Below are 125,295 nucleotides of genomic sequence, written 5' to 3'. Positions count from 1 at the left end.
AATGCAAGAGATCCAGTGCGTGGCCAAAGAATACATCAATGACGAAGAAGTCAGCCGGGTCGTGGCTGCCAATAAGCGGCAGCCCGCCTACAACCAAGCCCGGCACTATGAAGGCAGAGAAAGACCAAAGGAACACGCCAGGGACGGCGGTCCGGGTAAAACACCCAAACCGTTCCCCCGAGTTGGGAAGTTCACCAATTATACCCCCCTCACAGCACCAATCACCGAAGTTTACCAACAGATAGCGGAAAAGGGGATACTGTCAAAGCCCCGACCTCTGAAGGACAGGACGGGAGGAAACAAGAACCTCTACTGCGAGTACCACAAGGGTTACGGACACAAGACCCAAGACTGCTTCGACCTAAAAGACGCCCTGGAGCAAGCTATCAGGGATGGGAAACTTGCCGACTTCTCCCACCTTATACGGGAACCAAGGAGATGTAACCGGGACCACGATAGCGAAGATAGATCCCGGCCAACAAGGCGACGATAGGAACCAGAGGGTGACGACCACGGCCTTACGGTGGTAAACATGGTGACGGCCAGGAATACCGCCCCAAGGTCAAAGTCAGCACAGAAAAAAGACGCTAAGGTCCTAGCGGTCTCCACCTCGACAGGTAGAAGTTTCCGAGGTATCCCACCCATCTCCTTCGGCCCAGAGGACCAATGGTTTGACGAGGCACCGAAAAGTCCGCCCATGGTCATCACGGCCAGGGTTGGAACGGGCCTCGTCAAACGAATCCTTGTAGATACGGGGGCAGACTCAAACATCATGTTTCGAAACGTTTTCGATGCCCTGGGACTAAGGGACGCCAACCTGACGACCCACCAGCACGGTGTGGTAGGGTTGGGGGACCACTTCATCAAGCCGGATGGAATCATCTCACTCCCGACCTCTGTGGGACAGGGGCAAAAGCGACGAACAGTCATGGCGGACTTCGTAATATTACGAGACTCCACGGCTTATAACATCATCCTGGGGAGAAAAACCATTAACGACCTGGGGGCCGCCATTAGCACAAAGCTGCTGGTGATGAAGTTTGTCACTGATGACGGATCCGTAGGATCCATCAAAGGCGACTTGGAAACGGCAGTCGCTTGCGACCACGCCAGCCTCTCTCTCAGGAAAAAATCCAAAGAAGCGTCTAGGGTCTTCCTGGCTGACCTAGACGCCAGAATAGACGACAAACCTAGACCAGAGCCAGAAGGGGACTTGGAAAAGTTCAGGGTCGGCGAGGAGGACGATAAATTCACATTCATAAACAGGAACCTCCCCCACGAAATGAAGGAGCCATTGATGGAAATGATCAGGGCTAATGCCGACCTCTTTGCCTGGACGCCTGCCGATATGCCCGGGATAGATCCCCAGCTCATATCGCATCATCTGGCCGTCAAGGCGGGAACCAAGCCAGTGGCCCAGAGGAGGAGAAAAATGTCGCAAGAAAGAGCAGAAGAGGTAGCCAGGCAAACGGCCAGCCTCCTAGAAGCAGGATTCATCCGAGAACTGGACTACTCGACTTGGTTGTCAAACGTGGTCCTGGTCAAAAAGCATAATGGGAGGTGGAGAATGTGCATAGACTACTCTGACCTCAACAAGGCGTGTCCCAAGGATTGCTACCCTCTACCTAACATTGACGCACTCGTTGACGCAGCGGCGGGGTACCGGTATCTGAGCTTCATGGATGCCTACTCAGGATACAATCAGATACCGATGCACCGACCTGACGAAGAAAAAACGGCGTTCATAACACCAGGAGGAATCTATTGTTACAGGGTGATGCCTTTCGGTTTGAAAAATGCTGGGGCCACGTACCAAAGGCTGATGAATAAGATATTCAGTGAACTCATAGGCAAAACAGTAGAAGTCTACGTGGATGACATACTCGCGAAGACTACACGACCCAACGACCTCCTTAGCGACCTTGATGGTGTTTTTTCGTCCCTCCGGCAACATGGCATGAGGCTTAATCCGCTCAAGTGCGCGTTTGCCATGGAGGCCGGTAAGTTCTTGGGATTCATGATTACTCAAAGAAGGGTGGAAGCCAACCCTGAGAAGTGTCAGGCAGTTCTCCAGATGAAGAGCCCGGGCTGTATCAAAGACGTCCAACGACTTGCCGGGAGGTTAACGGCTTTGTCCCGATTCCTCGGCGCGTCAACAGCAAGAGCCCTACCTTTCTTCAATCTAATGAAAAAAGGAATGACGTTCGAATGGACCCCAGCATGCGATGAGGCATTCAACCACTTCAAGCAGATTTTAGCGGCACCACCAGTTCTCGGAAAACCCAGGGCCGGAGAACCGCTCTATCTCTACCTATCGGTAACCGAGGAAGCAATGGCCACGGTGCTCGTCAGAGAAGGGGAAAAGACCCAACAACCCGTTTATTTCGTTAGCAGGGTCCTCCAAGGACCAGAACTGAAATACAGCAAGCTGGAAAAACTGGCGCTGGCGCTCCTAGTCTCCTCCCGAAGGTTAAGACAATACTTCCAGAGCCATCGTATAGTCGTAAGGACGGACCAGGCGATTCGCCAAGTACTGCAAAAGCCTGACTTGGCCGGTAGGATGATGACCTGGGTCATCGAGCTCTCCCAATACGACCTACAGTATGAACCCCGACACGCGATCAAAGCTCAGGCAATGGCAGACTTTCTGGTTGAAGTGACGGGGGACCCTCCCGAGGAAACGGGCACACGGTGGAGGCTCCACGTTGACGGGGCCTCCAACCAAACGTCCGGGGGAGCAGGGGTCATCCTAGAAAGCCCAGCAGGGGTCATCTATGAACAATCGACTAAGTTCGAGTTTCCAGTGTCGAACAACCAAGCAGAATATGAAGCTCTCTTGGGCGGACTAACATTAGCTCGGGAAGTCGGAGCGAAAAAGGTCGAAGTATGCAGCGACTCACAAGTTGTCACCTCGCAGGTAAACGGAAGCTACCAAGCCCGGGACCCCCTCCTGCAAAAATACTTGGAAAAGGTTAGAGAAATAACGAGTCAGTTCCAGGAGGTCATCGTCCAACACGTCCCAAGAGAAAGGAACACACGGGCGGACCTCCTGTCTAAGCTGGCGAGCACAAAGCCAGGATCGGATAACCGGTCCCTCATCCAAGGCATGGTGAAGGAACCAACGGTCGCCCTCCATTTGACGAAGTCAAGCCCCTCATGGCTAGACCCCATCACCAACTTCCTGGAACTCGGCAAGTTGCCCGAAGATGAGAAAGCAGCCAAAGCCTTAAGAAGCGAGGCGGCCAGATACGCAATTATACAGGGACAACTATTCAAAAAGGGACTCAGTCAGCCCCTGTTGAAGTGTTTGCACCCCGACCAGACGGACTACGTGCTTAGAGAAGTCCATGAGGGGTGTTGTGGACACCACATCGGGGGCAAAGCCCTAGCAAGGAAGCTCATCCGAGCAGGATACTATTGGCCAACAATGATGAAAGACTCAAAGAAATTTGTCAAAAAATGCATAAAGTGTCAACAAAACGCCAACTTCCACAAGGCACCGGCCTCCGAGCTAAATTCTCTGACGACTACTCGACCTTTCGCACAATGGGGAGTCGACCTCCTGGGGCCTTTCCCGGTCGGCCCAGGACAAGTCAAATACCTCATTGTCGCCATCGACTACTACACCAAATGGGTGGAGGCTGAACCGCTGGCTACGATATCGTCCTCCAACTGTCGGAAGTTCATGTGGAAGCAGGTGATAACCCGTTTCGGTATCCCGGAAGTCGTTATCTCAGACAATGGGACCCAGTTCACAGACAAGAAGTTCATGGAGTTCCTCTCCGGCCTAGGGATAAAGCAAAAGTTCTCCTCGGTAGAACATCCCCAAACAAACGGGCAGGTAGAGGCCGCAAACAAAGTCGTCCTTCTTGGTCTAAAGAAGCGCCTAGACAATAAGAAAGGAAGCTGGGCTGACGAACTCTCTTCCGTCCTATGGTCTTACCGGACAACTGAGCAAAGCGCCACGGGGGAAACTCCCTTTCGCCTAACATACGGGGTCGATGCGGTAATACCAGTCGAAATCGGCGAACCGAGCCCCCAACTACTACTCGCGGGCATGAGCGAAGTGGTCGAAAATGACCTGATTGAGGAAACAAGGGAGATGGCTCACCTAACAGAAACGGCGCTGAAACAAAGAATAGCTCTGCGTTACAACGCAAAAGTCCTCAAACGAGATTTCGAGGAAAGGGACCTCGTCCTGCGACGCAACGACATCGGCGTCCCGACCCCAGGGGAAGGCAAGCTAGCGGTAAATTGGGAAGGTCCCTACCGGGTAAGGGAGGTACTCGGCAAAGGTGCTTACAAGCTCGAAAGACTCGACGGCAAGGAAGTGCCCAGAACATGGAATGCGGGTAGCTTAAGAAGGTTCTACCCATGACCAGACGACTCGCCGACCTGAGAACCTAAAGAAATAGTAAATACCTGCTTTGTTTGCATGACAATCTACCTTTTTATCTTGTCAAATATTCGCCATATTTATTAATTTGCTTAGCTAACGATTAACTCATACTTGTCAAAAAAATTTTCGTACTTGTCTACCTCTTCTCTACGTGCGCCGCACACGAGCGCGCCTTAAAACGGCAGACCGGGACTGATCACCCCGGGGGCCATCTTCGTTACGGCCAAAGCCAACTGCGACGACAACACGACCACGGCGATCCAAGCTATAACAATCATAAAACGGGAAAACGGGCGCGAGCCCCCCAAGAGAAATAACGACAACAAATATAGTAAACGGCAACCCGGCCAAATGACCAAGTAAGTATAACTTATAAAGAGTCAAAACAAAAAACGAGCAATAAGTTGTTCAGCAAACGCGTTACAAAATATCCTAAGTTACACGACCTCACTTCCTCGGCATGTCAACAATCTTTCCATCCTGGATAGTCTTGAAAACACCAATTGACGACGTGTCGAAATCAGGAGCTGCGATCCTCAGCTGAGCCTTCAGGGCATCTTCGGTCATCGAGATGGCATTCTTCCCTTGCTCCTTGGTCACCTTAAGCTTCTTCTTAAGCTCAGCGACTTCAGCTTTAGCGGTTTTCGCCTCCGAGACGGCCTGCTCCCGCTCTTTTTCCAAGGCGACAACCCGACCCTGAGCGGCGTTCAGCTGACCCTCCAAAGTCATCTCACGCTCAAGAAGCCGGGCCACGGTCTCATCGGACGCCTTCAACCTCTCCGCAACAAACGACGATTTCTCCTCAGCAGCGCTAAGCTTTCCCCCCATCTCGGACAGCTGACCCTGGAGGAGTTCAACTTGAGCCTTGAAGTCATTGTTCTCCTTAACAGAGGACTCAAGCTTCCTTCGGAGCGCCTCCATCCCCGATAATTTGAATTCAGCCTTCCGAGCTATCACGGCCCCACGAAGCAAGGTGCGATACATCCACCTCGCCTGCCCGGACAGTTCGGTCTCGTAAAAATGCTCCTCTGTCCCGGGTAACAACTGGGAATCAATAAATTTGGTAGCATTAAAGTTCCTTTCCATTATGGTAAGGGCCCCTTCCGGGCTGGAAGACATCTTTCGCTTCTTAGGAGTATGGATGAGCTCCACGTCACTATCCGGCTGGGGGGTGAGAGACGTGTGTCCTTCAGCGGGCCCTTCCTCACGGGTAGGGGAAGCCTGGCCCCCTGCAACCTGTTTCCCCGACACGTCGGCACCCTGGGGAGAAGGCACAGCCTGATTCTCCTTCTCCCCAGAAGGACCCTCCGACTTACCGACATCCTTCTCTTTGGCATTCTCGTCGTCACTGGCTTCAAAAAAGGTCTTCATCAGATTCTCAAGACCGGTCACGGTGGCAGACATTTCCACTGCAACGAACAACAGGCACGTTAGTCGTTAGATCGGGAAAAGAAAAACAACAATAAAGAAACATAGGCAAACAAAGAAGACAACTCACGAATATAGCTCCTGGCGGCCTCCCGTTCACCCATAAGAAGATGAGGGTTCACGGGGTTCTTTTCAAAAATGGCAAAAAGTACGTCAGCTATTTGCTTATCTACAGCCGACAACCTCTTGTACGTCACCTTGATGAAAGGATTCGACCCCGCACCAAAACTCCAATAAGTTTGGATAAGGCGCTCCCCCTCTAACGACAACCAAAAGGGGTGACGACCTTTGACGGGACGAACCTTGAAGTACTTATCTTTAAAACCATGGTAGGAGTCCTCAAAAAGGCCAAAAATTCTCCTACCCTGGGCGGAACGGAAAGAAAGAAACCCTTTTCTCGCCTTCCCCTGTTTGGAAGGGTTGGTAAGGTTGAAGTAGAAGAGGAAAACGTCCACCGACACCGGCAGCTCCAGGTGCTCGCAAACCATTTTGAAACAGCGGATCGAAGCCCAACTGTTCGGATGAAGCTGAGAAGGGGGGACGGATATCCGGTTCAGCAGCGCCATTTGAAAGTCGGAGAACGGTATCCGAACGCCAACTTGTGTGAACATGGACTTGTAAAATCAGATCCAATCGGGGACACGAGGGGAGTGGAAGTTGAGCTCATAAATACGCTCATTGGGGCAAGGATAATGGCCTCGTAGTTGGCCTCCTCGTCAGTCCCCCCACACAAGTAGCCGGCTTGCCGGAACTCGGTCAACTCCTCCAAGTCCATTTGGTTGGGTGAGCTCCTTATATCGTCGGTCACCCAGGCGTACGGGTCGTAGGCCGCGCCAGTTCCAGAAGACCGGGAAACGATGCAAGGCATACCTACATCGGGGTACCACTCCGTTAGACTATGAGGTCGGGAGTCCATAGAAACCCAGAAACTACGCCTTTTCAAACTTAGATCATGGCCAAGAACAGGTAAAAACTACGCCTATCACGCAAATCACCTAAAACCTACCCAGGAATGGTACCCCTCCCCTAGTTCGTCTACCCCACCAGTGGAAGGCCATTCAGCAAAAGTAAACCAAAACATACAAACAATAACTACCGCAACAGTGAGGCATAATATAAACATAGGGGGAGAAGGATCAAGAAATTACCTGAAATGGAGTATGAAACTGGAGTGTAAAAGAGAGGCACAAGTTGGCTCGAATAGAGAATTTTTGGATGTCAGGGAGAAAAGAAGATGAAAATAGCAAAGTGGGAGGAAGAGAAAAGAAATCTGTTTAAAAACCATCATGATAAGCGCGAAAGAAGGCAAGGGCAAAATGGTCTTTGCGCACGGGGTTTTTTCAAATCATTACGAGCATTTAATGCTCAGTGCGAAGAACGAAGCGACGAACGAACGCCTCAGCAGACCAAGAGACACGCGCACCAGAGACGCGTCTCTCCCACAGTCAGCCGACTCGACGACAACACACGAACAAGGATATCACGCACCATCGATCGCCTCACGACCATCACTGGCGCGTCGGGGGCACTGTTACGGCCTTGGGCTCCCACGGGTCAACCCGACCCGAGCTTCACCCGGCCCGACTACACGCCTCATAACCGACCCGGACACGCGTCCCGTACGGCTCTCTCACAGCTATGGGACAGCGTCCTTGGGAATATGGGCCTGCCCTCTAGAGGGGCCCAATACTGACATGTATATAAGGGGAAGACTGGCTCTTCCCCCGAGGTACGTCACATCCCTACACCACCCTCATTTCGCCTGCACATATTCTGACAAGAGCGTCGGAGTGTCTTTGCAGGTGGCACCCTCCCTCTTCTCTCACACGACGTGCTCGGGACCTCACCAGCCCCGGACTGGAAGACCGTGACTAGACGAGCCCTTTCCTTCACCCTGGGTCCTGACCCGAACCGTCCGGTAACCGACCTACCGAACAAAAAGTAAGTATAAAAAATGAATTTTTAATTAATTTATTTTTTAATTGTAAAACTTTTTTAAGAATTTAAACTTTAGAATTAGAATTTAAAAGTTTAAAATTTATTAAAATTTAAAATAAAATTATAATTTTAAAAATGTTAACTGATAATGCTTAACAAAATTGACATTTTAATTAAACTAACAAAAAGTATTGAATGTTAATAAAATTTGTTTTTTATGTGGAATTTTTTCCTTTATTATTATATTCTTCTCTCTCACCAATACTTTTTTGAATAAACTACTATTTTTATCTACGAAAGTTGAAAATGCTAATACATCTATCCATAAAAGAAGGAAATTATTATTTATATTTATGAAATATGGGTTCCGCACAACAAAATTACCTAAACACTAAAAAATCACTTAAAAATTTCAAATTATCCTTATCATCATCTGCATCATCGCATTGCTCTCTCTCTCTCTTTGAAATATACGTGTTGTCACAACAGAAGCACCAACAATAGTAGCAGAATACATCAAATGGAGAAGAACCAGAAACCAATTGAGCCAACGTAACCACATCATCACAGAAGAAACATATTCAAGGCCACAAATTCAATCCGCAAGGTGCAAGTCCACCATTTTATCTCTGTTCCTTTCCACATTCCCCAACAATAATAACAACACCAGCAATAATGACAGAAAATGAGAGAAGAGATGAAGGGTCTAAAAGGTACCATTGCAGAACTAAGTGTTGAAGTCACGGCGACAACAACCACCAGTGGATGAAATTTTTCTCCAATCTTCTTGCGAAGCCACAACGTCCAGTCCTCATCGGAGACCGCGTCCTCACACTCTGTAACGTCGGTTCGTGGTGGTTGATTGAGGTCGCGCGACAGTGCTAATGGTTGGTGAATTGAAGTCATTGTGGCTGATGGAGGTCGCGCAACAGTGCTTTAGGGAGCCCATCAACTTCAAGGTTTTTGGAGGCAAAGATAGAATTTACTTTTCGGCAAAATAGATCGGAAGTGGAAGGGCGTCGAAGGCCTTGGAAAATGGAGGAAAAGATGCAGTGGTGGTGATTGTGAGTCTCTTGGCTGCTGCGATAGCGTTAGAGGAAGCTAGCGGCAAAAGTTCATTGTGAAGTAGAAGGGTGAAAATGAAAAAAATAGGAAATAGAAAATATATAAAAAAGGAATGCGAAGAGAGAAAAGGAGGATGATGGTGGTAATGGTAATGATATGAGTAATTTGGAGTTTTTAAATAACTTTTTAGTGTTTGGATAATTTTAATTTATTGTGCAAAACCTATATTTCATAAATACAAATAATAATTTTCTTCTTCTATAAATATATGTGTCAATATTTTCAACTTTCATAAATAAAAATGATAATTTACTCTATTTTTTTTTATTCCTCAAATTCATACACATTTCCATAACTTCATAATGCCTAATTCACCACCATAATTTTATCAAATCCATCACGATCAACTCTATACTCACAATTACTACTATAGAATCTCTAATTTATATATTTTCAATTTCAACCTTGTTACAATGTCATAATTCTGCTTCTGTATTATTCTCAATATATATAAAATTAATTTTACGTATAGTTAATAATTAAAATTATTAAATAAAATCTTAATTAAATAAATTAAATTATTTAAAACCTCTCAACTATACACTTCATATAATATCCTCCCCTTAATTAGAGATGTGAGAAATGTTGAAGCAGAAGATTTAAGACAGCTGAATATATGCGGCGCACGTTACGTGTAGCTAGAAAAATCTAGTTTAATAATTTAATTAATGAGTTTTATAATTTTATTATGAAATTCTTGTAGCTAGTGATGTATTTTTTTTGGTGACTAGCTAGTGATGTATGTTATTATATGATGTATGTTATTATAGGATCACTAGTTTACTTTACGATTAGGTATTTTTTTAATTGTAATTTTTTATTTAATTTTTTATTATAATAATTTTAAAAAAATTAAAATAAATACATTTAAATAGATTTAATATCTTTTAATTTTAAAATTAAATACACATTTAAAATATAAACTAAATAAATTTAAAATTTAAAATTTTTGTTTCAATTTTAATATTTTTAATTATTAACAGGATATGATTTAAATACATATCCAAATATTAAATTTAGTAAAATTAAAGATTTTAATTTAAAATTCAAAAAGTAAATTTTAAAGGTTTTAATTATTAACCCACACATCTAAAATTCCTACAAGAGATCATATTTTGAACTAATATGTTAGATATATTTTTATTGAATAAGATCTAAAAAATTTAGCTTAATTATTTATTTTAATAATTTTAAAAATGTTAATAAAAAAATAAAAAATATTAGATACATTTTTATTGAATAAGATATAAAAAATTAATTTTATTTTTAACATTTAAATTTAAATTTTAGATTTATGATTTTGGATGTGTTTTAAACATATTTTGTAGATAAGTCAAAATAATTTTAGATGTGTAATAATTGAAAAAAATAACCAATTTTTACAAACATACATTTTAATAATTTTAAAAGCGTTAATGTTCAAATAAGTAACGATAAAATCCAACTAATAATAAAAAAATAAGAAATATTAGATGAGTTTTTATCGAATAAGATATAAAAAAATTAATTTTATATTTAACCTTTAAATTTAAATTTCTGATTTATGATTTTGGATGTGTTTCATAAATATTTTGTGTATCACTTAATAATTTTAGATGTGTTACAATTGAAAGCAAAAACGAAATTTTATTTAGGTATATTTTAATAATTTTTAAAGCATTAATATTCAAATAAGTAACAAAAAATTCTAACTATTAAAAAAAAGAAATATTAGATGAACTTTAATCGAATAAGATATAAAAAATTAATTTTATTTTTAATGTTTAAATTTAAATTTTAGATTTATGATTTTGGATATGTTTTAAAAATATTTTTTAGATAACTTAATAATTTTAGATGTGTAATTATTCTTTTATTTATCTTTAATTCGGTCTAATAATTTTATGTTGGTGGTCTTCTCTAATCATTTTAGAGATAAATATTAAAAAAACAAAAGAAACAAAGAAAAAGAAAAGGGAAAAAGAAGAAAAGAATATTAATGCAAAGACTGATAATTCATTTATTCTTTAATTCAAATGTTAATATAATTTTGTTAAAATTTCATTCGATAATGACGATGAATGAATTTTGAGTTAGCATGCATAGTCACTCGAGTCAAATAGAAACAAAATAGCACGACTCATCTAATAATAATAATAATAATAATAATAATAATAATAATAATAATAATAATAATAATAAAATATTAAGTATAAACTAGTAGAGGAGTAACATTCCTCTACAAAATTTTTTGTGAAGAATGTGAGAGAGAAAAAGAAAAGAACGTATGAGAGAGAAGAACGTTCAGAGAGAATAAAAAAATATTAAAGTAACTATTTTACAAAATGAGTAAAAATTAGATAAATTTTAGTATTTAAAATTTAAATTTATTTTAATTACTAACATATTTAATTACAAATTAAAAATATATTTTAATTAAAATTTAATTAAATAATATTATTTAAATTAAAAAAACTAATTAAAAATTAAATTTTAAAAGACACAGCATTTTTCTTTACTGATATTATTGTGCGTGTCTCCCTTTCACACTATCCAAGTCAAAGTTCAAAAATTAATAGTAAATATAAATAAATCTCAATTTTTTCGCATAATTGTCTCCAACTTTCTTACAGAAGTGTGATTATTTACTGCCACACATTTAAGGAACAATTAATCGTGCTTAGCTATTATGTATCATCCCATATTCTTTTGACGGTATGATCACTTTTAACCCTAATTAATTTTCCAGGGGAAAGAAAAACTAAGAAGCTCATAATTAAATGAGAGTGGGCATTCAAAATGAACATGTTTCCAAGTTTTGTCTCATTTTCTATTTCATTAATCATGCTTTGTTACTTAAAGCAAGGTTCTGAAAACTAGTTTAGACTGATCGGTCAGATTAATCAAACGGTAAACTGTTGAAAAAAGCGGTTCAGACAATAGGTAAAATTGTAGCCGCCATCAAATCGGTGAATCAGTCGAGAACTGATCGGTTGAACTGAATCGTGACCTGACCGGTTTTTAGAGAAGGCAACTAAACGTCGCCGTTTCAATCACCAGCAATTTCTAACTCTTACTCCATCGCGCAAGCCAAGCCCTAATCGAGCTCCTCTCAGTCTCGCACACACACTCAGTCAGGGGGAGGGCTCCTCAATCCTCTCAATCTCATCGAGCTCACCTCCGTCCAGCCACCGTCTCGTGCTGCCGCCGTCGTCGTTCCTTCAAACAGCCACCGCCTCGTGCTTGTTCACTTCCCCTCCATCGCGCAGCAGCCATCGCAACCTTCAAAGCCACCATCTGCTCCACCACTCTTGCATGCTTTGTCTCCCTTGGTGTCTCTCAGTGTCTCTGTCTCCTTTGGTCGCTCGGTGTCTCTGTCCTCCTCTGCAACCACAGTCTCTTGCATGTTCTCTAGGTAATTTTTTTTATTAACTATGAATTTATGATTGAACTCTGATATAATGAAGCTCTGTGAACTCTGATATAGTAAAGTTCTGTAAACTCTTATTCAAGTTATTCAACTGTGAACTGATATGGTGTGATATAGTGAATTAGTGATTGAATAATTGTTTTTTTTGTGACTGTGAAGTGTGAACTGATATAATTGATTGAATAATTTATAATTGTTTGCCTGTTTCAACTTTCAAGTTTCAACTGAACTAAGTTATTGACTCGGAACTGTGAACTTTGTATTGTTATTGGATTGGATTGTATTGTTATTGGAATGGATTGTTATTGTCTGTTTGTCTGTTTTAATTGAATAATTGGATTTGATTGTATTGTTATTGGATTGCTGGTAATGTTTAGGTATGTATGAGAGTATCAACCAAGAACTACCTAGGAATAATAATGCTGAGAATAACTCGGCTTCCAATGAACCTTATCTTCCTCCCGGATCTAAGGAAAGTCAATCACATACTTCTAATGTTCGCGGAAAAACTGATCCTTCTAATGAGATCATAACATTCTGGTCTATGTAGTACTTTTAATTTGGATGATACTTTAAGATTTATATAATTATATTAGACTATAATTATATTTTAATGTGTTTATTTATATTTCATTTATTATTTTATTATAAAACGGTTTTTTCAGTTCAACCACGGTCGAATCGATTGAATCTATGAATCAATAAATCAGTAGTTAGAACAGTTCGATGATCGGTTCGGTTTTTAGAACCTTGCTTAAAAGACACTTTCATAGTTTCATGTGTATAATGGCTAATTGTTTGAAGTTTAATTTTAACGGAAAAAAATATTATCAAACGGACAAAACATAGTGATCCTTTAGTTAAAAGACATGTTATTATTCTTGAGAAAATACTCAGAGTGGTCCCTGAACTTGCACTCGATACTCAAAGTGGTCCTTAACCTTGCACTGGCCTCAATATTATCCCCGAATTTGACACAAGTGTTTCACGGCCGTCCCTGGAGCATTTTCCAGTGACGGAAAGATGACTTGGACTTACGGATGCCACGCTGGAAGCCATGCTGGACTTCCAAAACGACGTCGTTTTGTAATTTGGCGCCCAAATTGCATTGAAACATCGTCGGTTAGTGTTTGGAGAAGGGATGTAACATGCAGGGCATACTTCTCTCTCAAGCCAACACAGTCTCTTCATCTTCTCCTTATTTTCTTCAATGGCGCCAGTTTGAGAGGGATTTTCGCTGGCCTTGTCTCTTAACAAAATCAAGCATATTGTGATTATCCCGTCTCTGTTGCACACGTAGCGGTCTGACGGGAAGCACTTTGATTGTTAGAGGTAAGCAAAATAGAAAGGATAAACATAATAGCTACCATCTACTGCTCTGTTTTTGTTGATCATGACTTTTTGTACATTATTAAGTTGTTATACATTCATTCGCTCTGCCTTTTGTTATATGGTTTTTCTGAAAATTTTTGTTAGGGTTTTCTGCGTACGTTGATTTTGCGTTTTTTTGTTATTGTTTTTTTGCTTCATTGATGGTATCTATGGTTGTAATGTGCTGAAAATAGAAGAATGCAGGTTGTTTATGTATGCTGTTTATTTGTGTTCATGGAGGGTTAGGGACTTGTGTTATTGTGCTTTCCTGGGTGATGGCTATCTTGATGATCAGTTGTTATTTTTTTTTTCAGATGGGTCTCATAACTATTGTGTGTCACCATGGGGGATCCTTTGTGAGGAGTGAAGAGGGTGTTGTGTCATACACCAGGGACCATATTTCAGAGATTCCGAAGGTTGATCCTGATAGGCTAGATGTCTTTTTCATCAAGAATTACTACAAAGAACTTGGGTATGATAAGGCAGAACATTGTTGGTGGCTGGTTCCAAAGAGACCCTTAGAGACTGGCCTAAGGGAACTTAATTCTGATGCTGAGCTGCTAGAGATGTGCTTTCTTGCTGAAAACAACAATGGAGAGGTGCATGTGTACTACGAACATGGGGTATCTATTCCAATGTATTTGGAAGAACCACCATTCAGAAAGGACAAGGAGGAGGTGGTGGTTGAACTCCCTACCCAACCAGTTTTGCTGAGAACAGGAGCAATCTCCAAGGCCATTCCTCCATACCCAGTTCCAACCCCATGTATCAACCGTCCGAGTACTAGCAAACCCACCCAGGAGGCAACCTCTACGAAAACTACCCCTGCCCCACCCATGGACCATACTGAAGTACCACCTGCAACCACCAAATCAACTCCAACCCTCAAATCCACCATTCCGAGCCCAATTTCTATGGCTGCTACCCCCCCTGCACCACCCAACCAAAATATGGGTCATACTCAAGAACAAGCTGCAACCACGAAATCAACACCAATTCCCAAAAGTACTCCAACAGTGGTGCCTAAGCCAAAACAGGGTAAGATTTTCCAACCGAAAGTGCCCTCAAAGAATGGGACAGAGAAGAAACAAGCTGCTTTGAAAGAAACTGGAAAGAAAGGCAAAGAAAGAACAACACTGAATAGGAGATATATAACCAGGGGTCTAGCCAAAGGTCATGTGGGGAGGCAAACAACTAAGGGTAAGGGAAAGCTGGCTGATACGGTTGTGTTATCAGAATCAGATTGTTCGGACAGTTATGAAAGTGCGGAGGATAGTGCTTACAAGCCCGGAGCTGAAGAAAGTTCGAGTGATGAAGAGGTCACCAATATAATACTGCAAGGTAAAAGGAAAGAGGTAAACAGGAAGCACCCTAAAAAAGTTAAGGAGAGTAATTTGTGGAAGGAGATACTAGAACCTGATGATGGATTAGTACCTGAGGATGATTCCGGTGAAGATGATGAGTTCTTTTTTGGACAACCGGGAGGCCAGAGTCCTAATATTGGGGCTTATGATGCTCATGATGAATATCATGATGAGTCAGACGGGGCAGATTCTTGGCATTCCGAAGAAATGAGGACACCCCCAACTCAGAGGATGAATTTGATGAAGTTCAGAATGACGACGCATTTCCTGTTTTCAGAGAAGGAACAAGGTTTGGGGAAATCCGATTAGAGGTTGGGATGAAATTCAACACGAAGATTGATTTTAAGGAGGCTGTGAGGGAGTATTGCATCCAGGAAGGTAGGAGAGTTAGATTCAAGAAAAATGATAAAGTACGATGTAGGGCTTCATGTAAGGTTGAGGACTGTCCATGGGTTATCTATGCCTCTATGGATAGTGAGAGTGTTTGCTGGCAAGTTAAAACCTTCAATGATGATCATACTTGCCCAAGGGAGATAAAAAATAGATTAGCTAACAGAGGGTGGTTAGCTAGCAAGTTGGTCAAGAAGCTTAGGAAATTTCCGAATCTGAAGCACTCTGAAGCTTTAACTTACTTTAAAAGTAAATATGACTTGGAGTTGAACAAATCTTCCCTGACAAGAGCACTCGGAGATGCAAGGCACATTGTGTATGGTGATGCTGCTGCACAGTATGGGATGGTGAGAGATTATGGTGAGACTCTCCTTAAGTGCAACCCTGGTTCTACTGTGCGCATCGCCACAATTCCTCATCCAAACCACTCAGAAGAGCCCACTTTTGACAAGATGTACATTTGTCTCGATGGATGCATGAAGGGGTTTAAGGCAGGATGCAGACCTCTAATTGGGCTTGACGGAGCATTCCTGAAAACCAGATTCGGTGGACAAATATTGGCAGCCATTGGACAAGACGCCAATAATCATATTTACGTAATTGCATATGCCATTGTACCAGTGGAGAACACAGATAACTGGAGGTGGTTCCTTGAACTGCTGCATGATGATCTAGGGAGCTACACCCAAAATGGATGCTGTTTCATTTCGGATATGCAAAAGGTAACGACGAATTTGATATTTACTAGTTATTGCTTTCATGATTCTGATTCCAATAACACTGGTTTCTTTCAGACATTGTTGCTGTCATGTTTTGCTTTCATGATTCTGTTTCAATATGCTTGTATTAATATAATGAGATAGTAGTATAACTTACTATATAGCCGGGACTAGTTTACTGTCACTTATGTATGTGTAGGGACTAAGTTTATGTCACTTATATAAGTTGAGGGACCAAATTGGGTCTCGATATTATAAGTTAATAATTTCTGTGGTGGTTTCCTGCAGGGACTAATCATAGCTGTCCAGGAGGTCTTCCCTGGTGTCCACCACAGATTTTGTGTTTGGCACCTGTGGAGAAACTTCAATAAGCAGTGGAAAGACAACGAACTCAGAGGATTACTGTGGGAGTGTGCAAGATCTACCACTCAAGAGGGATTCGTTGAGGGAATGATGAAAATTCAGAGAGCTAAGAAGGAAGCCTGGGAGTACCTTGCCAAATGGCGAAGAGATGCATGGAGTCGGGCCTTCTTCCCTACCCAACCAAAATGCGACAACATATGTAACAATGCTTGCGAAGTATTCAATGCAAGAATCAAGGAAGCAAGGGCTAAACCAATTATCACACTACTCGAGGAAGTTAGAATGTATATCATGAGGACAATAGCCCGAAACAAAATGAAATTCAAGAACCATGTTGGGTTACTACCCCCTGTTCAACGTAGCCGCTTGGAAAAGATCAGGAATGCTTTAAAGAATTGGCTGCCAATGTGGTCCGGAGATGCGGACTATGAACAATTCGAGGTACACGGGTGGCCGACAAACATGGTAGTGGACTTGGGAAAGGCAATATGCACGTGTGGACTTTGGCAACTGAGTGGTATTACTTTAATTGTCATTACCCTTCCAATAATTATTCTGATATTGTAATTGTTTTTCTTAATTTATTGTGGATTGTATACTGGAATTGGAGTTGATTACTTAGTAACTTGGATGCATATAATTGATTTGAAACAGGGATGCCTTGTGTCCATGCTTGTGCTGCAATGGCTAGGGCAGGCAGGCAGCCCGAAGACTTCTGTCATAGATGGTTGACAATGGATGCATACAATGACACCTATGCATTCCATATCAATCCTATTCCTGGCCAGAAACTATGGGAGAAGTCTCTTCAGAATAGACCACAACCACCAAAATTTAGGAAGATGCCAGGAGCACCTAAGAAGAAAAGAAGAAAGGGAGTTGATGAAGGCCCGGTTGGAGACAAGAAGCAGAAGATCACCAAGATGAAGAGGGTATATAAAGAGGGTTCATGCCGTCATTGTGGTGGCAAGGGTCACGACAAGAGAAATTGTGCTAAGAAGAAGGCTGACGACGAAGTTGCAGCTGTGGCAGCTGCTGCAGCTGCTACAGCTGCTGCTGCTACTACTGAAGCTAACACAGGAAATAATCAACCTCTCCCTGCTGCACCTGAAGTCCCAGATGAGGGCAATGTTACTGAGATTGAGGTTGGCATGAGTCAACCAATGGTGTCAGAAAATGAAAATGAAAATGAAGAAGCCCACAAGGTAAATCAGCCCCAGGCAAGGCCACCAAAGCTCCCTCAAAAAAGAAGACAACCCCCACCACCTGCAACAGCTTCGATTCCTCCAGCAGCAACCCGTGCTCCTCCTCCAACTGTTTCAAATGCTCCTCCACCAGCCACTGTTCCAATTTCAAATACTCCACCTCCGACAAGTGCTTCTATCGATCCAATGGTTGGTGCATCAGCAGCTACAGCTTCAAGGTTGCGTAACGCCATGCGTTTTGTTCCAACTCCGGGGTTCAAACCACCAAGAAAATTCAACAAATGAACACTTTGCTAATTTTTTGTTAAGATATTTTGCTTTTAAACATTGAACTTTATGGTTTCTGATTTCCATGGTAGCTAAATACTCTATGTTGTCTTTTGATCGTGTATGTCCTTTGGATTATGGTAGTTAAATACTCTATGTTGTCTTTTGCTTGTGTCTAGTTTGACACAGACAACTTTGGAAAACAATTAACCATGTGGGAATGTTATTGTTAAATGTTTCAAATTCTATTACACTTGCTTAGCTACTTAAAATAGAATTACACAAATCAATTCATTTCTTCATCATAAGGTACAGCAATTACAACTTTTGTTTTACATAATATTCAACTGAACTTCACTGCTTCCATACTACACAAAACAACAATTACAATTACTGTAACAACAACCAACAACAAACAAAATGCTACTTTTAGAGTCTTAACTTCACACTCCAACTTTCCAAGTTTCCAAGCAAATTTCATTCTCCACTCCTCCATTTCAAAGCCATAACTACCTCTGTCACTTTCTTCTTCTTCATCAGCCAATTTGTCAGCCCACATAAAGAGACCACACCACCTCTTACCAACACTCTGCAACCACATTTCATGCCCATGGAGAAGAAATGTTACAAATTTAATAAGCAACGACGCTAGGTATATTCATTAACAAAAATCACTTACATTGTAGTTAGGACAACCATAAAATGCTCTCCCTGGATTCGCCTCTGTTCCTGACCACTTCAGGACGGGTCGGCTACCACACCCACACCTATCTGGAACTCGTTCCTGACTGCGTCTGGTGGTTCTCCTCCCATAGCTTCTCTCTGAACGTCGGTTACTGGAGCTACTTACATAGTTGCTGCCTCCACCCATCATGACCCACTCCACTCAACTCAAGCTCAACGGTGCCGGGGAAGACGAAGCAGAGCAGAGAAGAGGAAACAGTCTGGTTTCTCGTGATAAATTGGGGATTAGGGTTATAAATGATTTCAGGGACTAAATTGAGTTAAAAAAAGATAACTGCCACATCAGATAACCGTTACCTATCCAACGTGGCCCCTCTCATACACGTCAGCGCGCCGTTAAGGAATATTCCCCGGAAAATGCTCCAGGGACGGCCGTGAAACACTTGTGTCAAATTCGGGGATAATATTGAGGCCAGTGCAAGGTTAAGGACCACTTTGAGTATCGAGTGCAAGTTCAAGGACCACTCTGAGTATTTTCTCTATTATTCTTTTAATGTAATTAATTCTCTATTATCTTTCTCAGTTTTCAATTTCAATTTTCTTCACATATTTGTACGACATGTAAACATCACATATGCACTAGCAAATATTTTTTACATTCCAGTAATAAGTGCATAACTTAATTAGACTTTGAATTAAAAAAACGAAGCAGATAATAGCATAACTAGACAGCAGAGGGAAAGATAATATATTACTGGCTTTGTAGGCTGTGTAAAGTCCAACATATATATAGAGGTAGAGTAATAAATAATTAAATATAGAGCACTTACTCACTTAATTACCAAACATACAAACTTTAATGAAGTCATTCAATGTCAAAGAGGAGTCTTTTGTGTATCGGGTTTCTCTGTTGACTCAGAACTCGTTGCAAAACAAAACCAGAGAAAAAAATAGCCAAATTACTAAACAATGAACCAAAACTAAATTATTCTTTTTTAAAAATAGCAAAATAACATTAAAATTAGAATATATATAAGTCTTTAGTAATATCTCTCTTGTTCATTAGACAAACAGATAAATTCAGTACCCTCATTCCATTCAAATAAAGGATAGACTTAAAGTTCTTCGAGTGTGAGCTATGAACCAATGGAACCATAACAACTAAACAAATTATATGATGTTAAAACTTCTATGTAACAAGAATCCAAAGCAATGTGCCTTGAAGGAGACCATATTCAATTAAAATAACAATTTCGGAATTATTTTTACAAAATTGTGCAGAGAGAAAGGTGAGAGAAACTACTTCATTTCTGAGCGGTATAGATACACACACGTTCAATTTATGTTGAGAAGTAGTTTTAGCTTTGAAAGTAGATAAAAATACCACAAAATCCTTGAAATTTATTTCGTCCATGGTAACTCCATTATTTTTTTAGTTTCATATACAAACTTTTTTGGACGTAAAAGTTCATACAGGTTGGCTAAAATCCAACAAAAACAATCCTTAATTTAGATTTGCGTGTAAATATGTGCTTTTCCAACTTTAGAATAGTGCAAACGGTTATTTTTTCTTAATCAAAACCGCAATGCTCAAAATTTAAACAACAATCAAAATCTCTCAAAAATATCTCAAAATTGTCACGAAAGGTGAAGAAAGTTTTAAAACTGAATTCGAAAAGAATTATGAGAAAATGAAATAAGAAGATGAAGATGAAGAAGCAGTAGAAAATGAGGAAGAGGAAGATGAAGGATTTTGAATTATGAAGAATTTATCAGTACAAATCTACCAAAAATTCTTAAACAATACATATAAATGTCTTAGTTTTATACTGAAATTTGCTGCAACTACACAAAAATATTTTCTCTAATGCTGCATTTTTTTCTTCTCTTTTTTTTTCTTATTTCTTTCTTTCTTTTAGTTGAATAAATGTAAGTTCATCTTCTTTCAAGTAATTTTGCACTATTATATGTTTCTTCTCCTTCTTTGTTTGATTTTTTTGTTTTTATTCTTGTTAAAAGAGTAAAACAAGAAGAAACTTGAGAAAGTAAAACAAGAAAGAAAATGTGAATAAAAAAAGCAGTAGAAGATGAGGAGAAGGAAGACGAAGAATTTTGAATTATGCATAACTTATCAGTACAAATCCATTGAAAAATCTTAAATAATACATATAAATGTCTTAATTTTACACCGAAATTTGCTGTAAATATACAAAAATATTTTCTCTAATGCTGCATTTTTTTTCTTTCTTTTAGTTAAATGAATGTAAGTTCATTTTCTTCCAAGTAATTTTGCAGTATTATGTGTTTCTTCTTCTTCTTTGTTTGATTTTTTTGTTTTTATTCTTGTTAAGAGAGTAAAACAAGAAGAAACTTGATAAGGTAAAATAAGAAAGGAAAGATGAATAAGAAAAGAAAAAAAGAAGATGGTGATGATGATGAAAAAAAAAAAGAAGTAGCAGAAGATAAAGAGGAGGAAGATGAAGAGTTTTGAATTGTGCAGAATTTATTAGTACAAATCCACCGAAAATTCTTAAACAATACACATAAATGTCTTAGTTTTACACCAAAATTTGTTATAACTACAAAAAAAATATTTTTTTAATGCTGCATTTATTTTTCTTATTTCTTTCTTCATTTAGTTGAATGAATGTAAGTTCATCCTCTTTCAAGTAATTTTGGAGTATTATATGTTTTTTCTTCTTCTTTGTTTGATTTTTTTTTTGTTTTTATTCTTATTAAGGGAGTAAAATAAGAAAAAATTTGAGAAGATAAAATAAGAAGGAAAAGATGAATAAGAAAAAGAAGAAGAAGAAGATGCTGATAATGATGAAAAAAAGAAGAAGAAGAAGCAGCAAAAGATGAGGAAAGAGAAAGATGAAGAATTTTGAACTATGCATAACTTATTAATACAAATTCACCAAAAATTCTTAAACAATACACATAAATGTCTTAGTTTTACACCGAAATTTGCTGCAAATACACAAAAATATTTTCTTTAATATAGACCTCCTATATTACATTCAATTCAAACCATCAACGATGAACAACAATCTTCACAAAAAAACAACATTATTCACCTACCGAATCATAAACTACTAACGAAAACATTAACTAGAATCAAATCATACCTAAGCCACTTGATTGAATTCAAAACAATAATCCACTTCGTTCGGTTCAATTGACAATCTGAACTTGTATCATTCATTATCTTCAACAACGAGATAACTGTTCAAAATTAATTTCAGAGTTTGATTTAAAAAAAGAACGAAAGAAATCACAAAAAACGAAAAAAGAGAACGCAGAGACGAACGAAACGCAGAGATAGAAGAGAACGTAGATCGAAAACGTTAGAAAAATTCGAAAAAGGAAACGAAATTCTTTCGAAAAAGCCATTATAAATTCACGTGTTAATTGAAAAGTTGGCTAGATAGTGGCATGTGAGGTTCTCAGTCGTTCCCACTCTGATCATTGTCCCCTACTTATCCGATGTCAAGGAGTTCCTATCAAGAAAGGAAACCGGCCTTTTAGATTCCAAGTGGCATGGGCAACGCATCCTGATTATAAGGCCATTGTTCAGAAATCTTGGGATAGTACAGGCTTTGGCATCCATAAGAAGTTGCTGGGGGTCCAAGAAGCTTCGTTGGAATTTAACTCTACGGTCTTCGACAATATTTTTATTAAACAGAGGGAATTGGAGGGTTATTTGAATCGTATTCAACGGAAAATGGAAGCTGATGATGATCCGATTCTGAAGCACAAAGAGGAAGAATTGAGAGCTAAGTAAAATATAGTTTTGGCCCAGGAAGAATTGCTTTGGTACCAGAAGTCAAGAGATCAATGGGTTCGGTATGGTGATAGAAATACTAGCTTTTTCCATATGCAAACCATCCTTAGAAGAAAATCTAACAAGGTTCATGGGTTGCTAGTCAGTGATGGGTCTTGGTCTGATGATCCGGAAGTTTTGCAAAGGGAGGTTGTTCATTTCTTCAAAAATATTTTTTGTTCTACTGAGCCTGTTGAGGTTAATTGCATGGAAGAAATTTCTATGCCATCTCTTAGCCAGGATGCTTGTGATAATTTGTCTAAACCAGGTTAAAGAAGCTTTGGATAATATGAACTCGTTCAAAGCTCCTGGGCCGGATGGTTTTCAAGTTTTTTTCTTCAAGGAATATTAGGATGTGGTGGGTCATGAGGTATGGCGTACTGTTCAGAAAGTATTCTTAGGGGAGACGTTCAGCCATTCTTTGTTGGAAACTTTGATTGTTCTTATCCCTAAGTGCGACCCTCCAACTAGATTGAAGGATTTTCGGCCAATAAGCCTTTTGTAATGTAATTTATAAGCTAGTGACTAAAGTGCTGGTTAATAGATTACGACCATTTTTTGATGAGATTGTTAGCCCAACTCAGGGAGGGTTTATTCATGGTAGAGGAGCACCTGATAATATTATTGTCGTCCAAGAAGTTCTTCACTTTCTTAAGCGGACAAAATCTAGAAAAGGAGCTATGGCTTTTAAGATTGATTTAGAAAAGGCTTATGATAGAGTTGACTGGAATTTTCTTGAGTACACTCTTCAATCTTTTGGCTTTCCTTCTCTAATTATTCGGCTTGTAATGAATTGTGTTCAGGTCTCAAATCTTTCCATCGTTTGGAATGGGAATAGATTGGACAGCTTCCAACCTTGCAGAGGGCTCAGGCAAGGGGATCCAATTTCTCCATATTTATTTGTTTTGTGCATGGAGAGATTGGCGTGCTTCATTTCCAAACAAGTTGACGAGGGTATTTGGGATGGTGTGGCTGTTTCTAGTGGGGGACCTAGAGTTTCTCACTTGATGTTTGCAGATGACCTCCTCCTTTTTTGTAAAGCGAAGAAAAGTCAAGTTCAGAATGTTGTGCACACTTTGGAGTTGTTCTGTAAAGCTTCAGGTATGAAGGTTAACATTGAAAAATCTAAAGCTATTTGTTCTAGAAATATCTCTAATAGAATGAAGGAAATGTTGGCTGGTGTTTCTCATATTCCTTTTACTAGTGACCTAGGCAAATACTTGAGGGTGAACCTTAATCATCCTCAAGCTGCTAGATCTATTTTTTCAGACTCTTTAGAGAATATCAAGAATAGGCTGGCTAGTTGGAAAGGTCGACTCCTTAACAGAGCAGGCAGGTTTTGCTTAATTAAATCTGTTGCTTCTTCTCTTCCTATTTATCAGATGCAAGTGACTCTTTTTCCTACTTCGGTTTGTCAAAAGATTGATTCTATGCTTAGACAATTCTTGTGGAAAGGAAAGGTGAGGGAGCGTTGCTTAAATTTGGTCAAGTGGAGCAAAGTTGTCACTCCAAGAAAATATGGAGGATTGGGAATTAGAGATACTCAACGTGTAAATTTTGCTTTACTCGGAAAGCTTGTTTGGCAATTATTGCATAATAAAGATAAGCTTTGGGTAAGAATTATGTTGGCAAAATATTTATCTGGGAGTTCTTGCTTTTCACCCAAATTTTCTAATAATGTTTCAAGCACTTGGCGAGCGATTTATAAGACAATAGAAAAGCTTCGTGATGGTTTTGATTGGTGTACAGGCAAGATGTCTCAATCCTTTTGGTATCATGCTTGGCGACCATATGGAACGCTAGCTCCTTTGGTTCCTTTTGTGCACATTTCTGATTCTCACTTGAAGTTAGAAGATGTCTGGCACCATGGGCATTGGCGGTGTGATATTCTTTGCACAATGATTCCGAAAGAAGTTAAACTTGATTTGATGCTCTTTGATCCTATCAAGCAGGCAGGAGATAAAACAGGTTGGTTTTGGACAAACTCAAATACTCTCACCTACTCGACTAAAAGCGGGTATGAATGGCTACTGAAGAAGAAATTTGGCTGGAATGATAATGAAAATTGGCTTTGGCTTTGGCGCTTGAGAATACCGGAGAAGATAACAACGGAGTTCCCACAGCTAGTTACCGATTTCAAAGAGGTATTTCTACTTCTGATTTTTGTCAGAGATGTTATCTTGCTCTAGAGGATATTAACCACTGCTTTAGGACTTGCCAAAAAGCTCGTCAGATTTGGATTAGCTTAAATTTGGGAAATGACCGCTAAGGACTCTAGTTTGGAATTTGTGTCTTGGATTCGTTCTAATCTCAACAAAAATGAGTTTCTCTTTGCAGTGGCCTTTTGGTGGATTTGGAGGGATATGAACAATGACATCTTCCACCAAGATGATCCATGGAGTAAGGAGAAAATTGTTCACTTAGTTAAACATGCTGCTCGAGATTTCTCTAATGTTGTTATCAACCAAAAACATATTATTCCTTCTTATTTGAAATATAACTGGGAACCACCTCCAATGAATGTTTGTAAAGTGAACTGCGATGCAAGCGTTTTTGAAAATGAGCAATTAGCTGGCTTTGGATGTATTATTAGAGACAGCATGGGAATTTGGATAAAAGGTTGTTCTGTTAGTATACCTCTTTCTAGTGTTCTCTGTTGTGAGCTTCATGCTATTTGGAGAGGGCTTGTTATAGCTTGGGATTGCGAATGCAAAGAGGTCATATGTGAAACTGATAATCTTGATGCGTTTCTTCTTATTTCGCGAGGCACAACCAGCATGATTAGGAATGACTCTGGTCTGCTTGACAAAATCAAAGAGATGCTCCAGCGCAATTGGACAGCTATTTTAGTGCTCATCCAGCGAACAGCAAACAAAGCGGTTGATTTAATGGCTAAGACTGCTGTTTTAAACAAGCAGGTGTATCTAGAGTGGTTACTGCCTCCTAATAATTTAGACATTATTATTAGAGAGAAGTACTACTCTTTTTCTTAGGTCTTTTTTCTTTGTGTTATGTTCAGTCACAAAAAAAAAAGTGACATGTGAGGTGAATTAGGTTAAAGAGATTTGTATGGACTTGTATATGTAAATAATTTGTACGTGGAGAATATTTAATTTTTTATTAGTTTAATATTGATGGTAATTAATTACAGTAAAAGTACATAAGAAGTACATAAGATTAACTAAAAATATTTTTTTGAGAAAGGGAAAAAGATTAATTATTTTCATTTTAAAAGTTTTAAAATAAATAAAAACAAAAAAATATTTTGTGGTTAATTTTATATATATGTACTCCTATTATAATTAATTATTATCAACATCAAACTAATAAAATAATAATTTAAATAATAGCGTACTATTTTTAATATCCTCTCAAAATAAAATATAGAATTCATCAAATTTCATAATACAAAAAATAAAAAAAAATTGTATGGTATACTTAAAAAAGTGAATTTATAGCTAATTCAGAAATAAATAAAAATTCATCGAAATAGCTACGACAGTGACTAAGCCAAAACAAAACCACTTAAATGTAACAAACGTATTGGTGCATAAAAAAATGAAGTTGATAAAGATAAAAGAAGAGATGATACAGAAAAAAAAAAAAAAAACCGGAGAAAGCACATCAACTATAGAGATTTGTAAAGAAATATAAATATGTTTAAGGGAATGAATGAGTCAAGTGTATGTATGTATGTGTTTGATAGATAGATAGATTGCATGGCACCGTTTGGAGAGGTGTAGCGAAGTACCAGGTGTCGGGTGGAAAAAGAGGCATTTAGGCACGTGTGAAAAGAAGAGAGTTGTTGGTAGACGTGGCACCTTGTGATGAGGACAAGAAGTGGATACTCGTGGCACCTCGGGATATCTCTCGGCTTATGCTTATTTAGGGCAGACCTCCTTATAATTATGATCCATTCACACTTCACTTGCTGCTCAGTGTTGTGTTTCTTCAAATCTGGAAATTACAGAGTTCAACATGAAGGTTTGCTTTTTGTTGTTTATGTTTGGATTTGGTTGGTTTCTTTCTTAGGATCAGAATGAATGTGTATTATACTTGATGGTCATCAGGTTCATGGAGAGGAAGAGAAGGTGATTATGACAAGGAAGCAGAAGGCAGAGTCCATTAATAAGCAGGCTCACGATAACACCCCAAAGAAGGCCAAAATAGAATTTGATGATGTCCACAACACCACCAATGGAAAATCCTCATGTGCTGAATTTGACGACTTGTCCAAGGCCATGAGCGACCACCTCTCTGTTGATGACATGAGACAAATTCTTGAGGCCAATGGCATTGATTCCTCTGCTTCCTCTAACTCTGACCTTGAAATCACTAGAAAATGGTACAAGTAAATACATACATACATACTCTGATTTATTCACAATAAAACTAATGTTGTATGTATATATATCAGTGAAGACTTGCTTTTTTATGGTGCCCTGGAGAAGTGTCCCGTTTGCAATGGGAGCTTGGAGTTCGATGGTAGGCGCTATTGTTGTAGAGGGTTCTACAGCGAGTGGTGTAGCTGCACCTTCTCCACCAGAGACCCTCCCAGAAAGCACCAAACCACCAAGCTACCTGATTCCCTTCACGACACTCCCGTCGCACATGTCCATCTCTTACCTTGTATTTCTATATATATATATATATCTCTTACGTCTCATTTCTTATATTCATGTTCCATGTGCACCATGGCATGCAGTTGTTAAAGAAATACGAAGAAGTTGCTCCTGCTGGCAGGCCTCATAGGGATTTAGGCTCAGCCGACAAGCCTTTCACTGGCATGACCATCTCTCTCATGGGCCGTCTTTCTCGTACGCATGTACGTATTCATATACCACTCCACACTACACACTTTTGTTTATCACGCTAACACAAATTTCCAACGTGTTGTATTGTTATTAATTAGCATTATTGGAAAACGAGTATTGAGAAGCATGGAGGGAAGGTCGCCAACTCCATCATTGGTAATTAATTAAGCACTTGCTCTTGTTTCATTTAATTAATTACCAACTCCAACTTCCAATTTATATCGTTATTAGGGTCAACCTGTTTGGTGGCTTCGCCTGCTGAAAGAGAACGCGGTGGCACTTCCAAACTTGCAGAAGTCATGTCAGTCTCCTTTGATCCGTTCAGATTATATGATCACCTCATTTACCATGCATACTATTATCTAAATTATTTTTTTATTAGTTTAATATTAATAATAATTAATTAATTATAATAAAAATATCTAAAGAGTACGTAAGGAGTACTTAAAAATACATAAGCTTAACCACAATAATTTTTTTTAAGTAACACATTAATTTTATTTATGTAATCTAGGGAGAGGGGTATACCAGTGGTAACGGAGGCCTGGTTGAGCGACACAATCGAGAAACAAGAACCTCAACCTTTGGACGCTTATGAACTTGTCACTCATCTGTCCGCAGTAGCCGGGGATAAACACCATCCTGGAGACCACCCCATTGAATCTCTAGTTTCACAGGTCTATTCACCAACTCAAGCTACTAAATATAAATGTTAATCTCTCTAATCTTTCACACTCCTCTTTTTCTGTCACAGCTCAAGCTTTATGGCAAGAGAGGGGTCTACAAAGATACCAAATTGCAGGAACAAGGAGGCTACATATTTGACAAAGATGGAATTTTGTACAACTGTGCCTTCTCCCTCTGCGACCATGCCCGACAACTCAACCAGTGATTGCAATTTCGCCTTCGTTTTATTCTATTATATTCTATTCTGTTCATCTTTGCGTTTATGTGACAAAACCTCCTGATTATGGGTGATGTGGATTTGGAGCAGCTACAGTGTCATGCAACTCATTACGGTCCCGGAGAATCATTTGCATCTATTCTTCAAGAAAGCAAGAGCTGGAGACGATCTTAATGCAGAGGAGAGACTGGAAGAGTTTGATAACGTGGATAATGCTCTGAGAGAGTTTACGAGGCTCTTTGAAGAGATCACCGGTAACGAGTTTGAGCCTTGGGAAAGAGACAAGAAGTTCAGCAAAAAGCCACTCAAGTTCTACCCCATTGACATGGTATGTTTCTACTGCTACTTCTAAGCATTAGGTATGCCATTGCTAGCACTTGTGAGATAAAAGAATGCAACAATCTCCTTGGAACGTGGCTTAGGATGATGGAGTAGAAGTCCGGCACGGCGCACTGGGACTGCGACAGCTGGGGATAGCAGCTACACACTGTAAACTTGAGCCTATGGTTGCCAATTTCGTCAAGGTTTTATGCAGCCAGGAGATATACAGGTATGAACACTGCCTTTTAGAGTTGCTGCTGCGGCTGTTTAGAAATAACCGAATATTGGAATACTGAAATCAGGTATGCGCTGATGGAGATGGGTTACGACTCGCCAGACCTTCCCATAGGAATGGTTACACAGTTTCACTTGAAAAGATGTATGCAATTTGGCAATTATTTTTTCCCTGATTATTTGATTTATTTTTGTCAAGTACTTTCAACGAGACTGACAAGAGGTACATCAGGTGAGGAAGCATTGTTGGAGTTCATAGAGAAGGTTAAGTCATCGAAGGAGAGTGGACCAAAGGCTGAGGCTGTCTGGACAGATTTTAGCCAAAGATGGTTCACTATGATGCCCTCTACTAGGCCTTTCCTTTTCAGAGATTATCAAGAGATCGCAGAACATGTAAGCCTAATGGTAATTTGCTTCAAATCATTCACTTGTGTTAATCACTCTTACTCTTATCTTGTTAGGCTGCTGCTGCCCTGGAGGGTGTCAGGGACATAACCGTGGCTTCTCACCTCATAGGAGATGTGAGTGGCTCTACCATTGATGACCCCTTGTCAGAGACCTACAACAAATTAGGTTGCTCAATCTCTCCCTTGGAGAAGGATTCCGATGATTATGATATGATTGTCAAGTATCTGGAGAGAACTTATGAACCAGTCAAAGTTGGTGACATGGTAACATCTGGAATTCAGAATGTCATTTTTCTGTGTGTTGACGTGATTAATTTACTTGTAATGAATCTCAGGAATATGGGGTTTCTGTGGAGAACATATTTTCTGTGGAAACGAGTGCATGCCCACCCTATGAAGACATAGTGAAGCTCCCAAACAAGGTTCTTTTATGGTGTGGTAAGAAACACGACATCTCAACTTTCTGGTGAACAAAGCGTAATTATGATTATCTTCTAAATGTGGTGATTATGCTGTGATGCAAGGAACACGAAGCTCAAATCTTTTGAGGCACTTGCACAAGGGGTTCTTACCAGCTATATGTTCACTACCAGTGCCAGGATACATGGTACGATAAATTAGTGTTACTGTAACTCGATTCTCGTGATAAGAATATTCTGATCCGTGGCTCCATTGAACTGCAACAGTTTGGGAAGGCGATTGTTTGTTCAGATGCTGCAGCGGAGGCTGCAAGATATGGCTTTACAGCGGTGGACAGGCCTGAAGGGTTCTTGGTTTTGGCGATTGCTTCTTTGGGGAATGAGATCACCGAGTTGAAATCCCCGCCAGAGGTAAGGCACCTAAGAGTAGAATAGTTTCTTCGATGTTTTCTTTGACATTGTGAAATGTGATTGCATGGCACAGGACACGGCATCTTTGGAGGAAAAGAAGGTTGGAGTGAAGGGGCTGGGGAAGAAGAAAACAGACGAGTCAGAGCACTTTGTTTGGAAGGATGACATCAAAGTCCCCTCGGGAAGGATAGTTGCGTCAGAGCATAAAGATAGCCCTTTGGAATACAATGAGTATGCTGTTTATGATCCTAAGCAGGTGAGAATATGCTACTTGGTGGGAGTCAAGTATGAGGAGAAGGGAGCAGTGATGGACACCGCAGAGTGAAGAGACCAGCATTTTGTGATGGTGAAATTAAGGACCATGTGTTTTGGCTGAAGCTCTTTCAAGTTTAGAAAGAAGTGGAAGATGTGTCCTCTTTTTCTTTTTCTTTTTTGGTGTACATTACATACCAGACTGCAACAGATTAGGTTACTATTGGAGTGCAGTGCTGTGAACTTTTGATCTAATGTATATATAGAGCAGTGGACAGTCGCCTTCTGTGATGTATCTTATGTTTTTAACTACTCTTAGAAATATAAAGCAACGAGTTCTCAACTGAATATTATGTCAAAAAGGAGGACTAGATGATCTTTTCTTCTTTGAATTAATGTCGCGTGGATGCTTCCACTGAAATCTTATATATAATTCCTAAATAGTTAATGAGAGGATAATATTGCTAAATAGTTCCTAATTTTTCAGTTTGTCTCACCAGTTTTGCCTAGTTGTCTGAAAATCTAAATGATGGAACACACAATCCAGCATATTGAATGAAATCATTTGGTTCATTCAAGGACGGAAAAGAAATAGACCAAGGACAAAAGAAAACCAGGTGATAGAGAAAGAAGAAAAGTTATAGATATGATGGCATGTTTAACCATTAAGCGTGTCTTGTTCTAACAAAAATTTACACTTGTTCTTGTTACTGCTGCCTTAAGGCTACAATTTTTGGGGGGAGATTACAAACTTGACAATAATACAAAACTTTGAACCTTGAGTCACCGTTGTTTAACTTTCCACTATCTATGCATTTCACTACAAGTATGACAACAAAAAATTTCAGACATCATGATGAAAGAACCACATAAAAAAGATAGGCAAGAGTCAGTGATATAAAACAACAGGGGGGAGGTTGAAGTTGTCTGAGAGGAATGGTATAGGGTTGTGGCGATCGACAAGGTCGCGGTAGAACTGATACTCAGCCTCGTAATCGTGCAAATGGAGCTCAGCCTTCTGGTTGGTATGATAATGATGTTTGGCAGAAGCTGATTTACCAAATCCAAAGATGCTAACTTGATCACAAATGCCGAGAGCAAGCATGACGGCCTGCAATCCAGAAGAGTAATGGAAGAGAGCCCCATCATGGGCACTGCCCCACTCGTCCAAGGTCTTGCCACTTTGCTCCACAAACCTCTTCAATGAATAGTACTTGACAATCCTTGCGCACAAGACATCAAACCTGGGATCAGTTACCAAGAGGGGAGCCTTGTGGGAAGCATTGCAGACAGTGAAATCCAGAAAGTGGACGGCCTGACAAATATACATAACAATGGGGATGTGAGAGCCATAAGGGTGGCAATAGCACCCAACTCTTCTGGCACACAGGTGCACAATGTTGCTATTCACAAATGATATTGTTGTCTTCTTCCCAACCTTGTTCTCAAAGTTATTCACCCTCGCATTGTTCAGCCTTATCACTGCATCATGCGAATCAATCAACCTACCATAATCACTCTTCAACAGGATCCCGCTGTTCCCCACAACCGCACAAGAACCGTATTTTCGTAAATTCCCATCCAAGATACCCTTTTTCTTGTCAATGGGGGCTTTCACCAACCGAATCAGCTCATCCATGATATTTGCTTGGAATCGCTTCTTCCTCGCCCAATCGTTCAGGACCTTACGGAAATCAAGCCAGTAACGGTAGAACAGAGGGGAACGGAGCGTCGCCGGAATGGTGCTCCGGGAGGAGGATCTGTCTCCGGCGCTGGCGACGTCGTGATGGATGATCCGCCGCCACGAGATGAAGGTCCGGTGGCGAGCCTGACTGCCGAAGTTACCATCGAGGAGCTGCTGGATCTCCTGCTTGGCCTTGTCCTCGCCGATCTCGATGGCGGCGTGGCGGAGCAGCGTGGCGTTGAGCTGCGGAGGAGGAGGAGGGGGCGCGTGGATCAAGAGGACGCGCGTCTCGAGCTCGATGGAGAGGAGGGGGCGGCGAAACATGGCGCGTGAGGTAAGGGTGGCGACGAAGACGAGTAGGAGGACGAGCGCGAAGAGTGGTCGAACGGTGCGTTTCATGGGGAAGGCGTTCTTCATGGTCACTAAATTTGGGAATGGAGGGTCGACGGCGGCGAACGTTTTAGGGTAGGGTGGTTCTGTTTCGGATTCATGTTTGTCTTCGGAAACCCTAGAAGGCATAGGTGAAGGAGGAGAAGACAATGGGGAGTGGTTTTTTGGAGGTAAATGTTGTGACCTGCATAGGGCGGTGTTTGGTTTGAATCTGGCGGGGTTGTTGTCAAAAAGTGATTTTTGTCATCGTTGATGCTGAGAGCTGAGAGCTGAGAGCTGAGGGATAATAGAACAGAACCCTAAAGGAAGAAATTAAAGGTTAAGCTGTGAAATGGCATGGAAGAGGATGAAGAATGCGTTGTAGTTGCGGAAGCTGAATAATTTTTCTCCAGTGATGTGTGTAGTTTTCAGCTTGGAACATTGAGCATGAGATTTTGGGTTCCTAATGGGTGGTGAGAGAATGAAAATATGATATTTCTAAATCAGGTTTTGTGCTGTGAGGTGGAGGTAGTGTTATTGAAGATTAAAATGGTGGTGGTGTTAGAGCACGTTAAAAAGGCAATGAATTGAGTGGTGGAGGAAAGCCACACTACACTGACTGTGGGGCAAAGGCCATTATGGTGTGAGAGTGAGAGTGAGGTGTGGAAAAATTTGGGAATGATAATATAATGTTCTATGCAAAGCAAGGATTTTCATTTCTTGTTATGCATAATTTAGATCTGCAGGTGGATTTGGAAGTTCTTGCATAATTAGATTATATCATGGAAGGATAAATAACTTTTGTTACTGTACTCTCATTCAAATTAATATTATGCACTAAGCATTGTACATTTAATAACAGGACTGTCAAAAACTCGCATCTTCTTCTTGTTATGTTACCACCGCCCATCATGTCCCTCAATTGGAATTATGGCAATGACCCGCACTACAGGTAAACTTTTGCCTCCAAACAAATACAATATAACAAGGATAAAAGATCAAACTATTTTTTTTTTGGTGACAAAGATCAAACTATTAAAATGGGGATTTAGCTAAAAGAATTTATTTTTAGAAAAAGTTAGTAAATTGATAGGGTAAGAAATTAATTATTATTAAATCTATAAATTTTACTTTAAATGTGTATTTTATTATTTTAATTTAAAAATAATTAATGTATTATGTGATTATTTTATCAACTTTTTTATTTTCAAAAATTTTAATCCTACCTAAAAATGCTCTAAACTTAAAAGATATTTGTTTATCCAATTCAATAAATGTATAATACTTCAAATAGGTCCCCAAAGATTTGACAGTTCGACAGATTTATCCCTTAGAAAAATTAACTAGGTCCCGGATTTCCAAAATTACTAGATATATGTCATATAGGTTCCCAAGCCAAGTTGAGCCAGTTAACACGACACTCTCTCTTCTACGTGGAGGTTGTAGGTGTGACGTGTCAGGTAAAGCAACACGCGTGGCGCTCGGACACATTAGTCCCTAAACATGTGGCTAAAACGACGTCATTTTGGGACACCAAACGACGCCGTTTTGAGGGGATAGATACGTCTCCACTTTTATTCTTTGATTCTCCAGACTTCGACGACGTTTTAAAGTCAAATAGGTCCCCTAAAATTTTTGTTATAAGTCAAAAAGGTCCCCGAATTTAAGTGAGTACCTTACATAAAAAAAAACTCTTCCTCTCTCTTTCTCTTTATAAAATTACAAGTATCACAAACCCTCACCTAAGTTTTACAAACTAACCCTTCATATTCTTTACCCCATTAATGTTTATCCAAATTCGTAATGGTGCTTTGATGGTGTGTACAGGGACTATTTGGTGGTGGTGTGTCGTGTATATCGCCATTGTTTGAAGTAAGTTAGGTTAGCTTTTGCTGTATTAAATTGGCAGTAAAGAGTAAAGTATGATGAACGTGCATGTGATGTTAGAATAGATCAAAGATAGTATGTTATAGGTGTAGTTTAAGTGAGAATTGTGAAGTGGTTACGAATATGTATTTGATAATAACAAAAATAATATAAGTATTTGAAATTTGTATTCTGTTGTGATGTTGTATTGTGTCGGTTGTTTGGTGACTTGATTTATTTCTTTGACCTATAGAAATTTTTTTGGATTTGGATTACCATAACCAGTTGACCACATGACAACGTATTAGTATGATCCCACTTTTGTTAACTTGAAATCTGGTATTCATCCAATTCATGGAGATAAAGAGATAAAAGTTTTACAAAAGAACAAGATGCTAGACGAGGATATTGACAAATTCTAATGGTTTGATTGTAATTGTACTTAAGATTTGTCATTTCATGTGCTTAGAACTGCATACTTTAACGTACTTTGGATAATTTCATCATGATTTTATTCTGATTCTGGTTCTAATTGCTTAATTTGAGGGGACTAATTTGACATATATATTATAAATTTAGGGCCTTTTTGACTTATAATAAAAATTTTAGGGACCTATTTGACTTTAAAACGTCAAAGTTTGGAGAATCAGAGAACAAAGGTGGGGATGTATCTGTCCCTTCAAAACGTTTGGTGTTGTCTTAAAACGACGTCATTTTAGCCATGTGTCCAGGGACTAATGTGTCCTGAGTGTCACACATATTATTTTACCTGACACATCACACCTAACCTCCACGTAGGAGATAGAATGTCGTATTAACCGGTTTAACCTGATTTGGGGACCTATATAGTATATATCTAATAATTTTGGAGACTCAAGACCTAGTTAATTTTTTTGAAAGACAAATTTATCGGACCGTCAAATCTTTAAAAACCTATTTAGAGTATTACTCTAAATTAAAAATGTTCACATTCAAATTATATTTTTTATACATATTCTCTAATTATAGTATATTTAAGTAGTGTTTTTGAAATACTTATTAACAAGATTTTTAAAATTACAGGCAATAAAAAATGTTTAAAAATAATTACAAAAGATATAATCATATAAAATTAATTATTTATATAAAATATATATTAAAAATAATTTAAATAATATATACATTTTATACATAAATATATAATAATAAATTTGATAGAATTTTTTATATGTACATAATATTTTTAAAATTATATCAATTTAATTTAATCAAATAATAAGTTCACTAATTCGCTTAATGGTGAAATTTAAATCTAATATTGCTAGTTTATTAACTAGATGCTTAAATAAAATTCTAATTGTTAATAAATTAGTCTTTAACATGTTACATGTGGATCGAATAAATATTCTAAAGAACTAGAATTAAATGATATCTGTTCAATAAAACTGATTTAATAATGATAATGTTATCAAAACTTTCTAGGTGTTCCACAGTATCATACACAGGATTCACTAGAAAATTCTTATTTATAGGATTGGCAATATATATACTACTTGTGGATTTCTAATTCGAATTAATCTGTTCGAATAGGATTATCTATTCAATTTGCTGCAGATAAAATAGAGTATAATGTAAATTTGTCTGCGAATATGATAGGGTATGGGTTCATACTCTACCCTACATATATTATATAATATATATGTAAAAGTTATGTATGTAATGAAAAAAGTGAATATTAAATTCACAATCTTTCTCTTATAAAAATTTGAAATAACCACTAAATTAGTTGATGATTATATTATTTATAATTTTATATTGAATTTTTTAAAGATTTTATTGTTTTTAATTTTAATTTAAACTTAGTTTTTTTATTTTCTATTTTATTAATATATATAAAATTTGGAATGGTTAAATTTTATAGTTATTTAAAATTTTTTTATTTTTCTACGACTAAAATCGGATAGAGTATAGTTTAAAATTTTAGGCTGATAGAATTAGAATTGAGAATTTCTCAATCCAAAATAAGATAGGGTAAAATTTTTAAAAAAATTTTAATCTATAAATAAAATTAAAATAGAGTCCAAACCCTAACCTAAACTATCCATTGTCCACCCTAATTTTTAATCTCAATTTTTCTGGGTAATTGGTATCAGTCCTGGTCTTTAAGTTACTCGCTTGATGGCATGCGTATTGCCAACAGAAATAACAAAAGTTCCAAGACGATAAGTACTATAGTGATCTAGTCACGTGCAACCAGTGTAGATGACTAGATACAGTTGATTAAGGATTTGAATTATATAGATTCTACAAAATGAGAGCAATTCACATATTTAAAATAAATAAAAATTAAAATGATATAAATGCAATATTTTTAAATTGGTTACATTTTGTTCCTATGCCTATTTTATATAATTTGCTATAGCGAACAGAATTTTACAAAAATTCTCATATAAAAGCCAAAAATGCATTCGCAGATTACAAATGAATATATAACATGTAAATCGTAATAACAAAAAACAGATTATGCAAAAAGATATAAATATATTTTATAAGTGTTGTTAATGTATATATTATAGTTTTTTTTTAAAAAAAAAAAGTTCAACACTCTAGTGAAACAAGTAATACAAAAAGAGAATCATTAAGACTAACAACTCTTATATCATCTCCGACATAGCCATCAACAACATGAGTTATTTACAACACCACTCTGTAGCAAATGAAAAGGATTGATCCATGTAATCTCTGATTCCTGTTGTTTTGCTGTTAAAGATGACATCATTTCTGTGTAACCAAATAGTCCATATAACTGAGAAGAACCCAACTTGCCAAAGTTTGTGCACCTCTTGTCTCATCGGTACAGATCTCCAACTCTCAAATTGCTCTTTCAAAGTACCGGGGACTATCCACTCCTACCCAAGCGCCAAGATCCAAGCACACCACACCTGCCAAGAGTACTCACAAGTAATAAATAGATGTTGTAAATTCTCAACCTCTTTCTTACACAACACACACAAAATATCACTCTGTTGTAGGATTCCCAATCTATGTAGCCAGTTCTTTGTATTAACTTGGCCTACCAAAGTAAACCAAATGAACAACCCCACTCGCGACGGAACTAGACCTTTCCAAATCTCCTTTGTGAACCTGTATCTCAAAAGCTCCTCATCTAAAGTCTCTTCCTGCAAAACCTGCACAAATGAGTTAGTGGAATAAACGCCGTCTTTGTCAAATTTCCACACCACTCTATCTTGCACATCTGCTATCAACCTAACAGATTGTAAGACATGAAGCAGCTGGTTTAATGTATTTGTCTCCTATTGTCGTAGTTCCCTTCTCCATTGGAAATGCCACACCCACTCTATCCCATCACAGAACCCACAATCCCCAATTACTGATCCTTGTTGGTTTGAAATCAAGAAGAGTCTCTGAAAAGCATATTTCAACTTTCCTACTTGGAGCCATGTATCTTCCCAAAATCTGGTTGATCTGCCATCTCCTACTTCCATAGCAAGGCTATCAATCATCTTCTGCATGACACCTTGCTCCTTTATTTACAGTTGACATATATCTATCCACGGGCCTCCCCTCTTCGGTAACGTCTGGGTTGACAACAAGTGATTTGGGTTCAAGCTATTACAAGAGCATACAATCATCTTCCATAGAGGACAGTCCTCCTTAGAGAACCGCCACCACCATTTAAATAATAATGCCGTATTTCGGACAACAGTATCACCCACTCCCAACCCTCCTAACTTCTTTGGTGCCTGGACCATCTCCCACTTCACTAGGGCCATACCAGGTTGCCCATCGTCCTTTCCCCCAAAAGAACCTCCTCTGCAAAGAGATAATTCTCCTTACAACCGCATTTGGTATTTTGTACAAACTCAGGTAATAAATCGATAAGCTGTTAATTACTGATTTAATGAGGACCAGCTTCCCAGCCTTACTAAGAACATTTGCTTTCCACAGACTGAGTTTCTCTTCCACCTTATCAATATTCGGCTTCCAAGTTTTTACCAACTGCGGATTCGCACCTAACATAATGCCAAGGTACCTTACAGGTAGAGATGTCTCTTGACACCCGAGTAGCTGACACATCTGGTTAACCCATTCTTGACTGCAGTTCACTGGTATCAAGTTAGACTTCTCGAAGTTGATGCTCAACCCATACATTATTTCAAAGCACCTCAGAAGTCTCTTATAGTTTCTCACAGTCTCCTCCTCCGGTGGACAGAATAATGTCATCAGCAAATTGTAAGTGTGATAGCTCTATATTATCCCTACCAACTAATAGAGGAGATATTCGACCGTTTCTAACTGTCTCACCGATCATCCTGTTCAACACATCCACCACTAAGACGAATAGAAACGGCGATAAGGGGTCACCTTGACGTATTCCCCTCTCCATTTTGAATGGTTTCGATGGTGATCCATTTATCAGAACAGAGATAGATGCCGATGTAACACACTCCGTTACCCACGCCCTCCAAGTTCTTTCGAAACCCATCTTCTCAAGCACAATATCCACAAAGCACCATTTAACTCTGTCATAGGCTTTTTGAAAGTCCAGTTTAATAATCGCTGAAGCCTTCTTCCTCAGTCTCAACCATTGCACAGTTTCACAAGCAATTAAAGCTCCATCATGTATCTTTCGCCCCTTCACAAAGGCACTCTGTGATTCCCCAACTAAGCCTGGCATTACCCTCCTCATTCTTCTTGTCAACAATTTTGAGATGACTTTATAAACACAACCAACCATACTGATAGGTTTGAGATCTTTCATCTCCTTCGCCCCAACAAATTTCGGAGCCAACGCTACCCAAGTGACATTAGCATCTGCTGGTAATCTTGCTGTCTCAAAAAACTTCATCACAGTTGCAGTGAACTCCTTTCCAATCTCATTCCAACACTTTTTAATAAAGTTCATGTTGTATCCATCACTCCCTGCCGCTTTGGAAGATTCACAGTCCCAAACTGCCTCTTTCACTTCCTCTACTGATGGTAGCACCTCTAGGCTTTCCGCTTCTTCCCTTTGTAAACGATTAACTAAACCATCCCTAAAGCTCACTCTTGGGGATGCCTCCTAGTGGTACAAACGTTTATAATAGTCCCTGACCGCTATCTTTATCCTTGCTTGATTTCTCACTAGCCTCCCATTAACCACCAAAGCCTCAATCTTGTTATTCCTTCTCCTTGCAGAAGCAATATTATGAAAGTATCTTGTGTTCCTATCCATGTCATTGGCTTGCCTTGATCTTGACATTTGCTTCCAATGCATATCCTGCCTTATATACCACTTTTCGCAGCACCTCACTAATGCCCTTCTCCTTGCCTCAGTTGTACCATCATACCGTCCACTACTAACCATATCATCCACCTTCCTTATTTCTTCCTCAAATCTCTTTATCCTCCCAGACATATCTCCAAAATGCTGCTTATGCCATATACGTAGAGGTTCTGATAGTGCTTTCACCTTTGCTAAGAATTGTGTATCTCCTAATTCCCTCCATTCTTCCTTAATTTACCATACTCAAGAATCCTTCATGTGTAAACCATGAGTCCAAGCTAAGGAAAGGTCTTGGGCCATCAAGTCTTCTGACGTCTTCCATAATCAGAGGGCAGTGATCCGATAAACCTCTTGGACTGCTCCTTAGACGCGTCTCCGGGTATGCATCAAGCCACCCTAGAGAGACCAGGCACCTGTCAATACGACTGCACGACTGTCCCCTAAACCATGTATACTTTCGATCGTTCAGTGCCAGATCGATCAGCTCCATATCATTTATCCATGTCCTAAACTCTGCCGCAGATGCTGATAGATTAGTCGCTCCTTTCCTTTCCTCCAAATGCAAGATTTCATTAAAATCCCCCCAAAAAACAGAACGGCACGTGACACAATCCTGCAATATAACTCAATTCTTTCCACATGGATATTTTCTTAGCTCTCTCATGTGGCCCATACACTAAACAAACAGCACAATGAAAGTTATCTTTTCTCACAACTCCTTCTAGACACAACCATCTATCTCCTTTATAACAATTATACAGCTTGAAGGCCGTTTCATTCCATATTAGCATCAGGCCTCCAGAAGACCCAATAAAACTTACAAATTCCCAACATGTTCTGTCACTCCCCCAGATACGAGCAACATCAAATTTAGTCAGTAACTCCTTCTTTGTTTCTACCAAACCCAACATATCCAACCTAAATTTATTTTTGAAATTCTTTAGCATACTAATTTTTGCAGCACCTCCCAACCCCCTTATGTTGAATTAATTATAGAGGAGTGCTAGGGACTAGTAACTTTTGTAATTTGCACCATTAAATAGTCATTAATAATATTTTTAATGGTATAAAATTTCATTCAATAATATGAAATTACTCATTTTTTTTTACTAATTACATACCGACCAAAATTTAATAAAGTTATTGGCCTTAAACTTTTCCTTAATTATAGTCATGCTACATGTATAGAAACTTAGATACTTATATTGACAATTTAAACTAAAGAAATGTAAAATAATTTGATAAGGAAGGTGGAAGGTGGCAAGTATTTAAGAAAATAAAAAAGAAAAGAATATTTGAATGGAGGGATAGTTTGTTATATTAAGTTTAATTTACAGAATAATGAGGCACAGCACATAAGAATCATTGAAGATTCAAATCTTGTTAAGCTTGTCGGCCTTGATTAGAGGGTTTGCCTTTGCGATTTGCTCCCTCCCGAATCCCTTGAAATCGAAGTGGCATGAGTGTTGTTCTGGGTGCCGATGGGACCCACACAACGTCAACCCACACCTGCACTTGAACCCCGTAAGCCCCACACGCCTCCTGCATCTTGCACACCGATTCGCTGCTACCTTCTCCTCCATCACTGCTGCGCTGCAAGGACGATCAAGCTCCTCCGTACAAGATGATGATGTTGATGCTGAAGGAGTAGAAATAGGTTCTGCTGCCGGAGGAACCTGCAGGGTTTGGTTGAGGACCAATTTGGCAGAGGAAGACTGCTGCTCCTTAAGCTGGAGATTGCGATAGCACTTGGAGCAGAGGCCGTTTGTGGTCGGGCTTCCAAAGAATCCACAATTATTTACGCAGAGGCGTGGAGCTTGGCACCTGTGTTCTTCCGCCATCAAAGAAAGAGCTGTTTCTTTCTGATCTCGACCGGGGGGAAGGGAGAAGGGAGAGAGAAATCAATCAATTTGTAAAATCTTGGATTTTCCTTTCCACTTTGGGCGTGGGAGGTGGGGATGGAAAATCTGAGATTTTAAAAGGCCAACTTGTTGTGCGCAAATGAAGAAATTGGAAAGGAAATAGCCAAAGGTTTGGGTAAAGCAACTAACTGGACCTAATAATAGATAATCATGAAACAAAAACAAAACCAAACGGACGGGAACTAAACAACCCTCAATACGCACAAATGGCAAATACCCGAGCTAACAGTTTGTTTTTGGTTTCCTTTATCGATTCATCAAGAAGAAAAAAGTTTTGTTTCTAAATAAATCAAGAATTTAAGTGGATATATATTTTTTGAGATACACTTGAATTTAAGGATTATTTTGCAGATAGTTAATATAAAGTAAGTATTTTGAATAATATGATCAATATAAATGATAGTTATTTTATTATAAAATCACCGTCACTTTGACTAAATTGATTTATCTTCAAAATAATATATATATTTGGTTAAAGTGGTATATCAAATAGGAAACAAGTTGAACGCTTGCCCGCCAAAGCGCGGAACAATAACTGTAAAATTACAAGATTGCAACCGCTTTCTCTGTTCTTCCCCTCTTTCGAAAACCAGTTATAACTGCCACACCCTCTTCTCTTCTCTTCCTTTCCTCTCTCTCTCTCTCTCTCTCTCTCTCTCTCTCTCTCACACACACACACACACGCGCAGAAAAATTCAAACTAATGGCGCAGCGAGTGGACCTGGACGGAAAGCCAGTGGCGGCGATGTCAATATGCATGATCGGGGGAGGAGGGTTCATCGGATCTCATCTGTGCGAGAAGCTGATGGCAGAGACGTCACACAAGGCGGTGGTGGTGGACGTCTCCTCCGAGAAGATCAACCACCTGCTGGGGGAGTCGCACCCGTGGTCCAGCCGCATTGAGTTCCACCACATGAACATCAAGAACGATTCCCGCCTCGAAACCCTCATCAAAGCTTCCGATCTCGTAATTTCCACTTGTATTTCACACAACACAACACAACATCACATCAAAAGAAGAAGCAATGCCAGGTTTTGATCATTGTTTTCCCTTTTGTAGACAATCAACCTTGCCGCAATTTGCACTCCCGCCGATTACAACACGCGCCCCTTGGATACCATCTTCAGCAATTTCATCGATGCTATTCCAGTGGTGAGTACGTCTTTCTTCAATTGCCTTATCTTCAATAACCTAAACACGCCAATTCTTCATGTAATGCAGATTAAGTATTGCACTGAGAACAACAAGCGTTTAATCCATTTCTCTACCTGCGAGGTCTATGGCAAAACCATAGGTAGCTTTCTCCCTGAGGAGTTTCGCAAGGTAACTTCTTCATAATGATGAATGCCAGAAATTGATGTTGTTCAATTAGGACACTTCTTTGTTTTAATTTACTACCCCTAATAGCACCTTTTTATTTGTAAAATTTATACACTAATCTTCCACGACGATTTAGGTTATATGACGCTGGTACCCTTGTATTTTACCCTTACTTTTTTCATGCTGCCTGCAGGATCCTAAATACTATATGCTAAAGGAAGACGTCAGTCCTTGTATATTTGGTCCAGTAGAGAAGCAGAGATGGTCTTATGCCTGTGCAAAGCAAATGACTGATAGGCTAATATATGGTAAAGAATCTACTTTTTCTCTTTTATGGTAAGCTATAATTATATTTTATTTTCTTTGTTAACTTAATTATATTGCTGTGCAAAACTATAGCTGAGCATGCGGAGAATGGCCTGAAGTTCACAATTGTGAGACCCTATAACTGGATTGGCCCAAGAATGGACTTCATTCCTGGTGTGGATGGACCATGTGATGGTGTCCCCAGAGTTCTAGCTTGCTTCAGTAATGTAGCATCAGCTACCTGGTTCTGTTTCTAGTAAATGCCTTTCATGATTTTGATGCACATCTGATTTTCTTAAAACTTCTTCCAGAACCTCCTTCGTCGTGAGCCGCTCAAACTTGTTGATGGTGGAAGATCACAGCGAACCTTTCTCTACATCAAGGATGCTATTGAGGCTGTTCTGTTAATGATTGTAAGCTCAGGAGTAAATCTCAACCCGACTTTATGAGTTGCCATGAGCTTCAGATAATGTGTATGTCAACTTGTCACAGGATAATCCTGAAAGAGCAAACGGACAGATATTCAATGTGGGAAACCCAGATAATGAAGTATCCGTGAAGGAACTAGCTGAGCTTATGATACAGGTGAGTTTTAACACATGCATTAGTTAGGTTATTCCTGTCCAAGGAAATAAAAGCTTTTGCTCATTTTTGTATTTCCGGGCGAAGGTTTACGCAAAGGTGGCCGGTGTACCTTCTTCTAGCCTATCAACTCTGGATGTGAGCTCAGAGGAATTCTATGGTAAAGGCTATGACGACAGTGATAGGCGCATCCCTGACATGACAATCATCACCAGGCAGCTTGGTATTCAATGATTTCTATTCATCCTATGCTACTTTTCTTCAGAATTTCAACCTTCATCTTAATGTGTATTTTTTTGGGATTCATTAGGTTGGAAGCCGGAGACACCTCTTGATAAGCTCTTGGATGATACCCTCCAATATCAACACCAGACATATTCTAGTGCTATCAAGAAAGTACTTTCAAAACCGTCTAATTGACTGCAAGAACCTTTTCTTCAAGATTCAGTTTTTCTTTTATGTAAACACATCACTGCTATGAGAGGCAATTTTCTGTCTAGTGTACATGCTGCAGTAGTTGAGATATTATATAGACCACAAGAAAGGGTATATCTTTAGTTTCTGTTAAGGAAAAATCTAGGGGACCAGCACTTTTTTTACAATTTGGCCGGCACTTAACCATCAAAAGAAAAGTGAGTGATCTTCTACCATTGGATGTAATCTCACACCATTAAAAACACTATTGATGGCCAATTGATGGTTACAAAACACAAAACTTGCTGGCCCCCTAGTACTCATCTTCTGTTAATTCTTTCTTTCTAGGGCTATCGTTGAACTCGATGTTTTACTGAAATTGTGCTAATGTTGAGTAAAAAGATGTACCAATTTCCAACATGTATTGGAATACATAAAGACTTTGTCTTATTATTAGTTTTGGTGGTCAGTTTTTTTTCTCACGATTGATATAACATTAAATCAAGAAATTACCCTGAAGGCAAGAGATCCATAAAGTGATGAAATTTCACACGAACTTTGATATTGTTGTAACTTGTAACATAGAAATTGTTTATTTTGAGCTAAATCGGATACCAAATAAAGTAAAGAAGGTTACAAGCAATGAAACTGACTACACGCCATACCTGTCTCATTTATGACAAAATCCATACATCAGAAACTAAATCTTTTAAGATGAAGCTATGCAACACCAACTATGTAAGCATTCCAAGAATCTTGTTGCTGAAAATTGGTTGCCTCTTCATATTTTATATCCTTCCGAGCACCAAGTCCCTCTGTTCTTACAATTTCTGTGGTGTCAGGCATCTCTCTTATCCAAAAGTGAACAGATCGAAATCCAGCTTCTTCCAAGCAATCCTTGACCTCGGGCAATGTCCACCTGAAGCACACCACTCTTTTTGTTAGAATTTCAGAAATATAAAATATAAATATTGACATACAAATTTTGATTTACGGATCTCAATATTAACAATTTTCTTCAATGAACTTAAGAAAAAAATAAAAAAGAAAACAACTTACAGCCTCCAGCTGTACGAAAATGCATGGCGAAGTTTTCTTTGTTGCTTATTCAGATGAAAATGGAGGCTAATCCTTGTTTTACGCTGAATGATGTCAAATTCAGCTTGCTCCCAGACATACTGCACATTGGTTGCTAACTTTATTATTTGATAGTCAAAGCAGAAATCCAATAATAATAGTAATATACATACTTTCATGCACTAATTGCATATATGATGCCATTCATTGCAAAAACCTCAATAGTCTTGCCCAATAGGTTAAATGGTTATAGCTCCTCAAAACAAGTTTATATCAAGAAATTTTGTACCGTGAAATTAGGAAATCTCCTCTGAAGCCTCAGCTTGTTCTCTGAAGATGTACCCCCATACAAATCCATGACAAAGATTCCACCTTTAGCAGACAAGGCATCGTGAGCATGCTTGAAATACAAAACCAGATCTGCTCGTTTATGAAGACAGCAGCAGCTGTAGTTAAAAGCACACACAATATCTCTTCTAGGTGGAAAGCCTCTCTTGTTTGACTCAGCATCTTCGGAAGCAGATCCTGTTTGAAGGTCAGATTCCAGCAAACCAGCCTGCAAATTCGCAGCATCCTCTGTCAGTGAAGTGTTCCTTAACTGCTCCTGCGGATCCATTTTCACAAGTTTAGACTGAAGAGGTTGTAGGACATTCCCATGATAGAGGGATATTCTAGAAAAGCCATCAGCCCCAACTTTAGGTATGTTGTTTTCCATGCACCAATGAAGTGCCTCAACATCCAAGTCCAGTCCTACTGCTGTTCTTCTTGGATCACTGCGGAGCCATTCCGTACTGTCAAACATAAATCAGTGCCTGGTAAATAGATTTGTTGAGACGTAACCGAAGCAGCAATTAAATGCTTAAAACTGAAACATCCTGAGGAATGATGAACCCGTCCACACTAGAAAACAACCATATCTCTTAAAAACCAAAATGCATCTTATATCAACATAAATTATATAAGTGTAAACTACGCACATGCTTAAATACGTATAAGAAAACCTACCAAAATATGTACCTATTTCATCATGTCAAAAAGAAAAAAGAAAAAAAAAATAAATCTAAAAGAGTCATTAACCAAACAAGAAATTACAAGAACCTCAATATACCTAAGCAAGGCAGTGCCACAGAAATCTTCTTGAAGATGGAGGGGCATCCTTCCACCCACGTACATGAGAAAGAATTTTTGCATATAACTTATGTCTCCTTTGGGAGACTGCATCAAAACAACGCAATTCACAATAAGCCATCATCTATTTAGCTAGCTCAGAAGCGCTAAGAAAAAAACACACGTTCTCACATTTAACAAGTTCAAACGTTGTAGCATTCCATGTTTCATTTCAACACAATAACCAACCAAACCAAGCTAGACCCATTTGACAAAGAGGATATTTTTGGAAGATAGGAAAACAAACCTGCACAGATTGTTGGTAAAGGTGGAATTTCGAAGGCATATCATCAGATAGGTGTTCATGAATTTTCATCCTTTCTTCTTCTTCTTCGTCTTCTTCGCTATGGTTTTCATCATCAGCCTCTTCCACTTCATCTGCAGGTGGAAGTCTGGGAGTGTCATCAATTTCAGATTGGTCCTGAAGATAGTAGAAAGCTCCTCGCGCTAAGCCTCTTTGATGCTTCTGCTTCTGCTTCTCTCGTTTGCCCATTCCGCCGCACCAAATCGAATACCCTCCCCCTCTGTCTCTCTCCTATGCCTTATTGTCTTGGGACTTGTTTGGACGAAAAAGATTTTTTTTCAGAGTTTTTTTTTTTTAATTTTATAAAAAAATAAAAATAATTTTATGTTTGACTTTATCAATTATCTACGTATAATAATATAAAAATATTTTTTTATTTATTTATTACAGAAAAAATATCTTTTTTTTTTTTAAAAAGATCTTTTAAAAAAATATAAACTACAACTTTTTAAAAAAGATATTTTTTATTTTTTTAATATTTTTATTTTTACTATTAAAAATTTGATAAATACACTAAAAAATAAAAAAAAAATCTTTTTTTATTTATTATAAAAAAAATCTTTTTTATCAGAATAATAACGGTGAAACAAACACTTATTCTACGTATTAAGATTTATTTATTATGTTATTTTACTAATACTTCAACTAGAAAAATAAACATCTATGACACTCTCTGAGGACCACAGAATAATTTGATTAAACGGTAAAATAAAGTTTTAATGTCATGAATAAACCTAGGATAAATTCGGACTAGGGGTGTCAAAAATCCCCAGGAGGTGGGGATCCCCGCGGGGACCGCCCCGAATGGGGCCCAATAGTGGGGAATTTTCCCCGTGGGGATGGGGATGGGGAGCGAAATTCCCCCGAGACATGCGCGGGGACCCGAGCGGGATCCCCGCCCCATCCCCGATAATTCCCCGAATCTTTTAACTTACTTAATAACCCTTACTTTATTTCTAATATAGGAGTTCTTTTAGTAATTTCACTCATTGAAAAACCATAACCCTATTGTTCAAGATTTTATTTTATGGACTATGATTTGCTATATTATATTTCTGGACTTATAATCTTGGATAAGATATGTTTGTGTGTTTGTAATAATATTTTGTAGTTTGTTTTTTGGTTTTTTGATTTTTTTTATTATAATTTTCATATGAATTTACATAGGGAGATGGGGAATGGGGCCCCGCGGGGAATGCGGGGAACGCGGGGAATGGGGATGGGGACAATTATTCCCCCATGGCGGGGAATGGGGCGGGGACGGGGATTAATTCTGGGGGCGGGGATGGGGAGCAGGGAGGCATCCCCCGCCCCCGCCCCGCCCCATTGACATCCCTAATTCGGACTATAAGAGTGGTGGCTAAATTTTTTTAATATTGGTAAAAGATGTGTGATCCATATCTCCTTGTCGAATACCGCCAATGTCTTTTGAGTAACACTTTGATTATGTTGTGTGTTAAATCAGTATCATTTTCTATGCTTATGAATGATATAATTGACCCTTCTATTTATCCTCAAAATAGACTCTGTCATCAGATATATGTGTATAAACTTTGTCGATAATGTTAAATGCTGCAAATTCCTTGGGTCACATTAATAGTCTGAGAGTTTGATAGTTTGATTATCACGAAGATGGCAAAGGAAGACTGTCAAAATTTGAATTGTGGAGCCATTTGGTCGGTAGATCAACACAAAAGAAAAGGTCAAGCTGGCACTATGAATACATCAAATGGCTCCCAGTGATAGATGCTTGGATTGGCCATTAATCATAGGCACATTTTTTTTAACACCTGAGGTATGAAATGTGAAAGCAAGTACAGGAGTGGAAGGAAAGAAATCCACTTCAAAACGGTAGCGATTCATTCCATATCCTGCTTCCAATTACCTACAATTCTCACATGTGTACTTAGACAATTTATGTATTTGATCACTTTAAACGATTTAAATCCAAAGCATTTATCATTTTACATTCGTCTAATCTGCCTAAAATAAAGGTTGGATGGACTTTAACTGTCCTAACTAGGCACTCACCAAACCCTCCTTCGAAGGAAGTCTCTGTCCCTCCCTCTTTCTCTCTGTGCACCAAAGGAAAGCAGAACCCTTTGGAGGGCTGCCGCCACCATACCAATCAAGGCAGCGGTGGCCCTCCCTCATCCTTCCACCCGCTTTTCACTACCCGTTTCCCTTCCATTCCTTTCATTTCATTTCCTATCTCTCTCCTTTTTCCATCATTGTTCTTCCCCATCTTCCATCCACACCTGCTATTTCTTCTTACTTCCTTTCTTGCGAGCTTGAGTTATACAAGTCTCGGGTGCTGGAGCTATATGCAACTGTGCATACCAAAAGAAAAAATTTGTCGGTTCAGATTTGAAAAGATACATCAGGAATAATATTCTATTCATTGAAATATCTTCAGATTTGAAAAGGATTCAGATTTATTCAAAGAAAAAATAGGATTTCAAATAATGTTGCAGCACTTTTTGTGTAGATTTTTTAAACAAAAGAAATCAAGAATTATCTTGCATTTTATATGTTAAGATTCTACGTAATCGAATTTTGAGACTCAAACCACCAGACCTAGTGATCCGAGTGTTCTCTCCGAAACTCTCACACTTTCCCAAACTGCCTCTCATCATTCAACTCTCCTCCTCCAAGCACCAATGTGCAGTCTCCACAGCGCTTGGCAAAAGGCTTTATGTGTTATGCAACTACTTTGATCGAAAATTGGTGACAAAACCAGTTTCTAGCGCTTGAAGGAGAGACAATGAACCGGCAATGCATGCCCTATGATTGCTCTGGATTTATAGTCTGATTCTATTATGAGGTTGTAGTGTTCAGTTTCCCATGCAATTTTTAAGCCTTCAAGGATTGCTCTGGATTCTGTGATAGCATTCCCCTTGCCAATGCGAAGAGCAAAACCTTTCAGCCAAGTTCCCATATGATTCCTGAATACTCCCGGGCTGCTGTTGGGAATATTTGATACCAAATAAAACTGCCAATGGCAATTCCCCCCATCTTCTCATCTCATCTTTCTATCCCTCCAAACAAAGGGACGGGCAGCCGGTGATCCTATATGCTAAAGCAATAGAAAACTCTACCAGTTCTAATACTTTTCACCAATTCTTCTATTATAATTGAAGAATATTACCGAATGCATATATAGCACAATTTTCAGAGTGAATTAGTGTTAATAACTAAGAATATTTTAACATGAATGATCAAGTCAAATTATTCATGTACAAAAGAAAATTTGAAAATATTAAAATGAAATAGTTTGATAATTTCGAATACAGAAAATTGATTATATATTTTGTTTAAGCTGTTAAACTTCTTTATACATGAAATTCAATCCTACAAAATTAGGACTCCAAACCATCAGCAAGCATGCATTGTCTAGATCATATAGAAACTTGAATGCGCAGAATCATTAAACGTGATGTGGGCGGCAAACATTCTCCTCATATACTATATATCTCTATTCTCTGTATTAGATGAATAAACACTACCCATTATTTACTTTGACTAATGCGTGCATCCAGAATAACAGTCAACAGTGAACCAGCACTTCAACACCGAAACAAAAAAAAGATCAATGAACTAAACTGCTGTGAGATATGATTCCCCGTAATGTCTTCCTACACCAGTGATATGATCAAACTGGATTATATCTTGGTCTCACAGCCAAGCTGAATCCAAGCACAAGTCGTTGGAAGAGAGAGAACCCATGAATTACTCCCTGGTACAAAACAAAAACAAATTATACTTTCACAGAGTTTGCAAACAATTCAAGCACCGCTGCTAATCCTAAATAACCTCCACCCTTTTTCCCAGGATCAGGGAGACATTCAGGAGTTGGCTTACAGATGGAACACACGAGACAATCATGTCCGATACTAATTATAATGATCAACTCATGCAACAAGCATTGGAGACAAATCTCATTACATAATTAAGCAGTATGGTGATGACAGCACAGCATACAAGAATCAAGATGCTGAGACATACCACTTAATGAGTGATCCAAAGAGGAAATGCTGCATGATGGGGACCTTCTCCAAGACCTCAGCCTTGTACATCTTGAGCAAACCACTATTGACCTTGTTCCAATTGGGCACCACGCTGATATCATCCAGCATGGGGGAGTGCTCCGCGAAGAGACCCTTCTTCACCTTCTTCACGAAGGCAATGCAACCGAGGTATAGGTATTCATTGGAGAAGTTCTCCAGTATGTCCTGATTGTGAATCGATTTCGGCTTCATGTACCTGTGATCAATCAACTGAGAAGAACCAAATATGAATGGCAAAAAGTGATAATCATCAAGACCCCACACACCATGTGATCCAGCTGGTTCCAGGCAATACACCAATTGAAGCTTCCTCATCAACTCAAGGTACTTCACAAATACCCTAGAAATCACAGCCTGGTAATCCTCTTCGCTTATTAACCCTAATCTGGCCAGGCAATACAGCCAAGCCGCGAAATTCGTCTCATGGCCAGTTCCATAGTCGATTCGGCTCGAGTTCCCGAAGCTGTCAGTGAAATAGGGCACGATCTCGATCGTCACCGATTTGAGATTCTCCGGGAGGAATCGGAGCATAAGGGATTCGGCGGAATCGGACATCTTCTGGTGCCAGGTTCTGTAGGCGATGTTGCCGTATCTTGCGGACTGCTGAACGGGAGGGATCTCATCGACCCATTGGGTTAGGGTTTCTAAGATGGAGACGATGGCGGTTAGGGTGTGGGACTCGGGGCAGGGGTCGGAGATCTTGTGACCGCGAATAGATTCGGAGAGTGCGACGACGAAGCCAATGAAGTTCTTGCCGGAATCGCTTTCGTGGAAGCGGCGGATGTCGTCGGGGGAGTGGATGCGCTTGGCCGGAGATTGGAAGGTGTAGGGCGGTTGTGCGACGGGTACCTTCTGAGACTGTGGGACGGGGGCGAGGACGATGGCGCGCTTGGAGTCGGGGTCGGGAGGGACGGCGGGGGCGCGGATGGGGCGGTAGGTTGGGGGAGGGGAGATTTCGGAGAAGGCGGGACCTGGCGGGGGAGGGGGGAAGGTAGTAGGGCCGCCGCACTTGCAGCATGTGCCGGTGATGGGAGGTGATGCTGATGAAGTGTCTTGGTTTTGGAGGTGGTGGTGATGATGTTGTTGACAGTTTTCCATGGTTGCGATGACTATACGGTGGAAGGGAGATCGTAGGTGGAGAGGAAGGAGAGGAACCTCCAAAATGATTATTAGGTCTTTCGGGCCTTGTTTGTTTGGGCCAGGCCCACTCAATTCTCTTATTTTGTTTTCATTTTAAATGTTATAAAACTTTAGCCATATCTAAGGTCAAATTTTGGGTAAAATGGAAGAAACAACCTCCAAAGTCCAAACCCAAGTGAAGAGAGAAGAATTGCAGAGCGCCATCGTGGCTTGCGTGGTAGGCATGACCCCATGCAGGTAAAGGAACACTACCACCAACTGCTGCACCACATCATTTCTTTCATCCAACACTGCTATGCACTCCCGCGCCGATCACATTCACAACCCACCACAATCCTCCAAACACCACCACCAAAAGGATTTGCGAGCAAATTTAAGATTTGCATTCTTTTAAAGTTTGTATTATAATGAATTTATTTTCTTTTGTACATGCTGTTCATTTTATTTATACTTAGATCATTGATAATTTTATTTTTATTTTAGTATTTGTTGTTTGCTTAATACGTTAGAAGTCAAATATTAATATGGTACATTTCATTATTTAATGGAACAAATTAACAACATGGATTAAAACACAAACAAAAAGAATTTAACCTACCAAAACTAAAACAAAAATTTTATAAAAGGTGAGGAAAAATAAGAAATAACAAGAGCGTAAGTTAGTAAGAAGTGTGTACGAAGAAGAAAAAGAAGCGTGCGTACTATGTTATAATAATTTGGTTGGATGTGGTTAGATATTTCACTTGATTATATAACGTTTTGAAAAATTCTTTACTCCTGAATTAGAAGAAAAAAAATATATATATCCTCGATTTTTTATTTAGAAGAAAAATACGTTTTTATTAAATTTAATAACAAATATGTCTCTCATATTTGCAAATGGGAACACATAAATTTATCTATATCGAATTTAAATCAACCTTAGAGAAATCTACATAAAAATATTTACGGATCAAATCTAATATGAATAAAATTTTTATTTGTCTCACACCAAAATAATTAGATTGGATCTAATATTTGTTTTTTTTTCTTTTTTAATATTTGAATTCGATCCAATTCGCATATTTACACATAACATCGGATACCAAATATACTCAACCAAAAAAAATATTCTTAAAATTAAAAAATTTTAAAAAGGTCAATTTTTTTTTTAAAGAACCAAACCCTAATAATATCTAAATGTAAAAAGAAATCAACTAAAAGAGAGGCACAACCTAAGAAATTAAAGAACACAAAAAAATTTAGTGACATTTTTTTTTTAAATATCTTCTCAAAGCATCAAAGAAAGCAAATGCAAAACTGTTAAAAAGTGAAGTAGAAGTAAAATTCCAAAAGCAAAGCAGAACTACAAAAGTAGATCGGCAACTAAAGCAGAATGACAATGACGATTAATAGAGCCGTCTGAGCTGAGGGACAAAGCACTGCAATGGCAAGAACGAACAACAGATATGTGGAGAGAACGAAGAACGACAAAACAATACAATGACGAGAGGACAAACGCAAAAGAGAGGAGGAACGATGAATGAAGTATAGAACCAGCGAAGAGAGCGCGAACGCAAGGAAGAGAGGACAAACGCGAGGGAAAGGGAGTGGGTGAGAATAGAAGAATGGACAAAAGTACACAGAGCTTTTCACACGGTAGACACATGTACACTCCATTTTTTTAATAAGTCATGTGTATAGACCAATATCAAGTCTATCAGTCACTTTTACCTTTCTGTCACCTCAGTGAAAAATAATTGTCAAGCTATTGAATTTGTAAAATTATAATAAAAAAGAAAAAGATTTACAAGTCACAAGATCTCTTCATTTTTTTTCCTTCCCTCTCTACTTCTAACAGAATCCTTGCAGAGAGTAAACAAAGAATTCTTCATTCTCTTCTTTTACGGTCTTTGTTCTATGAGATTAAAAAGAAATCACTCTCTCTAAACTTTTTTCGCGTCTCTCATAATAGAGATTTGTAAACCCTAAGTTACCAAAATGTCACAATCTCAACTAAAGAAGAACATACTTCATGTTTGTGCGAATGGTTGTGGTGGCTCTTCTGCTGCACCGAAGAATAAGAAGAAGTTCAACTACAACAATAGTAAGTGTCTGCATAGACTTGATACAGTGATGCTTGAGTCTGCGATAGAGTGAAACCCAAGAAGATTGTTTCTTTGCTGTTTGCTATGGAAGGTATGTGATTTTTTGTTATATTTATGATGATAAATGTTATGAATCTTATGTGAAAATGTTAAAATTGTCTTCAGATTCATGAATGTTGAAAGTTGAATTGAGGTGTGATTATTTCATTTGGGCTGACGAAATTGTTGATGCTGGAAAAGATTTGAGAATTCAGATTCAGGAGCATACTGAAAAAAGCATATAGATGGTGGAAGAAGAAATAAAGATATTGCAGACAATTGATGGGATTAATCAAGAATTGAAGAGTATTAGAAATTAGGTTTAGTGTGTATGGAGTTGATAGGGAAGGGAAGAGAATGAAGAGATGTCATAACTTGTAATTTTTTTTTTAATTCTAATTTAGCAAATTCAATAATTTAACAATTATTTGCTACAGTGTCATCAAAAGAGGCACGTCACACAATGCACAGTGTTACCATAGCATATAAGGTGCCACCTGGCAGCAACTACGGCCGAAAAAGTTACTCAGACAACAGAAACGTAGAAATAACCAACGAACTTGATATTGGTGTATACATATGACTCATTAAAAAAATAGAGTGTACATCTGTCTATCGCGTAAAAATTCATGTGTACTTTTGCCCATTCTTTCGGGTGAGAATTAAAGGCATAACGCCAAAATTGAAAGGGGTAAAATTAGAGTTCTTTGTGATTTGTGAAGTTAATGTGTCTGTAGCAGATTCACGGATACAAATGTGATATATAGCGATCCGATCCTATTAAAATGCGGATCAGATTCTATTTGATTCAATCATCTTGCGGATTGAATATATCTGAGTTTTATTTATGGGTCTGTTGTTGACCAATGGGTTACTGTATGCATAAGACGAGATTCGAACTCCCAACGCTTGCTTAAGCGGACGAGTGAGTTGAACACTTTAACATCCAATTGGTTATTTTATCGTAAAAGAACAGTAATGCACAAAATATATCAAAAGCGCAAAGTATGTTGTTAACCTATGGCGGGAAAGGAATAATTCCATAAAATTAAGGATAAAATGATTAAATTCGTCTCTAAAATATCAGGCGATATCCAAATTAGTTATCAACAGTTTCTTTTAAATCAAATTCGTTCTTCAAAGATCGCGTTATTTTTTGTTGACAGTATCAAAATTTGTCAATGTGACATGTTAAATGATACTGCAATACACATATGAGTTCTAATTGACTATTAATATGATAAGTTTATGGAATTAGATCAAATTAAAACATAATTGAAAGAAATATTTGAAACATTTCTCAATTTAAAATTAATTTAATATAATTTTATAAATTTATCATATTAATAGCCAATTAGTACTATGTTGTAGTGTCACTTAATATGTAACATCAACAAATTTTAAAGTCAGTAACAAATAGAAGTGATAAAAGAACTAAAATGACTAATTTATAATTTTTGAAAGACAATTTAATTAAAAAAAATTTAAAAACTAATTTAAAAAATAAGTGAAGTAATTTGATCAATTACTCCATAAATTAAACACAGGAAAGAAAAGAAAAGAAAAACCCTAATTGCACACCAAAAATCGAATAAGTACAGTGAAACTGCCGTAGTGAGCATATCGCTTGCAAGAGAAAGAAGAGAATGGCGGAGGAGGCGAAACCGGTGCCGGAGGCGGAAGAGCTTCCCAGGACTATCGTGCGCCGCATCGTGAAGGATAAGCTATCCCGATGCTCCGAAGACGGAGACATATCCGTCAACAAAGACGCACTTCTTGCATTCTCTGAAAGTGCCAGGATCTTTATCCACTACATTTCCGCAACGTAAATTTCTTACATTTTTACCCTATTTTTGAAACCACCTTTCTGGTGCTCTAATGAAATTTTAGTTGTCTCCATTTTATTGTGATAAACATGTTAAATTTTAGTTGTGCTAATGAAATTTTACTTGATTAGTAGTAGCCGGGATAAGATTTTGGAGGCTAATTGAGCGGACTTTTGTTTAGGCCTTAAAAAAAAGAATATACACACACTTACACACAACAAAATTGCTTATATATATATATGATCAGAAATATATTACTGTGAAATGATGTGGTGATGCAGAGCTAATGACATTTGTAAGGAGTCAAAGAGGCAGATAGTCAATGCTGATGATATTTTCAAAGCTCTTGAAGAAACTGACTTCTCTGAGTTTATCCGCCCTCTTAAAGCTTCTCTTGAAGGTTGGTTATCAAATTGTCCAGAGCAAAACATGAGGGGACCTTTTCTTCAGAATGTAGACTTGCCATGATAATAAAGCTTTAGTTGTTCAAAATCTTCTGCAAGGTTATTGGGGTGCTTTTGTTCAAAATATCGTCATGCTCCCATTCAACAGGAATACATATCATATTTGATATTATATTATTATCAGGATCCTTTTCTTTTATCATATCTTCATTATTATGGATGGTTGAGATCAGTGCACATTACTCTGTCATGTTAAATTGTGAGCACGGGTTGTTATGTCCCAATCCCGTGTTGTTAATTAGTCTGTTCTTTACCATTATGCTAAACTAGCTTGATCTGCTATTTGGTGAAATTCGAGTAAAAGCAAAAACTCAGGTCAAAGCGGAGCGAGAGGAGCTGTTGTTCATTGATTCATTCACAATGAGTATATAAGATTGGATATTAGCAGTACAGCAATTCAGTTGTTGAAAAATACAAAGAAAAAATTGATGTTTTAAATTAGAAATTGATACACTTTCAACAAAATATATGTAACTGTTTGATTTGACTAATATACTGTGTCGGTATGGCCTATTGATGATCTTAACACTTGTTCTTCATGACCTAACAGACTTCAGGAAGAAGAATGCTGGGAAGAAAGCAGCAGTGTCAAAAGAAAAGGAAAGTGGGAAGAACAAGAAAAGGAAGGTGGAAGGGGAGCCATCTGGTAAAGTCAAATCTGATAATGGGGAGTCACCCGAGAAAGGGGAGAGTGGTGATGCCGAATGAGGCCAAAGGAATGAAGGCAGTTGCATTTGTCATGACAGAGACAGGGGACTTGTTTAACATAATATTTCATTTTGTTGTTCGGATGATATGCATGACTGCTTGATTCACGCATGCAAACTGCTCTCAGATCTGTGTCAAAATTGTAGCTTATTGTTTGTAGAATACAAGAATGTTTCCCCCTCATCCCTGTTTACTTGGTGAAAGCCTTGCTGAACTGGCATACTTTTAGAGAAAGAATGTGAACGTTGAAGACAAAATGGAAAATGCTGTGTAACAACTAACAGCACAAACTTGCCATTCAAATATGTGAAATTATGAGATGGATATTAGCAGTTACCATTTTGTTCTACCATAAGTTTAAACTATGAAGAGAATGCGATTATACTCGGATTAAATTTATGGCATTTGGCTATGGTTTATATAAATGTCAGATATAGATAAAGCATAGCAGGCTTCAAAATTCCTACTCCCTTGCACGAAGTGGCATGACCTTTCATAAATTTTAAGTCCCGTATAGGTGCCGTTTGCTTCAGACTCTGCCAACTCCATTTATAGGTGCTTTCTAAATTATAATTATGATGTTAAAATTGAACTCATAACATGTAAGGTCGTGTGTTCAAATTTTATCAACTCATTTAACGATCTTGTTGAAAATATGATACGTAATTCTTATAAAAATAAATAGATAAAGACGAGAAGTTTCCCTTAGTTTTGGTGAGATAAGAAGCCAATATTTACCACACAAAATAAGCGAAGAATTTAAGGTGTCAACTAACTTTGGAGACCTTTTTTTTAAATGACAAATGACCCTGATTCTGTTCATGTTAGCTACCAAATCGACCATAGAGGTACATATTCATCGTGTATGTGGATTATGAAATAGGATTTATTAAGTTAAGGATAAAGTACTAATAATGTATTTGAATTATCTTTGCGTTGACAAAACCTAATTGTGATCTGTTAATAGAAAAAACGTGACTTGACTCATTTACCAATGCCAGAATTTCACTTTTGACTTTTCACATAAGAAGTTCTGTTTGCCACTTTTTTTTTTCCATTGACGAAGAATATTTCAGTTCACAGATTTATAGTTGTCTCGTTTTTAAATAATTTGAGAGCATTTTTATCAATAACAAAATTTGAAAATATTTTTGTTAGCAAAAAAATAATTCAGACGCATTTATAGTAGTTTAACCTTAAATTAATTTTTATACACCAATCATTAGAAATTAAAAGATTTACCAAATCATGACTGATATCATAATAATACGAAGTCACTCAACATGATTTGGCACATTCTTAGATTTCTATTTGTTGAAGGTGTATAATTGTAATGCCAAGACTATATAAATTGAACACATTAAATGCTTGCCGTAAACAATTATGCAAATATCATTCCATTTTTACTTATAGCCTTCAGTTGTAGCTCTAGATGATTTACATTTTACGCTTCCAATATTCTACATGTGTAGGCTTGTGTATTTTATATTTTAAAATTATCTTCCTTAGATTATTTAACATAATAAAACTTCCAATTCAGGTTCTAAACGGCCTAACATGATAAGTAAGATTGAATCTACAGGATAAACTATTTAATTATAAAAAAATTGCTTAACAAACTAACTAAATTTGAACGAAATTCTTAAGGCACGAAGGAGAATACACCTTTAAAAGACCAACTAATATGGGCGGTATCTATGCCCCTGGCTACTATTATTATTGTGCCTTCCTTTACTTGAACTGCTAGCATTCCTGCTGCTACTCCCACCACCACCACCCCAGCCACCTCTCTGAAAGAAGGGTGGTGTTCGTGAGTGCACTCCCTGACCTGGTTGTTGCCTGAAAAAGGAAACAAAATTGCATTAGACCCCAGGCAAATTAGTCCCTGAAAGTCAATTTTTAACATAATAATATTTAGTTCTTCAAATAGTTAGCCTTTCATACATTAATCTTTTGAATAGCAATGTGCATCCAATTTTCACGTTAAGGGGTTAATTAATGTGTCCAATGAATATCTTTTAATGATTAGAGTGGATACATTTAATCTTTTAATGACTAAAATGTTAGAATCTTTCAGGAAATATTTGCTCTAATTATTGATATAAAGCATCATTGTAAAGTTTAAATGCCAATCTACCAAATGTTTTATATTAAGGTAACATGTCATGCAGGTAATATACATATCAAGCAACAGTTGGCTTTTCACTTACAAGACATATCCAATCCGACCGTCGGCCAGAAGCATAGGCATCATGGAAATTTCAGCAGGAGCACCCCCTCCATACATCGAGGGCTGCAAAAGATGAACCCCCGTCATCAAGACGAATTGATTTGAATGTTGTAACAAGTAAAAGACATATAAGGAGGTCTGATATAAATTATTCCTTTTGATGTTTAAAATATATCGGAACATGCAAAAGAGGTAGGCAATGCAATAAACTTTAGATTCTTTCTAAGTTAGCAGAGGGTAACTTCCTGTTTGGAGAAGAGTTAATAATATAATGATAACAAACATAAACACACCATCTGTGCAAAACCTGGGGAACCATGTCCCGTGCCAAGGGCACCAACCAAACCGTAACCAACATGTGGGGGATAGCTTGGAAGCAATCCTGGCTTCTGCAAGTTTGATCCTCCAGACTTTTGATCAGCCTGTGGCTTAGCTAGAGAGCAGTCCAAAATTTGACCTGATATTTACAAAAAGCTAATTTAATATTGGCCAGTGTTTACAACCTCGCATAAATAGTTAGGAAAATGGGAAAAATTGATGCGTATGTCACCTTCTAATTCATATCTTTCAGTGTTTTTTAGTGCTTTCATAGCACTTGACCTCTCTGCAAAATGTACAAAACCTATTCTATTCTTTTCCTGCCCAGACTTTGGTGGTGGAAGAACCACCTTTGTGATCTTCCCATGATGTTCAAAAAGCTTCTTCATCTGCTCCTGAGTTACATTCCTAGGCAAGTTCTTCACATATACTGCCTTCACCTGTTCATATATGCTTAAGATCTCACTAAATGCAATTTGTATTGAGCACTGGGTAGAGGATTAAACTGTTAAAATATGATAGAAACCAACTACAAGTTACGAAAGTTATCTAAATGAAAAAATTTCAAAGAGTGAGAGAGAAAGATGAGGAGAATCAGGGAAATGAAATTAGAATAAACAGGAAATGCCTGTTGTTTCCTAGCTGCTGAGTTATCCTGTAGTGAGTGCATGGAAGGAATTGTGAGTGATACAAGGTAAATGGCCCCTAATGTATATGCTCAGGGATTGAAAAGCATTGTTATATTATTCTTTCCCTTCTCGTCTGTTTTTTGTACTCTTTGGTTCTACTTGGGAGCATTACTTATCCTGCTCACTCGGTAATTCCACCTCTTCATCACAATAAAATTTGTTTTCTATAAACAAAAAGGCTTTCTCGTCAAAGTAACCATAACTATCACTTGAGTGTAAAAACACAAAAGTTATAAGAGTCCAGACCTGAGATGAAGCAGAGGAATCAGCATTTTTAGGGTCAGCCCAGCTCACCGTTGGAGCATTGTCACCTAGCTTAAATGTTGAGCTCATCATCTTTTGCCTTGAATATTCAGCACATGCATGATTATAATAGTCAATAAAAGCAAATCCACGGTTATTTTTAGTGTTCTTCATATCCTGAAATGAAAATTGAACCAAAAGTAAACAAATGTTAAAAAGAAAACCAAAATATTGGCTTTATGTTCTGCAGCTGCGATGCAACAAAAGAAGTTTAGGAATAACCTGTGATTTTTAAAAGGTTAATTATTCTGTTAGTCCCTATAGTTTCACCAAATTTTTAATTGGATCGTTATAGTTTAAAAGTTTGTAATCAGGTCCCTATATTAGATAAAAATTTGTAATTAAGTCCCTACCGTGTTTTTTTTTTTCATAAGAAAAATAATAATCTTAAATATTTGCTTTTAGAATATTTCACAGTTCATTCTATATCAAACACACAAAAAAAATTTCCAAAAATAATTTGTATTTTCTAACAAAAAAAAAGTTTGAAAAGACCTAATTAAAATTTTTTATCTAATATAGAGACTCAATTACAAAGTTTTAAACTATAAAGACCTAATTAAAAATTGGGTGAAACTATTAAGACTAGCAAAGTAATTAAACTTATAAAAAAAAAAAAAACTAAAAAACTTTATGATGATATAGGCATACCTCTAACACAACAACATAATATATACCTTGACTAGTTCTAAACCAGTAACTCCAGGTGCAACATCAGATACAACCTTCCTGAGATCTTCATCACCCCAGTTTCTGGGAACATTGCCAATAAAAAGACGGTGTTTTGCTTGAGCTGTTGAACATTTTATTTTTCTACCCTGAGAAATTCATCTTTGGTATACTCAGGCATTGAAATCACAAAATTGCATTGAAAGAAGATAATTGTCTGCATTAGTTATGAGGAGAAATTGCATAGTATATAGTTCATACTTCATACTGATTTAAAAATATAATATTACCTTAAATGCTTTATTGTTCAGCTCCTTGATGGCTTTAGAAGCCAATTCCACACTTTTAAATGTCACAAAACCAAATCCCTTATTCTCAGAAGAATCTTTTCCTGTCATTACACGAACCTGTTCTCACCAATCCTAAAGTTACCAGGTGATACTGTATATTTGTATCCATATATAAAAAAACAAAAAAAAGATATCACAGGCTTACCTCTGCAACTTCCCCAATAGACTCACAAAATGCTTTCAAATCCTCAGTTGAGGCATCAAGTGGAATACCACCAATGTATACTTCAGACCCATGAGGAGGAAGAGATAGAAGATCAGCATGCTTTTTCTTCTCATCCTTATCTTCTGCCTTGCTACTGTTTTGCATGATATTATCTTCTTCCATTTCTTCAACCTCTTCCACCTCCTCCGGATCCTCTTCCTCCTCTTCCTCCTCCACCACCTCAACCTCCTCCGGATCCTCTTCCTCTTCTTCCACCTCTTCTATTTCTTCCACTTCCTCTTCTTCTTCTACTTCTTCATATTCAATTTCTTCTTCCATTGTTTCCTCAGCATCATTTGCGTCATCAAAATCGATCTTTTCATCAGATTCAGCTGGATTTTCAGGCTCGGATGGCTTAGCAACTGATGAAGAATTTGCCTTTCCCCGTGGCATCTTATGAAACTAAGTAAACAAGCTTGTGAGGCAACTGTGAAGAAGGCATAGAGGCCAAAAGAATTCCTGGGAAGAAGTATGCACATATCGAATGGAGGAAAATGAAAGACCAAAAACGAGTTGTGGCGAATGAATCTCAGAAGGAAACCCATGCAATGAGAATAAGAATTAGCAGGCCGCAATGTGAAAGATTTTTACCAAAGGGACAATGACAACATAATTTAGCAGCATTGGCAGGCAAGTACAATAAATGAAATAAGACTTGCAAAATGAAACAACAAAGGTGGTGGAACAGAATTGAATCTGTAACCCAAATGGGTACAGGTTTAAAAGGGATAGTGGATGAGCTCAAGGCCCTTGTATAACATAAAGTCAAATGAGGCAAAGCCCCTCAAGAAAAATCCAGAATTGCAGGCATGAAAGCAGAACAAACTATGTTTACAAGTAGCGAGAGTCCAACAAGTTTGATTACATATTACGAGTCAAATCAGGCATTAAAGGGGATGAGATAGCAGAACAGAAGGAGAATCACGAAGCCTACACAAGTGTTCCAATCCCAATCTCAGTAAAAATAATAGCACATAGCAGTTTTACTAATCTGTGCACGTTCCTGCCACAAATTTACATACAATTCTGAGATACTGATGGTGTCACAGTTGTACTCTTCTACTACCTTAAATTACACAATAAATTTCAGAAAACCTAAAAAAGAAATAGGACAAAATAAATTAACCAGTTCAATTAATCCGTGTACGCGCGCAAGAGAGAGAGAGAGAGAGAGAACCTGTATGGGGGGAGAAGAATGAAGCTATAGGATCCAAATTGGAGGAGCTGAAATGAAAGCAAAATACTATTGGTTATGGATCCTCCCCCAAAAAAAGGATAGCAAAACGAATCTCATAGGCATTAACTTTGATGCAAAATTGTAGCTTTAATTAGACAAGTAACGAGAATGGAAAAATGGTTAACGAACCCTAGATTCGAGTGCCCCACTCACTGATTCTCACAAACACCAATGTTTCTGCCGCCGCAACTTGAAAACTGCCGGATTATTATTCTTTTGACATTAGGAATGAAATAATTCGTGAAGACCGAAGACAGGCCAGCGAATCAGGGGTATTCCGGTAAATCAACTAGATCTATACTTAAAATCTGTTTTAAAATATGATTAATTAAGAAGTGTTTTAAAAATATTTTTCAAGATGTTAAATAATTTTCAAGATGTTTTAAAAATAATTAAGAAATGTTCTAAAAACATTTAAAATGTGAGTAATTAATCATATTTTAAATTGATGCCATTTTAAAGTTTCAATGCAAAAGTTAAACTTTTTTGTTTTGTTAGGGTATTTGTTAAGAATGTATATACAAAAAAGTTTTATACTAAAAAAAATTGAAATATCAATGATATTAAATACATAAATAATTATATTCTCTAGAAAACATTATTTGCAGCTTTGTATATTTAATATGGGCGCTTGTTGTTAAACCCAAATTTTATATCTTTTTTTATTTTCTTCATTATCATTTATTTTATTATTGGTAGTTGATTGTTAACTAAAGAAATATTATTTATTATCACATATTTAAGTGACTAAATAAATGATATATGAATTTCTCTTTTTACTTAATATTATAGTCATCATATCTGTTTTATAGGAAATCTAGATTACTCAATTATTTTTATAATCATACCAAAAAACCTAATCCGATAGGAATAGAATGAATGTAATATCATTTATGAAAAATTTGGTCTATTATTAATGTATTTAAATATAATTGCATTTCTTCTTATCAAATTTGATGATATGGTCAAATGCTCTCTGGAAAGAGAAACAATTGTATATTTAATCATAATTATAATAATGAATAAATCCTATTTCATATTTTCATTAATTTATAGATAGCGGAATGTTAGAGAAAAAAACCAATAATATTTAAAAATATGTTATTAGACTGTTAAATAAAAAATATTAAATTAATAACTAAAAATACTAGTAAAAAATAATAAATTTTGTTCTTGAGCTTTTCTCTTATAAATACAATAATACATGAATGGAGGATGAAAAGCATGAGCATCCCATGCATCCTATCCAAATATTTTAGGACGAATGCAATAATTTGCCTAAATATATAGCGACTAGAGAGCCTAGGGGCAGAGTGATTCTGCTGTTTATTGGTTTCTCAGTGATTCTAAATATATATATTATCATAGTAATAGGTGTGGTGTTATACATACATACATAGAAAGGGTGTGGTGTAACTACTGAGATACCTACTGCAAGTTGCCTGTTCTTCAGACTATTGCATCCATACACCACCATCCATGACACAATTGGATTTAGCAAAACTTCCTCTTCACCTACCAAAGTTGAGGTCCCAGGAATATTTATTTAAATTATATATATATATTCTATTTTTTATAAAAAATAATTGATAAAAAATAAAAGAATATAAAAAAATATATTTTATATCATAAAAGAAAAAACTTTATTTAATGCGTTTGGTGATGTTATTCAAGACACAAAATGCTTTCAATTATTTTATTTTGTTTTATTTTTGCGTTTCACTAAGAGAAACACAGATTGATAACATGTAGTCTAACTAACCTATTAACTAACTTGACTTCACAGTCTTCATATGTTATCGCAATTATCTCATACTTCGACCTCCCTCTCGCTCCATTTGAGCAACTAGCTAGAAGCATAATATATATCACATACTTTTGGATCACAATCTCAACATGCCAACGAGGGGCAAAGCAAATGATTAACCGCATGACATTTGAAAAACTAATCAATTTCGATGTTCCTCATGCTAATATAATCAAGCATATAGGGGTTACAATGAAACATCAGAAGAAATAAAAAAACACAATGGTAATTGTATGATGCAACAAAAACTGTGTTTGGTCATTTATTTCTGTGCAACTGCTGCAACCGGAAGGTCCAAAACCAAAATCAGAACATACACCATTGAAACCTTCAATCCTGCACCTCTGGCTTTTTTGCAGTGCCCTTGAGGTACCAACCCAAACCACTAAGAAATGTTATTGTACCTGCCACAACTGCATAATTCCGGTACTTGTCAGTTGAAACCTTTTCAGCTGATGCATCTGTATGTGCTGAGCCACTGGGCTTGGCATCAGGTACTGAACCCCCTGAGCCTGTGGCTGGCTTGGCTTCTGATTGAGGTCCCTTCATTAGAATAAAAAGTTTACTACTAAGTTTGAAGCTCATACTTAAACATAAATTTTATACTCAAATGGAAAGAAGTTGCTAGCAAGCAAGATACAGAAATAGAAAGTAACACAATGCATGGTACAAACACGAAGTGGCTGAGTAATCAAAATTGCATGTCCTTCACTTGTTCAGAGACACAGACATGGGCAGAATTAAATGGAATCAACTTTCACCTAAGTTTTAAGCTTTAAAAGTACAAGGCACAAATATTAATTGACAAGAAAAGGGGAAAGGAAGCAGCATGACTGAAAATCATTCTCGTAGCAAAATGATTATATGGAATTATGGCTTAATTATTAAGGGCCTGTCTATGTGCATTAATCTAAATTATCTTAAGTATACATTCTGGTGCATCGAATGCAGGACACTGGATGAGTAGATCAATTATGGGATTGTTCAAACATCAACCCGTTTCAACCTGGCAAGTCAGTCAACCAACACTAATACTGCAACCTTGTCCTCTTGAAATCAAACATCACTAAAAGAAAAGGTGAATGATAAATCTACTTGTAATATAATCAGAGTCTACAATGATCATATTTCTTTTTTGGATATCAAATGGACTACAGAGCACATTAACTATGTGTATAAGCAGTGTACACTTTTAAATGAATCAGATACATTATATATCCAACGTCAGCAAACTAGAAGCAGAAAACTGAGTCGAGGACCTAAGGCAATAAATAAAAATCCATTTAATTTTGCTAAATATTTTCAACAAGCTTATCATGTACTTTACTGAGATTTTAACAGAAAAAAGAAAAACAAGAGTGCAGAATTTGAGGACATACCTTGCGAGCAAGCTTCTCCAACTTCTCTTGCTCAGCTTTCTGAATTATTAAAATAAGTAAGCACACTACACATATGCTATCAACAAGAAAAAGCATAAACCAACATATACAAACTCTACTTATGAGAGCTAGCATCTTGCATCTTTCTCTTCAGTAATTGAGTGGACAAGAAAGAAAAAACATGGATGAGGCTTCTACTTTTATATTTATGACAATGAGTACTTGAAGATCCTGAACAATAATCTGTTTTCAGGTGAGTGCTAAACTAAAACTGAAGATTATCTAAGCACACAAGTTTAAAATATAAATTACATCATTTTATTAGAACACAGACAACATTGTATGTCCCTGCCAATCTGAATGAATTATATAAATATAAAAAGGACAGCCCAATGCACAAGTAACCCACGTTAACACAGGGTCCGAGGAAGGGTCGCACCAAAAGGATGTAATGTACGTATCCCAACTTGATAATTACATTCACATCTTGAACCCGTGACCTTGAGGTCACATGGAGACAACTCAACCGTTGCTCCAAGGCTCCCTTCTGGATGAATTATATAAATTATTACGAAAAATGAATCAAATAAAATTTAAAACAAATTGAATTTTGATTGTTCTTAAAGGAAAATATTACTTCAAGTTAACATTCTTCAACACTGCAAAGAAGGGCTTCGCCAGCATAACTGATCATCACATGTCCTTAAAACTTCCTAATTTATCAAATTTATAACAGCATCTTCAAACAAATTTGGCAGTCCCTAGCAGGATAAAATTAAAACAATTGAGCAGCACACTATGCTATAGCAGCTTCTCAAGTTACCTTAAAGTATGCATTTTCAGCGGCCTTCTCCTCCTCACTGAGTATTTTTCCAGAGCCGCTGCTAAATAGCCTTCTAGATGCATTTCTTGCAGCCACCCGCATTGCCATAGCAGTTAGTTTTTTTCAAGTCCCAATCTCTGCAAGTCAGAAAACAAATAGCAAGCTTACTTGTTATACATACAAGAGTTACAGCCAAACATTTCAGCTACGAAAAGGCCAATAGTTTCAAAGGCTTGATAAAAACAATGAGTAGGCAAACACAAAGAAGTAGATAGGGAAAAATCTCAAGTCTTAAAAGGTTTCATACTTTTTATGTAACCCGAAAAAGCTCTAAAAGTGTAGCACTAACCTACATATATGAAAATCTCTTTTTCTTTTTCCACATATTTTAGATTTCCTTTGTGGTTATATATTCGGAATAATCCTCAATCATGAATTAGCATAAATATCCTGCTGCAGGTATTACCATTTCGTATTTTAAGGATGAATTAACAAGAATAGCCTAGACAAATTCGGAGTGTCGTACATGTAAAGAACGATCTAAACGAAGAAGAAATTCCGATAAGAATATGAGCTACTTAAGAAAGTGAAATTCGATGATTGAATCAATGAATGAAAGATACGAAAAACGTGAACCCTAAATTTAGCATTGCATTTCTTGGGGAACATGTTAAGAGGAAGATTCGCGACAACTCAAATATCCTATGGATCCGAAATGGAATGAAAATGAATCGAAATGCTTTTAAATGAGAATGAGAATGAAGAAGGAATGAGTTCAGGGAAGAGTAGCAAGTTACCTCAGTCTCGAGAAAAATTTGGCAGTTGGAACAAAGGCGTGAATAGTTGCTGTTGGCAATTGCTATTGGAAGAGGAGTACAGGTTAAGACTTGAGGGTATAAATACGGTGCCGTTTAGGAACTTCCGATGTTTCATTCCAGTATTCAACAAATAAATGCTTCAATTTGGGGTTCACTTGTAACCGCAGCTTGATTATCTGTTCAAAATGGATCAAATTTTATTATATTGATTTTGGATTTGATAGGTAATTAGGCGAAATCGGATCATATCCGATTAAATAAAATCTAAATTAAATTGGATATTAATTTTAGGATCGAAAAATTTAAACTAATCTAATTATTCGATTAGTTTAATATTAATTTAAAAATAAATAAATTTTAATAATATATATACATCTTTATTTTTTAACTTAAAAATATTTTAAATTATGATAATTATTTAAATTTAAATTGATGATGTACTATCTTTTATTATTTTTTTTTTAATTTTTATATAAATTTTATTTTCAATTGAATACTTAATCATCGAACCAACATAATTTGAATTTAATTGGTTTGAATCCCCCTATAAATAATCACAAAATTATACCGATTTAAACCATTAAAATTTAATCAATTTAATTTTTTATTTTATTCAAAATCTAAACCAATCTTATCCGTAAATATTTCTAATTTCATAACATCACATTCACATTTTTATATTTTAATATGGATTTCTTGTTTTTTGGTCAAGTTACACCCATACACATTTTTTTTTAATTGGTTCTATATATCAACTTTCTAATTATAACTAGAATTTGAACTCAATGCGTCTTCTAACTAGACAAACATATTGCCGTTAAATCTGTGTGACCTTACGTTAATTTTTTTTTATATGATTCACACATGTGAGTTACATTGGGTTATGAAATTTTGGGTGATATACATTGTGGTAATGTGTTATTTTTTGAAATTTAGAGGAGAAAAAATTGGACCGTTTAATTTTTTGCAAAAAAAAAAAAAACACAAATCAAACAGTCCGATTTATATGAAGCAGAAATTTTGGTAGCATGAAATTAGACCTACCGATTTTTTAGTGTGTAAATTTTTTTTTAATGCGAGAGAATACTAATCAAACGGTCCATTGTGTTCTGTAAAAATTTGAAATGGTAGCACGCAGTCAGACCATCTAATTTAATTGTTTATGTATTCATAAACCAAAATTTCACAGAACTCCCCACTTCTTCTTTATCGTGAGTTTCAAATCTCAGCTCATGTTCTTCCTCTTCTTTCATTCTTTTAAAAAAAATAGTGAGATTGAAAGTGTTTAAATACGTATATTATTATGGATAATAGAGTTACGTTGAAAATATATTGTTATGGACAAATTTTATTACAAACATATGAGGAAGTTCAATTTGTATGTGAAAATCCATTAGATGTTGTTATTTCGTTAACATTGGTATTTGAGGAATTAAAAGTGTGATTTGTGAGAAAATAGATTCTCAAATATCTAGGAGAGTATCGTGTATTTTGTACAAGTATCATTTTATATGTGTTTGGTGGGTTTGTTCAATTTTAGACCAAATACGTGACGGATGAAGCGAGTATGCATGAAATGTTTTTAATGTATATTGAAAATCGCCACCGAATGTCATGCATCGAGTTGTATATTGAGCTCGAGCAATCTGAAGCAGACAGAAATATTGAATTGGAAGATTATAATAGTGATAGCGAGGAGGAATTTGAAAGTAACTATGAAATCGTTGATCTAGGTGAAAACGAAGATGAAGCTGACGGCACTATGAATGCAAATGTAGTGGAAGTTGCAAATGCACTAGCAAACCTGCATTCGTTTCATGAGCCTTCTTTCATGCGGTCATTTGGATTTGGAGGCTATGCATGCACCGGAATTTTCCCAATATATGAATGCAGGTATGTAAAGAATTATCGCTGTGTGATAGTTTGAAGTTGTAGATCAATAAGGTCAGATGAGTAATATATGTTATATGTGGATTATAATTTGTGATCATAGCATTTGATTACTTTATTAGTTAATAGTTATTTATTATGGATTATATTTACTAGGTCTTTGTGTAGATAAAATAGCTAAAATATAGACTATTATAATTATATTTATTAAAGTGTATTTATCAATTGTGTATATAATAAATGATTTATTACTGTATACATAATAAATAATTTATAATTTATTAGCTATAATGTATAGAGAGATTTTAATTGTTATGATATATATTTAATGATTATTTATGAAAATATATATCATGCAGTGTGATTGTATCAGAGCTTCCTGCTGTGGTGGATGGTGAATTTACGGTGGGAATGGAATTCAGTTCGAGGGAGGCAATAATCAAGGCAATGAAAGATTATACCATCCGTAGAGGTGTAGACTATCGAGTGTATAAGTCGGAATCGACAACATTCTATGCTAAATGTACACAATATGGCGCATGTTGTGATTGGCTGATCAGCGTTACCAAAATATAGAAGAAGTAATACTGGGAGATACGGAAGTACAATGGTAGTCACACTTGTACTAGATCTACTATTTTTCAAGACCATTCGAAACTGGATTCCAAGACAATTGCAGAAGCAATTATGCTGTTGGTAGAGGTTGACCCATCTTATAAAGGTGAAATCAGTAATTGCGAAAGTACAGTCGAAGTTTAACTACACTATCCGTTATCGCAAAGTATGGTTAGCAAAGCAGAAGGCGGTGGAGTCAATTTTTGGAGGTTGGGAAGCATCGTACGAAGCTTTGCCCATATAGTTTGAGGCCATGTGTCACAAGGAGCCGTCAGCAATGTTTCACTTTGAAACAATGCCTGCGTACCAGGGAGATGATTTGGTTCTTGATATCCGTGTACTACATCGAGTCTTCTGGAGTTATTACCCTTATATTAAGGCCTTCAGACACTGCAAGTCGGTAGTCCAGGTGGACGGGACTCATTTATATGAAAAATACAAGGGTTGTTTGTTGGTTGCAGTCTCACAAAATAGCAATAACAATATCATGCCTATTACATTTGCCATAATGGAGGGAGAGACTTATAACGCATGGTACTTTTTTCTAAGTAATTTGCGTCAACATGTGGTGACATGTGATGGTGTAGGACTTATCTCTGATCGACACGATTCTATCAGGTTAGCTATTGCTCGTAGTAATGGGGCTTGGTCTCCTCTTAGAGCTTTCCATATATTTTGTATCCGCCATATTGAGTCGAGCTTCTTGAGGAAGTTCAAGGTACCTTGCTTGCAGAAGCTTATCGTCAATATTGGTAAGTTTGAATAAAATAAACTCTATTGTTATTGTAATTACGATTGAATAGAATGTTGTTCATAGTTGTTCATATGTTTTTTATCATACGCAAACGGGGTGAGGCTTACACCAACTGGCTTGACTGGATTCCATATGCAGTATACTTTGGCATTTGATGGTGGATACCAATCGGGTCATATGACCATTTGTCGGCAGATCAAGAATTATCGCCACATCATCCAACGTCAAAGCACACTCACCAACCGAAAAATGAAATGTGTGAGTCTCAGGCCGCCATCTCTCGATTAGAGCATTAATCATTGCTGACTGACATTGGATGACTCCAATCTAGGAAACATGATAAAAACCAGTCTCCCGTAAATGCCCTTCAACAATTTGGTTGTACGGATCCGGCGGCTTTAAGTGGTCATATATCAACATCCGTGAACCCTACAATATCACATTTCCTTTATAACTACCAGTATAATATAATTATATTAACAATAATATAATTATCCTTACATGTCCATTATAACTACCAGTATAATTGTATTTCAAACATATATAGTAAATCTGTTATACAAAAATCCTACATTCATATTTATTACCTTATAACAAAAATTAATTAACCTTAACTAAATAACCAGAATAATTTTAGTAATGATAAATTATTCATAGAACTAATATATATATATATATATATATATATATATATATATATATATTTTTTTTTTTCTTCTTTTAACCTATAACATCATCATCATCATCATTATTATTATTATTATTATTATTATTATTATTATTATTATTATTATTATTATTCATAAAACAACATACTAACTTTATATTTTAGGTTTAATGTTTACTAATTTATTGTCTAAATTGTACTAAATTATGTTAAATTCAATTATTAATAATCATAAAAAATTTATTAAATTGACATTTTTTTTACTTAACTTAAACTATCCTAAATTCATATTTCTATTTCTAATACAATACAATTAAAACAAAAATATGTTAATTAAAATTTCATTCCAACGAATAATAATAATAATAATGATATCTACATATTTTATCAATCGGTTAGCCTCATTCATTTCAAAACATATTAATTAATAATCATAAATTTCATTCCAAATCAAAATCTAACATACTATTAATCAACATTATTCACAGACTTCATAAAAACTAACTAATTCTACTTTAATCTCTATTTCTAACACCTAACAGTAATAATATCATACATACATGACTAATCTCTACTTAGTGCTATTATAATATATATTGCTACTAAAATCTAATATTATCACTATTATTTTTATTAAATAAAAATATTAAAAAATAAAAACTTACATAATTTAGATGTCTAAGATAATTAACAATATGAATTCTGACTGATTCACTTCTTTTAATTTTTTGTCTTCTTGGCATTGTATGTAATTTTTTTAAGCTGTTTTGTGGTCCAGCAATGGTAAAAAATGAAGAAGGTTGTGGGGTTGGGGAGTAAGCAGAGAGGGATATGAGAGTGAAAGTGATGGCTGTTGGGAAGGGGAAGACACTCGAATGGGTATAGATGCAACGAAGCCAACCAGGGAAGCAGCTGCATGCGCGCCATGTGGAAGCAATACGCAAATCGGACGGTTCGATTTGTGTACCGTCCGATTACAGTTTCCCCCATCGGTCCGTTCGATTTGTTCTGCACAGCCATCACAGCCCGGTGAAACACCATATACCTCCATAACCATGCTATACACCAACAATCACTCCATATCAAAATTAAAAAACTCGTGACCTTATGGTGCAATTTTAATATAGGTTTGAATTTGATGAAATACCCAAGAATAACCCAATTTTGTGTATTTCTGAATTATAGGACAAAAATATCACCAACCGAAATCGCTTGATCTGTTTGGCTAGAGGAGAAAAATAGGCCCAATGCACGGGGCGATTTGGTTATTTTGCAAAAAAAGGAGAGATAATGTCGGAAAACATACAAGAAAGGAAGGGGTATCTTGGTCAACTCAAATAAAAATCCTCATACGTTCGTAAAACACACAGAAATGACAATGCCATATCCATACAAATCACACACCTTATTCCAATATATAAAAAATGGAGCCTCTCATATCTATATAGCTTGATTTTTATAAATTACTTTATCTGGACAAATTACTAATTAATATCGCTCCAGATTTTTAAACAACACGTTAACTAAGATTTCGTTTGTTTGTTATCTTAACCAACAATGGACAAAGACACAAAGATATGACAGCATATAAACATGAACATATACAAAATTTTTATCTTGTTTAGCAACATTATATATAACAATACACTGTATACACAAATTTATCAAAATGACAAATTTATCTTCACCAATAACACCATTGTATCTACAACTACCACCATCTACAGCCACCATCACCATCTACTACCATCATCACTATCACTATCAGAATTATCATCTTCATCATCATTTATAATTACCAAACAAACATTGATCATTTTTTTAATAATCACTATTTATCTCAACAAAATAAAAAGAAAAAGATAGAGAAGACAGAGACAATAATCACAGTAATCATAACCAAAATTAAAAACAATCACAGGAGAATGAAAGAGATGAAGGAGACGGCGAGAGAAGGAGCAGAGGAGGGTGCTGCAATTTTCTGGGTCACGAGTGTTGGATGGCGACACTGACTTGCTTTGTCGAGGGGATTGGACGGTGCTGTGACTTTGTGTCGGGAGGGATGGACGGCGAGGGTAACAGATCTGGACGAGTGGCAGCAGTGATGTAGAGGTAGCGCAGATCCAAGAAAGGCGACAACAGAAGAGTGCGGATGAGACACAAATTTAAGAACGCAACAAAGAAGAGTGCAGCAATGGAGAGAGAGAAAGAGAGGACCGTCGTAGGAGGGAGCCATGGCGGTGGTGACAGAATCTATGGCAGAGGAGAAAAATTTGGAGAGAGGTAGAAGACTGACGGAAAAGGAAGAGGGAGTAGAGAAAGGGGTTAGAATAGGGTTGAGGTAGGGATAAGGCTGGAATTTTTGAAATTAACTAGAGATAAAAATGAAAAAAGTTGTGTCTCAATGTCTCAACTTTAAGGAGAGACGTTGAAACTATGTATTTTGGATGTTTCTATGTACCACCGTGTCCATTCAAAATTCGTGTATAAGCAAACAACAATAAATGTATATCACTGTGTTTATGTACCAGTATCCATGTCTAAGCAAACAAACGTAGCCTAAAGTATTTCACATTCTTATCAATGACAAAAATATTTTCGAAACATTTTAAAATGCGATAAAAATATTTAATACCAAATATTTTTATTATTTTATACTATTATAAACAAATTTGCTTATTTGTTTATTATGAATTTGATTATTTTATTTTAACAATTTTAATTTCTAAATATTTACATTTCAGATATATTAGTCCTTAAAAAAATACTAATAAATTTTTTTAAGATAACAAACATGGATAAATTAGTTTAAATTTAGACCTTCTACCTTAATCATAAAGATTAATTTAAAGATAATGTGTCCAATCTTAGAAGACTTTATTAATATTTTTTTCTTTAAAAACTAATATATTCGAAGTATAAAATTTTCAGGAGTTTATTTGTCACTCTACTCTTCTCGTTTTTATGAACCCAGTTTTAGGGGTTTGTCACTTTATTGTACCCTCAATAGCTGTTGCCTGTTTGTTTTACACTGATTCAATTTTAAAAACCAGTTCAAGAGTTTAAAACTTTAATAAAAGCTAATAACGCTACAGTTTGCTTCTCTGCACTAATGCCACTGTTACACAATTACACTGTATAGTGTATACAACTATACATGGCAACCCTATACGCCTTCAACAAGACAACAATAATCTTATTTATCACATTCACAGTTAAAACTAGAGTTGGAACTAGTCAACTAGTTGATATTGAACGAAAAGAAGAATTAATATCAAAATAGGCTAAAGTGAATTTAAAAAAAAAAAACTAAAATGGAAGAAAAAATAAAACGATTGAAAGCTTTGATTATCACCAATTCCCAAAAATAACAATTTTCCTCTCCATTGTTTGGAGTACATTCCCAAATTCCATCACTGATTACTGGCTCATTATTCAGTTTCACTAATTAAGCGGCAAAAAGTTCAAGTTCCGAAGTATTTTCCTGATCAATGACATCAAGGAACACAGGATCGACGGTAACGTGGCTGTCAACGTGCACCTTAAAATTGTGGTCCCACCAAAGCACCCTGGCGGTGCCGCTGATATCCACGGCGGCGTCAAGCACCATCTCCCGCCTGGCCACGTCAGCGACAAAGCACTTGGCGTGCTGGGCGAGCTCCAGGCCGCGGAGGCGCGCAGGGAGGCGGAGGAGCTGGCAGGAGCGTGGGGGCTGGGAGCCGGCAGCTACAGCGGCCGAGCCGAGGAGGGATCCCTGGTAGAATATGGACATGGCGGTGGAGGAGTAGTGAATGGGTGCGATGTTGGGGTTGGTGACATGGACTGTGAGGACTAGTTCTGCATCGAGGATGGTTGGAAGGTTGAGCTTGAAAGATGTGAAGTTGATGGAGATAAGGTGGAAGGTGGGGTCCTTGGGCTTCGCTGAGAGCACCGCCGTGGCTGCCACCGCTGATGCCGCTCCGATAAGGGCGGAGGTCCAGCTCCACTTGACCTTTTTGTCCATAGATTGGATTGTTTTATCGGAGAGAATGATGAAGTAGAAAGAACGGAGATGGGTTTTTGTCTTTTAAATTTTAATAATGCTCTTCCTTGTTTTTTTTAATTAAAGAATTAAGAATTTTAAAATAAAATAAATATTTTATTTATAAAAAATATATATAATCTAAAAAATATTTACATTTTTTGTGGATTATTATATACCCAATTTATAATGCGAGTAATATATATATATATATATATATATATATATATATATATATATATATTGTAAAAATATATGTATAATAAATTAATTAAAAAAAATCTTGTTTACAAATATGATATGTGTATTTCACAAAAAAAATCATTTACAATTTAGGATATATAATTTTTTTTTCTCGAGTATTCTGTAAATGATATAGTATTCAAAAGTTTTTCATTTATAGTAGGAAACCCATTCCCTGCACACTATTACAAATAATGAAATAATTAATCGATTCAAACTCTTCTCTTATTCTTAGCTTTACTTACAAATGACTAGTGGTGATGGGTGAGCTTATTTTTTTTAGTGTTTATCCAAATAGTGGCATAAGAAATGGTGAATATGGAGATGTATTTGGATATACTTCTCCTGTATTTATACGCACATGCTGTGTGAACTTTTTGGCTATTTTGAAAAATTTTAAATGGATGAATACGTGGACAATTGGTCTTAAGGAGATTCACAATATTGGATACAGATTTTTGTCGGTATTAGAAGAACCAACAATTCTATTATCACATATTTTAGATTAGATGCAATGAACATATGCGAATAATGTTTGATGTACATAGAAAGATTTACGACTTAACAAGTGATGGAATTGTATGCTAAGATTCGCAATATTAGAGGCTGAGATAGGTTTTCTACATCTTCTATTACTAACCACTCCTACATTATAGTACGCAGCATCGGTTGATTATGTAGACGAAAAACTTTATTCGGATGAAGATTATGTTGCTGCAAGTGAATCATCTAGCAACAGTGATGTTTCTGATGAGTTTGTGCAAAGATCTTAATTGGTGAAAAGGCTTGATTTCTACTATTAACACAGTTGTCTATTTCAGATGTATCAACTGTTTTTAGTCATGATCACACTTTACATCTTGATGTAATGGATGATGATGATTTTTTTAACATTAGAGGTTGTGATGATTATAATATAAATGGTGGTGTCAAATTCTATGTTGCCACAGATTTGGGAGTAAAAAAATTGTTCATATTGCAGTGAAGAATTATAGTATTAAAAAAAATACAGCGTATATAAATGTAGAGTCTGGTCAGCTAAAATATCATTAATGTTAAATAATCCTCATCAAATTATTTGTGGAATTTTTGTGTGGCACTTAGAAAAAATACTGAATGTTGGTAAATTTATAGAATCACACTTTCTAGGTTTCCAGCATGTGTTTTAGAGCTTTTACTTCATGATAAATTATTTTAGATGTTGGTATTTTGTTTTTATGAGTATTTTAGATGTTAGTAAATTTTTATCTGCATAGACGTAACTTTGGGAGACCTTACACCTATTTGTTACCGAGATGACATGTCATTCTTGTGGTATGATGGCATATTCACTGCACGGTAAGTGAAAAGCATGAGTCTCAAACTTTCACCACTCAACAAATACAGATATATCATATATGAGAATTGCCAAAGACAAGATTCTTAAATTATGTAGCATAATCAGACCTTACCTCCCTAATAAATGATAGGAGCATATTATTGAAAGGAAAAGTATACTGAATCAGCAATTTTATCAAATTCTAGCTGGTATGTAACCAACAAAAAAAAGTGAACCGAAATTTCACACCAATTTCATACCATTAAAATCATCATTAATAGCTATTTGATGACTACAAATCACAAAAATTACTGACCCTTAACACTCCTCTTATTGAAATAAGTAAACTATATTACTAAAATATTATAATCTAACCAGAAATTATTCAAATCTAACAAAATTTATGATCATCTAACTTGAAGCATCTGCCAAAACAATTTATTTTAATCTTTCTAAATCCTAAGACATATTTATTAAAAATATTAGAAGAAATTAACACCAACTTCGAAATCTAAATTTCAGTCTATTTGCTTAGTCAGTTAATATTTATAGAGTGCAATATTTGATTAGTTAAAGTCGTAATCAAAAGATATTCTTTAAGAATTATTAGTGTAAGCTGTGAAAATGTAAAAAATGTTCAAATGAAGATCTCGTTCACAAGTTATTTATTGGCTATAGTAATAGAGAAAATAAAAATATATTTACAAATTTTAAAATAGCTTGTTGTCAAAGATTATTTAAAAAGTTTTTATTTTTCTAAAATATTTTTTTAAGTGTATCAAATTATTTAAAATTATTTAAACATATTTTTGTCTCTATTATTTATTCAAAGAATAAATAAAATTCATCTACGTGTATCTATATCCTGCTTTTTAATGTTAATATTGGGCCGCTAATAATAATATTTTTGAGTTTTATTGGGATTTGATATGTTTTACCGTAATATAAAATCGGTATCGATCAGATAGTTAGATTTGGGATATACAAATTTAACCCTTAAATTTATAATTTCGACTTTTTAAATATGTAAATTTGACTCTTAAATTTGCGTTTCTTTAAATTTTAACACAAATCAAACCATGTAATTTGTGTTCCATTAAATTTTAATATTGTTGTCTTCATAAAATTTAAAGATAAATTTTTTTTAACAATTTTAATTTTTATTATCCCTCAAATCTCACCTTCAAATTTATTAATGAAAGTTAAAAAAAAAATTAATATTCATATTAAAAAAAACCCAATATTTTTTCATTTTTAAAAAAATAGTCTCCATACTCAACAAAAAAGAAAGGAAAAAAAAATTAAAATGTCCTTGACAGTTATCTAGAAAAATAATGAGATCCTCAATAAAAAAAATACTCTTTACAGCCTTTGATATTTATTTTTTGAGACTGGTTCTACTAATATTTTTTATGTATTAACAGAATTAATCTACACGCATATTAAATTGTTGATTTATCTGTTAAGAGCCAACTAGAACTGAAATTTTTTTTTTTTATAGAATTTCATTGTCTTTTAAAAATAATTGTCAAGACCGTATAGTTATTTTGTTATTATTTTTTTAAATACATTGACTAAATTTATTATGTATAATTAAAAAATATTAGTAAATTTTAAATTATTTTTACTTATAAAAATTAAATAAAAAATATATTATTGATTAACGTATCATATAAGTATGTCCTGAAAAAAATCATTGATAAAAAATTAACCAATTTTACAAAATTAAATATTAAAAACTTAAATGAATATTTTTTTTAGAGTATTTATCTATTTTGGTTCTCAATGAATTTCGGACTAAACACTTTAGTCTCAACTAAAATTAATTATTCGATTGGTTCCTAACAATTAACTTCGTCAGTCACTTAGGTCCTTTACTTCATCAACTCTGACGGAGGACAAAATAGTCTTTGACAACTCTAACAGAAAATAAAATGGTTATTGACTCTCTGTTCGGAAATAACATTGTTCTCCCCCAATTTCTATCATATCTCGTATAACCCTAACAGTCTAATACTGCAACTTCATTATTCACAAGAAGACAAATCTTCAACTTGTTTTCAACCAATTTATACTCAGGAAACTAATGACTATGTTTCTTGAGTACTTACCGTCTTTGATGGATCCCGTGAATCTAGACAGCAAATCCGATTTGTTAAGATCCGTCGTCGTCACCATCTCCCTCATCCTCTGTCTTATCATCTCCATGGCCACATTGTCTACCACTCCGATCGCTTCCTTCACCTTCTTCTCCGAACCAATATTCAATAATCGCTTCAGTTTTCATATGAGCGGTGACAGCGACATTGCTCGTTGTACTGATAGCTTAGATGCGAGGCTGACGCCGTCTTCCATGTTGGACTCCGAAAGAGAAGGAATGAAGCACTCAAGGTCCATTTCAAATGAGAATTTGCATATGATATCAAAGGAGAATTTTCTCATGATATAAAAGGAGAATTTTTCTCATGATATCTAATGTCTAACAATCTATATTGCTTGACGAAAAATAGAGAAAGACGTGCTGTTGGGGTAGTTGTAGAACTTGGTCTTAACGATGTGGTGGACGTTATCGGGAGGTTGGATGTGATGTTTTTATCGAGGACGTGGAGGTGGATGTTTCTAGTGAGTGAAGTGCAAAGTAGGTGGGTGTACCAATCACAAAAATTTAGGAAGTGCGTGGTTTATGACATGTTGAGGTAGGTACGACACACGTGGCAGTTAAACCATGATTTGATCTTGGAGTTAAAGAGGAGGAAAGAAAAAATAGAAAAGAAGACCATGAAGGCGAAGAATGAGAATATGAATGTTAGGGTTATGCGAGATATGATAAAAATTAGGAATTATTTTATCTCATATTAAAATTGACAGAATAAAAGATCTAAGTAATTGATAGAATTAATTGTTAGAAACTAATTAAATAATTAATTTTAATTAAAAATTAGTGTTGTCCAAAATTTTTTACAAACCAAAATAAATAAATATTTTTTTTATTAGGAACTTCGCACTCCTTAAAAATAAATGTAGGTATTCACTCTAAAAAAAAATTATTCTTCACATACAAGTTATTTATACATACAAGTTCATACAAGTCATTTATATTGTATTGTTTAAAAATTTTTGGTGTATGTATATTGATAAATTTTGTATAATTCAAACTCTTTCTTTTCTTTCTTGCATTATAAAAGTGAATTTTATTGAATTAAGATTAATTTGTATAAACTTATATGCCAAAAAAACTTGTATGTGTAGCAGGTCTCTAAAAAAAATGTATTTTTATTCCAATTCATCGAGACATTCACACGACTAGTTACATCGGCCGCAACCGCAGGCACAAGCAACCCAAAGCGAAAATCCCAAACACTAAACGCGGGTAGTGACGCACACATCACTCAGACACTCACCTACTACTGTTTCGAACTCGGTCACTCGAATCCGTGTCAACACAGTTCGAACTCGCTCCATCCTCGACGACCATGGCGGTGAGAGCCACAGTCTCGCGATTCCCCGTCGACACAGACGCACGCGAAGGATCTGGCCTCCTCTGGGGAGTCACCGTGACGCCATTCGCCGCCGTCGACGAGAACGGCAATTCTCCGGCGTTCGGATCGGGCGGCGACATCCTACCTCGGTGCGAGAACTGTTGGGCGTACTTCAACACGTACTGCGAGCTGGAGCAGTGGGCGTGGTCATGTTCTCTCTGCGGCACCCTCAATGGCCTCTCCTCCGCCGCTGTCGAGCGCTACTCACTCCCCAAGTCCTGCGCCGAGATGTGCTCTTCCTTCGTAGATCTTGAGTTGCCATTAGGTAATTCCCTTGAATCGATGCTTTGCTTCTTCAACTGAAGTTGTACAGGTTTCCTATCCATTTTCTGTCTTTTGTTATTATGACTTCTTTTTTAATTTGAATTGGCTTAGATGGATCGTCGGAGGAAGCGGCAATGCAAGCCCGTCCTGTCTATGTTGCTGCCGTTGACTTGTCCTGTAAGATTTATCTGTTTGAACTGAACAATTCTTCCTCCTTTCTTCTCTCCCTCGTTCTCTTTCTCTCTCTCTCTCTCACACACACACACATAATTTCCTTAGTTCGGTGAGGTTAGTCAGTTAGGGGTTTCGCAGTGAGAAAGAGAGAAAGAGAGATCATTTTGTTTTTTGGAATGCAACTTTTGCGTTTCCTTTTAGCTGGTTCATTGTTTTTGACGTGTGTGAGAGAGGTCTGTGTGAAGTTCATTCATGCTGCAGCTGCTTTTGGGTGCAAGAAATGAATTCCCCCAATGATTATTTGGCGCATTTGTGAACTTGGTTCCAGTTTCTGCCTTTGCTTCCTTAAGGGTCGAGGCTGAAGGGAGACCATGGTTTGGAATGACATGACATTTATGAGTCTAGATGTGAATTATGGCAAATTGGTAACGGTTGTGTACAATGCTTCCCTGGTTGTTCAAGACAAATTTGCTACTAGTTATACTGATATAGCATTTCAAACTGTGAACTGTGATCAACCAGTGATTTGTGGCCTTACTTCTGTCGAATGTGAACGAAAATTCCATCACAGCAGTAATTGCAATTATTTGATCATTTCCTCCTTTTGCTTTCTCTCACTTAGTTACTTTTGCCCTGACATTTGATTCTATGTAGAAGGATGCTGTGATCATGCTATCAAGTCCAGAAAGCTTCCCTTTGATACTCTCGATTATATACTTTTTTTCTTTAAAGATCCATATACTAAGGAGAGTCAATTATAGGAGAGTCAATTATACTGAGTTAACCCTATTGATAGAATTAGAAGGAGACTAAGAAGCACTAGAGACGAGACCACTACAAATATTTTAATTTTAATGGTTTGAATAGACATGGTTTACAATATAATGTTGGATCCATATAATGGATTTAACCCTGTGGAACAAAGCCTTGTTGTTATTGTTACACTTGTTTTTTGATTATTTACTAATATGCAGATGAATCTTCTTGATATTGTTATTTATAACTTGGAAAATATTCTGGGTTTTACTGCAGCTTCAGAGGAGTTTTTGGAGCTGACTAAAAGTGCACTGCTGGCAGCTTTGGAAGGTAATATGTTAATCCAACTAAACAGTTCTTTGTATATGGTAATTTTTTTATGGTTTCTTTTAATTTTCTTTTCCATGTGTTCTACTACAGCTCTTGCTCCTGGTTCACTTTTTGGGCTTGCTACCTTCAGCCACAAACTAGGATTGTATGATATTCAAGGTCCTATTCCTGTTGTAAAAAATGTGTTCATCCCTCCTGATGCAGAGGGAACTTTACCAATTGGGCTTGATGATGTCATGCCTTTGTTACAGTTTCTGGCTCCTGTATGTTAACCATATGCAATTTTTTTAGGATTACTGTTTTCACGTTGAAGCACAAAAGATCACTTTATATGGGAAATTCTGTTCGACCTAAAAGCCTTTTTTTTCAGGTGGACACCTGTAAGGACCATATTGCATCTGCGCTTGAAACACTAAGACCTACGACTTCATGGGAGAGAACCACGGCAGCTGGTCAATCACTGGATGGTGTTCTGATAGGTGGGCGCGGTTTTGGGGTGGCAATGGAAGCCCTCTGCAATTACCTTGGATCCGAATATGGAAACACGTTTGCTTTAGGTTTGAATGATTTTAACTACAAAACTCAGATGCTGTTTACAAGGTTGATGTTTGATTTCTTTAATGTCAATTTTGCATGCTTAAGCTTCAAGCAGATGTTATTTCCATTGAGTACTGCAGCTAGAATCTTTGCTTTCTTGTCTGGTCCCCCTGATTATGGAGCTGGACTGTTGGATACAAGACGGTATGGTGAGCAGTATGCAAGCAAAGGAGAGGATGCAGATCGTGCTTTACTCCCAGAGCAGACACCATTTTATAAAGATCTGGTATTTAACTTATGTTATTTTTTTACTTTTACCTTTCATGTTTTTAGAAGTGAAAAAGTTGACATATTACAGGCTGCTGTTGCTGTTCAAGCAGGTGTCTGTGTGGACATATTTGCGGTAACAAATGAGTACACAGATTTGGCTTCCCTGAAATTTCTGAGTATTGAAAGTGGTGGTTCCTTATTTTTGTATACAAGTACTGAGGATTCAACTTTGCCTCAGGACATGTAAGTCTCATTTCATAACTTTCCAAGACATGCTTTATGGGTAAAACCATTGCAGTTGCCTGATTTATATCTGTAGGAGATAGGTGTTCAGTATTGGCTGTTGACTATTTTCCTGTGTCCACAATACAGTCTAAAATCGGTGATATTGTGACAACTTTCTTCTTAGTCAAATTAGATTTAAATTGACTATAGAGCTAATTGTATGTTAATAACATTGAAATATATGTTTATTGCTTTAGCTGTTTCTTTTTCAAAATGGTTAATTAATTTGGCAACCCGGAAACTCACTTAAGTAATAAATTTTGAACTCAAATATAAAAAATTAAACGCAGTTGAAGAACTGTTGCAAGTATCCCCCAACTATTAATGATATTTCTTAACATGCTTTCACATATATATATCAAGTGGTGACTGTATTGTGATCTGTTCTCCTTGCAGGTACCGAATGCTGAGTCGGCCATATGCATTTGGTTGTGTCCTTCGATTGAGAACTTCAACTGAATTTAAACCTGGCAATTCTGTAAGTGTGATCTAATGGATGGATTTATATTTCATATCTTTTGCATATATTTATAGAATAATGTGATATTGTATTGCAGTATGGTCACTTCTTCCCGGATCCACAGTATGAAAATGTTCAACACATCATATGTTGTGATTCTTATGCTACATATGCTTATGACTTTGTGTTTGAAAACAATGTTGGATTTTCAAGGTATAAACTATTACTGGTTACAGTATTGTCTGACTTTTACTAGCTTGAAAGCTTGTACATGAAAAGTATACTTTATACCCATAGCGTTTGAATTAAATTTCAATTTTACCTTTGAGTTTTATTTTGTTCAATTTTACACCAAATGTTTCAAACCTTTTCAATTTTACCCGTTAATTTTTATTTCGTTTCAATTTTACACCAAATGTTTCAGAACGTTTCAAAAAGGCTGGTCAAAATTTTGTGCCTGCCCTGTTTCAGAAGCCTAAAATTGAAATGTTATGAAACATTTGGTGTAAAATTGAAATGAAATAAAACTTAAGCATAAAGTTGAAATTTAAATACAAACGCTAAGGGTATAAAATATACTTTTTCCTTTTCTAATGTATAGTTACTTAAGGTGCATTCAAAAGTGAAAATGTTATGTAAGCCTTGTACTTTTCTGTGTTATTTTTACTCAGAATTTTATGAGGCCATTCTACGTCTAGTCTTCTAATTCATTAGTTTGTCCATAAACTACTGATTGTTTAAGTAGCAGTTTCTCTTAATGGAAAGACTGTACCTTTTCATAGTTTGTGCTTTGAAGAGCTTTAACAATGACTTTGTTTTTCTTCAATTTTATCATGTAGAAGTAGTCAACTCCTCTTAGTGGGAGAAGGTGGTGGTGTTGTTGAATATTGAAGAAGTAAAATAACTTTGTAAACCAAGACAATCTGATTAATCGAAACCATCATCATACCAACACATGCTATCTTTGTGACTTTGTGAGTGTGCGTGTGATTTTCACCTTTTTTCCTTCACGTATTTAAGTATTGACAATAGGTTCAGATTGCTACTGAATAAGGAAACCCTAGAGCTTGTCTGGTGATACTAGACCAAGAAGAGGAGTAACTGAAGGGGAAAAATGGATTAGCCATGCACATGAAGATTGTTTGCGAAAAATGATGCTTTCTTTTTGATTGGAGGGGTTTAGATGATGTATAAAGTACTCTTGTTGGTATATTATGACTGCAAGATGAAAATTTTGAACCTAAAAGTAGCTGGAAAATTTTAATCTTTAGTAACATTATTATCTTATGTGATTTCAATAACTTATAATTTTGTGTCATATTTTAGCAATTAAGCTTTAGTTCTTCTTTGATACTTTTCCTGTTCTGATCCAATTCGATGTTATCTTTTTTGCAGAAACAAGTCAGATGTTCCTACAATTCAAATTGCATTTCAGTACTCAGTTGTAGTTCCTCCCAAGGAACTTTCCAATTTAGCAGGAGTTTCTACAAATAGGTACAGAGAGGAGATATTAGATGTTTATGAATTGTATATGGATCTTCTCCCATTATCCTATGGTATATATGGTATGGGTGTTTTTCTATATTATCCATGTTAGATGCAGTGAGTCCTATTAGATGTCACAACAAATATTGTGGCACTGTTTGATGCATTATCACTAAGCCTATCTAATGGAGCAAAGCTTTGTTGTCATTAAGTATCAAGTACTTTCTATTTGCCATCAATGGCCACAAATAATGTTCTTCCAAGTTTCTAGCTTTTCTTCTTTTGTTCAACTTAAGTATTTGTTGGTTGAAGATGGATCATGGGATTTCTTACCAAGGCATCTTTCTTTAACTCTCGTTTATTTAATCTCCACAAACTACAAATTATAAGTTGAACATAGGACTTTACCTTTTTCATCATCATCATCGTCTTCTTAGGGAATATTCTTGAAAAGTCTATTTTTGTTAACATTTCAACATATTTCCTAGGGAATATTCCTTGTTCTCTTTTCCTGTGATTTCTATTTCGGATGGGGCATTTTTTTTCTAATTTATTTAAAATGTTAGTTCCATTTGCTTTATTGATATTGTTTGGGCATACCCTGAGTCCCTCAATTTCTTGATAATTGTGTTCGAAATTCTCATTTTCTGCCAACATCTCAAAATTATTTACGGAATGATTCAAGGCCTTTTTGTGCTTAATTTGTTGTGTTGATTAATGACACAGAACCATACATTCTCTCAAACGCCGGCTTAGGATCCGCACGTTGCAGTTTGGTGTTGCTGAGAACATTAATGAACTTTATGACAGCTGTGATCCTGAAGTTGTGCTATCGTTGCTTGTTCATAAGGTGAATTGCAAAATCATCTAATCTATTTCCTTTGGTGTGATGTTTATTTTTGTGCTTCACACTTCAGAGCTACTTCTGTGGATGTTATGCTTTTTCTAGTGTTTTATAAATATATGAACTCCTGCTACATATATAGAATTATAGTAATATTTTTCTCCGGTCTTTTCTCTGTTTTCTTGATTGATTTTTTGAGTCTTCTATTTTCTTTCTAAAATATAGTTTTCTTGGGCAACTTATTATATGGTATTCTGCAGGTTATATTAGCCTCTTTGGATGAAGGTGTTCGGGAGGGAAGGGTTCTGCTTCAAGAATGGCTAGTGATCCTCATAGCTCAATACAATGATGCTCTTAAACTGGTTCAGTACAATAGTGGACTTTCCATAAGATCTCAGATAGATGTTGCATTCTCCCAGTGTCCTCAACTTCAGCCTCTACCTCGCCTAATTTTTGCTCTCCTTCGAAATCCTCTTCTCCGTTTTCACGAAGAAGGTGTTCACCCCGACTATCGCATCTATCTTCAATGCCTGTTCAGGTGATTGGTCTTCAGATTTATTTGAACAATGGACTTTGAATAATTGTGCCAATTTTTTGCTGGGTGAGGTTAGACATATTAGCTGACCAACATAGAGCTAAATGAGCTTTTATTAATATTTATTAGAAATATAACCATTTATGTGCAAAAAACAAGAAAGGCGTCTTTCTTTTATAAGAAATGAAAATAGAATTGTATACCTAAGAATCTAAATCGTAGCACTTGGTTTTTTTTTTTAGAGTAAACCACCAAAAAACACCCACTAAACATTTAGTACCTAACAAAAATATCCTGAAAGATTTAAACGACAAAAAAACTTTTAAAATATTTAAATGTGATAAAAGTATCCTGACATAAAGTAAGCTTCCCTTAGTATATACTTTATGTCAAGGCACACGTTTTCAAGATTTTTTGTGGGTATTTTGCTCTTTTCATTTTTTGGGAGTTTGTTTATTGGTGAATCAATTTTTGGAGGGCATTTTTGGTAGTTGACTCTCTTCTTTATTAAATAAAATGACAGCCAGTGCATTATGAGCATAGAACAGTGTGTTGTACATGTTATTTAGAAAATAGGTCATTTAGGACATTATTTTTCCTTTTTGTACTGTACTAGGTCAAATCGTTATACAGTTATAAATTTATTTTCCTTGTCTTGATTTTTACGAGTAAAATGAGTATGTTCTTTACCAGAGTTAGCTGCTCTAAAATTAGTATCTAATAATGTTGCACTGCTTTCGCAGCATATTGGTAGTGTTGTATTCTAGGTTGAACTTCTACTCAAGAATTTGATTATACGATTCAATTTCATTCGTGTTGTAGTGTGCTTGAACCGAGTTCCCTTCATCGTGCTGTCTATCCAGTGTTGACATCATTCGCTACTCCAGATAAACAAGCATATCCTCGCCATTCATTGAGTCGTGCCGCGCTGATTACCAGTGGCAGTCCAATATTTTTCCTTGATGCATTCACAATTCTGGTGGTGTTTTATTCTTCCACTGCAGACCCCTCACTTCCTTTTCCTCCACCCCATGATTGTAAGCCTTCTCTACTTTTTCTTCTGCTATCTTGGGTTTAGTTGGTAGAAGTATGTCATACCTGTTCTGCCTAAATCTTATGCAAAATACATTGTCAGGTTTGTTAAGGATTACAATCAACAAATTGAAGCAAGAGAGATGCATCACTCCCAAGCTCATTTTTATTCGAGGAGGGCTGGATGACGCCTCAGTTTTCGAAAACTTTCTAATTGAGGAGCAGGATGTTGATGGAAGTGGGCTTACAAGTGTAATGGGCTTTGTTTCCTTCCTTGAAGATATTACTCAGAAAGTTCTAGAGTTCATGAAATAGAGTTCCTTCTGGGCTACGGTCTCTGTTTATGGATAATTAGGGAACGTGTACATTTAGGGTGCCTCCATTTGTAAGGATGGGTTAAACAGTTAAGAATCGGCCATGGAATCAAGCTGGTTGTGATTGCCTTTGTTGTACTTGTACTTCCCCCATATATCTTCGGTTAACTCTTTTCAACATCCTTCAAAAAGATGCCAGTCATTTAGTCGATGTACGTTACCTCATTCAGTCATTTGTGAAGGTTTTCGTTGCATTCAAAGCATTTTATGTATAAATTTTGTTATCTTAATTTAAGATGATAAAAACATCACTCACCTTACCAGTCTATTCATGTTAGAAGAATTTTCTTAAAAAAATTTGACAAAACATACACAAGGGACTTTTATTTAGATTGCTTGTCCAAGCAACAGGTGGTAGCTGCTACCTAACGCTAGGAGAGGTACAATACATCATTACATCATAATAGTGTAACCGTTATTAAGATTAACGGTTAAAAATTACTTAAAGATATTTGAAATTTTTTCCATAATATTAGTATCTAATAAAAAAATAAGATAAATATTTTAAAACTTTAATATAAATAAATCTTAGTAATTTTTTCTTTGACGTCGTAGTTGGTGGACAACCCTAACAAGAAAATAATTACTCCCAATGAATGTGAGAGCTTTCTCAACCAAAAACTGGTCGTCTTATTAAAAATTACATCTCTTACGCTACCATTCAATGATGATGTGTGCCATACTTAATTAATTAGAATTTATATGCAATTTTGAGATTTCGAACAATGTAACAATTGGAATAAACAAAAGAAAATAATGGTAAAAATAAACAGAATTCAAAATACCATTACTTGTACCATGATGATGGTCGTTGTTGCGGTAACCAGCACTACCTGCAGCTGCGCCATATAAAGGAATGGGCAAATTACTATGATCACCATTCATTCCCTTGCTACTCCCGTGCCCATCACTGCCGGAATGGCCGCCAACTCCATGACCGCCACCTCCGTGACCGCCACCTCCGTGACCGCCACCGCCACCCCTCCTATCCACTGATACTATTGCACTTGCTTTTATTATTGTTTCTGAATCAGCTGTAACATGTTATCATACCAAACATGACTTTAATTTTTATTTATTGTGGCTTATATTGTTAATTTTTAATAGGAAAACTGCAACAACAACAACAATAATAAATATCTACATTTTTTTAATTATTTATATGAAAAATAGAAATCTTTGCTATGCTTTAAGTTAAGAATATATATTGCTGGCATAGGAAATTAATAAAAGGGGAATAATGTAGGTAGGGTAATGAAGCAGAAGTGCAGAACTCTCCTTTCACATCTGTTTTTTGTTTTAAATAAAAAAAAAAATAATAAGGACTTTTATTTAAAGACCCATACAAAGATATACAATTATCAAAAGAATAATGGGAATAGAAAATTTAAAAATACTACGTATATACTAGAATTAGTTATTATATATGTTATTAGATTTATTTTTAATAAATATTTTATCTTTCTAATAATTAATTTTAATATATATTTAGTACGGTTTTAACAAATTAGTAAATAATAGTACTAAAAAATTTTGAAGTAGTTTCCGTTTGGTTGGGAATGAAGTTTAGATTACCCACAAATTAAAAATAGAATAATCTACTAAAATAATACTCGAAAATTTTCGAAAATTTATCACGCTGACAAAAATAATTTTAAAAGATGTTAACGATAAATAAATCTTTGAAAGATTAAAAAATTTGACAAAAAAAACTAGTAATAAATATATATTCTAAAAAAAACCTTTTAAAAATTAAATTTTGATGCAAATTTTTGTAATCATTATTAGAAAAATAATATCTTTTCATCTTTAAAATTTAGTAATTTTATATTAAGTAATTTTTTTAAGCAAATTATTATGAATAACCACATTTTTTTAAATAAAAAAAAATTTAGAGATCAAATTTTGGACTAATTTTTTTTGTTATGGAAGTAGGAGTGGTGATATACTTTAACATTGTAATTTTCTGTGTTTTTTAAAACTGTGAAAAGTACACAAATCGGAGAGTCCGATTTCATTGGAGAGAGAGAGGGGTACAAATCGGACCCAATGTTTTCTAAAATCGGACTCAGGGTTTTCTGCCAGTACACAAATCGGACCCAGTGTTTTTTCCCAGTACACAAATTGGATCCAGAGTTTTCAGTACCTCTAATCGGACGGTTCGATTTTTCTTGGACAACCATCATACGCCAGTAAATCACCATACACCCCCATAATTCAGGTATACACCATTCTTTTCATCATATTAAAAATAAAAAGTTTCAAATTTTGTTCTAAATTTTTTGTGCACCTTTTAAATATTTAATATTGTCACAAAATTCGAATTAAAAAATAAGTAGTTTATTAAATATAAAAATTTTTTGTCATTTATAAAAAATATAATATTTATTGATTATTTTTATCGTATTTTCAAATCATTTAAAGATTGTTTAATCGGTAACATTTTTTAGGAATCTTGTTGTGGGTAGCTGAATCTTTCATATGTTAAATTAGTGAAAGCAAAATCGAGAGAAATAAAGTAGTTATTTTTAAAGAGGAATTGAAGATGAATGATGATGATGAGTACCTGCATGTGAAGAATTTCTTTGGTGCTGTGAGTTGACCGGAAGAGGAAGATCAAGATAAAAGAGAACAAGATAGAAGATCAATAAGAGAGCGTGCTTGTCGAGCTTGAAGAAGAAGTTTCCCATTGTAATTAATTACATGCGATATCTGCTAGTCCTAATTCTATATGGAACCTATATCTCAAACTAGCTTCTCTTTACATATTTTGGATTCCTGATACTTTTCTTTGATTTCGAGCAACGTAATTTTCACAATTCATCAAAATAAATAAAAGTTGCGTACGCTTCTTCTTTTGAATAAAATCAATATCATGCGCTCACCAAAAAAAAAAAAAAAAAAAAAAACCTCAATATCATACACGATATATCTTTAGATATGTCCCCAAAATTTACATCTTTCAGACAGATTTAGGAATTAATAATTTAATTCAATAGAAATTTAAAGGACTAATTCACCGATAAAGTTTAAAAGACTAATGTAAATATTTACTACAACTTTTTTAATTATGAAAAGTACCAATAAGAAGGGGGTAATAATAAGGATATCTTTGTAGAAATTATTTAGGAAAAAAAATAGCCATTAACGATGAGTGTTTAAGAATTTGTTTAGGTGCCAACATATTGTTAAAAAAATGTTTTTTTTAATATATTTAATAAATTTTTAATAAAAAAAATTATAATTTGTATTTTTTAAAAAATATATTTTAATATAATAAAAAATAAATAAATATTTTTATATTATTGTATTAAAATATAATTAATAAATAAATAATATTTTTAATATTAAATTATTTTTATTTTTTAATTCACCTAAACAAGTCTTAATTTGGAGGGATGAGCATGGATAGATATAGATGTTGACCTTCCATGCACACTCTCCGGCGCAGAGCGCTTCCTTATTGGCGTTCCCCTGGACCTCCAGGAACACGAATACACTACGTCGTTTTTGCCCACACCAATAAAAATACTCACTAGTGTTATACTGACTAGTGTAAAATATTATTTTATTATAAAAATTTATTGATACTAAACTATTAATATTAATAGTTATTATTTTTAACTTAAAAAAAGTTTTCATATATAAAAATTTATTATGTAGTGTACAAAACTATTTTATTCTATACTTATAAAAGTTAAAATAATTTTGTTATTTTTAGTTTATATTAGTAAACTTCACTTAAATATAAAAGTCTGTGTTTGAGTATTTAAATAAATATGGTTACATAGTTCCTGTTATACTATCTAAAAAAAGTAAAACTTTAATCAAAATAGTTTATATTCTAATCACACAAACAACAAATATAATAAATTGTATATCATTTTAAAGAGGTTTCTATTTTAATGATGAAAGAAAAATAATTATATTAATTAAAATACAAATACATAAAAAATATTACTTATATACTAAATATTTTTTATACCTGTACAACAATATATTTATAATTAATTAATCACATAGTTAAATTATTTTTAATTAACAAAACAAAGAAAATATATGTATAATTGTTAAGAAAATACTGGTGTCAAAATAATATTTATTATAAAGATGTATATATATTGAAAATAACAAAAATTAATCACTTAAATAATTTTTTTTAATATTTATTACTAATAAATTCATAAATATATCTTGTTTTTTATTGTAATATATCCTCCACCACCTAAATTTTGAATAAAATAAAAAATATATTTGATTTGTTATTTACCATAATAAGTTAAGACAATAAATTTTATTTATTTGTTTAATTATTCAACAAAGGATTTTTACTTAAAAAATATATTTTGAGTTTTTACCTATTTGATAGTTAATATTTTTTATTACTATTATATGGTAAGTATTTTGTGAGTTAAATGAGATATAATTATTTATTTATTTTACCAACCTAAAATAGTTTTTATTTTTTAAAAATAAAATCTTAAAATTTTATCCTTTAATTAATACCACATGAGAAACACTTACCATTTGTACCATCTTAAAAAAATATCTATATAAAATAGGAGCATAGTCACATTATTTATTTGATGTTAAATGATCTTCAATAAAATTTTAAGTTATTATATTAATTAGATTGACGATCTATGAATGTGATTTATGTTAATTATTTTAGAACATGATAAAGAAGTAAAATTACTCAGCTAGAGTCTAAAGTCATAGGCAAAGAGAAACTTAATATAGGAGTGTCAATTTTATGAAAAAGATGATAAAGAATAGCAATTGATAAAATAACATAACATAAAAGAGACAAATTCTTATGTGAAATAGACATTTCTTTTCAATTGCTCTACTTCATAATATAAAACAATTCATCTGTATCAGAAAACAATAAAATTGAGATATCATCTTTTAAAGACTAATACCTTCTCAGAACACAATGCAACAAATCAAATTTTTTGGTTTGCTGTTTTATAAATTTATCAGTTCACTTCAATATATAGTCTTTCTCAATGGCATATTTAAATTGATATTTATTTGATTCAACCATTTGATATTAAAATGAAATGCCAACTTAAATGGCACAAATATGATTTTTTTTTCTTATTTAAAAAGGGTTTATTTAGTTTCACATAAGATATTTGAACATAAAAATATTGAGAAAAGAAGAATCCTAAAAGATGTTACACATTCTAATACCACAATGCTTTGAATTCTCATATTTTGAATAAAAACTAAAAAAGAAAAGAAAGCACAATAACAATGTATGACACCCACTTCAATAACTTGGAAACTCGGTAACATTCATATTTTTAAATTCTCCATTGTTGCTTAGCTCTAGATACTTCACCGGAGGTTGCTCAGATCCAATGTAACTGAAAATATCACAAAAATAATTATTTATCTTATGATATGAATATGCTTTCATTTAAAATTGAACGACTATCTGGAACTTTGAAGAAATATGACAACTACCCTTATGAAAATGGTATGGTGATAGATAGAAAAAATAGATAACAGAACTTGCAAATATCGAGTAGTGATAAATCAAAATAAGTAATGCATCTTATAAAGTCTAAACATTCTATCATGAGTGTACAAAAAATAAACTTTTTGCAAGTTGAACAATTTACTTTTTTGTAAAGAATTTGTAAAGAATAGGAATTATAAAAAAATTATTAACAAATCTAAATAAAAGAATAACTGGTAGTAAAATTTCACCCACGTGAATATCAATTTTAATAAAACAACAACTTGCCTTTATAATTTTTCTATCCAAAATTATTTCAACCACCCACGCGAATATGTCAATTTTTTGCCTATTAAAAAGACAAAGCAACAATAAATAAATCCTAAGAAGATCTAAAAAATGTTCACAGCAGTTTTAAATAAACTACCATTTCAATAAAATCATTTTTGTTACAAAAGATCAATATACCACAAAGAAAAGGCACAAATTGAAATATAGATCTAAAAAAGAACAAAAATTAATGATGAATATAATGGTATTTAATTGTCTAAAAGTTATGAGTTATACACTTGTGCAGCATAATCAATTCAGCCAATATAGACGAAAACAATAAAATTAAATAACAACCGATAATACAATACAGCTAGTAGAATCTTTTTATTTACCACCAATAAAGAAAACTGCAAGACATGTGAAAATCAAGCTCAAAAGGTTTATGGGTAGCTAAAACATGCAGACACATCCAAGATAACTATTTAAAAGTATTAAAATTAAGTTCAATAAACGCAATAAAAGATAGTAACCCAATTTCAAAATTGAACGTAAATGGAGCAAAAATATAACATCTTTCTTACCTAATACCCAATTATCTATGACAATATTATTAGTTCTAATGCTTATAATATGAAGTGAGATTATTTTCTTAGACTCAAATTGGTCATAGACATTAAATATTATTAAATTTACAGATCAATTACCAATCCCTAATATGCTACAATAACTTAACTCAATCAACTTTAAACCAATAAAAATCGATATCAAACAAAGTGTCACCTCATAAAAATGCTTCCACAATACATGTTTAAGATACCAAAAATACATAAACAAAAGGTGAAACAAAAAAGAAACACAACAATATTTCATCTAATCTACATCCGACACATGCATAACTATGAATTCCCAACCTACAAAACTTATTCAACCTAATTCTTGAATGGTGAAGAATAACATAATAAATCCTTTTAGAAAATATGAATAAAAAACAGTGAACATTCCATATAGACAAACTAATCCTTTAATTGGAACAAAACGCCAGAAAAAACCAAAATGAGCAAAGCCAAAAAGCAAGTCCTAAAAACTAACCTTTAAAAATTAAACAGAACTGGTGAAACTTAAACTTACCTACAAAAAGTGATCCACACTAAAACCCTTCGTCGTAAAACAAATGATCCTTAAACTGCTGCCCTCCTCCATACTCTACACTTCATAATTTTAAAACCACACACTAAAGAATCACAAATAAAAATAGCTATCTTGGCAGAAGTAAAAAGCTAATAATAAAGTCAGGTATCCCTTTAAATCTGGGTAATGAATATTTAATTGGATGATTTTTTTACATAAAGTTTATTACCGAATTTTTCATTTCAATTTTTAAAGGAACATGAAATTAATCCCTCAATTGTAAATTTTGAGAAATGTATTTTAAAATTGAATTTGATTTCTTAATAATTTTTCTGCATGCCATCACTTATAGCTAGGTTCAATATTGGCAACTATTTCTTAGAATGACAATTTCAACTTCCAAGTTATAAAAAATTATCCATGAAAAAAAAGTACACTAATATCCCAAACATATTACACAAAAATAAAACCAATTTTCTAAGGACAAATAAATCATGACACTGTATAACAGTATAAGAATATATGTCTTATAATACATACTCTAATTCATGCATTTTTAACACTTCATAATGCTAGAATCTCAAATTATCACAGTCAAAATATGAATCAATGCCTAGAGTTAAGTATAGTTGCACTACTGAAGCAATCAAAGTCAATATATGCATATTGGTTGCAAAAGAAAAAAATTAGTCTCTGAAAGAAGAACAACTCACATGAAAAGTAAAGAAAATACCTTGACAATAACCCAATATCATCACATCAAACTCAGATATGCAATGTCAGATAAAGAAAAAAAAAAAAAACAGAACAAATAGTGTCTCAAACTGATAAAGTGAAACTTTAACTACAATAGACTTATGTTGGAGGATAATGAGAGTATTGGAAGAGCACTCATAAGCTGCAAAAATCATTTTGAAGGACTTGATTGAGCACCATCACATAATCAATATCCCATTCTGAAGTTAAAAAAAGGGAAAAAATTATTTGTTTTACAAAATGAGTGAAAAAAAATCTATACAATTGTCAAATTGTTATAGTTATAGATTTCTCTCGGCTTGAATCTCGAACCCTAATGGTATTTTCTGTAACGTTTTTTTAAAAGAAAGAAAAATAAAAATAAATTTCTACTTTTAAAAAAGAAAAGTTACCCACACTGCGGATGACAGGATCTCAGAACTCTCCATTCTTTTGACCGGTGTTTCAACTTGTTGCCAACTGCTCCTTCTTTAGTGACGGTCGTAACACCACTCACCGTGACACTATTCTTTCTCCTTGCAGCTGCATCAACAGTCACCGATGGCTGATAGAAAATTATTTATTCTCTATATGTTATAAAATAAGGGCTGCTGATTACATGCATCAAACCTAAATAAATAGAATAATCAAGAGTACCTCTGTTATAGAATAATACCTCTGTTTGGGTACAATACTATGGGGAGCTTTTTATATGATTTATATTCAATTGCATTTGACTGGACAGCGTTAGCTGAGTTTCCATCAGTTTCCATCATCGCCGCCCTCTTCTCCTTCCATGGAGCTTCCTTTCATCACTGTCGTAAGTTCTTCTTCACAACCAAGCCAAAATACTGACTTCTTCATGTCAAGAACATGTTTGGAGATGCGACTACTGCCAACAACAAAAACAGTAAACAGCAACAAACACACTAAATCACTTGCTCAAATAAAGATAAAGCCTTTTCCGAATCATGATGAAGTTCCCACATGACCCTACCATGTATAAATCTAAGTAATCTATTAAATCAAAATTCCAGATTGAACAACAGAAACGTGTATGTGTTTCCTTTAGTCAAACTTCTCAATAATAATTTTAGAATTACGCTAAGAGCAAACAAAGTATGGAATGCTTATTAAAGCAAATCATTAAAGGACCTTAAGAAACATCAATATTATTGCCTATTGGAATGATTTATTTGTAATGGTAACTTTGCAAAAAATTTATTAATAGCTAATTCTTTGAAAATGCCATAATATAAAGCAATTCACTATTGATCACTATCTGTGTATATTCTTTGAATGAAATTAATTAAATAATGCATATTTAAAGATAAAAGAATAATTAATTCACTGCATATGCATACTTGTAGTTTGAGTTTTTTTAATTCTTTTAAATTAAGATTCAGGTATTACATGTTTACATTCATAAACTGAAGTGGTGCAGTGCAGAGGAAATAAAAAAATACTTTAAGGTAAGTGTGTCTCTTGGATACTTTTTTTTTTTGAGAGTACGGGGAAGTACCACTTTGTGATCCTCACTTTTGAAGAGTGAATTATAGTGCAATTATCTTTATCGAATACATCTAATCTTAAATAAAGATAATAATGAATATCAGTCTAACCCTTTCAACATCCATAGTTCAGAAGAAAATTTGAATAATACCTCTTTAAAAATAATCTTGCGATATGCCTTCAGTCCTTTCGATATATCACCAATATGTTCTGCATGAAGAAATGGAAGAACTTAAAAAATGCTAGATCTTTCCAAGAAACACTTTCTACTAATTGAATATGCAACATCTGAGTATTTGCGTCCTACAGAAATTGTACAATGATAAAATGAATTTTTTATATATCAATATTCAAAGATTGAAAAAGAAGCTCACACATTGTTGGATCTAAAAAAGTAATGAACTTACCACAAAAGCAATCTCTTCAACAAACAAAGTTTCAATGTCAAATAATATCTTTTCTCCAATATTCTCTCTACCAATAGGTTTTTCTTTACTTGAAAATCTAATAGTACATCAAGCTTTACTTTTCCTATTCTATTAATGAGAAGCTCAAAGTGAATCATTTTAATAATGATAATAGAATCATGTGATCACGAAATTACAGATAGAGATACACAAAATACACAAAAAAGGAAGTGGTCAAAACCCCAACGATTGCAAGATTATAGTTCACAGTTTATTCAAATCATCCATGTGCAAAATTCACTCATAAATCCTAAAAGAATCTCTTCCTCGCACAAAAAACGACCATGTAGATAGAAAACGCAAAACACAGAATAAAAAGAGCATCTTTCTTCCACACATTGAGAAGTTCTTTTATCTTTTAATTGAAAATCTTAAAAGTTCTTTCCCTCCATCAATAAGTAGGACACAACTATAATCCGTTAACCACAATTATCAGGAAGCTAAGGTAACATAACCATATGATGCTATATCTACAATTTATAGTTTAACCAACTAATAAAGCAAGCAAACAACATAACCATATGCAACGTTCTCAGAACAAAAACAACAATTAAATTAAAACGAAAAGATAAAATGAAGCAAATAAGCTTTAAAAAGTCAAAATAAAATTTTAGGTGAAGAAATAACAGTGCATTATATCCCATCAGCATAAGAAATAAGAAAAAGACATAGATATACTTCTCTAGTGGCTTGCCTCTGCAAAGAGCTCTTGCTTTGATCTAACCTAAACCCAAAAACACACACACAAAACAAACTAAAAGAAGGGAAACAAATGTTTTGAAATAAAAACAGAAGAAGATTAGAAAAAAATACAGTAGTTTTTTATTTTGAAATTAAAAAAAAAAAAGGCTTACCTTTGCCTCACAGCCGATAACATCTTCAATGGCAAGATATCCATCACCATTCTTCTCTCCCATCTCCAACGGTGAATATCCACCGGTTAGCTTTCTGGCGTCACCACTTTGCTACCGAACTGCTGCCTCTTGGCTGATAGCAGCAAGATTTAGTGCATCTGAAATCGACAACGGTCAGGAAAAAAGAAACCTAAATAGTTATATCCAAATTGGTTGAGCCTTCTAAATAAGAATAACATAGTAAAAGAGAACGATGACCGAACAGCAGTAGAAGAAACACATACCGCAGTAACCATATTTGACATTGGCATGAGAGCTTCTTTTCCACTGTGAAAGTTCTCTTCGCCTCTGCTCCTGAAGCTCGATTCTCTTTGTCTGCCTCCTCTTCTCTCAGATCTTGCTCTCATTTTCTTCGTTTGTTTTAACACTCTCACTTAATCAATACTTTCTACCACTGCTCGATAGCTTCCTCGATACAGACGAAGAAGATGATAGAAAAAACAAATCCGAGAGAGAGCGCGAGAAAGAAGAGAGAGAGAGAATCAAGGAAAGATTTGATTTTTAAAATCCTGATTTGAAATTTGTTTACTCTTGCTCTGGTTTCAATGCAAGTTCAAATTTTAATCCTAAAAAGGAAAAAACGCGCTCAACATGCATCTGATTTGGATTTACAAATCTACTTCTATTACTTTTGCAGCTTTGCAGGTGAGAGTTGCGTGAAGAAGTTGCTGTGTTGCTTGCTTTTTGTTTATATTTATTATTTATTATATTTTATGTTTGTATTTTGAATTAGTAAGACACTTGTCAATTATTTAAATAAGACACTTGTTGATCAATCAGCCTATACACTTGTCAAGCACTGAACCTATTACTATTCTCTTATTATAGAATTTGGATCCTCTAAAGTTTAAATTTCACTTTAGAGAGTAAAGTGTGATCTCTCACTACTGATTTCATAAGTGAGACCAATAATAAATATGAAAGAGAAACTATTCAAAGGTAGAAGATCACACTTTACTCTCTAAAGTGAAATTCAAACTTTAGAGGATCCAAATCCCTTATTATATATTAATAGATAGATTGCTCTAGTCATGCAGGCCACGTTAGCACTCCATCAGCAACTAACCGGCAGTTCTCCCTTTCTTTTATTTTATTTTTTCTGGTGCGCGTGAGTAACAATGTGTTTCGATAATTTTAGAATTCTAAACATTATGTTTTTATATATTCTTGTAATTTTTTATTTACTTGTAAGTGACAATTTTCTTCATAGTTAATCTTGTGTTTTGTGATTATTTTTGTTAGTTATTTATAAAACTAAATCAGATAATCATGATATATTTATTGTATATTGAACGATAGGTTGACTCCCTTAGCTTGTCGTTGAAAACTTTTAACTTCAATTTTCAAGTCTAGGCCAAGCATAATGCATTGATAAAGGTAATCTAGTTTCATCTTTATATTTATATACACGTATCTTTAATGGGCTCATTCTTTTTGATATAGTATATAATATCATACAAGGATATACCACTAATCATTATCATCAAAATTAAAGCAACTTCAGAAAAACAATTAACAACCTATAATCTTACATAATATTTTCCTATATAGAGATCAGACAAGGAACGAATAATAGACATAAAAATTGGTGGATAGGGTAAAGAATTATATATATATATGCTCATGCCATCACATCTGTTGCGCCCACTGTCCACAAAATCTTCACATGCAAAACTTCACTTGAAGAAACACATAGCCTCTTTTTACGATCAATATATGGTCCCTTGAAGGCTTCACTTGAATGATTATCCGGTTGCAACAAGAAAAGGATGCCTTCCTTAATTATGCAATTTCTAAACTATCAGCTCCAATTAAATTCCGTTGCGGTGGTGGACTTATGATCTCTTCTGGTGGTTGATAGTTTCGTATAATAATACTGTACCATATCCATAGATCTTTAATTTCTATATATATGTGTGGCACGTGGAGGTTTCACTTTCTTAAAGTGAAGGTCGATCGTCCGTTAGTTGAGTATTGTATATATTATTAGAAGTGAAAATACTTATATGAAGATGATATTGTGAATCTTTAGATGATTAGTCAAACATATTAATTCTTCATCTAATAGTCTACAATACTATCTTTATGTGAAGATGTTATTATGGGAGTATCCACCTATTATAATTATTGTGTTGTGACTCATAGCTAGATAGGCCTGTTAAGACTACTACCATTTTGTTGTGTTTTATTACAATAAAAATAAATAAATAATGTACATTGCAATATCAAGATGCTACAGTTACAGAATATTGTAGTGATATCATTGTGTTGAGATGACGAGTATCATAAAAGAATGTGGAATGTCTAACCATATTCATAGTGTTGTTCTTTACAACCAGCCACCAGGTAAAGCTAGCTAGCGAATTTACCTTCTCATCGGTGCATCAATATATCATTTCATTCGTATGAAAACTTTGGAACCCAAGATGAATACTGTAACGTGGTTTTGGTTGATAAAAGTAAATGCACATTGACCCGTGCCAAGGGGAAAGCAACAAATTACCCAGCACAATACTTGTGTGCTTTCTGACCTAAAAAATATGCCAGAAAATCGTTCAATTTATACGCTTCTAACCACATCTGATAAGTGATTTAGAATATTCACTATTACCTATACTTAATATAATATATAAAAGTCTAGAGGCTGATTTTTGGGCATACCGTATTCTATAGATTGTTGACAGCCTATTTTGACTATTTGCGTACACTTGTATATATGCGCACAAATACAGAATCAATATTTTTCTTTGTATTATATTTGAGTTTAACACTAATCAATTTCTTTTTTACTAGAAATACTGTTTCTTACTTTCCGTACGCATTATGGCACAGTACATTAATTCACTACGTTTCTAATCAGCGAGTTCATGACTCAGACACATCCACAGCATTAAATTGTGGTGGTTCGAATGTTTCTAATGGCGCAAACTGCACATCACAGCTAGCTAGCATCCACTTGGATCATTCATCCACCACATTTGCGGGAATCAACAGAATGATTGTATGTTTTCTTCTTTTTCTTTGAAATTAGGGGAATATATATATAGTTATTACTTATTAATTGAATTCTAAAATTTTGTTAATTTAAAAGGATATTTTTATCTAATCGAATAAAAGAAAGATGTTTAAGACTTTTTATAAAATTAAATAAAAAATATTTTTTTATTTTTATTTAATTAAATAGGTGTATTAATAAAAGTGGTGATATAATATATATTTAAAAAAACAAAAATTAAATGTTGATGTGAAAAATAAATTCTACGTAGATTGTTATTGTTTATCTATTATTTAAACGTATCAGTACGTATAAATTTATCATCGTACCGTAGCAAACACCTAAAATAATTAGAACCATTTTTGCGATTTTATTTTATTTTACAAGAAAGAAATTTTAGTTGAGACCTCCACAATTGGATTTAATGCTTCTAAAATGTGTACAAATTGATAAAGTTGAAAAAATTAAGAGTTAAAACATTATTCTTATTAAAAGTATTTTACAAACAACATTAATTTAATTGGAAATACTACGCATCCTTTAATAATATTTAATTTCTAAATTTCTGACCACTTTTACAATTTTTTTATTTTAGAGGAGCCATATGTATTTCCTACGATAATTACTCCATTTGCAGGGGCCGTAGTGAGTCGGCCCTACGTACCATTTACGGTAAATTAATTTTCATATCTAATGTCAGCTGTTGTCCAAAGCAACACCAAGAAATTAAATTCAACTACATTCTTGACTTTAATGTGAAATTTTCTGCTACTTAGCTTGTTCACAATAGATAATTTTATACTACGGATGCCATACATACTAAGGAGAAGAAATTTTTTCCATCTATATAAAAGAGTAGCTGTACGATGTATGTACTATATAGTGTATACATACGTCCATACGTTAGACTTATTAAAGAATAAAGACCCTAATTTATTTGTTACTGATGTATGTACTATATATATATTAAGCTAGCTATTTAATTTACTAATTTAGTACATTTATTTTTTTATATAAAATTAATCTAAAATAAAAATAAAATTCAGATTGAGATATCACATATTACACCAAGTAGATTAAAAAATTCTAACGTCATTTTTTGAATTAAGTTCATTCAATTTTTTATTAATAGAGTAGACTGAATAAAGTTTAGAACCTTAAAATCCGAAAAATATTAAGGTTAAGAGATTTTTAATTTGTAGATAGGATTAAGGTAAAACCTAAACATTCTATATACTGTACTCATTATTAACCCTAGTCACATAAGATACAAAAAGTATATAAATTATTTATACTAATAAAAAGAAAAAAAAGTCTTTATAACTTAGACAATATAACACTAATAAATAACACAAAATTCATAATCTTAAATAATATAAAATTTATATTCCCTTCTTACAATAAACTAATATACTTAATATACTAACTCTACTTGCTCCCAGCTTCATTATCGTTTCCAAAATTGAAGGACAACTTCCAAAGCATCATGAGCTACCAATATCTCTAAGTGTGCATTTTTTTAAGAGTAGGACTAGCCATGTGCTCGCATTGTGTAGGAAATTCTACAGTAACGTGTGCCTTAACTGCAAGCTGTTGACACCAACTACTAACGTCAGCCATGGGTCCCCCAATATTTAATATGGTCAGTAGTATTTATAAGGTGCTAGGCTTTATATCTTCTTCTATACAAAACTAACATTTAATCGATCTAGCGTTCTTATTTTGCTTCTTGCATAGCTCGCTCAATAATGGCCTATGCTCAGGTGATCACAGTGCTTCTCTTTGCACTAGCTCTAGCCAGAATTGACCCCTCAGCATGCCAGCAAATTGTGAAGGCAAAAGTCTCTTGCCTTGACTGCAATCACGGCTACCATTTATCTGGTTTGTCTCAACTTGCTTAATCCATCATTTACTATTACTATCTAAAAGTATCTTTTGAATCTAAGGGATGAATGCTCATTTTGTGAGTCACTTGTCCATTATACTTAAAACCTTGATGATGAAATGTCTAGCTATCTTGATTGTACACTCCACCCTTTGTTTTCAGATATTAAGGTTTCAGTGAAGTGCGAAGGTGTGAATAAGCTTGCTATGGCAAGTACAGAAGATGATGGATCCTTCAAGGTTGCCCTTCCATCTTCTTCTGTGAATTGCATAGCAAAAGTTCTCGGTGGGCCAGTTCAGCTTTATGCTTCGAGGAAGAACCAAGTCTCAAAAATTGTAAAAGGAAAAGACCATAATAGCTACACCATTTCTTCTCCTCTTAGCTTCATGACATCACGCCCCAAGAAGGCTAACAAGAACCAAGTGGGTTCTTCCAAAACAGTTGATCTTCCTCTGCCTCCAGAGTGGGGTTTGGCTCCATCTAGTTACTACGTACCTTTCATTCCCATCATCGGAATACCTTGATAGATCGTCATATCATGCATGCATGTCTTCATCTATCCAGCAATTCAAGTAACATAATATATCGGGCACTTCTAGCATGCATATACTTTAACATGCTTAAGATACTTTTATAGGGTGGTTTTGTTAGTTATTGTTGTGATAAAATTTAATTTTGGTTTTACTTAATCCTTAATTATTCTTAGCGCGATAAAATAATTCTCCGCACAAGAAAACAGACGCAGCAAGCCTTAACTAATTTCGATTTTGTCCCATAATAATGTAACACTCGTTTTTCAGCTGGAACAATATCAAAGTGAGTTAAAAAGGCATATTATATCTGCTTTTTTGTGTGAAAGATTTTTTTACTGCACTAAGAATCAAGTAAAACCAAAATTTAACACTAGTCATAAACAGTCTAAATAAAGTTCCCCACTACATATATATCACAATAATGACAAAACCAACCAACAAATAAAGATATCTTAAACATGTTAAACATAGACAAACTAAAAGCTCCCGAGTATATTTATAGTTACTTGATGGAATAATAATTCATCATAACGAAGAATAGAGTAATTTTAATTCATATATGTGGTCGTCTTGTTTGTGTAGTAGTAGTAGTATTGTAGTTGTTTTTTTTATATATATATATATATATAGTGTGTGTGTGTGTATGTGTGTGCCTTTGTGGTCGTATATATATATATAGTTTATTGTGTGAGTAAAAGATATAATTTCCAGCTTCAAATAAGGAAAGTAATTAATTGTACTGGTTTGTAACTTATCTATTGTTAGAGTATGAACTTTGCTAATTCTGTAATTCATATATATCTTTTCTGGAGTTTTTATCTCAGCCTCATCTACCCCTTCTCTTACAGAAATGATGTGTGTGTGTGTGAATCTCTTTCCCCATGAATGACTGGCGTAAGTATAACTTTTTTTTCTTTTACTTTATTTTATTTTTGGGTTAAAGAAAACAAGAAAAGACGAACGGTTCCGCTACGTTACCAACAGCATATCTGCCAACTTCTGCCAACTCTTATTTATAATTGTGTTTCATAGAAGTGTGTTCGTGGATGTGTCTAATAAAAATGTCTTTTTTATAGCTGTGTTTAATAGAAGTGTCTTTATAGATATATTTTCTGGATGTGTCTCTTTATATATGTATTTAAAATATATTAATTATTAGACACATCTACGAACACACTTTCATGAAACACAATTATAAATAAGAGTTGGGAGAAGTTGACAGATATGCTGTTGGTAACGTAGACTTTTCCAAAGAGGAAACCAGAAACAAGCTAACTCTAGCTTCCAGAAACGACAATGAAACGCTAGCTAGGAGGCTGGATTTGTATGCCCCCAAATTCACTTCAGTCTCGACAAATTTATTTCAAGCAAATTTACTTAAAGTTTTTTATTGCTAACAAATGATAAAAAAAAAGGTTTGTAAAGTGAGAATATTATTATAATTAAAGACTAAAGTGTAGGATTTTTACTGTTGAGTTTTTATTCTGTAGATCTAATAATATAAAAACAAATACTAGGTGCATTCTGTTAAAAATCATCTATCAAATTATTTATTATATATTTGTGTATATATCTAATATAGTTGAAATAAAAATCTCATTTAACTTTTAAAGTAAACTTTTATTTTGGAAAAGCTAAATCCAATTAAATCTGATTTCTCATCATAAAACTTAATTTATATTACTTTTCTTGTTTGACTTTCACATAAAGATATTGTTTTGTAAATATTCACACTTGATCTTGTCTTTTGGAAAATTAAATGAAAAAATCCACTCTAAAAAAATCAAACTATATATCTAAAATGTCATTTAAATGGTAGGCATATTACACTGTTGTATGGGGGAAAATCAAGTTTTAAAAACAGTATGAATGATCAACTTAATAAAACACACATATCCCAGCCAAACGAAGAGCAAATAGAAAGCAATTAAAAAAGAATTTCTAATAACAATGTAAAGAAGCAGCACAGTCAATGGGAGTAGCACATGGTCATTGATTATGCATCAACGAGCACGGCATGAGCATTAAATAAATGTACCGAAAAATAAAGAGCGAAGCGGGGCCACCGGAAAATATCAAGACCAATCCCTGCTCTGCTCTGAGTTGTGCCAAATGCAAAAGACATAATGCGAAAATTGGAGAAGCAAGTTTTGTGTCACGGAAAATTTTAGAATGTTAGATTTAACAGTGTTTGTATAATTTTTTAAAATGTTTAAGAATGTTCTAGATGATTCCGAAATATTCTAGAATGTCTTAGAAGATCCTGAAATACTCTAGAAGGTTCTAGAAAAATTTTGGAAGGTCATAAAATATTCTAGAAGAATATGGATGTATATAGGAGTATGAATAATAGTATAAAAAAATCTAGAAGTATTTAAAAAGTTGTAATAGGATAGATATTTGTAATGAAGGTTTTAGATAATTAATTTGGACTGTTGATTAGATTTAATTCTAACCATCAATTAAAGAGGTGAATGGCTATAAATAGGAGGAGAGAGTTAGTGTGAGTCATGTGTGAATCACTTGTAATAAACACTTGAGTAATAGAGTATTCTTTCTACCAAAGCTTTCTTTCCCTTGTGTTCTCTTGTGTTCTTAGCTTTCTTACTAAATACTGAGGGTTAGGCTGACTTGGTCTTAGCTCAAGAGGTTGAGTAAGTCCGAGTGCCGCCATGGTAGCGTTGGAGTGTGTCCAAGGCTGTGACAATTTGGCATCAGAGCAAAGTTCGAGAGGGAGCACAAGTGGTTTGTGGGTATCGCTTCTAGTGTAACCATGGAGCATGTTGAGTCTTAAAGAGGAATAAATGCTATTCCTTCTCAATGGGGAGGCAAGAAGGTCCGTTCTTCAAGTGAGCCTAGACGTAAGGACTCTAACTTCTTAGAAGAGAGAGTTTCTGTGTTGGAGAATGTTCTATCCTCTATGGATGAGCGTTTCCAAAGGATAGAATATGATGAGACCCTCGAGACTCACATGTTAGGAGAACTAGATGCTTTCAAAGAAAGCATGCTCCAAATCGAAGAGAATCTTGAGAATTCCTTAAAACTATTTGAGGAAGTTCGAGTTTAGTTCAAGGAGGCAAAATCTCGACCAACCATTATAAGGGAGACGACAAAGATTGATCTCCACAAGCCAAAGGAGTTCAAGGGTGTGAGGGACGCTCGAGAGGTGGAGAACTTCCTATGGCAAATGGAGAGGTACTTCGAAGGCCAAGGAGTGGTCGAAGAAGCAATAAAGGTACGCACTACAGCTCTCTACCTTTCTGATAATGCTACTTTGTGGTGGAGAAGAAAATGCGTAGATATGGAGAAGGATACTTGCAACATAGGTACATGGGAAGATTTCAAAAGGGAATTGAAAAGACAATTCTTCCCTGAGAATGTGGTTTATGAAGCAAGGAAGAAGTTGAGGGAGTTGAAGCACAAGAGTACAATTAGCGACTACGTAAAGGAGTTCACTACTCTCACGCTTCGAATTCCCAATTTAGCATCAGAGGATGCATTGTTCTTCTTCATTGATGGACTCCAACCTTGGGCAAATCAAGAACTACAAAGAAGGAATGTTAAGGATGTCGATGAGACCATCGTGGTGGCCGAATCACTCACTGAATATCATAGGGGAGACTCTAAACCCAAGTCTTCCTCCAAGTCTAGTTCTACTAAAGGTGGGGGAGACAAAGGGGAAGAGTTTCTCAACCAAGAAGGAAGGAAAATACTCTTCAAAGAAAGAGTACGAGGAAAAGAAGAAGACTTTTGTACCCAAAGGAGAATGCTTCGTGTGCAATGGACCACACCAAATGAAGGAATGTCCCAAGCTAGGGACTCTGACATCTATCGCCAAGGAACGAGAGGCCCAAACTCAAGTAAATGAGTGTGTTGGATCTATCCAACTCATGAATGCTATGAAGGGCAAAGAAGCAAGCACCGTAGAAAAGAAAGGCTTGATATATGTCAAAGCCTTTATCAATGAAAAACCCGTCATGGCTATGATCGACATTGGTGCTACACACAACTTCATCACGCCTGATGAAGCAAAGAGATTTGGGTTGAAGATCACCGAAAAGAATTGCTAGTTCAAACCCGTGAATACCAAAGGTGAAATCCTTAAGGGAGTACCAAAAGGGGGTTGAGATGACTCTTGGTTCTTTGAAGGGCCTTATGGATTTCTCAGTAGCACCCATAGACGATTTTAAAATAGTCATCGGGATCAATTTGCAAAGGAAGACAAATATAATACCTATGCCATACTACGATATAGTATGCGTCATGGAGAAAGGGTCTCCATGCATGATCCCTACAGTCTCTAAAGCTGGAGGACCATCGATGCTCTCTGCTATGCAACTCAAGAAAGGGTTCAAGAAGGGAGAGATTATATATTTGGCTCTATTACAAGAGGAGTCAACATGGGAAAGAGAATACATTCCTCCGAAATCAAGGAAGTCCTTGAAGAAAATAAGGATGTGATGCCTCCCGAGTTGCCAAAACAACTACCACCTAGGAGGAAGGTGGACCACTAGATTGAATTGGAGTCAGGAACAAAGCCGCCTGCCTCAGCACCTTATAGGATGGCACCGCCAGAACTTGAGGAGTTGAAGAAGCAATTCAAGGATTTGCTAGATGCTGCGTTCATCCGTCCATCGAAGGAACCTTATGGCGCACCAGTCTTGTTCCAAAAGAAGCATGATGGTTCGTTGAGACTATGCATCGACTATCGAGCACTTAACAAGGTAGCCATCAAGAACAAATACCCTATTCCTTTGATAGCCGATTTGTTTGATCAACTTGGTAGAGCCAAGTGGTTCTCAAAACTGGATTTGAGGTCAGAATATCACCAAGTGAGAATTGCTGATGGTGATGAGCCTAAGACCACGTGTGTCATGAGATATGGATCGTATGAGTGGTTGGTGATGCCTTTTGGCTTGACCAATGCTCCTGCGACCTTCTGTACCTTGATGAACGAGATCTTTCGACCTTACCTTGATCGGTTTGTAGTGGTCTACTTAGATGACATTGTTGTCTATAGCAATACCTTGAAAGAACATGTAGAACACTTACAAACCATGTTTAAGATCTTGCGAGAGAATAACCTATATGTGAAGAAGGAAAAGTGTTCCTTTGCAAGGGACAAAATCCACTTCTTAGGACACATCATTAAAAATGGAACTTTCTGCATGGATCAATAAAAGGTGAAGGCTATCAAAGAATGGGAGCCTCTAAACAAGGTATCTAAATTGAGGTCATTCCTTAGGTTAGCTAATTACTATCGGAGATTTATTAAGGGATACTCCACCAAGGCTGCACCATTAACTGGTCTTCTCAAGAAAAATCACTCTTGGGAATGGTCAAAGGAGTGTCAAAAGGCTTTTGATGAGTTGGAGGCTGCTATCATGGAAGGACCAATACTAGCACTACCCGACTACTCAAAGGTATTTGAAGTCCACACTGATGCTTTTGACTACGCTATTGGAGGGGTTCTGATGCAAGAAGGACATCATATTGCCTTTGAGAGCCGCAAGTTGAATGATACAGAGAGGCGATATACTGTCCAAGAGAAGGACATGACCGCAATGGTGCATTGTCTGAGAACTTGGCGTCACTACTTGCTTGGTTCACACTTCATCGTCAAGACAGACAATGTGGCTACAAGCTACTTACAAACTCAGAAGAAGTTAAGCCCCAAACAAGCTACGTGGTAAGATTTCTTAGCTGAGTTTGATTTCGAATTTGAATACAAGTCAGACAAGACTAATGTGGTAGCAGATACGCTGAGTCACAAGGCTGGGTTGGCGGCTATTTCTATGGTTGAAGGAGATATTGTGCATACCATCAAGGAAGGGTTCCACCACGATCCATTAGCCAAGAAGTTGGTGGAGTTGGCTAGAGAAGGTAAGACCAAAAGATTTTGACTAGAAAACGACATTCTCTACACTAAAGGGAGAAGACTATACATCCCTAAATGGGAAAATCTAAGAAGAAAATTAGTGAGAAAATGCCACGACACCAAGTGGGCTGGTCATCAAGGTCAGCGAAGGACCTTGGCACTCATTGAATCTTCTTATTATTGGCCTCAAATGAGAGATGAATTGGAGAGCTATGTGAAGACTTGTCTTGTGTGCCAATAAGATAAGATTGAAAATAAAACACCAAGTAGGTTGTTGGAACCTCTACCTATATCAGAGCGACCGTGGGAAAGTGTCTCTCTAGATTTCATCTCCGCCTTATCAAAGTCTGAGGGGTTTGGATCTATTCTCGTAGTAGTGGATCGATTTTCGAAGTATGCTACTTTTATACCTGCCCCTATTGACTGCACTGCAGAGAAAGCAGTACGACTATTCTTCAAGAATGTGGTGAAGTACTGGAAATTGCCTAAGAGTATCATTAGTGATTGAGATCCACGCTTTACAGGACGACTATAGACAGAGCTATTCAAACTCCTTGAGTCAGAGCTTCAGTTCTCAACAAGCTTCCATCCTCAAACGATGGGCAGACTGAGAGAGTGAATGCCTTACTTGAGTGTTACTTGAGACATTTCGTAAGCGCTAATTAGTCCCGGGCTAGTTTAATATAATAGAACCAAGAAATAGGTAAACCACCTAGTCAATAAGACTGGTTTATTATTTATGTGTTATTAATAATAAATGTCAATTAATGATTATAGAAATCAAATTGTAAACTAGTATTATGCATATAAAAGATAATATGGGGTCAAGCCGAAACATATCATGCTATTTTGAAAAGCTAATAAGCATATGAACAATGGAAAAAATGGTCATTAGATGAAGAGATACTTGGAAACAATACCTTTCATCAAAATTCTTTGAGAAGAATGCAAAAACAAACAACTATGTTTTTAAAAACTAAGCCTAATACATGTTTAACTTCACCGATCACAATATGTAAATCCTAATCAATTTCCAAAAATAACAAGTTACATCATAATCCACCTACAAAATCGACCCTAAACACATTAAAAGAGTTCATTCACCACAATAAATACATTACTCTCAAAATAAAAAAAAACAGAAATACATGCTCTTTTGCTAACTGAATCATTAGAATACAAATAACATTAGAGAAAAATTGAATAACATTCCATTTAAGTTAAAACAATAATCAAAATCTCATTCTCTCTTTTTCAATCAAAGATAGGATATAGGTTACAAAATAAATAATTTTTTTACCTTCAACTAGCGCCGAAAATGCTGCCTTTCTTCTTGTTTTCTTTACGAACTGTGAACCGACTCTCACCGGAGAAGAAGCACGTGATACCTACCGTATAATCATGCGTCTAATTCGAACCTCGATTGTCTTCCACGGAGTGTTTTTGTTGGGTTTAGAGAACCACAAAGAATAGTTTTTTTTACTAAGAGTGAAGAGAAGTGTGGTTGAAGAGTGAGGGATTGACGTTTTGTGTTTTGTCTTTGTTGCTAGGAATACGACATCATTTCGATTTCAACTCTCAAAGACTTAAAATGGTGTTGTTTAATAAGCTGAGGTGTACCCTTATCGTTCCATGTCAGTTTTTGTTAACGGCATTATCAATGGAATTGGCGGAAGGACTAATGTGACTAACTTAAAATATTTTAGGGATGATTTTGATTAAAAAAAATCTTTTAGAGACCAAAATAGAAATCGCGTCATCTTTCAAAGACCAAATTAACCATTTACACAACATGGGCAATGGAGGAATGACTGATGAGAGATGGGTGGAGTGTCTGAAGGAAGAACACAGTGAGACTTTACCAATCAAGGATATTACGGGAGAGAGTACGGAGAGGATTACTTCAGGTGACAAGGAGGGCTTACGTAAGGGTAGTGCTAGGTGACTCATAAGGTTTCGTTCTGTGATAAGGTGATAAGGTCTTCTGAAACCTTGGGGCTTGGCAGTGTTGATGTCTTGGATGGTGATACGATGGCAGTAGTCATGGAAAAACAAGGTGATCCAACACCCCCGAAGAATAGCTTTACTGAAGAATTTAGGAACTCTCTATCAGAACCTTACAAGGAGGCCGGAGGCCATAGTGATTAAGGTTCTTAGGAAACACTTCAGCTATATGGCCTTGGTGCATAAACTGAAAGGGGTATGGAGGCTAAAAATTGGATATGAATTTTGGATGTTGCGTTTGATTACTTCCTTGTCAAATGTGATCTCAAGGAAGATAGGGAAAAGGTTTTATTAGGGGGTCCATAAATGATGTTAGGTCATTACATCGCGGTTAAGCCATGGTCGCTGAATTTTAAACCATGTGAGGCCTCCTTTGGGGACACCATGGTTTAGATAAGAATTGCGGGATTAAGTATATGGTATTACCATGAGAAAGCCACGATGTATATTGCCTCCACTGTAGGTAAACCAATCAAGGTAGACCTTGCAACCAAGTCGGCGGAGAGAGGCAAATTTGCTCGAGCTTGTGTTCAAGTGAATTTGGGACTGCCGGTTGTTCGGAGAGTGGTTGTGAACGACTATGAATATAACATGAAATAGGAATGTTTACGATTGATATGTGAGAGGTGTAATTGCTTTGGGCATGTTGCAGGTGAATGTAGCGTGACCATGGTTACCTCGACATCTGTGGATGACTAGGTAGGGGAAGTTCACACAGCGGTGGATCATGAGAAATGTTCATCAGACAAGGTTCAACAAGTTTTTGAATTTGGATCTATACGCATTCTGCACTAGTTGCAGATTCTGCGGAGAAGATGAAGGCAAGCACGCTGCATAGGAGGAAAGAAGGGATGCTTACATTGGGAGAAGAAGAGGGCTAGACTAAGGTTTGTGGCATGGGAAGAGGGAAAGTGGGCCAAACAAGGAAGGCCCAATCTGCTACTAAAGGTAATAAACCTCTCATTTTTGGGCAGCAGATGAGTCAGGTAGTGGGTCTTACTCCTCTCAAGCGCGTCAAGCATCAATGAAGGATGGGGTGAAGATCAAGGGTGCAGCTATGGTCGTGCCATCGATTACTCCTACTCTTAAAATGGCCACAAGAGGTTGCACCCTGCCTCGTTGCAAAACTCACTAGTATTCTAAGCCAATGATGGTGCGTCAAACCAGTAGAACTAGAACCCATCGGTGGTGGCTATTGTTGCAATGGGGAGCGTATCTGAGCAACCATGAGTTGGGGAGAGGCAAGGAAGTAGTGGGAATATTGGAGGTCTATCGTTGCTTCATCAATGGACCTTTGCTGAGGTTGGTTTTTGTTTATGTCTATTTTATTTTTATGGATTGTGTAGATATAAGTTTTTTATCTTGGAATATTAGAGGGGCTTCTAACAAAATAGTCCGAGTGCATGATAAAGAATTAGTTAGTAAATTTCATCCAATAATTTTCATTCTTATTGAAACTCATGTTCCTTTCGAGACAATGAGATCCTTTTGGAGTAAGGTTGGTTATCAGGATATTGGAATTGTTGAGGCTAGAGGTCATAGTAGGGGTATTTAGGTTCTTTGTTCTAATTCTATGATGACTGTGAGAATGGTTGATGTGGCTGATCAATGTATCAGTTTTAAAATCTTTATGGGCAATGTTTCTAACTTTTGTAGTGCAGTGTATGCTAATCCTCATGTCCATCGGTGAATGGGTCTGTGGAATGATTTAATCAGGGTCTCTAATACAATACAAGGTCCGTGGATTATGTTAGGGATTTTAATGAGATTCTGTTGCAGAATGAAGTTAAAGGAGGAACGTTTAGTAATGTTAGAGCTGATCTTTTTGGAGATACTTTGACAAACTATCGACTATTTAATATGGGAGCTATTGGAAGGAGTTTCACTTGGTATAGGAAAGTCAGAGGGGGTTACAGGTTGCAAAAAAATTGGATAGAGCTGTCATTAATCAGGAGTGGCGTTTGCTGTTTCCTGAGGCTTATAATGAAGTTTTGGCATGTCTTCACTCTGATAACTGTCCCTTACTCATCAGATGTACAAAAGCTAGGATAACTAAGAAGGGTCCCCGTCTCTTTAGATTTCAAGCTGCCTGGATGACTCATCCGCTTTTTTGACATGTTGTTCATACAGCTTGGAATAAAGGATCCCTCAATGTTGTCAGGAGTTTGCTAGAGGATCAGAGGGATGCGCTTGCTTTTAATAAAGAAACTTTTGAAAATGTTTTTGTTAAAAAGAAGGAGTTGGAGAGGTAGTGGAATGATGTTCAGATTTCTCTCGAGAGTGGAAAAGATCCAAAGTTGAGGGTGAAAGAGCAATATATTCAGGAGGAGCTAAATTCTATCCTTCTTCAGGAAAAGATTTTGTGGTACCAAAAAGCAAAAATCTAGAGAGCAGTGGGTTCGATGTGGTGACAGAAATACTAAATTTTTTCACCTGCAGATGGTTATTAGGCAAAAGAGGAATAAGATCCATGGGTTATTGTTAGATGATGGAACCTGGGCCACTGAGACGCAGGTGATTGAGCAAGAAATGAATTCTCTTTCAAAAACTATTTTCTACGAGGGAGAATATTGACCTTAATGCTATGGGAGGTTTTCTCTGCCCATCTCTTAGCAATGAGGCCTATCAAAGATTTGTTAAACCGGTGACATTAGAAGAGGTGAAAAGAGCTATAATGACTATAAATTCTTTCAAAGCTCCGGAGCTGGATGGTTTTCAAGCTCTATTTTATAAAGAATTTTGGAACTCTCTTAGTTACGATGTGTTGGGGTTAGTCAAGAGAGTCTTTAAGGGCAAAATTTTAAATCCCGCTATTTTTGAGACCTTAATTGTTCTAATTTCTAAAGTGAAAGCTCCTTCTTCGTTAAGAGATTTTTGTCCCATTAGTTTATGTAATGTTCTTTACAAAATTATTACAAAAGTGATGGTGAACAGGGTCAGATTATTTTTTTCGGAGATCATCGGCCCGTTCCAGGGTGATTTTATCCCGGGAAGGGGAACTCTGAAGAACATCATTGTTGCACAGGAAATTATGCATTTCACGAGGGACACTAAGTCTAGAAAGGGGACTATGACTTTCAAGATTGATTTAGAGAAAGCTTATGATAGAGTGGATTGGAGATTCTTTGAAGCTTCGTTGGTCAGGTTTGGTTTCCCTATAGCTGCTATTAATCTCATGTTACCATATCTTTTGGTGCTTTGTATGGAGGCTCTTGCTTATTTTATTACTCATTGGGTTTCTCAAGGGTTGTGGATACCTGTGTCGGTCTCCAGATATGGCCCTAAAATCTCCCTTTTGGTGTTTGCTGACGATCTCCTATTTTTCTGTAAAGCTACGAAAGCTCAGGTAGGGGAGGTTATGCAGACTATGGAGTTATTTTCCAAAGCATTAGGATTGAATGTGAATCTTAGTAAATCTAAGGTTCATTTCTCAAATGATATTTCTGAGAGAAGGAAAAAGGTGCTCTCGAGAGTATTTACTATTTGCTTTTGTCAAGACTTGGAAAGATATCTAGGGGTGAATATTAGGCATGAAAGGTCTTTCAGGAGGACGACTCAAGATGTTATTGAAAAGATTCAGAAGAAGCTTGCTAGTTAAAAAGGGTGCGTGTTTGCTGAATAAGATAGGAAGACTTTGTTTGGTTAAATCGGTAATGACTTTTATTCCGGTTTACAACATGCAGCTTGCTCTTCTTTCGAAGTAAGCTTATGAAAAGATAGATTCTTTGATAAGACAATTTTTATGAAAAGGCCAAACTAATGGGAGACGGTTGTTGTTGGTTAAGTGGGATATTGCTATAACTCATAAAAGGATGGGTGGTTTGGGTGTTAGGGATACCTACTAAGCTAACGTGGCACTTATTGACAAATTGGTTTGGAATTGCTTCAATAATAGAGACAAGTTGTGGGTTCAGGTTATAATGCATAAATATTTTTGGAATTAAACTTTTCTTGACAACAACAACAATCAGAATTCTTCAGCCATTTGGAAGAACATTCTCAAAGCATCTGATACTCTCAAGGATGGGTTCAAATGGAATGTTGGGGATGTGCAGCAATCTAGGTGGTATGATGAGTGGATTCCTTTTGGAAGACTTTGTGATCTTGTTCCCTATGTTCACATATCTGAATATGATTTTGTAGTGGTGGATTTGTGGCATGATGGATCTTGGGAGGTAGAGAGACTTGCATTGACAATTCCTCTTTAGGTCAAGCATTTCATTCATTGTCTGCATTATCTGACTTTGGCTGACATGGAACCGGAGTGGAGTCGGTGACCTGCAGGGACAAAATGGTATAGTGCAAGAGAGGATTATCGTTGGTTGTTAAAGAATAAATTGAATTGGAATAAAAATAGCAACTGGAACTGGCTTTGACACTTGAATCTTCCGGAAAAGATCAATTTGACTATGTGGTTTGGGGTTTATAATGCTCTCCCAACGGAGGTCTTTCATTTCAGGTGGCATCTAGCTAGTTCAGTTATGTGCCAGAGATGCAATGCGGCTTCGAAAACAGTAGAACATTGCCTTAGAGATTGTGTATATTTCAGAGTTATTTGGCAGATGCTAGATTCTCGGATTATTGATTCGGTTGAAGGCTTCTCTGTGGAAGCCTGGTTTCGGAAGGTCATGTCTGATAAGGATGCTCTTTTAGGAACCGGAGTGTGGTGGTTGTAGAGGCATAGGTGCAATGACATTTTCAATGTTAAAAATCATTTGACATATCACAAGGTGGTTGCTCTTATCATAAGCACGGTAATGGATCTAAGGTTATATATGAATAAGTATACTTCTTTTAATACCTTCAGGAACCGTTTGTCCTGGAAACCTCCTGTAGGTAATAGTTTTAAAGTTAATTGTGATGCTAATTTGTTTACTGATTTGAGCTTGGTTGGATTTGGTTGTCTTATTAAAAATTCAAATGGGGTTGAATTGCGAGTTGTTCTGGTAGCTTTCCTCCCTGATATATCATCTGATGTGAGCTTTTTGCAGTTTGGAGGGGCCTTGTTTTAGCTTGGGATTGCGGATTGAGAGACATAGTGTGTAAAACAGATTGTCTGGACATTCTTCATCTTTTGTATGACTCTTTTGGTGGGTGTAAATTTGAAGTTGTTGATTTAGTTAACAAAATTCAGTAACTGTTATCAAGACCCTAGTACGAACAATTTGATTAGATATGTAGGGAAGCAAATAAAACTACGGATTGGATGACTAGATATGAATAGGGATGACAAATCCCAATCTCCCATAGCGTCACAACCATATCCCTAGCCACTCCTGCTCAGTGCTCATCATGTCGTCACCCCCTCGCCGCCTCATTGTCTCTGATTGCGGTGTCCTTTCTCCTTTTCACCGCTGCATGATTGTGTCCTTGTATATTGTAGTAATATTTTCTGATTTTTTTAATTTATTATTTTAAATTTTTCATTAGAACTTTTATATAAATGATCAATATAGAAAGATAGAGAATAATGTCCACAGGAAATAGAGATACACGAAAAATAGGAATGGAGAGTAATAGTCCCCCATGATAGAAATTAGGGCGAGAACAAAGAACAAATCTATGAGCAGGACTGAAGAGCGAAAAGGTGTTGTCTACTTCCGTGCTGTCTCGTTGCCATCCCTAGATATGAAGTTAGAAATAATCTCAATCATGTTATTTGATCTTAATCTTACGAAACTTTCCAACAAATTATTATATATGATTTTAGATAAATGTTTTACTTTATTTTTTTTTAATATTTAAACACCAAAAAATTAACCATTTACTCCAAAATCTACTCACCAAATATGTAACAGTAAAACTAAATAAACTTTTCATTAAAACAAATTAGATTACCTCAACAATTTTTCAATCAAAAGTCAAAACAGTGATGATCGACCAATGAGCCGGAGCCAACAACGCGTCACTTGGGTGGCTTCGCTGTCTCTGTAATCTGTATCTTAATCTTTCCCCACCCTGGAATCACCCGTGGTGGTTTAGGCCCTAGTTATCACAACCCCGGTAGAAAATAAAAAATTAACCAAACCCCCACCCCCACCCCCACCCCCCCTTTCCTTTTCTCCAAAATAAAAAAGCAAAACAAAACAAGAGGAAAACAGGAAATAGTAGGAGCGATTTCAACGTTTTCTTTTTGATAGCACCGTGGTGGTTCTATCCATGGGATTGGGACCTAGAACTCGAAGATCTAGCTAGAAAGGGGAATCAGAGGAAGAAGAAGGAATAGCAGAGGGACCCAAGAACCTTCTACAAAGTTCTACAGCCGGCGGTTTTGCGCGATGGCGATCCTCTATGCCTTGGTGGCCAGGGGCACAGTGGTGCTGGCGGAGTTCAGCGCTGTCACCGGGAATACTGGCGCTGTGGCACGCCGCATCCTGGAGAAGCTCCCGGCGGAGGCCGAGTCCAGGCTCTGCTTTTCTCAGGACCGATACATCTTCCACATACTCCGTTCCGATGGCCTCTCATACCTCTGTATGGCCAACGACACCTTCGGAAGTGAGCCCTGAACTCTTTCTTTTCTTCTTATACTTCTTGTTGTGTTATCCAATTCACTAGTATTTACGCTAGTTTGAACTCGTTTTGGGAGATTAATGGTGTTGCTTCTCCTGCATAAGCTTAGGATCTATCTGAGAGGCTTGAAATTTGTGTAAAGGCTGTCAATCAAGTTCTGAAATGTTGTTCTGTATCTGTTCATCGTTATCGAGAGAGATATTCTCGAGATATTTTACTATGTTCTTTGATAGCCAGTATGAGTTTATCAATTGTTCATGGTTGCTGTGCTTGATTGATTTTATCATTATCTCCCACTGTGCTCAAATTGGTCGAATGTGGTGTGCACTGGCATGATATCTTAAACTAACTGCTTTTTGAAAGGCTTTTTCCATCAGGGAACTGTGTGGACTCAGGAGTGAAGTCTGTAGCTTTAGGGGATGTGTGAAGTTTTAGAATATGCTCTAAACACTATGTTGTAGTAGGTTGCGAATACGGACTAAAATACCACACTTGACGAGAAAAAATGCCATGATGCATGATTCTACCAAACCTAGTCTTGCTTTAAACTGTTAGACTGTCCAGAATTTTTTTACTAGAATCGCTAGACCACACAGCTCCTCATAGTATGTGTCTGCTGACTTCTGATTCTTAAATTAGAGGATGTTCTCTAGCCAGATAGCCAAACACACACAATTTCTTACAAGGCTTCCAGAGTCAGCCAGAGGCCTAGTGCCATCTCCCACATACGAGTCTTGTAATATGTCAAGTTTTCCTTGAAAAGTTGTATGTGGTGTTGAAGCACAAAAGGATATCCTTTGCGTGAACCTCAACATGCTTTGCTTGTTTTATAACTGCCACCTGATAAACTTTGTAGTCTTTCATTACCTATTGTAGTCCTATATAGTTTACATAAAAAGCAACAACAAAATCCTAGTTTGGTTTGGTAAAGTTTTTATTTTTCAAAAGTAGCTTATCAAAGCTATCTTTTGGCTTTCTAAAAGTTATAGAAACTATGTTTGGTAAATCAAGCTAAAAATGTCTTTCAATAAGCCCAAGCAACAAAAATTGTGTTTGGTAAAATAGTTTTAAAAATTTTTAAAGACCATAATTGACATAAGAGTAAATTTGAATATTTCTTAATGTATGATATTATATTAGACTTTTTTAATTTTGATAAGCACAAGTCAACTTTGAAAAGTTCCTCTTTAGATGCTCTTTCAAAACACCGCTAACTTCTAAAAGCTGAAAACACAAGTACATGATTCTTTTGATTTACCAAATATAAAACGAGGTGATTGTGCTTTTGGTTTACCTCTTCAAAAACTTTTCCAAACCAAACCTAAGTGGAATCAGCTGCATGGACAAATGTTATTATACCTTGTTGTAAATCATGTTTAAATTAAGTCCGTTACTTAAATCTCTTTTGATCAGCTCATCCAGGGTATTTTAGGTCTCCCTCTATCCCTAGCCTCTAAGTTATTCCCATCTGATCCACCATTCCAACTGAGGTTTTCAAGATTGTGTTTCTTAAACTTTATTGACTCTGCTGTAGAACCTATTCAGTTCTGTAATTCTGTTTGCATTCAATGGGGCCAGATATTTTCCAACTATGTAATCAGCAGCCTGTTTTAATGTATTAACAAGTATGTATTGGGAAAGCAAAAATTGTATTAGCAAGTAGTGAGGCTGACAAACCATATTGATGAAAGATACATGTCCATATTTGAGAGACCTTTTAACTTTGTGAGGCTTTAGATAGAGTAAATTACCTTTTGTTCAGAACACTAATAAATCTAAAGAAATATTGTACCCATGAAAGATAGGTTTCGGTGGACAATACTACTCAGTCTCACCAAAAAAATCACTCACTCTTTTTCAAACAAAAACTGTTTGTCTTCAAACTCACCTCTCTCTCTCTCTCTCTCTCTCTCTCTCTCTCTCTCTCTCTCTCTCTCTCTCTCTCTCTCTCTCTCTCTCTCACACACACACACACACGCGCGCGCGCGCTCGTGCACACACACACTTTTTCTTTTCTAACCATCCCCCCCCCTCCCTTCCATTTTCAAATTTTCCATCGACTCTTCGAAATATTTTCAAGTTCCTCCTTCGGTTTGCACACATTGCTTTTGGATCCGAATAAATCGTACCTTTAAGAGCTACGGTGGATGAGAATTAGAAGTTTCTGAAGGAAATAAAAGGGTTAGGGTTTCGATTTTTCTAAAATTTTAGTTTTCGTTTGAAAAAGTGGTGGTCCCACCTGTTGCTAGATCTAGAGGGAGGCCGCGGAAGCATAGAAAAGAGTAAGAAATGGAAACTCTGGAAATGAAGAGGCAAGCCTTGGCAACCAGATCGATGGTTGGACAATTCATCCTGAATGAGATCCCTGAGTGGGGGTGAAGGGTTGGGGATCAGGGCTAGGGTGGGTTAGAGTTGTGATTGGAAATTTGAAGTTAGGTTGGGCTAGGACGGGTAGTTTGAGAATTTTGGCCAGTTTCTTAGTATTTAGGTATTATTATACACGAAACCCATCTTTCATGGATACAATGTTAGTTTCATTTTTTCGTGGATAGATTTATCAGCATTTTGATCATTTGTAGGTAGAAATGGTAGTTTACTCGTTTAAATATCTTTGAGATAATATAGAATGCTTTGCTCTTTATAACTTGTTAGAGACAAAAACTACTTGCACCATTAAAAGAAAGTGTGGCGTAGACTAGTGGTTTTCCAATAATCATTTGATACGCAGGACCCTCAGTTTAATCTTTTATAGTGCTACCTGCTGTGCTGTTTTCCAACTTTCTTTGTCGAAACCTTTGAATTCTAAAATCTGTTGGTAAAGATTAGCATATTTGTCTGTGCATCACAATAAATAACAAGTAGAAGTTATATATAAAACCATAGTCCGAGCAATTATGCTATGTTTTAATCAGCTTACTATAATACTAACTATGTTCCATTTTCTCTTTGTGCAGGGAGAATCCCTTTTTCATACTTAGAAGATATCCAAATGAGGTTTATGAAGAACTACGGTAGAGTGGCCCAATTTGCACCAGCCTATGCTATGAATGATGAGTTTTCAAGAGTTCTTCACCAGCAAATGGAATTCTTTTCTAGCAATCCTAGTGCTGATACCCTCAATCGTGTCAGGGGTGAAGTTGGTGAGGCAAGTGCACTTTAAAGAAAACTCTGTCCCTCCCCGTTTTGTCTTTATCCTTACCATTTTATTTATCTAGTATAATATGAGAATGGAAGACTATACAAGCTAATAAAGTTTTGATATGCTAAGTGAAGTTGTGCTGTGGTTTATGTAATTTGTAACCCTATGTTTCATCGTTAAGTTTCCCTTCCTCCTCATTGTTCTGAATTTTAGGTACCAAAGTAGGTTATTTTCACTTAGTAATTTGTATTTTGACGTGGAGAACGATGGCAGAGATATCAGTTATTAGTATTTTCTTTTATAGAAAGTTGTTATGCTAAACAGAAGCAGATACCCCTTGGAATCTTCACGTGCTTTTAGGAGGATGACCAAGAGGCTATACTAGATTACTAGCCAAGTTATATATGGTTTTTACTGAAAATCACTATACCAACATGCTTCTGTGTTGCACGTTGGGTTTTGTTTCTGAGTTGTATAGATGCTGTAATATGGTTCACTTCATTGATATTTGATTATCATGCATCTATGTTTTTGAGTCTGTTCATTTAGTTGGTGACGTTAAACTTATCAATCTGTGGTATAGATACGCACTATCATGGTGGACAATATTGAGAAAATATTGGAGAGAGGCGATCGAATTGAGCTTCTTGTTGATAAGACCGCGACAATGCAAGACAGTGCATTTCACTTTAGGAAACAATCAAAGCGCCTTCGAAGAGCTCTTTGGATGAAAAATTTCAAACTCCTGTGAGTTTAATTTCTTTCATATGCTTCCTATTATAGTAATTTATAAAGTATATGGATTCCAAAATCAGTAAATCTTAAGGTAGAGGGCACCTTTTCCTTTTGCTGGGATTCTTGTCTTGATTGTATGTGTCTTTGGTCTTCAACAGGGCGCTATTGACTTGCTTGATTGTTCTCTTACTTTACCTTATTATCGCTGCTTGTTGTGGAGGCATCACTCTACCATCATGCAGATCCTAGTTGACAGTTCCACAGTTCTCAAAATGAATCCTATCAATGTATGAATCGGAGTATTCAAAATTCGAATTTATGAGCTTGAGCAGGAAAATTGAGAGTCTAGAAACAGTTAAGTCTTTGTTGGCATATGTTTTTTCTCGTTGCTGTATTATAAAAATTAAAAATACAAGCTGGAGCCTGATGAAGTTCTATGCCATTATTGTGAGCTACCCATTTGTAAATGTGGATTATTGTAATCTTTTATCCAGGTTTAAATTCTTTTAACTTTATATTTTAATTTGTATACGCTATGACCTTTTTTCAATGCTTTGTCAGTTTGATTAATTGGTTAATGCTTGATTAATGTCTATCACTCTTATGTCTCTAAAAGATATACATAATGATGTATGTTTTTGGAAGGTGTTAAAATGTTCTAGTGTACTTGAATGGAATGTTGGTGTTTCATTTTCTAAACACGGAGATTTATGATAAAATATATGGAAAGATGAGATTAAAAGGAAAATTTTGTAGATAGGATTATTAGTCTGCAAAGCATGGTGAACTTCATCCACCAAAGGAGAGACAACATTTCGGTGCTGTCCTATGCTGTAAACTTTGCCCTTAGCCAGCTGCTGTTGGGAGGAGCCGAGGCTGGGATCGGCTTAGCATGATTGGGCTCCTTTACAACAAGCGTTGGATAATAAAAATTTAGTTTTTATTCTGTTTGAAAATGATGATGGGATGAGCATAGTGAAATGGTGTCATGGTGAATTATAGTGAAATGCTATAGTCGCGCAATATTAAGAAAAGCAATCATCAAAGTCTCAAAACGAGGGCCATTTTGGCGGTGAAATGTGTTCGTGCTACTTTCGAATGAAATTTGACAACCTTTTAATATTTTTAAAAGGTTTATGAATTTAACTAACTTTAAATAGTTTAGTACTTAGTTTAATAGTCTCTTTAAATAAGTGTTAGGAGTTCGAATATTATTTCATGCATGCAACAATTTATTGACCAATAATAAAACCTTAAATAAAGTTTAGATTTGTCACGAATTAACCCTTAATATCGTGGGAAAAAAAGGAAAAAGGTTTATGACTTTTGTTTGTACAGGAGTGGTTTTTTTAACTAAACCCTTTTTCTAATGTTGTGAAAGTTATATTATCGTTAACAAGAAATTTGAATATGATATAATTTAATGTAAATATTAAATATGGCAGAACATGCATAAAATGAAAACGTAATAGTTATTATACTAACGAAAGAATAGTAATTGAGTGATAATTTCGAGCTTGAATTTAGTTTGTTGTTAGCTTTCCTTTTGGGGGAAAACGGGTAGAGCATTGTATAATAAATTAATAATAATCAGCTCAAATTTTATGAAAAATAATGTGTTTTGCATCTTATATTTATATAATATAAAAGCAAATACCAATATTATGAGACAATGCGATGTTGATAATTTGATTGTATTATAGTATAAATGTCTAATTTTTTCTCATATTACCATTTAAGTTTATTTTTTTATCTATAATGTTTCTAGAAACTGTTATGATTGCATTCATTTTTTTCACTAATTAAGCAATTATACTCACTAACTCTTACTAATTACCTTCGTTATCTACACACAATATATTCTCTTTCGGCAGCTAATTCTCAAATCATAATCACCAAATTCATTCTTTCATTTTTATAATCACTTCTATTCATATTTACTATATAAATCTAAATAAATCAAGATGACTTTTATAGTTGTTATTGAAAATACCTAAAAAATCTTTTCAACATCCACTCCACACCTTTTTTTTTATCTCTTTCTACATAATCTGAGGTCTTTTACTCTTTTCATTTTTGCTAATATTTTGTGAAATTATTATTAATATTAAAAGTTCTTTTTCTTGTTTTGCTAAACAATTGGCTCATCATGTATTAGATGATGAATTTTTTAGAACACTAAAACATATGTTCTTACAATTTTTTTTTTTTTTTTGCTTTTGTCTAATTGTGTTCATTAATTATATATTGTATTTGTCACCTACATATTACTTTTTTACCATTTCAACAATTTATATTTCTAATATTATTTTATTATAATAATAATGTTAAAAATGCATGGGGTTGTGATTGATAAAAAATAAAATTAAAAAATTAAATGTTATTTTTAGTTATTGAAATATTATATATGCATTTGCATTGCATCTAATAGCGTTATTCTTGCTTTAGAGTGTTTAATTTTAACCTAAAAAGACAAAAAAAAAAAAAACAACAACTTAAGAAAAAGAAAAAATAAAAATGATTATATAAAATTAAATAAAAAATTTCAATTGAATTTTTCATAATTTTTTCCCGAGCTTTATAAATATTTTAATTATATAAATTTTAATTTTTTTTTAATTTATATATCTATCTAAATTTCACGCCATGCACTGATCTAAATCTAACAAATAGTAATATATCAATCGGTTATGGTAGAAAGTTAATAATCTAAAATTATTTAATTTATATTAATATCTATAATTTTATATATGTAATATTTATATAATTATACAGTTATTATATCTAATATTACTCAATTATTTCATTAGAAATTAAAAAATATAAAATAATACAAGTGATAATTAAAAAATATAAAATAAAACAATTTTAGACAGATTTTAAATTAACTTTTTATTATCTTTCAAATATTTTTGTATATTAGTATTGATGAATTTAAGAAGGACAATTATCAATATGAATGTATGCAAATTAACCCCCTATTGATTTATACCTTATTTGCTTAAAAAATGTAATATTATAATATAGTAAATAAAGCCTTGTC

General features: G+C 35.7%; 16 protein-coding genes and 1 pseudogene across 31 annotated transcripts; 7 read left to right on the top strand and 10 right to left on the bottom strand.

Moving 5' to 3' along the window:
• Window positions 1–13,868: 13,868 nt before the first annotated feature.
• LOC107611797 (uncharacterized) lies at window positions 13,869–17,996 on the top strand. The gene is made up of 5 exons (XM_088509651.1): window positions 13,869–13,874; window positions 13,985–15,132; window positions 15,213–16,146; window positions 16,432–17,023; window positions 17,161–17,996. Exons 1-5 carry the CDS (start codon window positions 13,869–13,871, stop codon window positions 17,994–17,996), a joined length of 3,516 nt encoding a protein of 1,171 aa, XP_088365777.1.
• An 8,368-nt stretch (window positions 17,997–26,364) lies between these two features.
• Window positions 26,365–30,609, top strand: LOC107629330 (poly ADP-ribose polymerase 3). The gene is made up of 17 exons (XM_016332096.3): window positions 26,365–26,469; window positions 26,556–26,830; window positions 26,903–27,098; window positions 27,191–27,310; window positions 27,398–27,455; window positions 27,531–27,600; window positions 27,814–27,976; window positions 28,054–28,187; window positions 28,294–28,531; window positions 28,626–28,753; window positions 28,827–28,903; window positions 28,991–29,151; window positions 29,220–29,429; window positions 29,501–29,603; window positions 29,690–29,772; window positions 29,852–29,995; window positions 30,069–30,609. The coding sequence occupies exons 1-17, from the start codon at window positions 26,464–26,466 to the stop codon at window positions 30,318–30,320; spliced, it is 2,418 nt and encodes an 805-aa protein (XP_016187582.1). The 5' UTR covers window positions 26,365–26,463; the 3' UTR covers window positions 30,321–30,609.
• A 279-nt stretch (window positions 30,610–30,888) lies between these two features.
• Window positions 30,889–33,042, bottom strand: LOC107629331 (beta-1,6-galactosyltransferase GALT29A pseudogene; annotated as a pseudogene). The gene has a single exon (XR_015907119.1). The product of XR_015907119.1 is annotated as a beta-1,6-galactosyltransferase GALT29A pseudogene (transcript).
• A 4,832-nt stretch (window positions 33,043–37,874) lies between these two features.
• On the bottom strand, window positions 37,875–38,318 carry LOC148569658 (uncharacterized). The gene has a single exon (XM_088509646.1). It carries the CDS (start codon window positions 38,316–38,318, stop codon window positions 37,875–37,877), a length of 444 nt encoding a protein of 147 aa, XP_088365772.1.
• A 2,381-nt stretch (window positions 38,319–40,699) lies between these two features.
• Window positions 40,700–41,588, bottom strand: LOC107634131 (zinc finger A20 and AN1 domain-containing stress-associated protein 3). Its single transcript, XM_016337707.3, has one exon. The coding sequence runs from the start codon at window positions 41,271–41,273 to the stop codon at window positions 40,806–40,808; it is 468 nt and encodes a 155-aa protein (XP_016193193.1). The 5' UTR covers window positions 41,274–41,588; the 3' UTR covers window positions 40,700–40,805.
• A 232-nt stretch (window positions 41,589–41,820) lies between these two features.
• On the top strand, window positions 41,821–44,433 carry LOC107632395 (UDP-D-apiose/UDP-D-xylose synthase 2-like). 2 transcript variants are annotated; one of them, XM_088509969.1, is made up of 10 exons: window positions 41,821–42,321; window positions 42,415–42,507; window positions 42,577–42,678; window positions 42,869–42,983; window positions 43,075–43,208; window positions 43,293–43,394; window positions 43,474–43,566; window positions 43,651–43,786; window positions 43,874–44,120; window positions 44,295–44,433. In XM_088509969.1, the coding sequence occupies exons 1-9, from the start codon at window positions 42,058–42,060 to the stop codon at window positions 43,981–43,983; spliced, it is 1,149 nt and encodes a 382-aa protein (XP_088366095.1). In that variant the 5' UTR covers window positions 41,821–42,057; the 3' UTR covers window positions 43,984–44,120; window positions 44,295–44,433. The 2 variants fall into 2 exon arrangements, with proteins under 2 accessions (XP_088366095.1, XP_088366094.1); XM_088509968.1 differs by lacking the exon at window positions 44,295–44,433 and having other exon boundaries at window positions 41,962–42,321; window positions 42,415–42,678; window positions 43,874–44,107.
• An 81-nt stretch (window positions 44,434–44,514) lies between these two features.
• LOC107629332 (S-adenosyl-L-methionine-dependent methyltransferases superfamily protein) lies at window positions 44,515–47,275 on the bottom strand. The gene is made up of 6 exons (XM_016332099.3): window positions 47,120–47,275; window positions 46,469–46,770; window positions 46,163–46,269; window positions 45,344–45,845; window positions 45,037–45,155; window positions 44,515–44,896 (listed from the first exon to the last, which is right to left on the bottom strand). The coding sequence occupies exons 2-6, from the start codon at window positions 46,712–46,714 to the stop codon at window positions 44,698–44,700; spliced, it is 1,173 nt and encodes a 390-aa protein (XP_016187585.1). The 5' UTR covers window positions 46,715–46,770; window positions 47,120–47,275; the 3' UTR covers window positions 44,515–44,697.
• Window positions 47,276–49,806: 2,531 nt separating this feature from the next.
• Window positions 49,807–51,810, bottom strand: LOC107629333 (phosphotyrosyl phosphatase activator (PTPA) family protein). Its single transcript, XM_016332100.3, has 2 exons — window positions 50,531–51,810; window positions 49,807–50,261 (listed from the first exon to the last, which is right to left on the bottom strand). Exons 1-2 carry the CDS (start codon window positions 51,688–51,690, stop codon window positions 50,255–50,257), a joined length of 1,167 nt encoding a protein of 388 aa, XP_016187586.1. The 5' UTR covers window positions 51,691–51,810; the 3' UTR covers window positions 49,807–50,254.
• Window positions 51,811–55,367: 3,557 nt separating this feature from the next.
• Window positions 55,368–57,039, top strand: NF-YB11 (nuclear factor Y, subunit B11). Its single transcript, XM_016332101.3, has 3 exons — window positions 55,368–55,683; window positions 55,966–56,084; window positions 56,699–57,039. The coding sequence occupies exons 1-3, from the start codon at window positions 55,505–55,507 to the stop codon at window positions 56,854–56,856; spliced, it is 456 nt and encodes a 151-aa protein (XP_016187587.1). The 5' UTR covers window positions 55,368–55,504; the 3' UTR covers window positions 56,857–57,039.
• Window positions 57,040–58,337: 1,298 nt separating this feature from the next.
• On the bottom strand, window positions 58,338–63,121 carry LOC107629335 (heterogeneous nuclear ribonucleoprotein Q). 7 transcript variants are annotated; one of them, XR_015907117.1, is made up of 10 exons: window positions 62,987–63,121; window positions 62,798–62,844; window positions 61,561–62,623; window positions 61,356–61,472; window positions 61,074–61,214; window positions 60,340–60,513; window positions 59,637–59,844; window positions 59,394–59,543; window positions 59,067–59,149; window positions 58,338–58,695 (listed from the first exon to the last, which is right to left on the bottom strand). XR_015907117.1 is itself a non-coding variant. In XM_088507817.1 (10 exons), the coding sequence occupies exons 3-10, from the start codon at window positions 62,011–62,013 to the stop codon at window positions 58,536–58,538; spliced, it is 1,500 nt and encodes a 499-aa protein (XP_088363943.1). In that variant the 5' UTR covers window positions 62,014–62,715; window positions 62,798–62,844; window positions 62,987–63,121; the 3' UTR covers window positions 58,338–58,535. The 7 variants fall into 7 exon arrangements, 4 of the variants coding, with proteins under 4 accessions (XP_088363943.1, XP_088363944.1, XP_088363942.1 ...); XR_015907116.1 differs by having other exon boundaries at window positions 61,561–62,079; XR_015907118.1 differs by having other exon boundaries at window positions 61,561–62,022.
• Window positions 63,122–64,748: 1,627 nt separating this feature from the next.
• On the bottom strand, window positions 64,749–67,848 carry LOC107629336 (copper ion binding protein). The gene is made up of 4 exons (XM_016332103.3): window positions 67,664–67,848; window positions 66,867–67,003; window positions 66,044–66,082; window positions 64,749–65,207 (listed from the first exon to the last, which is right to left on the bottom strand). The coding sequence occupies exons 2-4, from the start codon at window positions 66,972–66,974 to the stop codon at window positions 64,995–64,997; spliced, it is 360 nt and encodes a 119-aa protein (XP_016187589.1). The 5' UTR covers window positions 66,975–67,003; window positions 67,664–67,848; the 3' UTR covers window positions 64,749–64,994.
• A 7,079-nt stretch (window positions 67,849–74,927) lies between these two features.
• LOC107634132 (Late embryogenesis abundant (LEA) hydroxyproline-rich glycoprotein family) lies at window positions 74,928–75,653 on the bottom strand. The gene has a single exon (XM_016337708.3). It carries the CDS (start codon window positions 75,611–75,613, stop codon window positions 75,059–75,061), a length of 555 nt encoding a protein of 184 aa, XP_016193194.3. The 5' UTR covers window positions 75,614–75,653; the 3' UTR covers window positions 74,928–75,058.
• Window positions 75,654–80,455: 4,802 nt separating this feature from the next.
• Window positions 80,456–88,343, top strand: LOC107629337 (sec23/sec24 transport family protein). Its single transcript, XM_016332105.3, has 14 exons — window positions 80,456–80,996; window positions 81,107–81,172; window positions 82,202–82,255; window positions 82,346–82,518; window positions 82,626–82,812; window positions 82,933–83,078; window positions 83,151–83,305; window positions 83,744–83,825; window positions 83,905–84,020; window positions 85,203–85,301; window positions 86,019–86,142; window positions 86,397–86,674; window positions 87,494–87,708; window positions 87,807–88,343. The coding sequence occupies exons 1-14, from the start codon at window positions 80,666–80,668 to the stop codon at window positions 88,016–88,018; spliced, it is 2,238 nt and encodes a 745-aa protein (XP_016187591.1). The 5' UTR covers window positions 80,456–80,665; the 3' UTR covers window positions 88,019–88,343.
• A 294-nt stretch (window positions 88,344–88,637) lies between these two features.
• On the bottom strand, window positions 88,638–90,785 carry LOC107634134 (uncharacterized). Its single transcript, XM_016337709.3, has 2 exons — window positions 90,644–90,785; window positions 88,638–89,111 (listed from the first exon to the last, which is right to left on the bottom strand). The coding sequence occupies exons 1-2, from the start codon at window positions 90,765–90,767 to the stop codon at window positions 88,765–88,767; spliced, it is 471 nt and encodes a 156-aa protein (XP_016193195.1). The 5' UTR covers window positions 90,768–90,785; the 3' UTR covers window positions 88,638–88,764.
• A 2,380-nt stretch (window positions 90,786–93,165) lies between these two features.
• Window positions 93,166–99,187, bottom strand: LOC110266043 (uncharacterized). 8 transcript variants are annotated; one of them, XR_015907620.1, is made up of 8 exons: window positions 98,798–99,187; window positions 98,514–98,671; window positions 98,338–98,383; window positions 97,344–97,402; window positions 96,357–96,572; window positions 96,094–96,245; window positions 94,946–95,020; window positions 93,166–93,449 (listed from the first exon to the last, which is right to left on the bottom strand). XR_015907620.1 is itself a non-coding variant. In XM_088509826.1 (8 exons), exons 5-7 carry the CDS (start codon window positions 96,454–96,456, stop codon window positions 94,965–94,967), a joined length of 291 nt encoding a protein of 96 aa, XP_088365952.1. In that variant the 5' UTR covers window positions 96,457–96,572; window positions 97,344–97,402; window positions 98,338–98,383; window positions 98,514–98,671; window positions 98,798–99,187; the 3' UTR covers window positions 93,166–93,449; window positions 94,946–94,964. The 8 variants fall into 8 exon arrangements, 5 of the variants coding, with proteins under 5 accessions (XP_088365952.1, XP_088365948.1, XP_088365950.1 ...); XR_015907619.1 differs by having other exon boundaries at window positions 94,946–95,025; window positions 96,098–96,245; XR_015907621.1 differs by having other exon boundaries at window positions 96,098–96,245.
• Window positions 99,188–103,253: 4,066 nt separating this feature from the next.
• On the top strand, window positions 103,254–104,802 carry LOC107629338 (Pollen Ole e 1 allergen and extensin family protein). The gene is made up of 2 exons (XM_016332106.3): window positions 103,254–103,449; window positions 103,616–104,802. Exons 1-2 carry the CDS (start codon window positions 103,317–103,319, stop codon window positions 103,975–103,977), a joined length of 495 nt encoding a protein of 164 aa, XP_016187592.1. The 5' UTR covers window positions 103,254–103,316; the 3' UTR covers window positions 103,978–104,802.
• A 12,865-nt stretch (window positions 104,803–117,667) lies between these two features.
• VAMP714 (vesicle-associated membrane protein 714) lies at window positions 117,668–122,802 on the top strand. The gene is made up of 4 exons (XM_016332107.3): window positions 117,668–118,363; window positions 121,333–121,523; window positions 122,101–122,264; window positions 122,411–122,802. The coding sequence occupies exons 1-4, from the start codon at window positions 118,147–118,149 to the stop codon at window positions 122,499–122,501; spliced, it is 663 nt and encodes a 220-aa protein (XP_016187593.1). The 5' UTR covers window positions 117,668–118,146; the 3' UTR covers window positions 122,502–122,802.
• The last annotated feature ends 2,493 nt before the right edge of the window (window positions 122,803–125,295 follow it).

The sequence above is a fragment of the Arachis ipaensis genome, chromosome B3 (genome assembly GCF_059453495.1).
Source record: "Arachis ipaensis isolate K30076 ecotype BB chromosome B3, ASM5945349v1, whole genome shotgun sequence".
Taxonomy (NCBI): Eukaryota; Viridiplantae; Streptophyta; class Magnoliopsida; order Fabales; family Fabaceae; genus Arachis; species Arachis ipaensis.
Note: the sequence above shows the minus strand (reverse complement) of the source record. Positions and strands in the feature narration are given on the sequence as shown.

Coding starts and splice junctions, on each gene's coding strand:
- LOC107611797 (XM_088509651.1), top strand. Junction 16,147..16,431: donor TCATTTCGGATATGCAAAAG/GTAACGACGAAT, acceptor GGTTTCCTGCAG/GGACTAATCATAGCTGTCCA. Junction 17,024..17,160: donor TGGACTTTGGCAACTGAGTG/GTATTACTTTAA, acceptor GATTTGAAACAG/GGATGCCTTGTGTCCATGCT.
- LOC107629330 (XM_016332096.3), top strand. Junction 26,831..26,902: donor CTTGAAATCACTAGAAAATG/GTACAAGTAAAT, acceptor TATATATATCAG/TGAAGACTTGCTTTTTTATG. Junction 28,904..28,990: donor ACAGTTTCACTTGAAAAGAT/GTATGCAATTTG, acceptor GAGGTACATCAG/GTGAGGAAGCATTGTTGGAG.
- LOC148569658 (XM_088509646.1), bottom strand. CDS start 38,318: ATGTATGGGTTGAGCATCAACTTCGAGAAGTCTAACTTGATACCAGTG.
- LOC107634131 (XM_016337707.3), bottom strand. CDS start 41,273: ATGGCGGAAGAACACAGGTGCCAAGCTCCACGCCTCTGCGTAAATAAT.
- LOC107632395 (XM_088509968.1), top strand. CDS start 42,058: ATGGCGCAGCGAGTGGACCTGGACGGAAAGCCAGTGGCGGCGATGTCA. Junction 42,322..42,414: donor TCATCAAAGCTTCCGATCTC/GTAATTTCCACT, acceptor TCCCTTTTGTAG/ACAATCAACCTTGCCGCAAT. Junction 42,679..42,868: donor TCCCTGAGGAGTTTCGCAAG/GTAACTTCTTCA, acceptor TGCTGCCTGCAG/GATCCTAAATACTATATGCT.
- LOC107629332 (XM_016332099.3), bottom strand. CDS start 46,714: ATGGGCAAACGAGAGAAGCAGAAGCAGAAGCATCAAAGAGGCTTAGCG. Junction 45,846..46,162: donor TGTGGCACTGCCTTGCTTAG/GTATATTGAGGT, acceptor TATGTTTGACAG/TACGGAATGGCTCCGCAGTG. Junction 45,156..45,343: donor GGAGATTTCCTAATTTCACG/GTACAAAATTTC, acceptor ACCAATGTGCAG/TATGTCTGGGAGCAAGCTGA.
- LOC107629333 (XM_016332100.3), bottom strand. CDS start 51,690: ATGGAAAACTGTCAACAACATCATCACCACCACCTCCAAAACCAAGAC.
- NF-YB11 (XM_016332101.3), top strand. CDS start 55,505: ATGGCGGAGGAGGCGAAACCGGTGCCGGAGGCGGAAGAGCTTCCCAGG. Junction 55,684..55,965: donor ATCCACTACATTTCCGCAAC/GTAAATTTCTTA, acceptor GTGGTGATGCAG/AGCTAATGACATTTGTAAGG. Junction 56,085..56,698: donor TCTTAAAGCTTCTCTTGAAG/GTTGGTTATCAA, acceptor ATGACCTAACAG/ACTTCAGGAAGAAGAATGCT.
- LOC107629335 (XM_088507817.1), bottom strand. CDS start 62,013: ATGCCACGGGGAAAGGCAAATTCTTCATCAGTTGCTAAGCCATCCGAG. Junction 61,215..61,355: donor TGAACAATAAAGCATTTAAG/GTAATATTATAT, acceptor TGAATTTCTCAG/GGTAGAAAAATAAAATGTTC. Junction 59,150..59,379: donor CCCCAGGTTTTGCACAGATG/GTGTGTTTATGT, acceptor CATCTTTTGCAG/CCCTCGATGTATGGAGGGGG.
- LOC107629336 (XM_016332103.3), bottom strand. CDS start 66,974: ATGGCAATGCGGGTGGCTGCAAGAAATGCATCTAGAAGGCTATTTAGC. Junction 66,083..66,866: donor CTGAAAATGCATACTTTAAG/GTAACTTGAGAA, acceptor TTAATAATTCAG/AAAGCTGAGCAAGAGAAGTT. Junction 65,208..66,043: donor TGGAGAAGCTTGCTCGCAAG/GTATGTCCTCAA, acceptor ATTCTAATGAAG/GGACCTCAATCAGAAGCCAA.
- LOC107634132 (XM_016337708.3), bottom strand. CDS start 75,613: ATGGACAAAAAGGTCAAGTGGAGCTGGACCTCCGCCCTTATCGGAGCG.
- LOC107629337 (XM_016332105.3), top strand. CDS start 80,666: ATGGCGGTGAGAGCCACAGTCTCGCGATTCCCCGTCGACACAGACGCA. Junction 83,306..83,743: donor TCAACTTTGCCTCAGGACAT/GTAAGTCTCATT, acceptor TTCTCCTTGCAG/GTACCGAATGCTGAGTCGGC. Junction 86,675..87,493: donor TATCTTCAATGCCTGTTCAG/GTGATTGGTCTT, acceptor TTCGTGTTGTAG/TGTGCTTGAACCGAGTTCCC.
- LOC107634134 (XM_016337709.3), bottom strand. CDS start 90,767: ATGGGAAACTTCTTCTTCAAGCTCGACAAGCACGCTCTCTTATTGATC. Junction 89,112..90,643: donor AAGAAATTCTTCACATGCAG/GTACTCATCATC, acceptor AACATGTTACAG/CTGATTCAGAAACAATAATA.
- LOC110266043 (XM_088509822.1), bottom strand. CDS start 96,456: ATGATGGAAACTGATGGAAACTCAGCTAACGCTGTCCAGTCAAATGCA. Junction 96,224..96,356: donor AGTATTGTACCCAAACAGAG/GTATTATTCTAT, acceptor CTGTTGATGCAG/CTGCAAGGAGAAAGAATAGT. Junction 93,450..96,093: donor TCCTGTCATCCGCAGTGTGG/GTAACTTTTCTT, acceptor TGATATTTTCAG/TTACATTGGATCTGAGCAAC.
- LOC107629338 (XM_016332106.3), top strand. CDS start 103,317: ATGGCCTATGCTCAGGTGATCACAGTGCTTCTCTTTGCACTAGCTCTA. Junction 103,450..103,615: donor TCACGGCTACCATTTATCTG/GTTTGTCTCAAC, acceptor CTTTGTTTTCAG/ATATTAAGGTTTCAGTGAAG.
- VAMP714 (XM_016332107.3), top strand. CDS start 118,147: ATGGCGATCCTCTATGCCTTGGTGGCCAGGGGCACAGTGGTGCTGGCG. Junction 118,364..121,332: donor GGCCAACGACACCTTCGGAA/GTGAGCCCTGAA, acceptor CTCTTTGTGCAG/GGAGAATCCCTTTTTCATAC. Junction 121,524..122,100: donor TCAGGGGTGAAGTTGGTGAG/GCAAGTGCACTT, acceptor TCTGTGGTATAG/ATACGCACTATCATGGTGGA.